This window comes from Pristiophorus japonicus, chromosome 8 (assembly GCF_044704955.1).
Source record: "Pristiophorus japonicus isolate sPriJap1 chromosome 8, sPriJap1.hap1, whole genome shotgun sequence".
NCBI lineage: Eukaryota > Metazoa > Chordata > Chondrichthyes > Pristiophoridae > Pristiophorus > Pristiophorus japonicus.
The window spans coordinates 6,587,333-6,731,511 of record NC_091984.1 but is presented as its reverse complement, the minus strand read 5'-3'; the positions used below and the strand labels follow the sequence as shown (position 1 = coordinate 6,731,511).

General features: G+C 48.1%; 1 non-coding gene and 2 pseudogenes across 1 annotated transcript; all 3 read right to left on the bottom strand.

The window, feature by feature from the left end:
* Window positions 1-69,170: 69,170 nt before the first annotated feature.
* LOC139268368 (netrin-G1-like) lies at window positions 69,171-104,173 on the bottom strand (annotated as a pseudogene).
* A 10,441-nt stretch (window positions 104,174-114,614) lies between these two features.
* Window positions 114,615-114,796, bottom strand: LOC139269861 (U2 spliceosomal RNA). The gene has a single exon (XR_011594351.1). It is a non-coding gene; the product is annotated as a U2 spliceosomal RNA (small nuclear RNA).
* Window positions 114,797-115,272: 476 nt separating this feature from the next.
* Window positions 115,273-115,511, bottom strand: LOC139269955 (U2 spliceosomal RNA; annotated as a pseudogene).
* Window positions 115,512-144,179: the final 28,668 nt, after the last annotated feature.

Sequence of the window (144,179 nt, the reverse complement as noted above, 5' to 3'; positions counted from 1 at the left end):
TGAACCAGTTGGGTTTTTACCACAATCCGACAGCTTTATGGTCACTTTTACTGGTAACAGAATGTTTTGGATTTTTAAACTGAATTCAAATTTCAAACTGCTCTTGCGGGATTTGAACTCAGGCTCTCTGGATTATTGATCCAGGTTTGTGGATATTGGTCCAGTAAAATAACAATTACACTCCATACACGACCCTAAAATAGAATTCTGATAGGCTGATGGAACGTTGACCTTTATCTCGGGGTGGATTACCGAGGGGAGGAAGTGAAGCTTCAGTTGTACATAGCACTGGATACACTGCATCTGGATACAGAACGTTGGCCTTTATCTCGGGGTGGAGGGGAGGAAGTGAAGCTTCAGTTGTATAGAGCCTTGGTCAGACCCCACATGGACACTGCATTCAGTTCTGGGCACCACCCCTCAGGGAGGATATATTGGCCTTGGAGGGGGTGAGCGCAGATTCACCAGAATGATACCGGGGCTAAAAGGGTTAAATTATGAGGACAGGTTGCACAGACTAGGCTTGTATTCAGTAAGCATAAAAGGTTGAAGGGTGATCTAATCAAGGTGGTTAAAATGTTAAAAGTATTCAACAGGATTGATACAGAGGAACTATTTCCTCTGGTGGGGGGCGTCCAGAACAAGGGGGCGTAACTTTAAATTTAGAGCCAGTCCGTTCAGGGTGATGTCAGGAAGCAATCTTCACACAAAGGGCCGTGGGAATCTGCAACTCTCTCCCCCAAAAGGCTGTGGATGCTGGGAGTCAATCAAAAATTTCAAAACTGTGATTGAATTATCTTTTTTGTGTAAGGGTACTCGGGGATATGGAGCTAAGGCACGTAAATGGAGTCAAGATACAGATCAGTCATGATCTAAGAGCATAAGAACATAAGAAATAGGAGTAGTAGTCGGCCATGCTGCTCATCGAGCCTACTCCGCTATTCAATAAGATCATGGCTGATCTTTGACCTCAACTACATTTTCCCGCCTAATCTCCATATTCCTTGATTCTCCTAGAGTCCAAAAATCTATCGCCCTCTGCCCTGAAAATACTCAATGATTCAGCACCACAGTCCTTCCAAAGATTCACAAGCCTCTGTGTGAAGGAATTCCTCCTCATCTCAGTCTTAAATGGCCAACTCCTTATCCTGAGACTGTGCCCTCTAGTTCTAGACTCTCCGCCAGAGGAAACAACCTCTCAGCATCTACCCTGTCAATCCCTCTCAGCATTTTATGTTTCAATGAGATCACTTCTCATTCTTCTAAACTCCAGAGAGCATAGGCCCAATCTACTCAATATCTCCTCATGGGACAACCCTCTCATCCCAGGGATCAATCTAGTGAACCATTGTTGCACTGCCTCCAAGGCAAGTATATCCTTCCTCAGATAAGGAGACCAAAACTGCGCACAGTGCTCCAGGTGTGGTCTCCCCAAGGCCCTGAACAATTGTAGTAAGACTTCCTTACTCTTGTACTCCAACCCGCTTGCAATAACGGCCAACATTCCATTTGCCTTCATAATTGCTTGCTGCACCTACACGCTAACGTTTGTGTTTCTTGTACAAGGACATCTAAATCTCTGTGAACAGCAACATTTAATAGTTTCTCACAATTTAAAAAATATTCTATTTTACTATTCCTCCCAACCAGTGGCGGCGCCTCTCTCGGGGGGCAATTCTGCAAGGGGCCATTTCCCACGGGCGTCGGAAAGGGGCCTTACCGACCAAGGGCAGACGGATGGGTGGATCCTATCGATATTGCCCACTGGCCGGAAGCGGCGGGAATGGGTTTCAGCTCCGTCCATTTTATCCCGTGTCGGGCATCCACCGACCCCTTACCGACCAGCGGTGACCCCCTTTCAGATGCCCGCGGGTAATTGCCCCGTGAGAGAGGCGCCGCCGCTGGTTAGTGCCACTGACAGTTTCCCCAGCGCCGATCTGTCTGTGGCTGGGTGGCACATCCGCCCTTAAAGGGGAGGGCGTGCTGCTACGGCCGCCATGTTATTTTTTATTTTCGGCCGACTGCGAGGTTGGGCTGACAATTATGCCCCCAGGTTTGGCCAGAGCGCCAACAGGCAGCCTGACACCCCCCTTGGGTGCCAGGCCGCTGGCCCGGCTGAAGCACTCCCTGGTGGCCCAGTGGACCTAACTATAAACTCTGCAGAGTTCGCAGCGGCCCTCCCCTTTAACTAAAGGGGAGGGACATTGTCACATGTCAGCGCGGCGCTGATGACTGGTCGGGACGACCGACCCGCTGCTTGGGCACTTCCACCCATGGGGCGGAGAAAACCTTTCCAAAACAGTGGGTGTGCCCCGTTTGGGGTGGGGCTCAATTTAGGCCCCTTTGTGTCCTCCTCACACCGTACTTTCCCACCTAGCCGAGTATCGTCAGCAAACTTGGATACATTGCACTCGGTCCCTTCACCTGAGTCATTGATATAGATTGTAAACAGCTGAGGCCCCAGCATTGATCCTTGCTGCACTCCACTAGTTACAGCCAGCCAACCCAAAATTGACCCTACTCTCTGTTTTCTGTCCATTAACCAATTGTCGTACCCCCACCCAGGAGCCCTGATCTTGCATAGCCATATTTTATGTGGCACCCGATCGAATGCCTTTTGGAAATCCAAATATACGACATCCACTGGTTCCGCTTTATCTACCCTGCTAGTTACATCCTCAAAAACCTTTAATAAATCTGTCAACCATGATTTCCCTTTCATAAAACCATGTTGGCTCTTCACAACCATATGATGATTTTCTATTTAACCTGTTAACACTTTGTTAATAATGGATTCCAGCATTTTCCCGATGAATGGCAGAACGGGCTCGAGGGACTGAATGGCCTCCTCCTGTTCCAATATTCCTATGGATTCTGTCTCAGTGTAATGGCTCTCTCACTATATCTGAAGCATGATGAATATTTATATTTATTTTCAACAAGTCCATAAAGTTTGTGTTCAGCTCCTGTCTGTTGCCATGCGAGAGGTGAAAGGTCACGCTGAGAGCAATTAATTCCTCGTAACATGGAGGAGAATATTTAATTACCAGACTCATAAAAGCAATACTGATCTTGCCAGATTGGAGCTGAGTCAACACACACTGTGCACGGCAGACAAACTCCCCTTAACCCATTCTCTGTGAAATGCAGAACAATCTCAAATCAAATCAAGTCTTCACTTCAGGACAATAGCTGCAAATCAGACATCTTACTGGAGAAAATCCATGCTGCTTCAACACAGGCGACAGGTCAAATTATTCATCAAGCGGATAATAAGTGTTGGCAGATTGTGAGCTCCTTCTGTTCCTCTGGGCACTTGAGGGATAATTAGTGGGACAGGCTCCAATCAGGGAGATTATAAGGATGTCACTGGCATCAGAATCTGAGCTAAACAGTGTGACCTCAACAAGAAATTACTACAGAATCAGCATCTGTATCAAACTGGACTGGACCCAGACTGTTCACACACAGTGCATGGATATCCCATATTTCCCAGGTATAACATCACCATATTCCCCAGGTATAACGTCACCATATTCCATGAGTGCAATACTGCAGCGCTCCTTCAGTACTGTCCCACCGACAGTGCAGTGCTCCCTCAGTAATGCCTCTCTGACAAAACATCGCTCCCTCAGTACTGCCCTTCAAAAGGGCAGCACTCCCTCAGTACTGCCCCTCCGACAGTGCAGCAATCCCTCAGTACTGCCCCTCTGACAGTGCAGCAATCCCTCAGTATTGTACCTCCGACAGTGCAGCACTCCCTCAAAGACAGCCTGATTATGGGTTTATGTCTCTGGATTGGGGCTTGAACCCACGACCTTCTGACTCAGAGGCGAGAGTGCTGCCCACTGAGCCACGGCTGGCACACAATGCACTGAAACTAGACACAGCCCATAATACAGAGCGTGATGTGGTTTATGGAGCTCACTCTCAGGATGAGGATGTGTGAGTGAATGATTCACACAATGAATGATGTATGTATGAAGTGTTGGGTTTGGAGTTTTCATTAAGCCGGGTGATTAGGGATGAGTGAATGATCTGTGGCTCAGTTTGTGACTCTTGCTCCAGGACTGGGAATGAGAAGGTGTAGAATAACTGGAATCTCACCAATATTCCGTGTCGGCACCTTCTCCCAGTAGGGATCAGGAATCAGCTCTGGGACATTTGCTCTCACTTAGAGGGAGACAAACTCAGGGACTGGGCTGATTTTTGCTTCAATTCCATTGACACAATCCTCTTCCCAACTTGCTGGGAGCAGCTGTTTCCAGATGTGTCCCTGTGCTGTTCTGGGATGGTTTGTGTGTTGACTGTGACGGGAAGATTTCCCTCCTTGTCTGCAGTATAACCAGGAAGAAAAGGTTCAGGAGCTTCCCCGGGGCAGTCAGGGGATTTCAGGGGCCTTTTACTGAAATATTAAAGGGGAAGCAAACTTGGAACCTGCCCCGTGAGGGGATGGAGCGAGGGAGCGAGGGAAAGAGATGGGGAAGAGCTGAGGAGGGGAGGAGGGGGAGAGTGGGCAAAGGAAGATGTGAAGTGGAGTTTGTGAATTGCTTGCTGATCGAGGCAGGCGAGCGAGAGGAGTGGAAGAAAATCTTCTTGAGGTGTGTGTGTTGTTGGGAGTAAAGTGCAAGGCCATCAGTAACGGTGGGTTAGTCACCAGGGAGCTGCTGTCAGAATGAGATTGGAACGCTGATGACCTTATATTGATGTTTCTGTCTGCTGGGCAGGATATTAAGGAAGGGAAATACTCTTCCTGCTCTTTTGAAGGTATGAGGCGTGAATTGGCTGGGATGGATTGGCGAATGATACTTAAGGGGTTGACTGTGGATGGGTAATGGCAGACATTTAGAGACCGCATGGATGAACTACAACAATTGTACATTCCTGTCTGGCATAAAAATAAAAAAGGGAAGGTGGCTCAACCGTGGCTATCAAGGGAAATCAGGGATAGTATTAAAGCCAAGGAAGTGGCATACAAATTGGCCAGAAATAGCAGCGAACCTGGGGACTGGGAGAAATTTAGAACTCAGCAGAGGAGGACAAAGGGTTTGATTAGGGCAGGGAAAATGGAGTATGAGAAGAAGCTTGCAGGGAACATTAAGACGGATTGCAAAAGTTTCTATAGATATGTAAAGAGAAAAAGGTTAGTAAAGAGGTCCCCTGCAGTCAGAATCAGGGGAAGTCATAACGGGGAACAAAGAAATGGCGGACCAATTGAACAAGTACTTTGGTTCGGTATTCACGAAGGAGGACACGAACAACCTTCCGGTTATAAAAGGGGTCGGGGGGTCTAGTAAGGAGGAGGAACTGAGGGAAATCCTTTTTAGCCGGGAAATTGTGTTGGGGAAATTGATGGGATTGAAGGCCGATAAATCCCCAGAGCCTGATAGACTGTATCCCAGAGTACTTAAGGAGGTGGCCTTGGAAATAGTGGATGCGTTGACAGTCATTTTCCAACATTCCATTGACTCTGGATCAGTTCCTATAGAGTGGAGGGTAGCCAATGTAACCCCACTTTTTAAAAAAGGAGGGAGAGAGAAAGCAGGGAATTATAGACCGGTCAGCCTGACATCGGTAGTGGGTAAAATGATGGAATCAATTATTAAGGATGTCATAGCAGTGCATTTGGAAAGAGGTGACATTATAGGTCCAAGTCAGCATGGATTTGTGAAAGGGAAATCATGCTTGACAAATCTTCTGGAATTTTTTGAGGATGTTTCCAGTAGAGTGGACAAGGGAGAACCAGTTGATGTGGTATATTTGGACTTTCAGAAGGTGTTCGACAAGGTCCCACACAAGAGATTGATGTGCAAAGTTAGAGCACATGGGATTGGGTGCAGTGTACTGACATGGATTGAGAACTGGTTGTCAGACAGGAAGCAAAGAGTAGGAGTAAATGGGTACTTTTCAGAATGGCAGGCAGTGACTAGTGGGATACCGCAAGGTTCTGTGCTGGGGCCCAAGCTGTTTACACTGTACATTAATGATTTAGATGAGGGGATTCAATGTAGTATCTCCAAATTTGCGGATGACACTAAGTTGGGTGGCAGTGTGAGCTGCGAGGAGGATGCTGTGAGGCTGCAGAGCGACTTGGATAGGTTAGGTGAGTGGGCAAATGCATGGCAGATGAAGTATAATGTGGATAAATGTGAGGTTATCCACTTTGGTGGTAAAAACAGAGAGACAGACTATTATCTGAATGGTGGCAGATTCGGAAAAGGGGAGGTGCAAAGAGACCTGGGTGTCATGGTACATCAGTCATTGAAGGTTGGCATGCAGGTGCAGCAGGTGGTTAAGAAAGCAAATGGCATGTTGGCCTTCATAGCAAGGGGATTTGAGTACAGGGGCAGGGAGGTGTTGCTACAGTTGTACAGGGCATTGGTGAGGCCACACCTGGAGTATTGTGTACAGTTTTGGTCTCCTAACCTGAGGAAGGACATTCTTGCTATTGAGGGAGTGCAGCGAAGGTTCACCAGACTGATTCCCGGGATGGCGGGACTGACCTATCAAGAAAGACTGGATCAACTGGGCTTGTATTCACTGGAGTTCAGAAGAATGAGAGGGGACCTCATAGAAACATTTAAAATTCTGACGGGGTTAGACAGGTTAGATGCAGGAAGAATGTTCCCTATGTTGGGGAAGTCCAGAACCAGAGGTCACAGTCTAAGGATAAGGGGTAAGCCATTTAGGACCGAGATGCGGAGGAACTTCTTCACCCAGAGAGTGGTGAACCTGTGGAATTCTCTACCACAGAAAGTTGTTGAGGCCAATTCACTAAATATATTCAAAAAGGAGTTAGATGAGGTCCTTACTACTAGGGGGATCAAGGGGTATGGCGAGAAAGCAGGAATGGGGTACTGAAGTTGAATGTTCAGCCATGAACTCATTGAATGGCGGTGCAGGCTAGAAGGGCCGAATGGCCTACTCCTGCACCTATTTTCTATGTTTCTATGTTTCTATGTTTCTATGTTTCACTCTTCGATAGTACACGGCCCACTAATTGCTGGGAGGCCCGCCACCCCAATGTGACAAGGTTTGCATTTTAGAAATGTGGAGCATGTCATCCTGCCCGTGTCCTTTGAACTGTGAACCCTTGGTACAGTTTCTGACCTGCCCGGATTGCAGCTGGATATGGAAAGAATGTCTAAACATTTACTGTCTCCATCCTGATCACTGGACCCTCCCTATATCTCATAGAGTCAGAGAATCTCACAGCACAGGAGGAGGCCATTCGGCCCATCCGGCCTCTGCCCGCTCTTTGAAAGAGCTATCCCATTAGTATCACTCCCTGCTCTTTACCCACAGCTCTGCCAATTTCTCCCCTTCAAGTATTTATCCAATTCTTATTTGAAAGTTACTATTGAATCTGCTACCACCGTCATTTCAGGCAACGCCTTCCAGATCAGAACAACTCACTGTGTAAATAAACTCTCCCCTTTACCGTCCCTGCTCTGAGGAGAACAATCCCAGCTTCTCCAGTCTCTCCACATAACTGAAGTCCCACATCCCTTCAGTTTATCCTCATGTTTTCCAATGCGTTAAGGAAGCAGTGACCATATCGATATAAAGTACCTGACCCGGGCTGTGTTATTGATTCATTCTCGGGATGTGGGTGTCACTGACAAGGTCTTCATTGGCTGTGAAGCACTTTGGGACATCCTGAGGTCGTGAAAGGTGCAATAGAAATGCTATTTCTTTCTTTTCTGCAGAATTGTTAGGGTGTTGGTGAGACCACACCTGGAATACTGCGTACAGTTTTGGTCTCCTTATTTAAGGAGGGATATACTTGCATTGGAGGCAGTTCAGCGAAAGTTCACGAGGTTGATTCTTGAGATGAAAGGGTTGTCTTATGAAGAAAGATTGAGCAGGTTGGGCCTATATTCATTGGAGTTTAGAAGAATGAGAGGTGATATTATTGAAATGTATAAGGTTCTTAGGGAGCTCGACAGGGTAAATGCAGAGAGGAATTTAGCACTAGGTTCTATAGTTTCAGAATAAGGGGCCACATGTTTAAAACTGAAATGAGGAGGAATTTATTCTCTCAGAGGGTCGTGAATTCTCTACCCCAGAGAGGCGTGAAGGCTGAATCATTGAATATACTTAAGGTGGAGCTAGGCAGATTTTTGAATGATAAGGGAGTCAAGGGCAATGGGGAGCAGGCAGGTAAGTGGAGTTGAGGCCAAGATCAGATCAGCTACGTGGCCAAATGGTCTACTCCTGCTTCTATTTCTTATGTTCTTATGTCCGTCAGTCTACCTCCTCCCCGCGTTGACTGTGGAGCTAATCCACATTTACTCTGGAGTTAATCTGCATTTGTTCATTTATTTTATTGATGTCTGAGGGAGCTTGCTGTGCACAGATTGGCTGTCGCATTTCCTACATTACTACAGTGACCACACTCCAAGAAAGTGCTTGATTGGCTGTGATGCGCTTTGAGACGTCCTGTGGTTGTGAAAGATGCTATCATTCTTCCTTTGCTTTCTGTATGTTGACCAATCACAGCGATCATTCTCGATCAATCAGTCTACAACAGACCCGGACATGAGGCGAGGAAAATCCCATTGGTGGAGAGCTTTGGGAACCACAGTTCCAAAGTCACATGTTCCTCCCGAGCAAAAGAAAAAAGAAAGACTTGGATTTATATAGCGCCTTTCATGAACACCGGATGTCTCAAAGCCAATGACGTACTTTTGGAGTGTAGTCACTGTTGCAAAGTGGGAAACGCGGCAAACAATTTGCGGACAGCAAGTTCCCACAAACAGCAATGTGACAATGGCCAGATAATCTGTTTTTTTGTTATGTTGATTAAGGAATAAATATTGGCCCCAGGACTCCGGCTCTGCTTCAAAATAGTGCCATGGGATCTTTTACATCCACCTGATAGGGCCTCGATTTAACGTCTCATCTGATTGGCAGCACCTCCAACAGTGCAGCACTCCATCAGCAGTGCACTAGAATGTCAGCCTAGATTTTTGTGCTCAAAGTCTCTGGAGTGGGACTTGAACCCACAACCTGCTACTCAGTGGTGAGAGAGCTACCCACTGAGCCACTGCTGACACCTCACGTTATGTCTCAAATTATTCCGATACTGGGGCACAAAATGGTATTTACGGGGGAAATCGATCTCATTCACCTTTGAATGAATCAATACTAACTGCTCCCACCATCTCCTTAGGGAGCCTGTTCCATAGATTGACCACTTGCTCACTGAAATATTGTTTCCCCAGATTAGTTTAGAATTTGCCCTTCAAGCACAGGCCATGCCCTCTGGGTCTCCTGTTGTGGACACGGTGAGACAGCTGGTCATGGGCCACATTATCCAGGCCCTTTAGAATGCTGAAAACAGCAAGTGAAAGTCACAAAGAGCCCAGACCCTGGAACACACACAAGGCCCAGGATGTTCAGTGTGAGCAACACTGCGATCACATCCAACCCAATCAAAGCTCCAGGACAGAACAAGCAAATTGCCGTGGGGACAGGACGGAAATTAGCCGAGTGAGAATCTCGGGAGCAGCGAGAGAGACATTTGGGAATGTTGGCTCAGTCCCGAGTCCTGGCTCAGTAGGAAATGGCCCCACTCTGCAAATGACTAAACAATCAGTCCAAGGATGAGCAAAGTGAAATGATTGGAGATTCAAGTGGAAACAATTCCATTTTATTAAAATTTAAACAGGAGACATCAGGCCCAGATATAAATAATGAATAAAGTGTGTGCAGAATGCCGGGTATGTTTGACCTTCAGATCAGCACTGCACTCTCTGAGGATTTCTCTCAAACCTTTCACTAAAGCTTCCAATTGTGTTTCTACAATCGCCAATTTCTGGCCCTGCTCAGGACTCAGAGCCTGAAATCACAACAGGGAGAGTTTGGGAGAAATGATCAACATGTTCAGCTGGGAAACATAGAGCTTGCATTTCTATAGCGCCTTTCACCACCTCAGGACGTCTCAATGCGCTGCACAGCCAATGACGTATTTCTGAAGTGAAGTCACTGTTGTGATGTAGGAAATGCGGCAGCCAACTTGTACACAGCAAGCTCCCACAACAGCAACAGCAATGTTGGTTTCATGATAAATATTGGCCAGGACACCGGGGAGAACACCCTGATCTTCTTAGAAATAGTGCCATGGGATCTCTTACAGCCACCTAGAGGCCAGAGGAGGTCTGGCTTTAATGTCTCATCTGAAAGATGGCATCTCCGACAGTGTAGCGCTTCCTCATAGGAACTTGGAAAAGGAGAAGGCCATTCAGCTCCTCGACCTTGCTCTGCCTTTCAATCAGATCATGGCTGATCTGTCACCTTACTCCATTTATTTGCCTTGGCTCTATGTCCCTTAATAACCTTGCCTAGCAAAACTATATCGACTTAGATTTATCTACTGCTTTTTCTGGTCGAGAGTTCCACCTTCTACCACCCTTTGCATGAAGAAGTGTTTCCTAACTTCTCTCCTGAGTGGAAACTCAGTTTGTATCAAAGCCGCTCCCAGCGGTTCAAGAAGCAGGCCCACCCCCACCTTCTCAGGGCAACTTGGGATGGGCAATAAATGCCGGCCATGCCAGCGATGCCCACATCCCCAGAATGAATGAAGGAAATGGAACTAACTCCCATGAGCTCTTTGTCTCTGTCTGATGGGCCATTGATCAGTAAACCTGCTCCCGTCCACCTGCGATTGGGAAACGCGGGAATCTGGGATTATGGAGAACAACGAATGTTATTCGCAAAAGTACAAGAATATTTATGTTTAATGAGAATCAAAGATTATCACAAATGAAATAAAATAACATTTAATCCCTGTTTGATAAAATCCCAGCGCTGAAAGTGAACAGCTACATTAAATTCAAGTAACGATCTTAATTCTGATTCACTGAGGTTTAAATTGATTAATTTATACTATAATGTCTTCAGGGGCAGAATCTGTTATCCTGAGCTTTTTATAGATCGCACTGAAATCCATAAACTACATTACCCCTCATCGAATTCCTGTAATTACTTCATCCTCATCATCATTCTTGGCAGAAGCTATTTAATTATTAATGAAGGTGATCTGTTCATGGGCCATCCCACTCCTGAATCTACAGGTGGAAACCAAGGTCTTTCCGAGGCCAGCTCCCAGGACTGATTGATGAGTCATTGAGAGAAGATTGATCGGTCATTGAGAGAGGATTGATGGGTCATTGAGAGAAGTTTGATGGTCATTGAGAGTAGATTGATGGGTCATTGAGAAAAGATTGATGATTCATTGAGAGAAGATTGATGGGTCATTGAGAGAAGATTGATGGTCATTGAGAGAGGATTGATGGGTCAGTAAGAGAAGATTAATGGGTCATTGAGAAGATTGATGGGTCAGTGAGAGAAGATTGATTGGTCAGTGAGAGAAGAATGATGGGTCATTTGAGGGAAGATTGATGAGCCGTTGAGAGAGTGTTGCACAGTTGGAGACGCAGTACTGAAGGGGGGCGACACTTTCAGATGAGACGTTAAACCGCGGCCCTGTCTGCCTCGCAGGTGTAGAAGAACATGAGTGTTCTAACCGGTGTCCTGGTCAATATTTATTCCTCAACCAACATCACTAAATACGGATTATTTGGTCAGGAAGTCTAGCACTCTTACCCAGTCTGGACCTAAATGTGACTCTAGCCGCAACCGAATGTGGTTGACCCCTAACTGCCCTGTGACGTGGCCCAGCAAGTCCTTCAGTTGTTGCTCCATTCAGTCTGATATTGGAGCGCTGGACTGATTGTCATGTTCTTGATTAATAATGGAACATCACATTGCTGTTTGTATGAGCTTGCTGTGCATCACTTGTCTACAAATACCGGGCCCCACAGATAGCTGAGTCTCACTGATAGTCAGGCCTCACTAATACCAACCCACAGATAGCTGAGTCTCACAGATAGTCAGGCCTCACTAATACCGACCCACAGATAGCTGGGTCTCACTGATAGTCAGGCCTCACTAATACCTGTAGTGTATAGAGAAAGAGTCAGACTGAATACTCTGAGCTCAAAGTAACGTGTGACCCTAGTCTTTTATTGCAGGTCTCCAGAGTGCCTCTCTAACCTGTGAAGCTTTCTTAAATACCTGTGCTCCCAAGGGATTATGGGATCCCTTAGGACTCCGGGGAATGAGCCCTCTGGTGGCTGTACAGAATAAATAGAAGTCCACATATATAACAACATTCCCCTCCAAAGTCAATCGTGTAACAATTTACAATGTGAGTTGATCTGGGGCCCTTCTTGCCCTGGTTGATCATCTTGGTGTGAAAGCTGATGTTGTTGAATCATTTGTTGGATCCTCGCTTTTGAATCATTTGTTGGGCTGCTGTGCAGCTGGCCTTGCTGGGCTGCCTGTTGTGTTGGGCGCTGCTGGGCTGCTGTGGATGATGGGTTCTGCTTCGTGGTCAACCGAGATGTTGGTTGCCACTGGTGTGTGTGTTGGGGGATCAAAAAAGGTAGGGTCCAAGGTGGGTTGCTCAGGCTAGTCCATGAATCTGAGTTTGATTTGGTCCAAGTGTTTCCGGTTAATGAGTCCATTTGAAAGTTTGACCCGAAACACCCTGCTCCCCTCTTGGGCCACAACAGTGCCGGGAAGCCACTTGGGACCTTGTCCAGAATTTAAAACAAATACAGGATCATTGATTTCAATCTCACGTGACACATTTGCGCTATCATGGTATGCACCTTGTTGAAGCTGTCTGCTCATCTACCTGTTCATGTAGATCAGGGTGAACTAACGAGAGCCTTGCCTTGAGTGCTCTTTTCATGAGCAGTTCAGCAGGTGGGATCCCAGTGACTGATTGGGGTCTCATGCGATAGCTAAGCAGGACTTGGGATAGTCGAGTCTGTAGAGAGCCTTCAGTTACCCTCTTCAAGCCTTGCTTGATGGTTTGCATTGCTCTCTCCGCCTGACCATTGGACGCTGGTTTAAACGGGGCAGATGTGATATATTTGATCCCGTTACGGGTCATGAATTCTTTGAACTCAGCACTGGCAAAACATGGCCCGTTGTCGCTCACCAGGACATCGGGTAAGCCGTGAATGGCAAACATGGCCCGCAGGCTTTCAGTAGTGGCAGTGGAGTGCTAGCCGTCATTATCTCACATTCAATCCATTTGAAGTACGCGTCTACAACCACAAGGAACATTTTACCGAAGAATGGGTCTGCATAGTCAACGTATACCCTAGACCACATTTTGGAGAGCCAAGACCATAAACTTAGCGGCGCCTCCCTGGGTACATTGCTTAACTGCGAGCATGTATTACATTTGTGAACGCAGGACTCTAAGTCCGCATCGATACTGGGCTATCACACGTGGGATCTGTCTATCGCTTTCATCATTACGATCCCTGTGGAGGTCATTGATGAAGCTGTCTCTGCCCTTCTTGGGGACCACTACTCGATTGCCCCACAGAAGGCAGTATGCCTACATAGACATTTCATCTTTGCACCGCTGTAACGGCTTTATCTCTTCCTGCATTTCCACTGGGACACTGGACCAGCTCTCGTGAAGCACACAGCTTTTGACTAGAGATAATAAGGGGTCCTGGCTTGTCCAGGTTTTGATCTGCTGGGCACTGACGGGTGATTGTTCACTCTCAAATGCTTTCATAACCATGGCTAGATCTGCGGGCTGCGCCATTTCCACCCCGCTGTGGTGGGCAATGGCAGCCTACTGAGAGCATCAGCGCAGTTTTCTATGCTTGGCCTGTGGCGGATGGCGTATTTGTATGCGGACAACGTGAGCGCCCATCTCTAGATGAGGGCCGATGTGTTGGTATTTATCCCTTTACTCTCGGAAAACAGGGATATAAGTGGCTTATGGTCAGTTTCCAATTTGAATTTTAGCCCAAACAGATATTGATGCCTTTTCTTTACCTCATAGACACACGCTAACGCTTCTTTTTCAATCATGCTGTCGGCTCTCTCAGCCTTAGACAGACTCCTGGATGCATAACCAACTGGTTACTGTTTCCCAAAATCATTAGCTTGTTGCAATACACACCTGACGCCAAATGACAATACATCACATGCTAGTACCAAACGCTTACATGGATCATGCAATACAAGCAATTTGTTTGAGCATAAAAATATTTTCGCTTTTACAAAGGCAATTTCTTGGCTTTTGCCCCAAACCCATTCGCCCACTTTTCATAGAAAGACATGCAGGGTGCTGAGACCCAGTAAGAAGTTGCCAAAGTAGTTCAAGAGTCTCAGAAACGACCACAGCTCCATAACATTCTGTGGCTCGGTGCGTTCTCGATTGCCTCCGTCTTCGCGTTGGTGGCCCTGATGCCATCCGCCGCGATCCTCCTTCCCAGGAACTCCACTTCAGGCGCCTGGAAAACGCACTTCGAGCGTTTTAACCTGAGCCCCACACGGTTGAGCTGACTAAGAACCTTCTCCAGGTTCTGCAGATGCTCAACTGTGTTCCAACCTGTGAACAAGACGTCGTCCTGGAAGACCACGGTGTGTGGGACCGACTTCAGTAAATTTTCCATGTTTCTCTGGAATATCGCCGCCGCTGATCGGTTTCCAAATGGGCACCTGCTATAAACAAAAAGATCTTTGTGTGTGTTGATGTAGGTGAGGGCTTTCAATGATTCCTCCAGTTCCTGCGTCATGTAGGCTGAAGCCAGATACAGCTTCGTGAACGTCTTTCCTCCCGCCAGCGTTACAAATAGGTTGTTGGCTTTTGGTAGGGGGTATTGGTCCTGCAGGGAGAAATGATTGATAGTTACTTTGTAATCGCCACACGTTCTGATGGTGCCATCTCCCTTGAGGACTGGGATGATAGGACTCACCCACTCGCTGAACTCAATCAGAGCAATGATGCCCTCTCGTTGCAGCCGGTCTAGCTTGATCTCTACAATTTCTTTCATCATGTACGGTACTGCTCTCGCCTTGTGATGGATGGGTCGCGCCCCCGGAATTAGGTGGATCTGCACTTTTGCTCCTTGGATTTTCCAGATGCCTGGCTCGAACAGCGAAGGAAATTTGTTTAAGACCTGGGCACATGAAGTGTCGTCAGCGGGCGATAGCGCTCGGACGTCGTCCCAGTTCCAGCGTATCTTTCCCAGCCAGCTTCTGCCGAGCAGCGTGGGACCATCGCCCTTTTCCACCCAGAGTGGTAGCTTGTGCACTGCTCCATCGTAGGAGACCTTTACGGTAGCACTGTCGATTACAGGAATCAGTTCTTTTGTGTAAGTTTAGTGTCGTGCGAATTGGAGTTAAGACTGGCCTTGAGGCCTTGTTGCACCACAACCTTTCGAAAGTCTTTTTGCCCATGATGGACTGGCTTGCACCCGTGTCCAGCTCCATTGACACCGGGAGCCCATTTAGCTCAACATTCAGCATTATCGGGGGACAATTCGTGGTGAATGTGTGCACCCGATGTACCTCTGCCTCCTCCTATCTCAGGCTCTGTTTCGTCGTGATCCTCCTCGGCAACATGGTGGTTTGCATGTTTAACAGGCTTAGCAGCTCGCATGCACACTCGTTAGAGGTGCACCATTGTTCCACAGCCCTTGCAAACTTATCCTTTGAATCGGCATGAATGGAAATGATGATCACTCCCGCAGCGCCAACAAGATGTTAATGGCCTTGCATTCATCACCCTTGATGGTGGACTCTGAGATATCTACAGATGTGTAGCTGCAGGTATGTGTGACCTGCCCTGTACGTTACGATTCGAAAACAACATCACTTTGTTGACATTAATTGTAGCAGCACTTTTGTGCTGAGAGATTTGCTTAGTATTGTCACTGGTGACAAAGAACACCTGGGCTATCGTTATGGCCTTACTCAAGGTGGGGTCTCTACAGTCAAAAGTTTGCGAAGTTTGGTTTCGTGGCCAATGCCAAGTACGGAAAAGTCTCTGAGCATGTGCTCCAAATGTCCTTCAAATGTGCAATGTCCTGCAAGGCGTCTTAGCTCGGCGATATAACTTGCCACTTCCTGGCCTTCAGACGTTTTGTCGGTGTAGAACCGATACCTCGCCATCAGAATGCTTTCCTTCGGGTACAAATGCTCTCGGACCAGTGTGCACAAATCGTCGTACGATTTTGCTGTAGTTTTCGCTGGAGAGAGCAGATTATTCATGAGGCCATACGTTGGTGCCCCACAGAAGGCGAGGAGGATCGCCCTTCGTTTGGCAGCGCTCTCTTCCCCATCTAGATCGTTGGCCACGGAGTATTGGTCAAGTCGCTCCACAAAAGTTTCCCAATCATCTCCCTCTGAGAATTTCTCCAGGATGCCCACTGTTCTCTGCATCTTTGGGTTTACTATCTGTATCTCGTCGTCAGTTGTTGTCTATGGAGAAAGAATGCTGTGAGCTCAAAGTAACTTGTGACCTTAGCCTTTTAATGCAGGCCTCCAGAGTGCCTCTCCAACTTGTGAAGCCTTCTTAAATACCTGTGCTCCCAAGGGATTATGGGATTGTTGGGACTCCGGGGAATGAGTCCTCTGGTAGCTGTACAGAGTAAATACAAGTCCACATATATAACAATACCGATCCACAGATAGCTTGGTCTCACTGATAGTCAGGCCTCACTAGTACCGGGCCCACAGATACCTAGGTCTCACTGAGAGTCAGGCCTCACTAATACCAACCCACAGATATCTGGGTCTCACTGATAGTCAGGCCTCACTAAGACAGTGAAACCGTGGAGTTAATTGAATGCGACAACACTCCTTGTAAATTGGGATGAAAGGTGATTGAGGTGCAGGCGGGGATGTAATTGAGGCGGGGGGCCTGCTGGATGCCCTCTGACCCTCACAGCAGCTCAGGCACTTCCTGCAGCTATGAAAGGGCCATCGGTGAGTATCACCACTCAGGGTCTTGTGGTGAAGTATCTGTGAGCTCGACACCAGCCTCCGATTCCTCAAACAGTCTCAGCTTCCTCTCTGGGGCATGAAAATGGGCCAGGCTTTTATTATCAGACCACATTCTGTCAGCGTCGCTAATTAAAGATTAATTCCAGGCCAGGTCCACAGGGGCTGAGTGTTCACTCTTATCCTGGAGCGCTGGGCTGATTGATCAGGCTCTATATAAAAATGGAAGGGGATTCTGCCACAATCAGACTCCAATTTCACTGAACTGAAATGTGGGATTCGAGCAATTACAGCGTTTTGAGGCCAAGTATCTGTGATCGATCTCCCAAACTTTAGGTTGGGGACAACAGGTCTTCCCCACTATAATTATCATAAACACTCTCGGCTCTGGGTCTGAAGTTCGTGGGTTCAAGTCCCACACCAGAAACTGGAGCTCATAATCCAATCCGACACTCCCTGTGCAGTACTGAGGGAGTGCTGCACTGTCGGAGAGGCAGTACTGAGGGAATGCTGCACTGTCGGAGGGTCAGTTCTGAGGGAGTGCTGCACTGTCGAAGGGGCAGTACTGAGGGAATGCTGTACTGAGGGAGTGCTGCACTGTTTGAGGGTCAGTACTGAGTGAGCACAGCACTGTTGGAGGAAAAGTACTGAGGGATTGCTGCACTGTCGAAAGGGCAGTACTGAGTGAGCGCAGCACTGTCGAAGAGTCAGTACTGAGGGAGCGGGGCACTGTCGAAGGGTCAGTACTGAGTGAGTGCTGCACTGTCGGACGGGCAGTACTGAGTGAGCGTTGCACTGTCGAAGGGCAGTACTGAGGGAGCGGGGCACTGTCAGAGGGGCAGTACTGAGTGAGTGCTGCACTGTCGAAGGGTCAGTACTGAGGGAGCGGGGCACTGTCAGAGGGGCAGTACTGAGTGAGTGCTGCACTGTCGAAGGGTCAGTACTGAGGGAGCGGGGCACTGTCAGAGGGGCAGTACTGAGTGAGTGCTGCACTGTCAGAGGGGCAATACTGAGTGAGTGCTGCACTGTCGGACGGGCAGTACTGAGTGAGTGCTGCACTGTCGGAGGGGCAGTACTGAGTGAGCGTTGCACTGTCGAAGGGCAGTACTGAAAGAATGCTGCACTGTCGAAGGGCAGTACTGAGAGAGCGTTGCACTGTCAGAGGGGCAGTACTGAGTGAGCGTTGCACTGTCAGAGGGGCAGTACTGAGTGAGCGTTGCACTGTCAGAGGAGCAGTACTGAGTGAGTGCTGCACTGTCGGAGGGGCAGTACTGAGTGAGCGTTGCACTGTCGAAGGGCAGTACTGAGAGAGCCTTGCACTGTCGGAGGGGCAGTACTGAGGGAGCGGGGCACTGTCAGAGGGGCAGTACTGAGTGAGCGCAGCACTGTCGAAGGGCAGTACTGAGGGAGCGCTGCACTTTCGGAGGGGCAGTACTGAGGGAGTGCTGCACTGTTGGGGGGCAGTACTCAGGGAGTGCTGCACTGTCGGGGGGCAGTACTCAGGGAGTGCTATACTGTCGAAGGGTCAGTACTGAGGGAGTGCTGCACTGACGAAGGGTCAGTACATAAGAACATAAGAAATAGGAGCAGGAATAAGCTATTTGGCCCCTCGAGCCTGTCCCGCCATTCATTGCATCGTGGCTGATGTGCCACCTCCATTCCACTTTCCTGTATTATACCCATATTCCTTGATTCTCTTAATATTCAAAAAGCTATCGAGCTCTGTCTTCAATATACTCTGGGGTAGAGAATCGCAGAGATTCACCACACTCTGTGAAGAATTTTCTCCTCATCTCAGTCCGAAATGGCCAACCCCTTATTCTTAGATGTGACCCCTAGTTCTAGACTCCCAGAGGAAACATCCTCCCAGCATCCACACTATCCAGCCCTGTAAAAATGTTATATGTGTCAATCGGATCACCTCTCATTCTTCTAAACTGGAGAATATCGACCCAGTCTGCTCAATCTCTCCTCATAGGGAAATGCCCCCATCCCAGGAATATAGGCCTAGTCTGCTCAATCTCTCCACATAGGACAATTCTCCCATTTCAGGAATCTGTCTGGCGAACCTTCGTTGCACTCCCTCTATGGCAAGTATATCCTTCATTCGATAATGAGACCAAAACTGTACACAATACTCCAGCTGCGGTCTCACCAGGGCCCTATATTATTGCAGCAAGAAGTCTTTACTGTTATACTCAAATCCTCCTGGAATAAACATAGAAACATAGAAACATAGAAAATAGGTGCAGGAGTAGGCCATTCGGCCCTTCTAGCCTGCACCGCCATTCAATGAGTTCATGGCTGAACAGTACCCCATTCCTGCTTTCTCACCATACCCCTTGATTCCCCTAGTAGTAAGGACTTCATCTAACTCCTTTTTGAATATATTTAGTGAATTGGCCTCAACAACTTTCTGTGGTAGAGAATTCCACAGGTTCACCACTCTCTGGGTGAAGAAATTCCTCCTCATCTCAGTCCTAAATGGCTTCCCCCTTATCCTTAGACTGTGTCCCCTGGTTCTGGACTTCCCCAACATTGGGAACATTCTTCCTGCATCTAACCTGTCTAACCCCGTCAGAATTTTAAACGTTTCTATGAGGTCCCCTCTCATTCTTCTGAACTCCAGTGAATACAAGCCCAGTTGATCCAGTCTTTCTTGATAGGTCAGTCCCACCATCCCGGGAATCAGTCTGGTGAACCTTCGCTGCACTCCCTCAATAGCAAGAATGTCCTTCCTCAGGTTAGGAGACCAAAACTGTACACAATACTCCAGGTGTGGCCTCACCAAGGCCCTGTACAATTGTAGCAACACCTCCCTGCCCTTATACTCAAATCCCCTCGCTATGAAGGCCAACATGCCATTTGCTTTCTTAACCGCCTGCTGTACCTGCATGCCAACCTTCAATGACTGATGTACCATGACACCCAGGTCTCTTTGCAGCTGCCCTTTTCCTAATCTGTCACCATTCAGATAATAGTCTGTCTCTCTGTTTTTACCACCAAAGTGGATAACCTCACATTTATCCACATTATACTTCATCTGCCATGCATTTGCCCACTCACCTAACCTATCCAAGTCGCTCTGCAGCCTCATAGAATCCTCCTTGCAGCTCACACTGCCACCCAACTTAGTGTCATCTGCAAATTTGGAGATACTACATTTAATCCCCTCGTCTAAATCATTAATGTACAGTGTAAACAGCTGGGGCCCCAGCACAGAACCTTGCGGTACCCCACTAGTCACTGCCTGCCATTCTGAAAAGTCCCCATTTACTCCTACTCTTTGCTTCCTGTCTGACAACCAGTTCTCAATCCATGTCAGCACACTACCCCCAATCCCATGTGCTTTAACTTTGCACATTAATCTCTTGTGTGGGACCTTGTCGAAAGCCTTCTGAAAGTCCAAATATACCACATCAACTGGTTCTCCCTTGTCCACTCTACTGGAAACATCCTCAAAAAATTCCAGAAGATTTGTCAAGCATGATTTCCCTTTCACAAATCCATGCTGACTTGGACCTATCATATTACCTCTTTCCAAATGCACTGCGATGACATCCTTAATAATTGATTCCATCATTTTACCCACTACCGATGTCAGGTAAAGGACAACATACAAGTTGCTTTTTTAATTGCTTGCTGTACCTGCATGTTAACTTTCAGTGTGAACTGTCAGATTCATAAGAACATAAGAAATAGGAGCAGAAGTAGGCCATCTATCTCCTCGAGCCTGCTCAGCCATTCAATAAGATCATGGCTGATCTGATCTTGGACTCAACTTCACTTCTCTGCCCTCGCCCCATAAACCTTGGCTCCCTTATCTCTCAAAAATCCATCTATCCCCACATTAAATATATTCAATGATCCAGCCTCCACAGCCCACTGGGGTAGAAAATTCCAAAGTGTCATGACCCTCTGAGAGAAGGAATTTCTTCTCATTTCTGTTTTTAAATGGGCAACCCCTTATTCTGAGACTATGCCCCCTAGTTCTACATTCCCCCACGAGAGGAAACATCCTCTCTGCATCTACCCTGTCAAGCCCCCTTTTATTCGTGTACAAGGACACCCAGATCCCTCTGCACACAAACACTTTCCAAGCTCTCACCATTTAAAAAATACTCAGCTTTTCTATTTTTCCTACCAAAGTGGATAACTTCACATTTCTCCACTTTATATTCCATTTGCCATGTTCTTGCCTGTTTATTTCCCCTTGAAGTCCCTGTGCATCCTAAATTTCTATCATTAGCAAACTTGGATATATTACATTTGATCCCCTCATCCAAATCATTGATATAGATTGTGAATAGCTGGGCCCAAGCCCTGGTCCTTGCGGTACCCCACTGGTTACAGCCTGACAACCTGAAAATGACCCGTTTATTCCTAATCTCTGTTTACTGTCCTTTAAACAATCCTCAATCCATGCTAGTATATTACCCCGAATCCCATGAGCCCTAATTTTGAAAAACAACCTCTTGTGTGGCACCTTATCAAATGCCTTATGAAAATCCAAATACACCACATCCACTGGTCCCCCCTGATCTATTCTGCAAGTTACAACCTCAAAAAACTAACAGATTTGTCAAACAAGATTCCTCTTTCATAAATCCATGTTGACTCTACCCAATCCTATTTTCTTTTCTAAGTGCCCTGTTACCACATCCTTAATAATAGATTCTAGCATTTCCTTACTACTGATGTCAGGCTAACTGCTATTTAAGAAATGAGGGAGAGAGAACCTGTTTTCTCTCTCCCTCATTTCTTAAATAGCAGGTTACATTAGCTACCTTCCAATCTGTGAGAACCATTCTAGAATCTATGGAATTTTGGAAGATGACAACCAATGCATCCACTATCTCTATAGCCACCTCTTTCAAAACCCTAGGATGTAGGCCATCAGGTCCAGGGGATTTATTGGCTTTCAGTCGGTCCCATTAATTTCTACAGTACTATTTTTTTGCTAATACTAATTTCTTTGAGTTTCTCATTCCTGCTAGACCCCTGATATAGCACTATTTCCAGGCGGTTTTTCGTGTCTTCTTCCATGAAGACAGACACAAAGTATTTGTTTAATTTCTCAGCCATTTCCTTATTCCTTATTATAATTTATCCTGTCACAGTCTGTAGGGGACCCACATTTACTTCCACTAATCCTCTCCTTTTTACATAACTATTGAAGCTTTTACAATTTGTTATTATATCTGCAGCTAGTTTACTCTCATATTCTATTTTCCCTTTCCTTATCAAGTTCTTGGCCCTCCTTTGCTGAATTCTAAAATCCACCCAATCCTCAGGCTTACTGCTCTTTTTGTCATCATTATAAGCCTCTTCCTTTGGTTTAATGCTATATCTAACTTCTCTTGTTAGCCACGATCGGATTACTTCTTCTGTATGGTTTTGGGCCTTAATTATATATTAATTCTTTAAATGCTAGCCACTGCTTGTCTACCGTCATACATTTTAATGCAGTTTCCCAATCTAACTTAGCCAACTCTCCCTTCACTGTTGGAGAGGCAGTACTGAGGGAGTGCTGCACTGTCAAAGTGGCACTACTGAGGGAGCGCTGCATTGTCGAGGGGCAGTAGTGAGTGAGTGCTGCATTGTCGGAGTGCCAGTACTGAGGGAACGCTGCACTGTCAAAGTGGCACTACTGAGGGAGCGCTGCATTGTTGGAGTGCCAGTACTGAGGGAATGCTGCATTGTCGGAGTGCCAGTACTGAGGGAACGCTGCACTGTCAAAGTGGCACTACTGAGGGAGCGCTGCATTGTTGGAGTGCCAGTACTGAGGGAGTGCTGCATTGTCGGAGGGGCAGTACTGAATGAGTGCTGCATTGTCAGCGTGCCAGTACTGAGGGAATGCTGCACTTTCGGAGGGGCAGTATTGAGGGAGCGCCGCACTGTTGGGAAGGCAGTTCTGAAGGGGTGCTGCACTGTTGGAGGGGCAGTACTGAGTGAGCGCTGTACTATCGGAGAGGCAGTACTGAGGGAACGCTGCACCCACACACTCCCTGTTCAGCCTCAGCCAGTGTTCCTGCAGATTGATTTCCCAAAGCTGATATTGTGTTTGTGTTTTTCTACAGTGATCAATAACAGAAACCCAGCGGCAGCGATAAAGATCTCCGCAAACTGATGGTCCCGACAGCTGCTCAATCACTGCCAGCAAAACACTGTCTGTTTCAAGCATTTATATTCCTCGCGCCCAAACCCATCGCTCTGAACTGGGAATGACCCAAAGATTGATGAACGGGAGAGTAAGTGAGAATAACTGGTTTATGCCATTGATTGGAGGGCAGCAGGCAGTGAATCACAGAATCTCACAGCACAGGAGACCATTCGGCCCATCGTGTCTGTGCCGGATCTTTGAAAGAGCTCGCCAATTATTCCCACTCCCGCACTCTTTCCCCATAGCACTGCAAATTATATCTTTTCCAGTATTTACCCAATTACCTTTTGAAACTTACTATTGAATCTGCTCCTACCGCCCTTTCAGGCAGCACATTCCAGATCACAACAACTCGCTGCGTAAAATAAATTCTACTATTTTCCCCCTCAGGTTTTTTGCCAATTATTTTAAATCTGTTTCCTCTGGTTACTGAACCTCCTGTCACTGGGAACAGCTTCACTCTATTTACTCTATCAAAACTGTTAGATCTCTTAATTTCCAATGAAATGCGAACTCCGGTTGTAGTTTTAACATAACTTTTATTCTGGCAGCTGCAAAAAGCTCTTGGCTTTAAGCCAGGCCTTTGTCCTTCTGAGACACATGGCAAAACATGGCTGTTCTTATACCTGACTCAATTTACATGCCTTCTTTGAACTTATTGGCTCAATTAATATACTGTTAACCTTTAATTGGCTCGCTGCCAAAGGTCCTGAGATGTCAAGTTGATTGATGACTTAATGCAATGTGCTGAGTTGCACGTCGAAGCTCTAACTGGGGGGGTCTGTGCTTTCTCACAGCCTGTCTGTATACAGCCTGTTTGAATTCTCCATCAATGCCCCCCTTTGATTCTTTCACAAACTGAATCATAAAACATCAGGTATCACTGGTTAAACATTCTACAAAATAATTTCATACATGTTAAAAGTGTATCCTTCACAAATTTGTTGATGTGTTTCGCCACATGTCCGGACTAGTAGCTTCCACACAAATATACATCAACCCGAATTCCATTATGGCCACAATGGAAGTTTAGTTTTAGCAGGTTAATTAACCTTATTCCAATTTAATCCAAATCAATATCTTAATTCAACCAGTAAACAACCTTCCCTTAAGCATAACATACCCCTGTGCCACGTACAGACGGTCTGCTGGGACCTGCAAGGTGTCTCACCTGTGGGACAGCAGCTACAGCCGCCTGGTTTCAACAACATTGAACCAACATAAACAAACAATATAAAAGTAAAATAATTACAACAAATAGAATTAAACCTTCCACCAATGAAGTTCCTATTGAACCTAGCCATTCAGTGGCTCCCCTCCACAAAGTGAATGATGGGGGTTGCTTAAGTTTTTCTACCTCCTTTTGGATATGCTCCGCTAAGTGGGTAATTTCTTCAGAGCTATCTGGGATATACGTGCAACACTCAGTTCCGAGTAGGGCGCAAGTACCTCCCTTTTCAGCCAGGATGTAGTCAAGGGCCAGTCTATTCTGTAGGGCTACTGTGCGGATTGCTACCATTCCTGCAATGATTTTAACTAGGGCCTCTAAGGTATCATTGGCTACCCATTCCACAACAGATGCCATGTTAATGGATTCCCTTGCCAGTCTGGCGGTCCCATACCTGGGGATCAGAATGGCAAAGAACCTCTCTGTTTCTGTGATAGCTCTCTTAGGACGGTGTAAATGTTCTGACAGTGACTTTATGTAAGAACATAATAAGAACATAAGAATTAGGAACAGGAGTAGGCCATCTAGCCCTTCGAGCCTGCTCCGCCATTCAACAAGATCATGGCTGATCTGGCCGTGGACTCAGTTCCACTTACCCGCTCGCTCCCCGTAACCCTTAATTCCGTTATTGGTTAAAAATCTATCTATCTGTGATTTGAATACATTCAATGAGCTAGCCTCAACTGCTTCCTTGGGCAGAGAATTCCACAGATTCAGAACCCTCTGGGAGAAGAAATTCCTTCTCAACTAGGTTTTAAATTGATTCCCCCGTATTTTGAGGCTGTGCCCCCTCGTTCTAGTCTCCCCGACCAGTGGAAACAACCTCTCTGCCTCAATCTTGTCTATCGCTTTCATTATTTTAAATGTTTCTATAAGATCAACCCTCATCCTTCTGAACTCCAAAGAGTAAAGACCCAGTCTACTCAATCTATCATCATAAGGTAACCCCCTCATCTCCGGAATCAGCCTAGTGAATCGTCTCTGTACCCCCTCCAAAGCTAGTATATCCTTCCTTAAGTAAGGTGACCAAAACTGAACGCAGTACTCCAGGTGCGGCCTCACCAATACCCTGTACATTTGTAGCAGGACCTCCCTGCTTTTGTATTCCATCCCTCTCCAATGAAGACCAACATTCCATTCGCCTTCCTGATTACCTGCTGCACCTGCAAACTAACTTTTTGGGATTCATGCACAAGGAGCACGACCACACTAGTTGGAAAATGCCCAATCTTGTTTGATCTCAGAAGCTAAGCAGAGTCAGGCCTGGTTAGTATTTGGATGGGAGAGCACCTGAGAATAACAGGTGCAGTAGGCTTTTAGCCGGCGCCTCACAACTTGAGCCGCCTCGGGGAAATCCCCTCCGTGCCTTTCAGTTCCGCGCGGAGGGGTTTCCTGTACGGGCTGCTCCTGCACACCCTCAACTTTGCCATCCTCGCCGGCCGTCCGGACACGCCATGGCGTACCATCTTGCCGTCCGGAGGAGGCGGGGGTCCCCGATGGAGGGCACTCTACGCAGGGGTCCTCCCACTATTCATCGGGGACTTGGCCTGGAGGGTGGTGCACGGAGCAGTGCCGTGCAACAAATTTTTAAGCCGGTTCACGGACTCCCAGGCCGCCTGCAATTTCTGCGGTCTGGAGGAGTCCGTGTTCCATGTTTTTATTGAATGCACAAGGTTGCAGCCCCTGTTCCACTATTTGAAGGGGCTGCTCCTGAAATTCTGGCTGCACTTCAGTCCCACTCTCCTGATCTTTGGGCACCCTGTGCGGAGGGGAGCGGGTAGGTCCGAGGGCCTCCTCGTAGGACTGCTCCTGGGCACGGCCAAGGGTGCCATCAGCCGGTCCAGGCAGCGGGCGGTCGAGGGGGTCGTTCAACCTGACTGCCTGCCTCTCTTCCGCTCTTACATCCGATCCAGGGTGTCCTTGGAGATGGAGCACGCGGTGTCCACCGGTACGCTCGCGGCCTTCCGCGAGAGGTGGGCACCGGAGGGACTGGAGTGCATCATCACGCCCGGCAACCAAATTTTAATTTGATTTTACGTTTTAAAGTTTAATTTGTTTTAATTGCCGGTGCTTTTAGTGTCCCCCTTCCCTTTTATAGGGGGCACTGGGGAAAATTGTGAATTTAGTGCCCAAAAAAAAAACCAAAAAAGAAAAACACAAAAAAAAAAAAAAAAGGGGGGAAAAAAAAGGGCCTTGTAAATGTCTGGAGTGTCACCCAGGTCGGGTGGCACCGTTTAATGTTTTTATGTTTTGCAGGTAAACTTAAAAGAGTTTCATGCACAAGGACCCCCAGGTCCCTCTGCATCGAAGCATGTTGTAATTTCTCCCCATTCAAATAATATTCCCTTTTACTGTTTTTTTTCCCAAGGTGGATGACCTCACATTTTCCGACATTGTATTCCATCTGCCAAACCTTAGCCCATTTGCTTAACCTATCTAAATCTCTTTGCAGCCTCTCTGTGTCCTCTACAAAACCCACTTTCCCACTAATCTTTGTGTCATCTGCAAATTTTGTTACACTACACTCTGTCCCCTCTTCCAGGTCATTTATGTATATTGTAAACAGTTGTGGTCCCAGCACCGATCCCTGTGGCACACCACTAACCACCGATTTCCAACCCGAAAAGGACCCATTTATCCTGACTCTCTGCTTTCTGTTAGCTAGCCAATTCTCTATCCATGCTAATACATTTCCTCTGACTCCACGTACCTTTATCTTCTGCAGTAACCTTTTGTGTGACACCTTATCGAATGCCTTTTGGAAATCTAAATACACCTCATCCATCGGTACACCTCTGTCCACCATGCTTGTTATATCCTCAAAGAATTCCAGTAAATTAGTTAAACATGATTTCCCCTTCATGAATCGATGTTGCGTCTGCTTGATTACACTATTCCTATCTAGATGTCCCGCTATTTCTTCCTTAATGATAGCTTCAAGCATTTACCCCACTACAGATGTTAAACTAACCGGCCTATGATACATATAAGGCACAATGTAGGCTAAATAGCAGGATCCTGTCCAATTCTGGGGCAACCAAGGGTAGGCCTTGTGACCACACACCCAATAGGTGCCATTATAGGCAATGAATGTTAGCTGTTTCTTTGTCAGCAACACTCCGGGGCCTGTCCAGGCTTTTCCATCTGTTTTATTCAGAATCCCTGTTACGTTAAGAATTCCCACGTTGGCCCAGTTTGGACAGTTCCGTGGCTTGATTATATTATAATTCCGGGAGCAGTTACTATACCCCATATTTTGGCCTCCTTTGATGTTTCTAATCAGACAGACCGATTCCCCCGGTCTTCCTATCCCTGTTGTATTAGTGGTAACAAAAAATGGGGGCCGTTTGGAATTATTGTAGCACGGTTGGTATCCCCCTTCAAAGATAGTCAGATTGTAACCTGCCCAATTTTCGTGCCCAATTTTCCATATCCTTAAATGCATTGCCTGTTTTGTTTTGATTAATTATCCACTCAGCCATTTCCGAGATATTCAAGGGAACTGGCCTCAAGGGAATCCCTCTCTTTGAGTGAATAGGAATATGCACACATATCCAACAACTAGAAATGTTACTTCGTTTGGCATAAATGTATGACATATATAAAAAGGTATTTACATGTAATTCCCATGGTACTCTACTATTTCCCTTTGGTGCAGAGGGTCGGCTAGTAAGAAGTAGCCATATGCCTAGAATACCTACAGTCAGTAATACAGTAAATTTATACATTTTGGCAAAAAGTAATTATCCTTATTAGATTTCAGCTTCAGTTATGGGTGCTTGTTTAACTTGTGAAGCGTGGATCCAGGCTTTCTTTCCTTGGACTTTAACAGCTGCCTGGGTGGTCAATAACACTTGATAAGGTCCCTCCCACTTGGCACCCAAAGGTTCTTTATGCAACTTTTTCACATACACCCAGACTCCCGGGATGATGTTGTGTCCTCCTTTGGGTGGATTACCCCAAGCTGCCGATACCTGTCAGGAAACAGAACTAATAGCATTGGTTAGGTATGATAAGAAAGTGTCACTCACTAAGTGAACATCAGCTTTCCGTAAATCAATAGTTCCTGGCAGCGACATGGGTCTTCCTGTTATAATTTCAAATGGGCTTAGACCTGTAGTTCTTTTTGGGGTTGCCTTAATGCTACATAGCACTATTGGTACTGCCTGGGGCCATGGTGTTCCTTCTTGGTGATATTTGGCAAACCATTGTTTCAGAGTTCGATTAATTCATTCCACTTGCCGTGATGATTGTGGATGATAAGGACAGTGTAAATCCCACGTAATGTTCAGTAACCTTGGCAGACAGCACCTGTAAAGTGTGTTCCCTGATCTGCGTCAATGCTACTCGGGACTCCCCATCGGGGAATGTAATCCTTACACAAGACCTTTGCAGTGTGATTGGCTGTGGCTCTTTTAGTTGGGACAGCTTCTACCCATCTAGAGAATCTGTCGACCATGACAAAAATGTTAGTGTATCCTTGGCATGGAGGAAGAGATATATAATCGACCTGCAAATTCTAGAATGGTCCGACAGGGGCAGGGGGCCTCAGTTGGGACATTACCGTGATGGGTCCAGAATTATTTTTCTGGCAGACCATACAGCAGTCTGCTAACAGCTGGGCATGTTTTTTAAATCCCCGACCCCACCAGCTTTTCTGGAACCGTGCCGTCATCTGTTGTGAGGCCAAGTGTCCTTACGAGTGGATCTGTTGGGCTAAAAAGTCCTCTGGGAGTTCACTCCTGGGCTGCCCCTTGTCGGAAAACAATCTTCATTCTAATAACTAGAACTGAATGGCCCGTCTAGTGAATGGCCTGGTGTGTGGAAGGCCGGCTGTAATTAAATGGTTTACTCAGAGACGTAACACCATTTTATGAAAAGATTTGTTACAGGAGCAGATTTGAATTAAGAGGAATATTGAGTTACTGAGCTTGCTGGGCTGCTGGTTTTGTGTGTTGAAAGCAGGAGATTGTTGGGAACTGATTCCCTTCACACAGTCCTATTGATGAGACCCAGGGTTGGAAGTGAGAGATTGAGGAGCAGGCAATATGTAACAGGGGATTGTGGGGATTTACTTGTGTCATGGACACTATTCCCAATAGGACAGAAGGTCGTCACATAACACAGAATTACACCGAATGTACAGCACAGGAACAGGCCATTAGGCCCAACTAGGCCGTGCTGGTGTTTATGCTCCACACGAGTCTCCCCCTACCCCTCTTCATCTCACCCTATCAGCATATCCTTCTATTCCTTTCTCCCTCACGTGCTTATTCAGCTTCTCTTTAAATGTGTCTGTACCAGTGGTGGGCAAAATACGGCCCGTGGACCATATCCAGCCGGCCAGGTCATTCTATCCGGCCCGCTGGATGGGACAGAAATCGAACGTGAGCCGGAGCTCGAGTTACACATTCGTCTATCCACTTTCACCTCATGCGTCAGAGATAGACTCAAACTGCAGCCAAGGAAAAAACATAGTCATACTTCATTCAAATTTATAATTCGCAAAAGTGATCCTCCCTGGCCCGATCTTAAAATGTGCTTTATTTATGGTCTTATTAACCTGCGTCACTACTTTTAGTGATTTGTCTATCTGTGCCCATAGAGACATCCCTTCCTCTGCTATTAGGCACTTATTTTAGAAACATAGAAATATAGAAAATAGGTGCAGGAGTAGGCCATTCGGCCCTTCGAGCCTGCACCACCATTCAATAAGATCATTCAACCTCAGTACCCATTTCCTGCTTTCTCTCCATACACCTTGATCTCATTGGCCATAAGGGCCATATGTAACTCCCTTTTGAATATATCTAACGAACTGGCCTCAACAATTTTCTGCGGTAGAGAATTCCACAGGTTAACCACTCTCTGAGTGAAGAAGTTGCTTCTCCTCTCGGTCCTAAATGGCTTACCCCTTATTCTTATACTGTGTCCCCTGGTTCTGGAACTCCCCAGCAAGGGGAACATTCTTCCTGCCTCTAACCTGTCCAATCCCATCTGAATTGTATATGTTTCCATGAGATCCCCTCTCATTCTTCTAAACTCCAGTGGATACAAGCCCAGTTGATTCAGTCTCTCCTCCTATGTCAGTGCTGCCATCTCGGGAATCAATCTGGTGAACCTTTGCTGTACTCCCTCAATAGCAAGAATGTCCTTCCTCAGATTAGGAGACCAAAACTGAACACAATATTCCAGGTGTGGCCTCACCAAGGCTCTGCACAACTGCAGTAAGACCTCCCTGCTCCTTTACTCAAATCCTCTAGCTATGAAGGCCAACATGCCATTTGCCTTCTTCATTGAATGCTGTACCTGCATGCCAAACTTCAATGACTGATGTACCATGACACCCAGGTCTCGTTACACCTCTCCTTTTCCTAATCTGTCACCATTCAGATAATATTCTGTCTTCCTGTTTTTGCCACCAAAGTGGATAACCTCACATTTGTCCACATTATTGTGCATCTGCCATGCATTTGCCCATTCACCTAACCTGTTCAAGTCACCCTGCAGCCACTTAGCATCCTCCTCACTGCTCACACCGCCTCCCAGCTTAGTATCATCTGCAGACTTGGAGATATTACATTCAATTCCTTCATCTAAATCATTGATGTATATTGTAAATAGCTGGGGTCCCAGCACTGAACCCTGTGGCACCCCACTGGTCACTGCCTGAAAAGGACCCATTTATTCTGACTCTCTGCTTCCTGTCTGCCAACCAGTTCTCTATCCATGTCAATACATTACCGCCAATACTATGTGCTTTAATATTGCACACTAATCTCTTGTGTGGGACCTTGTCAAAAGCCTTTTGAAAGTCCAAATACACCACATCCAATGGTTCTCCCTTGTTCACTCTACTAGTTACAGCCTCAAAAAATTCTAGAAGATTTGTCAAGCAAGATTTCCTTTTCATAAATCTATGCTGACTTGGACCGATCCTGTCACTGCTTTCCAAATGCGCTGCTATTTCATCAATTGATTCCAATATTTTCCCCACCACCGATGTCAGGCTAACCAGTCTATAATTCCCTGTTTTCTCTCTCCCTCATTTTTTAAAAAGTGCTGTTATATTTGCTACCCTCCAGTCCATTGGAGCTAATCCAGAGTCAATAGAATGTTGGAAAATGATCACCAATGCATCCACTATTTCTAGGGCTGCTTCCTTAAGTACTCTGGGATGCAGCCTATCAGGCCCTGGGGATTTGTTGGCCTTCAATCCCATCAATTTCCCTAACACAATTTCCTGACTAATAAGGATTTTTCCTGACTAATAAGGATTTCCTTCAGTTCCTCCTTTTCGCTAGACCCTCAAACCCCTAGTATTTCTGGAAGGTTATTTGTGTCGTCCTTAGTGAAAGCAGATCCTAAGTATTTGTTCAATTGGTCTGCCATTTCTTTGTTCCCCATTATAAATTCACCTGATTCTGACTGCAAATGTTGGTCTTCACTAATCTTTTTCTTTTCACATATCTATAGAAGCTTTTGCAGTCAGTTTTTATGTTCCCTTCAAGCTTCCTCTCATACTTTATTTTCGCCCTCCTAATTTCATCCTTTGTCCTCCTCTGCTGAATTCTAAATTTCTCCCAGTCCTCAGGTTTGCTGCTTTTTCTGGCCAATTTATATGCCTCTTCCTTGGAATTGACAATATCCCTAATTTCCCTTGTTAGCCACGGTTGAGCCACCTTTCCCTTTTTATTTTTACTCCAGACAGGGATGCACAACTGTTGAAGTTCATCCATGTAATCTATAAATGTCTGCCATTGCCTATCCACTGTCAACCCTTTAAGTATCATTTGCCAGTCTATCCGAGCCAATTCACATTCATACCATCAAAGTTACCTTTCCTTAAGTTCAGGACCCTAGTCTCTGAATTAACTGTGTCACTCTCCATCTTAATAAAGAATTCTACCATATTATGGTCACTCTTCCCCAGCGGGCCTCACACAATAAGATTGCAAATTAGTCCTCTCTCATTACACAATACCCAGTCTAGGATGGCCGGCTCTTGAGTTGGTTCCTCGACATATTGGTTTAGAAAGCGATCCCTAATACACTCCAGGAAATCCTCCTCCACCGCATTGCTGCCTGCTTGCCCAATCTATATGTAGATTAAAGTCGCCCATGATAACTGCTGTACCTTTATTGCACACATCCTTAATTTCTTGTTTGATGCCATCCCCAACCTCACGACTACTGTTTGGTGGTCTGTACACAACTCCCACTAGCGTTATCTGCCCTTTGGTATTCTGCAGCTCTACCCATACAGATTCCACATCATCCAAACTAATGTCCTTTCTTACTATTGGGTTAATTTTCCAAGAAGTATGTGGCCTCCTTATTCTTCCTAGATTCTGGGCCCCAATGGTGGACGTCTGTACCTAGAATGCACTGCATACTTGAATATGCCCTATCCATTTTAGAGTGGAGTTTGACTGCTCATCTCCACAACTCTTTTACCGAAGAAAGTGACTGGTGCTGCATCTTTCCTCTCCCGGTATCCAGAGTACGACAGCAGGGGAGTTCTCATCTGGCACCGATTGGAATGGAAGTAGTAGTCTTTGCAGAGAGACATGAGGATGACTGAGGTGGGGAATTGATGCTGACACAGGCTCTAAAGAGGGTACAGCTCTATTTCACAGCACTGATTTACAGAGACCAGAAGATAACATATTTTCAATTTTATCTTTAATTCATTTCTAAGCAGTACCCAATACATGTTGTGTATGTAAGATAGCATCTGATGACTATCTGAATTTATGTTTATGCAATGTTTATGCAATGTTCCATCAATTTTTTTCGCGCACGGTCCCTTTAAATGTGCTTTATTTATGACCTTATTAACCTGCGTCGCCAATTTTAGTGATTTGTGTGTCTGTGCCCGTAGAGACATCTGTTCCTCTGTTCCATTTAGACTTATTTTCCAAGGAGTATGTGGCCTCCTTATTCTTCCTACCAAATGTACTGACTCACACTGAGCTAGATTGAAATTCATTTGCCAATTACTCGTCCATTCTGCAGTTTATTCCTATATATTGTTGCAATCCATCTCTGTATTAACTCCAACCCCCATCTGTTAACTTCTGCAAATTTTGAAATTGTACTTCCGATTCCCAAGTCCAAATCGTTTCTGTAACTACCTGAACACCGACTCTCTGTTTTCTGTTTTGTAGCCAGTTTGCTGCCCATTCTGATACTGGGAAACTAATGTTGGTATTCACATCAGCAATCTCTGCAATCTTGTTCCTGGGGGTAACCGGGATAATGTTCCTGGCATTCACTAGGATCATCACCCTGAGATTTACTGGGATCCTGTTCCTGGGATTTACTGGGATCCTGTTCCTGGAGGTAACGGGGATCATGTTCCTGGGATTTGCTATGATCGTCACCCTGGGATTTACTGGGATCGTGTTCCTGGGATTTACTTGGATCGTGTTCCTGGGATTTACTGGGATCATCACCCTGGGATTTACTGGGATCGTGTTCCTTGGATTTACTGGGATTGAGTTCTGAGGATTACTGGGATTGTGTTCCTGGGATTTACTGTGATCCTGTTCCTGGGATTTACTTGGATCGTGTTCCTGGGATTTACTGGGATCGTCACCCTGGGATTTACTGGGATCGTGTTCCTTGGATTTACTGGGATCGAGTTCCTGGGATTTACTGCTGTCCAGTTACAGCGAGTGTGAAATAAACTCCTTTTATTTCTCACAGCCCATAGAGGATGTTTGTAGCACAATTGAACATCACCGATCCTGATTTATAACTCAGTGCCGGAGGTTCTGGTTGGAGAAGATTCACTAAATCAGCTGATTGTTTAAACTGCCACAAGCCATGTGAGATTACTCAGAACACATCTTTATCAAAAAGCTCACACATCCTCAGGAACAGAATGGGGGGAGAGAGACTCGCTCACCCCTAGCCCAGGGAACACTGTCTGGCGGGAGAGACTCGCTCACCCCTAGCCCAGGAAACACTGTCTGGGGGGAGAGACTCGCTCACCCCTAGCCCAGGAAACACTGTCTGGGGGGAGAGACTCGCTCACCCCTAGCCCAGGGAACACTGCAGCAATAAATACTTCATGCTTCTTCAATCCAACATATTGAAAGAGTAATGCGTAATGTTTAAACATTAATGAAAGGCAGAAACTGCACTGAGCTCAAAGGGACACAGGAAGGAATTGTAATCACAGAAAGACTTGCATTTCTATAGCGCCTTGCCCCACCTCAGGACGTCCCAAAGCGATTTCCAGCCAGTGAAGCTTTTTGAAGTGAGCTCACTGTTGTAATGTGGGTTTGTGAACTGATCCCAGGAGCAGTGAGTAGGACCTCGAGCTCATAATCCAGGCTGATAATCCCAGCGCAGTCCTGAGGGAGCGGCAGCGTCCTCATACTCCCTCCCTACCCCCTCCACCGCACTCCCCTCACTCCCCCCTCCCCCACCCCCTCACTCCCCACTCATGCCCCCTCAGCCCTCACTCCACCCTCCCCCACCCACTCACTCCCCCCCTCACTCCCCTCACTCCTATCACACCCCCCCACCCCCTCACTTCCCTTACTCCCCACCCATCACCCCCGCCCTCACTTCCCCTCACTCCCCCATCCTCCCCCTCTGCCCTCACTCCCCCATCCTTCCACAACCCTTACTCCCCCTCACTCCCCCTTCTCCCCCTCACTCTTCCCCTCACTCTCACCTTCCCTCCTCACTCCCCCTCCTCCCCTTCACTCTCACCCTCATTCTTACTCCCAGGTAGGGAAGGGGGGAGAGAGACAGAGAGTGAGGGGGAGGTGGGGAGAGGGTGAGTGAGAGGGAGGTGGGGAGACAGAGAGTGAGAGGGAGGGGGGAAGAGAGAGAGCGAGAGGGAGGGGAAGACAGACAGTGAGAGGGAGGGGGCAGACAGATTGAGAGGGAGGGGGAGACAGAGAGTTTGAGGGAGGGGGCAGACAGAGAGTGGGAGGGAGGGGGGAGACAGAGAGTGAGAGGGAGGTGGGGGGGAGAGAGAGTGAGAGGGAGGTGAGGAGACAGACAGTGAGAGGGAGGGGGGGAGACAGAGAGTGAGAGGGAGGGGAGAGACAGACAGACTGAGGCCCATAGAGCAGGCTCTCATTCCCTGAGCCTCTGACACGGGGCTGGGATGAAGTGCAATTGAGGACTTTCTCCCGGATTCCTGCTCTTTGTCCCCAGCCACACACAGGGAATAAGGATTGAGCATTGGATTGAGTCCCGGTTTACATGCATCGGCTGACATCGGCCACTCAGAGAAACATCATTATCCCCCGCACTAAATCCACCTGCAACATCTGGGCAGCAGTTCAGGGACACCACTGGGCAGCAACATCTGGGAATGGGAGCCTGCTCCTGGGCATCTGTCCCCTTCAATCCCCCAGAGTGATGAATCTTTCTCAATGATTCTTTTCACAGTCCTTACTATGGGTTCAATATTGGCCGTGTGGGGTTAGTAAATACAATTCCACACACAGCCCCCTCAGAAATCAGCAGCTCATTTTCACACAGGAATCTCACAGCACTGAAGGAAGCCATTCAGCCCATCCTGCCTTTGCTGGCTCTTTTATCCGGTCATTGTCACATTGCTGTTTGTGGGAGTTTGCTGTGCGCAAATTGGCTGCTGCATTTACAACAGTCCTTTAAACGTCCTTCATTGGCAGTGATGCGTTTTAGGAGTCCTGAGGTGGTGAAAGGCGCTAGAGAAATGCAAGTCTTTCCTTTTACTTTCCAAACTCCCATCGGGTATAACGGGGAGGTGAGACGATGCTGTCTGACTGGAATAGTCCCACCATCAGTATCCCCAAATACACAGCAGAGAGAGAGAGGGAGAGACGGAGAGAGACAGAGAAAGAGAGATGGAGAGAGACAGAGTGAGAGAGAGTCAGAGAGAAGGAGAGAGACTGTGAGGGAGAGAGAGAGAGTGACAGAGAGACAGAGATAGAGATAGAGAGACAAAGAGAGAAAGTGAGGGAGAAAGAGACAGAGAGAGAGAGTGAGGGACAGAGAGACAGAGAGAGAGAGACTCACAGCTAATCCATCAGCTCTCACGAATCCCCGAGACTGAGGCAGTGAAGTGGAGTCACGAATGGCCGTCTAGAATCACATCACCAGACAGAGACAGAGAGGTTGATGCAGGGGATAAGGTCTGAGAAACACAGGCACAAACTGTCAATGATCTGGGCCACATTTTTATTGATGAATGAAGACAGCGAGATTTAACCCTCGCCTCTCCGCAAGCATTGACCGCAAACTTATCTGGACCAGCCACAGAAATACTGTTTTCCAGATTCACGCCGCATGCAGACAAATACCATTGCAAGGCTGGAATGTGTCAGAGTGAATTATCCCCGCCTTGCTTCAGGACCCAGTTTAAACAAAGATTTCTCCGGCTGACTATTCCCAGAATCTGATTATTTTGCAAACCACTGAAATCGCAATAAGTAAAAGACAGATTTCTGAGCAGCAAATCAGATCGTTGTGTCATTAAACCATCACAAGCTGCCCTCGAGGCAATCTTCAAACACTAGATTCAATGTTGGGATGTGAGCGGGAGTTAAAGTAACCCAGACTCCAGCACTTTCTCCTCACATTGCTGACAATTGCCAGACCTGACTTCAGTCTCCGACAGCCCGTTACTCTTTGTCGCAGCTCTCACCCTCCCAGCTTTTGTCACCAGCTCCTGGGGCCAGCCGGGGTCAGTGGGTAGCACTCTCGCCTCTGGCTCAGAAGGTCGTGTCTCCACAACTTAATGAGGAACAGGAGGAGGCCATTAAGCCCCTCGAGCCTGTGCCACCATTCAATGTTGGGATGTGAGCGGGAGTTAGTGTAACCCAGACTCCAGCACTTTCTCCCACACATTGCTGACAATTCCCAGACCTGACTCAGGGGACATGAGCCCTTTAAACTCGGGCACAGGTGATATTGTCATTGAAAATAAGGAAATGGCGGACTTGCTGAATAATGACTTTATATCGGCCATCACAGGACAGGAAGAGGATAAAATACCAGAGATGGACCGGAGTGGAAGATATGTTACAGTTTATATAAATCTCTGATCAGACCCCACCTGGACACTGCGTTCAGTTCTGGGCACCGCCCCTCAGGGAGGATATATTGGCCTTGGAGGGGGTGAGCGCAGGTTCACCAGAATGATACCGGGGCTAAAAGGGTTAAATGATGAGGACAGGTTGTATTCCCTCGAGTATCGAAGATTGAGTGATCTGATTGAGATGTTTAAGATGATGAAAGGATTTGATGGGGCAGATAGAGAGAAACTATTTCATCTGGTGGGAGTCCGCAACAAGGGGGCAGGACCTAAAAATAAACAAAGACTTGCATTTATATAGCGCCTCTCATGGCCTCAGGACGTCCCAAAGCACTTTACAGCCAATGAAATATTACTTGAAGTGTAGTCACTGTTGTGATGTAGGAAACACGGCAGCAACTTTTTGCATAGCAAGATCCCACTCACAGCAATAGGATAATGAGCAGATAATCTCCTTTCGTAAGGTTGTTTAAGGGATAAATATTGGCACCAGGACCCCAGGGAGAACTTCCCTGCTCTTCTTCGAAGTAGTAGCCGTGGGATCTTTTACATCCACCTTAGAGGGCAGATGGGGTCTCGGTTTAACGTCTCATCCCAAAGACGGCACCTCTGACTATGCAGAGCGTGAGAGAGAGGGAGAGAGAGTGAGAGAGAGAAAGTGAGAGAGGGAGAAAGAGAGGGAGAAAGTGAGAGGGAGAGAGAGAGCGAGAGCGAGAGAGAGGGAAATCTGCCGCTCTGTGCATCAGCCTGTCCAACGAGCCCTGTTGTATAAAATGTGGATCAGAGAGACGCAGCCTCTCTCAGTCGGTGAATCAATGAACACTGAGAATCTCCTCCTTCTCAGTCCCAGGCACAGAATCCTCAGGAATATCTCTCCCACTGATGTCCCGTATCTCCGGGACAGGTATTCCCAGCATCACCTCCATCACTTCACCATTCCACAGCCCAGTGGGGTTTACAAACACAACTGTTCTCTTTCTTACATTTTCAATGAGCTGCCCTGTTTTAGCTTTGAAATTCTGGGGAGAGCGAAATCTCGGTAATATGTCCTTACGATACAGTATAAATGCACACGAGGCCCATGCTTGAGAGAAGGTCACTCTGAGACTAGTAACCTTTATTTGTTAGCACTCAAGTGATGAAGGTGGGTGGAGCTTCCCCTTTTATACCTGAAGGTCCAGGTTAGGAGTGTCTCCCACAAGTTCACCACCTAGTGGTCATTGTTCTCATGGTGTATAACTTAGGTCAGTTTATACATGGGTTCCAATGATGGTTGAATACGTGACATCACCTCCCCCCCCCCCAAAGTCTTATTGGGATCACAGGTTGAGTCTCTCTGGTGCTTTACGCTCCCTTGTAGAGCGCCTGAGTTGGGGCTCCGGTTGTTGGGCGCTTGCCTGAGTGTCTGCTGTTTGCGGTGCCTCAGGTCTGATGGACTGCCCATGGTGACTGGGCTCTCCTCCACTTGGTTCCGGTGTTCGGTCACCTGTGGTGGAGTGAACTCTACATCGTGTTCTTTCTCTGCTTCTTCTAGGGGATTGCTGAGCCTCCTTTTTGTTTGATCCACATGTTTGTGGCAGATTTGTCCATTGGTATGTTTAACTACCAGAATCCTACTCCCATCTTTGGCAATCACAGTGCCTGCAAGCCATTTTGCCCCTGCAGCGTAGTTGAGGACAAATAGAGGGTCATTGACATCGATACCTCACGCCCTCGCATTCCTGTCATGGTAGTCATATTGTGACTGGTGCCTGCTCTCGACAATTTCTTTCATGGTGGGGTGTATAAGGGATAACCTGGTTTTGAGTGTCCCTTTCATTCGCAGCTCTGCGGGTGGAACCCCTGTGAGCAAGTGTGGTCGGAGTCTGTAGGCCAACAGGAGGCTTGATAAGCGGCTTTGTAGGGAACCCCCTTGGATTCTGAGCATCACCTGTTTGATTATCTGCACTGCTTGTTCTGCCTGGCCGTTTGAGGCCGGCTTGAACGGTGCCGTTCTGACATGGTTAATTCCATTGCCTGCCATGAAGTCTTGGAATTCAGTGCTTGTGAAGCACGGATCATTGTCACTGACCAAGACATCCGGTAGACCATGGGCGGCGAACATTGCCCGTAGACTTTCTACCGTGGCAGAGGATGTGCTTGAATTTAAAATGTCACACTCGATCCATTTGGAGTAGGCGTCTACTACAACCAAAAACATTTTTCCCATGAAAGGACCTGCGTAGTCCACATGGATGTGTGACCATGGCTTGGCGGGCCAGGACCAGGGGCTAAGGGGGGCTTCCCTGGGTGCATTGCCCAGCGGGGCACAGCTGTTGCACTTGCGAACACAAAGTTCCAGGTCTGCGTCTATCCCTGGCCACCAAACGTGTGACCTGGCAATTGCCTTCATCATGACAATGCCCGGGTGCTCATTGTGGCATTCTCTGATGAACACCTCTCTGCCCATCTGGGGCATGACTACACGGTTTCCCCATAGTAGGCAATCGGCCTGAATCGAGAGTTCATCCCTGCGCCTGTGAAATGGTTTAAATTCCTCAGGGCATGTCCCATACGTAGCTGCCCAGTCCCCATTCAGGACACATTTCTTGACTAAAGACAGTAGCGGGTCTCTATTTGTCCAGAATTTAATCTGACAGGTTGTCACAGGTGAGCCTTCGCTTTCGAAAGCTGCAACAGCCATGACCATCTCAGCAGCATGCTCGGTAGCCCCCTCAGTGGTGGCTAGTGGGAGCCTGCTGAGTGCAACGGCACAGTTTTCAGTGCCCGGTCCTTGCCGAATTGTATAGTCATAGGCGGCTAATGTGAGTGCCCACCTCTGTATGTGGGCCGATGTGTTAGCATTTATGGCCTTGTTGTCAGCCAAAAGGGACGTTAGGAGTTTGTGATCTGTCTCCAGCTCAAATTTCCTGCCAAACAGGTACTGGTGCATTTTCTTTGCTGCATATACACATGCAAGCGCCTCCTTTTCTGCCTGGGACAGACTTCTGGAGGCATATGCTACCGGCTGTAACTGACCCTTGGCATTAACATGCTGCAACACACACCCAACACCATAGGACGATGCATCGCACATTAAAACAAGTTTCTTACATGGATCATAGAGCATAACAAATTGCATGCTCTATCAAAAGCCCTTTCCTTGCTGTCCCTCCAGACCCATTCATGACCTTTGCGTAGGAGCACGTGTCACGGCTCTAACAGTGTGCTCAATTTTGGAAGAAAGTTAACAAAATAGTTCAGGAGCCCCAGGAACGAATGCAGCTCCGTCGTGCTACGGGGTCTGGGTGCTCTCTGGATCGCTTCCATCTTGGACGCAGTAGGTCTGATCCCGTCTGCTGCTACCCTTATCCCCAGGAATTCTACCTCTGGTGCTAGGAAGACGCACTTCACCTTTTTCAGTCGCAGCCCTACCCGGTCCAGTCTGCATAGTACCTCCTCCAGGTTATGGAGTTGTTCTTCAGTATCACAACCCATGATGAGGATGTCGTCTTGAAAAACCACCGTCCCTGGAATCGACTTGACGTGGATTTCCATATTTTGTTGAAAGCCGAACAAATCCAGAATGGGCATCTGTTGTATTCAAACAACCCCTTGTGTGTCGTGATGGTGGTCAGCTTCATCGACTCACTCGCCAGCTCCTGGGTCATGGAAACTGAGGTCAGGTCCAATTTTGAAAAAAGTTTGCCACCGGATAGCATCGCAAAGAGGTCCTCCGCTCTCGGTAGCGGGTACTGGTCTTGGAGTGACACCCGATTGATGGTGGCCTTGTAATCACCACATATCCTGACCGACCCATCCGCCTTGAGCACCGGCACAATCGGGCTCGCCGAGTCGCTGAATTCGACTGGTGAGATGATGCCTTCCCTCAGCAGGCGGTCCAATTCGCCTTCTATCTTTTCCCACATTACGTACGGCACCGCTCTGGCCTTGTGGTGTACTGGCCTGGCTTCCGGGTTTATGTGAATCACTACCTTGGTCCCCATGAAAGTGCCGATGTTGGTTTGAAATAATGAGTCAAATTTGTCCAGGAACTGTGAGCATGATACTCGCTCTACAGAAGAAATTGCATTGGCATCGGCCCATTTCCAGTTCATGACAGCAAGCCAACTCCTGCCCAGTAGTGCGGGACCGTCCCCTGGGACAATCCAGTGTGGCAACCTGTTCTCTGAATCTTTGTGGGTCATGACTACCGTGGTGCTGCCTAGCACCGAAATGATCTCCTTTGTGTATGTCCGTAGCTGTTCATCAATCGGCGATAATTTAGGCCTCCTGGCCGTGGACGCCCACAATCTTTTGAACTGTTTGATACTCAACAGGGACTGGCTGGCCACTGTGTCTAGCTCCATTGATACTGGGATGCCATTGAGGAGCACTTTCATCATTATAGAAACAGAGAAACATAGAAAATAGTTGCAGTAGTAGGCCATTCGGCCCTTCGAGCCTGCACCGCCATTCAATGAGTTCATGACTGAACATGCAACTTCAGTACCCCATTCCTGCTTTCTCGCCATACCCCTTGATCTCCCTAGTAGTAAGGACTATATCTAACTCCTTTTTGAATATATTTAGTGAATTGGCCTCAACGACTTTCTGTGGTAAAGAATTCCACAGGTTCACCATTCTCTGGTGAAGAAGTTTCTCCTCATCTCAGTCCTAAATGGCTTACCCCTTATCCTTAGACTGTGACCCCTGGTTCTGTACTTCCCCAACATTGGGAACATTCTTCCTGCATCTCACCTGTCTAAACCCGTCAAAGGTTGTAATCTCTGGATTGCAACCAGTGCCTCGTGCTAATCAGAGTAGAGGGAGCAGGATAGTTAGATTAAATATGTGGCTTTAGCAGTGGTGCAAGAGGGAGGGATTCAAATTCCTGGGACATTGGAACCAGTTCTGGGAGAAGTGGGACCTGTACAAAAGGGATGCTTTGCACTTGGGCAGGGCTGGAACTGATATCCTGGGAGTAACATTTGCTAATGCAGTTCGGGAGTGTTTAAACTAATATGGCAGGGGGATGGGAACCTATGCAGCGAGACAGGGTGAAGTAATATGGAGTCAGAAACAGATGGTAGAAAGGTAAAAAGCAATAGTGGAAGGCCGAGTAAACAAAGGCAAGAAACAAAAAGGGACACACTACATCATAATTCTAAAAGGACAAAGGTTGTTAAAAAAACAAGCCTGAAGGCTTTGTGTCTTAATGCAAGGAGTATCCTAATGAGGTGGATGAATTAACTGTGCAAATAGATGTTAACAGATCTGATGTGATTGGGATTAGAGAGACGTGGCTCCAGGATGATCAGGGCTGGGAACTCAACATCCAAGGGTATTCAACATTCAGGAAGGATAGAATAAAAGGAAAAGGAGGTGGGGTAGCATTGCTGGTTAAAGAGGAGATTAATGCAATAGCTAGGAAGTACATTAGCTTGGATGATGTGGAATCTATATGGGTAGAGCTGCAGAACACCAAAGGGCAAAAACCGTTAGTGGGAATTGTGTACAGACCTCCAAACAGTAGTAGTGATGTTGGGGAGTACATCAAGCAGGAAATTATGGGTACATGCACTAAAGGTGCAGTAGTTATCATGAGTGACTTTAATATGCATATAGATTGGGCTAATCAAACTGGAAGCAATATGGTGGAGGAGGATTTCCTGGAGTGCATAAGGGATGGTTTTCTCGACCAATATGTCGAGGAACCAACTAGGGGGGAGGCCATCTTAGACTGGGTGTTGTGTAATGAGAGAGGATTAATTAGCAATCTCATTGTGTGAGGCCCCTTGAGGAAGAGTGACCATAATATGGCGGAATTCTTCATTAGGATGGAGAATGAAACAGTTAATTCAGAGACCATGGTCCAGAACTTAAAGGAGGGTAACTTTGAAGATATGAGGCGTGAATTGGCTAGGATAGATTGGCGAATGAAACTTAAGGTGTTGACTGTGGATGGGCAATGGCAGACATTTAGAGACCGCATGGATGAACTACAACAATTGTCCATCCCTGTCTGGTGTAAAAATAAAAAAGGGAAGGTGGCTCAACCGTGGCTATCAAGGGAAATCAGGGATAGTATTAAAGTCAAGGAAATGGCATACAAATTTGAACAGAAATAGTAGCGAACCCAGGGACTGGGAGAAATTTAGAACTCAGCACAGGGGGACAAAGGGTTTGATTAGGGCATGGAAAATAGAGTACGAGAGGAAGCTTGCAGGAAACATTAAGACGGACTGCAAAAGCTTCTATAGATATGTAAAGAGAAAAAGGTTGGTAAAGACAAATGTAGGTCCCCTGCAGTCAGAATCAGGGGAAGCCATAACGGGGAACAAAGAAATGGCAGACCAATTGAACAAGTACTTTGGTTCGGTATTCACTAAGGAGGACACAAACAACCTTCCGGATATAAAAGGGGTCAGAGTGTCTTGTAAGAAGGAGGAACTGAGGGAAATCCTTATTAGTCGGGAAATTGTGTTGGGGAAATTGATGGGATTGAAATCCCAGGGCCTGATGGTCTGATGGTCTGCATCCCAGAGTACTTAAGGAGGTGGCCTTTGAAATAGCGGATGCATTGACAGTCATTTTCCAACATTCCATAGACTCTGGATCAGTTCCTATGGAGTGGAGGGTAGCCAATGTAACCCCACTTTTTAAAAAAGGAGGGAGAGAGAAAACAGCTAATTATAGACCAGTCAGCCTGACATTGGTGGCGTCCTGGTGTATGAAATGTATATGTGCTCCACATGAACTCGCTGAACTTCAGCTTCCAGTGATTTCCCCCAGTGTACATTTGGCATTGTAGGGCTTACATCGGGCCTGTCCTCCTCGTACATCAGCCTGGATGCAGGCTTCCTCCACATATGCGCCAAGTGACCACTAACGTTGCAGTTTCTGCAGGTATATTGCTGATATCTGCAAGCTCTGGCTGGGTGTTTCCAACATGAGCCGTTGTTGAAAACAAAAGGTCCATTACCAGTTGATCGTCTCTGACTGTCTCTGTGACTGACCTTAAGCGCACCATTAACAGGTATTGATGGTCCTATTACTGGCCGCATTGTCCCTTGTGATGGCATGAATCGCCATTCAGTTCGCCATTGTCTCTGTTGAATTCCCCCTCTGGGTTCGGCTGCATGCTGGGGCATGTCCTTGTCTGCCTGGAAAACTGTGTGCCGCTTTAACAATGTTGACTCCATGTCCATTTGCTGCATTTGAGCCCAGATTTTTGTCAAACATCATTCTGGTCTCTTCCTCCCCCGAGATAAAAGTCTGGGTCATCAAGGCCGCTGTTTCCAAGGTCAAGTCTTTGGTCTCAATCAGTTTCCTGAAAACCCCAGCGTGCCCGATGGCCTCGATAAAAAAGTCTCGCAGCATCTCCGCTCTGCATGCATCTGGGAACTTACATAGGCTCGCCAGTTGCCGGAGGTCTGCCACGAAGTCTGGAACGCTTTGCGCTTCTCGCCGCCGGTGCGTATAAAACCGGTGTCTCGCCATGTGCATGCTGCTCGCCGGTTTAAGGTGTTCCCTGGTCAACTTACTGAGCTCGTCAAACGTCTTGTCCACTGGCTTCTCTGGCACTAGAAGGTCCTTCAGCAGGGAGTATGTTCTGGATCCACAAACCGTCAGGAGATGAGCCCTGCGTTTTTCGGCCGAATCCTGTCCCAACCATTCCTTAGTGATAAAACTTTGCTGTTGTCTCTCAATAAAATCGTCCCAATCATCACCAACACAGTACCTCTCATCTGTGCTGCTTGTGGCCATGCTCGCGTGGTTTAAATCCCAGCTTCTCGTCGCCAATAATATGTCCTTACTATACAGTATAAAGACACACAAGGCCCATGCTTGAGAGAAGGTCACTCTGTGACCAGTAACCTTTATTTGCTAGCTCTCAAGTGATGAAGGTGCGTGGAGCTTCCCCTTTTATACCTGAAAGACCAGGTTAGGAGTGTCTCCCACAAGTTCACCACCTAGTGGTCATTGGTCTCACAGTGTATAACTTAGGTCAGTTTATACATGGGTTACAATGATGGTTGAATACATGACACTCAGGATGAATCCTGGCTCCAGGTCGAGGAGAAATGCTCATTGCCTCTGAAAATCCATCTGCCGGGAGTCTCAGAAACACCAGGAGTAATTCAAATGGGAACAAGGTTTTAGCAAAGCTCCCACCCCCATCGATGGGGATTTATTCGTGAGCTGGTGACTGGGAGCTGGACTTAACCTACACTGAGCTGTTGGGGTCAATGAAAGGCTGGTGCAGGGACAGCTAGTTACTGATGCAGGGGCTGCTAGTTACTGATGCAGGGGCTGCTAGTTACTGGGGCAGGGGCTGCTAGTTACTAGTGCAGGGGCTGCTAGTTAATGGTGTAGGGCTGCTAGTTACTAGTGCATGGACTGTGAATTACTGGTGCAGGGGCTGCTAGTTACTGGTGCAGGGCTGCTAGTTACTGGTGCATGAGCTGTAGTTACTAGTGCGGGGCTGTTAGTTACTAGTGCAGGGCTGCTAGTTACTGGTGCTGGTGCTGCTAGTTACTGGTCTGGGGGCTGCTAGTTATCATTGTAAGTACTGCTAGTTACTGGTGCATGGGCTGCGAGTTACTGAAGGAGTGCTACATTGTCGGAGGGGCACATTCAGAGGCTGAACTCCAAGCCATCATTAACATCTTTACTGAGACATACGAAAGCATGGGCCTTACACTAATCATCCTTAACACAAAGGTCCTCCACCAACTTGACCCTGCCAGACAGCACTGCCCCCCCAGCATCAAAATCCACGGTGCGGCCTTGGACAACGTGGACCACTTTTCTTACCTCGGGAGCCCACTATCAACAAGGGCAGACATCGACACCGAGATCCAACATCGCCTCCAGTGCACCAGTGCAGCCTTCGGCCGCCTGAGGAATAGAGTGTTCGAAGATCAGGCCCTCAAATCTGGCACCAAGTTTATGGTCTACAGGGCTGCAGTGATACCCACCCTCCTGTAGGGCTCAGAGATGTGGACCATATACAATAAACACCTCAAATCGCTGGAGAAATACCACCAATGAACTCTCCACCAGATCCTGCAATACCCCTGGGAGGATAGATGCACCAATGTCAGTATTCTCGATCAGACCAACATCCCCAGCATCGAAGCACTGACCACACTCGACCAGCTCTGTTGGGTGCGCCACATTGTTTGCATGCCAAACACAAGACTCCCAAAGCAAGCGCTCTACTCGGAACTCTTACACGGCAAGCGATCCCCAGGTGGGCAGAAGAAACATTTCAAGGACACCCTCAAATCCAACCGAATAAAGTGCAACATCCCCATTGACAGCTGGGAATCCCTGGGCAAAGACCGCCCTAAGTGGAGGAAGAGCATCCGGGAGGATGTTGAGCACCTCGAGTCACGTCGCCGAGAGCAAGCAGAAACCAAGCGCAGGCAGAGAAAGGAGCTTTCAGCAAACCAGTCCCATCCACCCTTTCCCTCAACGACTGTTTGTCCCACCTGTGTCAGGAATTGTAATTCCCGTATTGGACTGTTCAGTCACCTGAGAACTCACAGTTAGAGTGCAAGCAAGTCTTCCTTGATTTCGAAGGACTGCCTATGAAGATGATTGAGAGAGCGCTGCACTGTCGGAGGGGCAGTACTGAGGGATTGCAGCATTTTTGGAGGTGCTGACTTTTGAATGAGACATTACACCCTTCTGCCCTGTCAGTTAGACTTAAAAGTTCCCACAGCCACTATTCGAAGGAGAGCAGGTTAGTTCTCCCTTGTGACCTGGGCAATATTTATCGCTCAACCAACATCACTCAAACAGATTATCTGGTCATTTATCTCATTGCAGTTTGTGGGAACTTGCTGTTTGGAAATTATCTGTCCCGTTTCCTACATTACAACCGTGACTACGCTGTAAATATACTTCATTGCCTGTGAAGCACAGTGGAATGTCCTGTGGTGGTGAAAGGCGCTATAGAAATGCAAGTCCTTTCTTTAAATGCATCCAGTTGTCTCCTGTACTCTGTCCCTTTGTTCAGATGTCACATGACCTTAGCTGAGCCCCAGTGCAGTGCGTGAGGACAGGGTGAACATCACTGAGGGGTTTCCAGTGTAACAGGTGCTGACACAGTCCCACTTTCAAAAGGCAAAGACTCAGACTTTAAAACCAATATTTAAATCTATGAATTACATCTCACATTGGGGACAAGAACAGGCTAAAAATGTTCCCATGTTAACCCTTCAGGAATTTCAGTAAAATTCTCGTCCTTCTGTTCAAATCCCTCCATGGCCTCGCCCCTCCCTATCTCCTCCAGCCCTACACCTCTCCAAGATCTCTGCGCTCCTCTAATTTTGGCATGTTATCCATCCCCGATTTTAATTGCTCCACCATCGGTGGCCGTGCCTTCAGCTGCCTGGGTCCTAAGCTCTGGAATTCCCTCCCTAAACCTCTCCGACTCTCTACCTCTCTCTCCTCTTTTAAGATGCTCCTTAAAACCTACCTTTTTGACCAAGCTTTTGGTCATTGTCCGAATATCTCCTTTAACTAATATACTGGAATTCTTTGAGGATATAACGAGCATGGTGGATAGAGGTGTACCGATGGATGTGGTGTATTTAGATTTTCAAAAGGCATTCGATAAGGTGCCACACAAAAGATTACTGCAGAAGATAAAGGTACGCGGGGTCAGTGGAAATGTATTATCATGGATAGAGAATTGGCTGGCTAACAGAAAGCAGAGAGTCGGGATAAATGGGTTCTTTTCGCGTTGGAAATCGGTGGTTAGTGGTGTACCACAGGGATCGGTGCTGGGACCACAACTGTTTACAATATACATAGATGACCTGGAAGAGGGGACAGAGTGTAGTGTAACAAAATTTGCAGATGACACAAAGATTAGTGGGAAAGCGGGTTGTGTAGAGGACACAGAGAGGCTGCAAAGAGATTTAGATAGGTTAAGCGAATGGGCTAAGATTTGGCACATGGAATACAATGTCGGAAAATGTGAGGTCATCCATCTTGGGAAAAAAAAAAGGGAATACTATTTGAATGGGGAGAAATTACAACATGCTGCGGTGCAGAGGGACCTGGGGGTCCTTGTGTATGAATCCCAAAAAGTTAGTTTGCAGGTGCAGCAGGTAATCAGGAAGGCGAATGGAATGTTGGCCCTCATTGCGAGAGGGATGGAGTACAAAAGCAGGGAGGTCCTGCTGCAACTGTACAGGGTATTGGTGAGGCCGCACCTGGAGTACTGCGTGCAGTTTTGGTCACCTTACTTAAGGAAGGATATATTGGCTTTGGAGGTAGGTACAGAGACGATTCACTAGGTTGATTCCGGAGATGAGGGGGTTACCTTATGATGATAGATTGAGTAGACTGGGTCTTTACTCGTTGGAGTTCAGAAGGATGAGGGGTGATCTTATAGAAACATTTAAAATAATGAAAGGGATCGACAAGATAGAGGCAGAGAGGTTGTTTCCACTGGTCGGGGAGACTAGAACTAGGGGGCACAGCCTCAAAATACGGGGGAGCCAATTTAAAACCGAGTTGAGAAGGAATTTCTTCTCCCAGAGGGTTGTGAATCTGTGGAATTCTCTGCCCAAGGAAGCAGTTGAGGCTAGCTCATTGAATGTATTCAAGTCACAGATAGATAGATTTTTAACTAATAAGGGAATTAAGGGTTATGGGGAGCGGGCGGTTAAGTGGAGCTGAGTCCACGGCCAGATCAGCCATGATCTTGTTGAATGGCTGAGCAGGCTCGAGGGGCTAGATGGCCTACTCCTGTTTCTAATTCTTATGTTCTTATGTTCTTTATGTGTCAAATGTATCTGGTTTATCTTCTATCACTACCGTGAAGCACCTTGGGGCGTTTAGCTATGTTAAAGGTGCTATATAAATGCAAGTTGTTGTTGTTGATATTAAATATTAAACAAAAACAATTGTTGAAAAGCCGGAATGTTGAGGGTGAATGTCGTCAGCTTCCTCTGTGAAACAACGAGTCTTTGAGGCTGTCTGTAATATAGAGCTGCACCCAGTGGCCCACTGCTCCGCCGAATGGCACACAGCTCCATCCAGTGGCCGACAGCTCCACCTAGTCCCCCACTGGTCCACCCCCTGGGGCTGTTGATGGGAAGATTTGTTCACAGGGACACATAGAAAGAGTTGAGTCATTAGGATGCGAGACTTTGAGCGGAACTGGAGGTTTGAGGAGAGATTGTAATGTCACCGAGGGAGAGAGCTCAGTCGATCGATCACACTGTCACAGAGAATATGGAGACAAGATTTCACTCCACATTTTCCCCATATCTCCAACACTTTCACCACCCACGGCCTCGATGGCTGGAGAATAAGCAGCCGTTAAATCTGCCCACACACAACTCGGGGTGGGGGGGGGGGGGTGGAATGGGAGGGGCAGGGAGGGCGAGAGGGGCGAGGTGTGGGGGGAGCAAAAGGGTAGAGGAGTGGGAACGAGGGCAAAGGAGGTGGAGTGGAGAGAGGGAAGGTTTGGGAGTGGGGAAGGGGAGGGATTGGGCAGGGGGAGCGGGTCAGTGAGACATCAATGTGTTTACCCTGAGGTGGGGAGGGGCAGTGATATATCAATGTGTTTACCCTGAGGTGGGGAGGGGCAGTGATATATCAATGTGTTTACCCTGAGGTGGGGAGGGGCAGTGATATATCAATGTGTTTACCCTGAGGTGGGGAGGGGCAGTGATATATCAATGTGTTTAACCTGAGGTGGAGAGGGGCAGTGATATATCAATGTGTTTACCCTGAGGTGGGGAGGGGCAGTGATATATCAATGTGTTTACCCTGAGGTGGGGAGGGGCAGTGATATATCAATGTGTTTACCCTGAGGTGGGGAGGGGCAGATATATATCAATGTGTTTACCCTGAGGTGGGGAGGGGCAGTGATATATCAATGTGTTTACCCTGAGGTGGGGAGGGGCAGTGATATATCAATGTGTTTACCCTGAGGTGGGGAGGGGCAGACTCTGAGCTGATGAATTGTCGGCCACACAGGGTTTTCTGGAGATTGAGACATGAATCCACTGACCCCTCGCCCCTTTAGAGAATGTCCCCAACTCGCCCGCACTCCCTCGGGTCTTGTGTCGGAATTATTCCAGGATCATTTCCCCCTCCTCACCCCTTGGGAACATTTTGATTTGCTCGTTGCCTTGAGCAGAGAAACAAACTGCCGATTGAATCACAAAGCCCGAGGGGTGAGGTTTAATCTCCGCACGGTGTGAAGAATGGGCCGAGCGTGAATTTTCCAGGAACTGTCCCACAGATAACCTTGAAAACTGCTGTGGTCGAGGAGAGAGATTTCCTGATGGAACCCGATCACAACAGAAATAAAGAGGTGGATAAAATGCAGCAACAAACCCAGAGTTTGGACATTGTGGGTCAGGCTGGTGAAAAGGAATCTGAAATCACTACAATTCCAACAGATAAACAGCGTATCAGAATGGAACAAACACCAGGTCAATCTGTCAATGTTTGCAATCACTGGAAGTAATATTGACTCCCGAGGGGATTGTGCTCCGTGATGGTGATGTTGGGTAAATTGTGTGTAAATGTAGTGGTTCTGTTCCTGGATCAATAATCCAGGGATCGGGAATTCACATTCCCACCCGTGCAGTCTGGGTATTTAGAGCTCAGTTTACAAACTCTGGAAATAAAAATCAGGGATCAGTAAAAGTGACCATGAAGCTGTCGGATTGTAAAAACCCAACGGGTTCACGGATGTCCTTTCGGGAAGGAAACCTGCCGCCCTTACCCGGTCTGGGCCTATATGTGACTTGTCCCACACCAACGTGGTTGACTCTTAACTGCCCTCTGAAGTGGCCGAGCGAGACACTCAGTTTGTATCAAACCTGCTCCCAGCGGTTCAAGAAGGCCCATCTCACCTTCTCAGGGCACCTGGGGATGGGCAATAAATGCCGGCCGTGCCAGCCATGCCCACATCCCCAGAATGAATTTAAAATCGGTCTGTGGAGATTATTTATTGTTAATTTGGTTCCGTCTCTCTCAGTGTTTGTGTCTGTAAAATTGTTGGTAAATTGGAGAAAGAGAAAGATGGAGAGGCCTCAGTCAAGGAGGTTCAGAAATAGATTGTGTCCCAAACTTCTGATTGGTGTTTCTGATCGAGGGAAAGGAGCGAGACAGTGAATAAAATCTCCGAGATAGGAAGCTGCCTTGGGACTTCAAACGTTAGCTTTTTCCTGTGTTACACATTACACAGAATGTACAGCACAGGAACAGGCCATTCGTCCCAACTGGCCTATGCCGGTCTTTATGCTCCACGTGAGCCTCCTCTCACCCCTCTTCATCGCACCCTATCCTCATATCCTTCTGTTCCTTTCTCCCTCATGTGTTTATCCAGCTTCCCCCACACCCACTGCCTTCAGTCAGCAGAGACATCACTGGCTTTCAGTCTCTGGGTCGTCTCACAACCACCGAGTCAAGAGACACCGTAGCCCAGTGCCACCTGTACAGGTCTGTCCCCCCAGGGGATGGAAAGATCCCACGGCACTATTGGAAGACGAGCAGGAGAGTTCTCCCCAGGGTCCTGGGGCCAATATTTACCCCTCAACCATCATCACGAGCACAGATTATCTGCTCATTACACATTGCTTCTTGTGGGAGCTTGCTGTGCGCAGATTGGCTGCCGATTTTCCTACATTACAACAGTGACCACACTTCACAAGTACTTCATTGGCTGTAAATCGCTTTGGGACATTGAGGTGGTGAAAGGTGCTTTAGAAATGCAAGTTCTTTCTCTATAACAACCCTGGAATTAAACTGCTGAACCCACATAAAGTCCTGTGATCATCACAACCCAACTCCCCGAATCCTGTGCTCAATCCCAGTCACTTCAATAGATTCTGAAACTGGTGGCTCATTCGCTCCATTATAGAATCACAGCACAGAAGGAGGCCATTCGGCCCATTGTGCCTGGGCCGGCTCTGTGACAGAGCGATCCAATTAGTCCCACTCTCCGTCTCTTTTCCCACAGCCCGGCAGATTCTTTTCAAGTATTTGCAAAAGAGAGATGAAAGGGTGGTGGAAGCAGATTCAATCGCAACTTTTGAAAGGGAATTGGATAAGTACTTGAATTTGCCGGGCTATGGGGAAAGAGCAGCGGAGTGAGACTAATTGGTTCGCTCTTTCACAGCCAGCACAGGCATGATGGGCCGAAAGGCCTTCTGTGCTGAATCATTCGATGATTCTATGAATTTATGAACAAAGTCACTTCATTTGCCTGAATGTTCTTCCTGTTCTGACCAATTTAAGAGACACATTACATCTTTACTCTCTGTGTTGTTACCAGGGCGATCTTCCAGTTTGGAATAGAGTAATCAACAGCACGATAAGCCATTTATTGTTCTGGCCGAGACATCACAACACTTCAATATTACATTAAAGTCCAAGATTCCTGTGGGCAGCTGTTCTCTGTGTAGGTTGAGGGCATCAGATCGTTACAGATAAGCTGCTGTAATGGAGAGAGCGGCTTTAATGAAGAGTGATTGAAGGTTCCGCATTTCTGTAACCTCCTCCCGCCCTACATCTCTCCCCATCTCTGTAACCCCCTCCAACCATACACCACTCCCCATCTCTGTAACCACCTCCAGCCACTGCACCCCTCCCTATCTCTGTAACCCCCTCCAACCATACACCACTCCCCATCTCTGTAACCACCTCCAGCCACTGCACCCCTCCCTATCTCTGAAAACCCCTCCCACCCTACACCCCTCCCTATCCCTGTAACCCCCTCCCACCCTACACCACTCCCCATCTCTATAACCCCCTCCCACCCCACACCCCTCCCTATCTATGTAAACCCCTCCCACCCTACACCAATCCCCATCTCTGTAACCCCCTCCCTATCCCGGTAAACCTCTCCCACCCTATACCCCTCCCTATCTCTGTAACCTCCACCCACCTTACACCCCTCCTCATCTCTGTGAACTCCTCTTGCCCTACACCCCTATCTCTGTAACCACCCCTTCCCCCGCCCCGGAGCCTACACACCTCCCTATCCCTGTATCCTCCTCCCAACCTACAGCCCTCCCTATCTCTGAAACCTCCTCCAGCCCCACAGCACTCCAAGAAGTCTGCGCTCCTCCAATTCTGGCCTCTTATCCATCCCTGATTTTAATCGCTTCACCATTGGCGGCTGTGCCTTCAGCTGCCTGGGCCCTAAGCTCTGGAATTCCCTCCCTAAACCTATTCATCTCTCTACCTCAGAGGGGCAGTACTGAGGGTGTGCTGCACTGTCTGAGTGTCAGTACTGGGGGAGCGCTGCACTGTCGGGGGGTCCGTGCTGCATTGTTGCAGGTCCTGTCTTTTGACTGAGACATTAAACCGGGGCCCCATCTGCCCTGTCAACTTCACTTAAACGATACCACGGCCAGTATTATGAAGAAGTGCAGAGGAGTTCTTCCTAGTGTCCCAACCAATATTTATCCATCAACCCAGAGCTAAAACAGATGATATGATCATTATCACATTGCTGTTTGTGGGAGCTTGCGGTGCACAAATTGACTGCTGTGTTTCCGACATTACAACAGTGACTTCACTTCATTGGCTGTGAAGCGCTTTGGGATGTTCTGAGGTGGTGAAAGGCGCTATAGAAATGCAATGTCTTTCTATTGCAGCCAATCGCTGCCCTCGATATGGCTGAATCTTTAAATGTCACTGTCTGGATTTGGCCAGTCCGTTCCCCATCACTGTCTGGGTTTGGCCCCTCTGACAGTGCAGCGCACCCTCAGTACTGCCCCTCCGACAGTGCAGCACTCCCTCAGTAGTGCCCCTCCGATAGTGCAGCACTCCCTCCTTACCCCCGCTCTGACACTGCAGCACTGGCTCAGTACTGCCCCTCCGACAGTGCAGCGCTCCCTCAGTACTGCCTCTTCGACAGTGCAGCGCTCCCTCAGTACTGCCCCTCCGACATTGCGGTGCTCCCTCAGTACTGCACAGCGAGTGTCCTGCTTGGATTATGTGCTTAGGTCTCTGGAATGAAACATAAGAACTTAAGAAATAGGAGCAGCAGTAGACCATTCGACCTCTCAGGCCTCCTCGTCCATTCAGTAAGACCATGGCTGATCTTCTACCTCACTCCACTTTCCTGCACAATCGCATATTTCTTGATTCCCGAAATATTCAAAAATCTATCGATCTCAGTCTTGAATGTACTCAACGACTCAGCCTCCACAGCCCTCTGGAGGAGAGAATTCCAAAGATTCACCACCCTCTGAGTGAAGATATTTCTCCTCATCTCCGTTCTAAATGGCCAACCCCTTTTTCTGAGACTGTGACCCCTGGTTCTCGACTCTAATAACAAAACCCAGCCCTTAATTCTGTAGTTAATCTCCAGAATATTCACCCCCCCCTCCCCGTCCTTCACATGTACTAAGGCTCCAGGTTATTCATTGTTATTGCCCAAATATCACTATCATCAATCAGCTGGGGTCAAACTGTAAAGTTGTGAGAAGTGTTTGTGAATAATGTGACCTGTGTTGGGGAGTTGGGTCCCTCACATTCAGCACCAGCGCCATAATCTCACCAAGCAACTCACCAAGGCTTCTTCTGCAGGACCTCCCAAACCCGCCACCTCCACCACCTAGAAGGACAAGGCCAGCAAGTGCCTGGCAACACCATCACCTCCAAGTTCCCCTCCGAGTCACACACCACCCTGATTTGGAAATATATCGCTGTTCCTTCAACGTCGCTGGCTCAGAATCCTGGAACTCCCTAACAGCACTGTGGGAGCACCTTCACCACACGGACTGCAGCGATTCAAGCAGAAGGCTCACCCTCACCTTCTCAGGGCAACTAGCGATGGGCAATAAATGAATGAAATAAAAACTTGTCTCAAACCCCTTCATCCAGTTCCTAATTTCAGGAATTTTAAATTTTCAATTCTAACAATCCCGAGCAGGACTTGGTGAATGTGATGGAGTTTGTTACAGGTGTCAACTGTGAAAATCTGTCATCTACATTCAGAGAAAGTGAAACAGGAAATTATTGTCGGACATAGAATCATAGAATTACAGCACAGAAGGCGGCCATTCAGCCCATCGAACACGTGCTGAATCTCAGCTAGTCCCACTCTCTTGCCCTTTCCTGCAGCCCTGAAATTTTATTTCCTTCAGACACTTATCCAACCTCCTATTGAAAGATAAAATTGAGTCTTAACCACTTATTCCAGATCTTAACCAATCGCTGCGAAAACAAGTTTTTTCTTGTGTCACCTCTGGTTTTTCTGTCAATCACCTTAAATCTGTGTCCTCTGGTTCTTGACTCATCTGCCAATGGGAACAGTTTCTCTCTATCTAACCTGTCCAGACCCCTCATGATTTTGAACACTTCTATCAAATCTCCTCTCAATCTTCTCTGCTCCAAGGAGAACAACCCCAGCTTGTCCAGTCTATCAACATAACTGAAATCCCTCATTCCTGGAATCAATCTCGTAAATCTTTTCTGCACCCTCTCGAAGGCCTTCACATCCTTCCGATAGTGTGGTGCCCAGAATTGGACACAATACTCCTGTTGGGGCCGAACCTGTGTTTTATACAGGTTCATCATAATTTTCACACTTTTGAACTCTTATACCTCTATTTATGAAGCTCAGGATCCCGTAAGACTTTTTACCGGCTTTCTCAACCTGTCCTGCTTCCTTCAACGATTTATGCACACATATCTCCAGGTCTCACTGTTCGAGCACCCCATTTAGGATTGTACCATTTGGTTCAAATGTCCCCTCCTCATTCTTTCTACCAAAATGCATCACTTCACACTTTGCTGCATTAAATTTCATCTGCCACGTATCCACCCATTTCACCAGCCTGTCTATGTCCTCTTGAAGTCTATCACTATCCTTCACACTGTTCAATATACTTCCAAGTTTTGTGTCATCTGCAAATTTTGAAGAGTGCAGAGATCTGTGCTGGAGGAAATTACAGAGATATAGAGGGGCGAGGCGATGGAGGGATTTGAACAAAAGGATGAAAATTTTAAATTCGAGGCATTGGCAGACCGGGAGGCAATGTCGGTCAGCGACCACAGGGGTAATGGCTGAACGGGACTTGGTGCAAGTTGGGACAAAAAAGCTGTAGATGCAAAGCCATGCAACAGAGAGAGCTCTTCAAGTCCCAATCCAGGGACTTGAGCATAAAAATCTATGCTGACACTCCAGTGCAGTGCTGAGGGTGTGCTTCACTGTCAAAGGTGCCATCTTTTGGAAGACATGTTAAACCGAAGCCCCATCTGCCCTCACAGGTGGACGTAAAAGATCACATAGCAGTAATTTGAAGAAGAGTAGGGGAGTTCTCCACGGTTTCCTGGCCAATATTTATTCCTCCATCAGCATAGCACAAACAGATTATCTGGTCATTATCACATTGCTGTTTGTGGGAGCTTGCTGTGTGCAAATTGGCTGCTGTGTTTCCCACATTACAACAGTGACTACACTCCAAAAGCACTTCATTGGTTGCAAAGAGCTTTGAGACATCTGGTGTTCGTGAAAGGTGCTATATAAATGTAAGTCTTTCTTTAAGTCTTTCTTTCAAAACCATAAAGAAAAGGGAAATAATTTGCCCAAACATTGGGCTCCAGTTCCAGTCCATGTGGAATGGCTCGAATCTAATGAGCAAATCATTGTCTGTAATTAGCAACAAGCACGTTTTAAATCTGCCGATAAATCTTCAGACAAGCTGTTGAGCAAGTGCGAAGTATTAAATTGAGATAAAAGGGCCCAGTGGAGCCATTCTGAACCCGGCGAGTGACTTTTCACAATGTAATATCTGAAATGTTAGATAAAGTGGCTTTGACTGCAATTCTTTGAAACCAGAAAATATTCTGCAGGAGTTCCTGAGGGGTCAGGAAGAGATTCGCTGGAACAAGAAATAAATGATGATTAATGTCACTGTCTAGAGCAGCATCGACTGAAATATTGTCAGGACACAATCACTCTTCTATTTTATTGTAAAAGCTTTGAACCCTCTATGTAAAATAATCTCCGAGTAAAGTGAATAATTTCTCAGCTGTGGTCAGTCAAGGTCACAGGTCAGAGTTCACCTGCACTTTCACCTTATTTTATGCTTCACATACAATTAGAATGATTCCTTTTCTTGCTCCTCTTTCAGATGTCAGCTATGGCTCAGTGGGCAGCAAACTCGCCTTTGGGTCAGAAGATCATAGGTTCAAGTCCCATGCCAGAGGCTCAAGGACAGAATCCATACTGAGGGAGTGCTGTACTGTTGGAGGGGCAGTACTGAGGGAGTGCTGTACTGTCGGAGGGGCAGTACTGAGGGAGTGCTGCACTGTCGGAGGGTCAATACTGAAGGCTTATGGGAGACTGAAAATGCATCTGTAACCTGTCTGAAGAAACCTCGGGGGAGAGGACATGCCACACTACAAGCAGTTTGGAAGTCAAACCGGAAGAGGCATGTTGAAGTACATCAGAGTTGACCAATCAGCAAAAGGGTCAAGTTATCTCTGGACAAACACAACTGGACACCCGGCTATCATGTGGGCCCAAGTTGTTGAGAACTATAAAAACTTAAAGACAAAGGAATTGCCTTTCTCGAAGAATTGGATGTCGTGAGCGAACATTTGGTAAGCCAGCAAGAAGAACCATTTGAGGAGTATGGTTAGGTCAAATTCATCACTCGATGGGCTATACATAAGCCAATAGGCATTAACCTTGTGAGAGGGTGTACATGACTAAGTAACTTGTGGGATGTGCATAGTTATTGCAAAAAGTAGGATTCAGTTTAATTGTATGTAAATTGTCTAACTTAGAGTATAGAAGTTTCTACAGGTACATGGAAAAGAAAAGAGTGGATAAATTAAATGTTGGTCCCCTCGAGGATGAGACTGGGGAATTAATAATGGAGAACAGGGAAATGGCAGAGACGTTGAACAAATATTTTCTATTAATCTTCACGGTAGAAGACAGTAAAAACATCCCAATAGTGGATAACCATGGGGCTATAGGGAGGGAGGAACTTAATACAATCACTATCACTAATGAAGTAGTAGTTGGTAAAATAATGGGACTAAAGGCAGACAAGTCCCCTGGAGCTTACGGCTTACATCCGAGGGTCTTAAAAGAAGTGGCTGCAGAGATTGCGGATGCAATGGTTGTAATCTACCAAAATTCCCTGGATTCTGAGGTGGTCCCAGCGGATTGGAAAACCGCAAATGTAATGCCCTGTTTAAAAAAGGAGACAGACAAAAAGCAGGAAACTATAGACCAGGTGGTCTAACATCTGTCATTGGGAAAATGCTGGAGTCCATTATTAAGGAAGCAGTAATGGGACATTTGGAAAAGTATGATTCAATCAAGCAGAGTCAGTATATTATGATGAAAGGGAAATCATGTTTGACAAATTTGCTGGAGTTCTTTGAGGAAGTAATGAGCAGGGTGGATAAGGGGGAACCAGTGTATCTGGTGTATTTGGATTTCCAGAAGGCATTCGATAAGGTTCCACATAAAAGGTTACTGTTGTGTATCTGTAAAGCATGCACTACCATGTTCCACCACCAGGGGACATCCCCTGAAGTCCCAAGGGATCCCAGCATCCCTTGGGAGCACTGTATATAAGCCGGCCCCTAAGGCCTGTTCCTCACTCTGGAGTGTCTTAATAAAGACTGAGGTCACTGTTCCTTTAACCTCCCTATGTGCAGTCTCATCTGTGTTAGGAACACAATAACTGGCGATGAGTATACGAATCCAGTGCAAAGATGCAGCAAACTGTGGGCATCCTGGAGAAGCTCTCAGAGGGTGAGGACAGGGAAGCCTATGTCTAATGGCCAATGTTTGTTGCCTACGAGCTGGACGGAGAAGGAAGCGCTGCAAAAAGGAGCGCGGTCCTCCTCACGGTCTACGGGGCATTGACCTACAGCCTCATGAAGAATCTTCTGGCTCAGGTGAAACCTACAGATAAGTCATCTGAGGAGTTGTGTACACTGGTTCGGGAGCATCTTAACCCGAGGGAGAGCGTGCTGATGGCGAGGTATCCGTTCTACACGTGCCAGCGATCGGAAGGTCAGGAAGTGGCGAGCTACGTCACCGAGCTAAGGTGACTTGCAGGACAATACGAGTTTGATGGCTACCTGGAGCAAATGCTCAGAGACTTTTTTGTACTGGGCATTGGCCACGAGACCATCCTACGAAAACTTTTGACTATAGAGACACTGACCCTCAGTAAGGCCATTGTGATAGCACAGGCGTTTATGTCCACCAGTGATAACACCAAACAAATCTCTCAGCACACAAGTGCTAGCAATGTTCATAAATTAACTGGAACTGTGTTTGCGAGCAGAAATGCACAGGGTAGAAACCATGAGTCTGCAACTGGCAGCAGGCCTCAGGTGACCCAGATGACAGAGTCTGCAACAAAGGATGAAGGCAAGGCAATTCACACCTTGCTGGCGTTGTGGAGGCTTCCATTCAGCCTATTCATGCCACTTCAAAGAGCTGTGGAGCTCTGCAAAACCTGCTAACCACCACGTGGCAGAGGAAGATCAAAGCAATTTCGAACCTCAGAGAGAGGAGGCAGATGCTGAAGTACACGGGGTGCACACATTTTCAACGAAATGTCCACCTATAATGCTATACGTAAAATTGAATGGCTTATCCGTAGCCATGGAACTGGACACTGGTGCTAGCCAATCCATCATGAGTAAAAAGATGTTTGAGAGACTGTGGTGCAAAAAGGCACTCAGACCAGCCCTGAGGCCCATCCACACGAAACTGAGAACGTACATCAAACAGCTTACAACTGTCCTGGGCAGCGCCATGGTCAAGGTCACCTATAAGGGCACAGTGCACAAACTGCCACTCTGGATTGTCCCGGGCGATGGCCCCACACTGCTTGGAAGGAGCTGGCTGGGCAAAATCCGCTGGAACTGGGATGACGTCCGAGCGCTATCACATGTCGATGAGACCTCATGTACCCAGGTTCTCAACAAATGTCCTTACCTTTTTGAGCCAGGCATTGAAAACATTTCTGGAGTGAACGTGCGGATCCACTTGGTCCCAGAGGCACGACCCATTCACCACAAGGCACGAGCGTTACCTCACATAATGAGGGAGAGAGTGGAAATCGAGCTGCAACGCGAGGGCATCATCTCCCCAGTGGAATTCAGCGAGTGGGCTAGCCCGATTGTTCCAGTACTCAAAAGTGATGGTACGGTCAGGATTTGCGGCGATTGCAAAGTAACTATTAATAGTTTCTCGCTACAGGACCAATACCTGCTACCTAAGGCAGACGACCTATTTGCGATGCTGGCAGGAGGCAAGACGTTCACCAAGCTCGACCTGACTTCGGCCTACATGACGCAGGAGCTGGTGGAGTCTTCGAAGGGCCTCACTTGCATCAACACGCACAAGGGACTGTTCATCTACAACAGATGCCCATTTGGAATTCGGTCGGCTGCAGCGATCTTCCAGAGAGACATGGAGAGCCTACTGAAGTCAGTACCATGCACGGTGGTTTTTCAGGACGACATATTGGTCACGGGTCGGGACATCGTCAAGCACCTACAAAACCTGGAAGAGGTCCTCCAGCGACTGGATCGCGTAGGGCTGCGGCTGAAGAGGTCAAAATGCGTCTTCATGGCAACAGAAGTGGAGTTTTTCGGGAGAAAGATCACGGCGGATGGCATTTGGCCCACAGAAGTCAAGACAGAGGCTATCAGGAATGCGCCCAGGGCACAGACCATCACAAAGCTGCGGTCGTTCCTTGCACTTCTCAACTATTTTGGTAACCTCCTACCGGGGTTAAGCACCCTCTTAGAGCCCCTACTTGTGTTATTGCGTAAAGGTGAGAACTGGGTATGGGGAAAAAGCCAAGTAATTGCTTTTGAGAAAGCCAAAAACATTTTATGCTCCAACAAGCTGCTTGTATTGTATAACCCGTGTAAAAGAATTGTGCTAGCATGTGATGCATCGTGTATTACAAGAAGCTAACATTGCGAGGAAGTTGCAACCTGTCGCCTATGCCTCCAGGAGCTTGTCTAAGGCCGAGAGGGCCTACAGCATGATTGAGAAAGAGGCATTAGCGTGTGTGTTCGGGGTAAAGCAAATGCATCAGTACCTGTTTGGCCTCAAATTTGAGCTGGAAACCGATTACAAGCCCCTTATATCCCTGTTCACTGAAAACAAGGAGGATAAATACCAATGCCTCAGCCTACATACAATGGTGGGCACTCGCGCTATCAGCATATAACTATACCATCCACCACAGGCCAGGCACTGAGAACTGTGCAGATGCTCTCAGTCGGCTACCATTCCCATCCAGGGGTGGAAATGGTGCAGCCTGCAAACTTGTTGATGGTGGCATCGCCTGCAGACTTGTTGATGGTCATGGAAGCATTTGAAAATGATAAATCACCTGGTCATGGCCTGCCAGATTAGGGCTTGGACCAGCCAAGATCCTCTGCTGTCCCTAGTAAAAAACTGTTTACTGCATAGGAGCTGGGCCAGCATCCCTATTGAAATGCAAGAGCTAATCAAACCATTCCAGCAGCGAAAGGACGAGCAGTCCATTCAGGCAGACTGCCTGTTGTGGGGTAACCACGTAGTGCTACCCAAAAAGGGTAGGGAGACATTCATCTCGGAACTCCACAGCACACATCCGGGAATAGTAATGATGAAAGTGATAGCAAGATCCCACGTGTGATGGCCCGGTATCGAATCTGACTTAGAGTCCTGTGTACAGCAATGCAGCGAGTGTGCTCAGTTGAGCAATGCGCCCAGAGAGGCACCACTAAGTTTCTGATCCTGGCCCTCCAGACCACGGTCAAGGAACCATGTCGACTATGCGGGTCCATTTCTCAGTAAAATCTTCCTGTTGGTGGTGGATGCTTTGTCAAAATGGACTGAATGTGAAATATTGTCGGGAAGCACCGCCACCGCCACTATTGAAAGCCTGAGGGCCATGTTTGCCACCCATGGCCTGCCTGACATATTGGTCAGTGTCAACGGGCCATGTTTCACCAGTGCCCGGCTGAGCTCCTCATGAAAAGGACACTTAAAACCAGTCTCTCGCTGGTTCACCCCAACCTACATGATCAGGTAAAGAGCAGACGGCAGCAACAAAATGTTATCGATGTGCGCGCCACTGTGTCACGGGAAATTGATCTGAATGACCTTATGTATGAGCTAAACTATGGACATGGTCCCAAGTGGATCACGGGCACAGTGATAGCTAAAGAAGGGAGTAGGGTGTTTGTAGTCAAATTAGACAATGGGCAAATTTGCAGAAAGCACCTGGGCCAAATGAGGCTGCGGTTCACAGACTGCCCTGAACAACCCACAGCAGACACCACCTTTTGAGCCCACAACACACCCAAAGGATCAACGACACCACCCCGGACCAGGAAATCGGACCCATCATGCCCAACAGCCCAGCAAGGCCAGGCTCACCCAGCAGTCCTGCAGGGAAAACTACATGCCAGCCCAGCGAGGGCACAGCCAACACACCAGAACAGACATTTGTACTGAGCCGGTCCACCAGGGAAAGAAAGGCTCCCGACCGCCTCACCTTGTAAATAGTCTTCACTTTGACTTTGCATGGGGGGTGTGATGTTGTGCATCTGTAAAGCATGCACTCCCATGTTCCGCCACCAAGGAGCGCATCCCTGAAGTCCCAAGGGATTCCAGCATTCCTTGAGTAAACTGTATATAAGCTGGCCCCTAAGACCTGTTCCTCACTCTGGAGTGTCTTAATAAAGACCGAGATCACTGTACTTTAACCTCCCAATGTGCAGTCTCATCTGTGTTAGGAACTCAATAGTTACTGCACAAGATGCATAGAATACAAGAGCAGGGACTGCTTACATTGTATAATACTCTGGGTAGGCCACAGCTGGAGTAGTGTGTGCAGTTCTGGTCACCATATTATAGGAAGGACGTGATTGCACGAGAGTGGGTAGAGGAGATTTATAAGGATGCTGCCTGGAATAGAGTATCTTAGCTATAGGGACAGATTGGATAGGCTGAATTTGTTCTCATTGGAACAGAGGCGGCTGAGAGGAGACCTCATTGAGGTGTACATCATTTTGAGGGGCCTGGATATAGTGGATAGCAAGGGCCTATTTCCATTGGTGGAGGGGTCAATTATGAGGGGGCATAGTTTTAAGGTGGTTGGTGGAAGGTTCAGAGGGGATTAGATGGGAGGCTTCTTCAAGCAGTGGGGGTCTGGAACTCACTTCCTGGAAGGGTGATAGAGGCAAAAAACCCTCCCCACATTTAAATTTGCTTGGATGGGCACTTAAAGTGCTGTAGGGTTACAGACCTAGAGCTGGTAAATGGTATTAGACTGGAGAACCTCTTGTTGGCTGGTGCAGATGCGAAGGCAAGTACTGCAGGGAATCGAATACAGCCAGGGTGATCTCCTGGACTAGTTTCAATCGCCTGGATGGGTCAGAGAGGAATTTGCCCAGATTTTTTTCCCCAGGGTTTTTTATCTGGTATATTGCCTCGCCCAGGAGATCACATAGCTGCGGCTGGGGGTGGGGGAAGTGTAGACTGTTGCGGTGTAAGGGGTGTCGAAGTTGTGTGGGGCGGTCTGGTTGGTGCCGACTGCCCTTTACCTTTCCGCCATTGTTCATTGGTTTATATGTAAGCTTCAGGGCTGCTGACCGAGGGCCTTGTGGCTCTTTGTTGGCTGGCGTGGAGACGATGGGCCGAAATGGCCTCCTTCTGCACTGTAGATTTCTATGTTTCGAAGTTAAAAGTTCACAGGGTTGTGGTAATATATTGGCATGGATAGAGGATTGGCTAACTAACAGAGAACAGAGAGTCGGGATAAATGGGTCATTTTCCGGTTGGCAAACAGTGACTAGTGGGGTGCCGCAGGGATCGGTGTTGCGTCCTCAACTATTTACAATCTTGGATGAGGGGACTGAGTGTAATGTAGCCAAGTTTGCTGATGATATAAAGATGGGTGGGAAAGCAAATTGTGATGAGGAAACAAAAAATCTGCAAATGCATATAGACAGGCTAAGTGAGTGGGCAAAAATTTGGCAGATGGAGTATAATGTGGGAAAATGTGAGTTAATCCACTTTGGCAGAAAATAATTTAAATGGAGAAAAATTGCAAAGTGCTGCAGTACAGCGAGCCATTGGGGTCCTTATGCATGAAACACAAAAAGTTAGTATGCAGATACAGCAACGAATCAGGAAGGCAAATGGAATGTTGGCCTTTATTGCAAGGTGGATAGAGTATAAAAGCAGAGAAGTCCTGCTACAACTGTACAGGGTATTGGTGAGGCCACACCGAGAGTACTGAATACAGTTTTGGTCTCTGTATTTAACGAAGGATATACTTGTATTGGAGGCTGTTCAGAGAAGATTCACTAGGTTGATTCCGGAGATAAGGAGGTTGACTTATGAAGGTAGGTTGAGTAGTTTGGGCCTATACACATTAGCATTCAGAAGAATGAGAGGTGATCTTATCAAAACATACAAGATAATGAGGGCACTCGACAAGGTGAATGCAGAGAGGATATTTACACACATAGGGGAAACTAAAACTAGGGGACAAAGTCTCAGAATAAGGGGCTGCCCATGTAAAACTGAGATGAAGAGGAATTTCTTCTCTCAGAGGGTTGTAAATCTATGGAATTCTCTGCCCCAGAGAGCTGTGGAGGCTGGGTCATTCAATATATTTATGCTGGAGATAGATTTTTGAGCGATAAGGGAATAAAGGGTTATGGGAAGGGGGCAGGGAAGTGGAGCTGAGTCCATGATCAGATCAGCCATGGTCTTCTTAAATGACAAAGCAGGTTCGAGGGGCCAAATGGCCTACTGCTGCTTCTATTTCTTATGTTCTTATGTATAGAAGATTCAGAAACTAGGAAACGAACTGGCCATAAAAAGGGGAATTATTTGTCGAATGAACCCCGATATGGAACAAGAGGTGGAGGAAAGCGAGGAATCGGAAGACAGGACCCAGTACGGCAATGTAAGGCCTCCAGCTGAGCTGCCTGCAGACCCAGCACCGAGGAACTCCATGTGGGAACAAAGGTTTGTGCCGCCTGAACAGGACGGCCAAACAGCGGCATTGCAAAAAGATTATGTGGCCCCCGATAACACGGCCCAGCTAAAAGATGTGGTTCAAGATTTACCGAAGCTGGGGGTAAGGGGCGATCCTGAGCAGACGTTGGAGGATATTAAAATGGTGCAGAGAAAGGTTGAAAGGTTGTGAAACAGAATGGGCAGAAGGACCATGCAGAATCCAAAAAGAACTTCAAAGGGTTTGAGGATAATTTAGTGATACAATGAAGCATTGTGTTTGCTATATTTCATGATCCGAGAACGTGCAATACCGATTGTTTAAAAGACGGGAAAAAAAGCAGATTTTTGGGGAGTGGAAGAATTTTTGTTTGTTTGAAAGTCTGTCTTTAAAAGAGTGTTTGTTATGTTTGTTTTAGCTCCACTCATTTTTTACCCTGTGGAAAAAGTAATGTATGGAATGTAGAGAAGTCCCTTTGTCCTGCAAGAGATAAGGTTTGAAGTTAGTTGCTATGGCAATTGCTTAAAAAACAGAAAATAGTTTTTAAAAAAGTGAGATGTTGAGTGGAAACGCAGGCCATGGCAATTGTAAGCATATAGCAGAGAAAAGTTCTAAAAACTGCAGGGGGCAACAGATTTGGTTGCAGAAACGGATTGTGATTTTCTGAATGTAAACAGAATGGGATTCAGTAGGAAGCATCAGAAATTGAAAATTGGTTTAAGGAAAAATGGATCAATAGTTATGACTAAACTCAAAGGAAGAAAGGGAAGATCTTATCTGTTTTCTACTGCTAGTGTTTTTCTTTGATGTTTCAATGTGAATATTAAAGTTTTAGAAAAGCATGCGCACTGTTTGTTTGTGTGGCCGTGGCTCCTCTCTTTTTGTCCAAGTGGCATTGGTTAGTTTAAGGTTGGAGTTATTGAGGTTAATTATCCTATTAAGAACAAGACTTTTTTATGGCCATGGTGAAATTCTGGTTGGTGTAAATTATGTGAAAAGCTTTTCACACGAACACGAGGCAATCACTTCAATAACTGATAGTTTAAAAAAAATTCTGACTAATGTGTGACTAGGAAGGAAATGATCAATGTTACTGCATCTTTATAGGAACGGTCTTAGCAAATGTTAAAAGCACAGAGATGTGCAAAAGCAAATTACTGTTAACATTGTTTGACGAATACATTCAAGAATTAGTTTAATTTCAGGAGATTCATTGTTCTAATAAAAAGTTGCATGCATCAGTAAAATATAAAATATAAAATGCAACTTACTCTTGCTGCAGCCCCCAAACGATTCCAGCGTTTACTGCACCGGTCAGCCCCCTGCGCCTCATGGGATGCAGATGAAACCATGGCTGCAATCTTCACCCAAATTTTTCGGTAGACATGGGGTGGCGGTTTCCCATGCAGACCCTGAGTCAAATTGGCCCACCTTGCATGCACCTCATTGGCAAGGGCCTCGTTTGCCTCATCACTAAATGGTTTAGCCCTTTTCCTCCCTGATTCAGTCTCCAAAGTAATTTTCAGAATGGATATACAAGTATACAATTATTTAGATACAACTATTTAGATTTAAATTTGATTTTTCAATTGGAATCCCTGCAAATATATTGAGTCTAACCTTCCTGCTTCCTCCTCTCTCTCTCTCTCTCCCCCTCCCTCTGCCTTCTGAGCATGTGTGATGACCCAACCTCCCGAAACGTGATAAAGCCAGTCGGCCGGAAAGAAAAATCTCACATGCGCAGAAGGCCACTGCTAGGGAAGCTTTTGACATCCTCGTTCGATGGGCGAAGGCGACATCGCCGAAAAATCAGATCGCCCATTCCACATCGCCGGCCTAAGGCCGAGTGGAAAATCGCAGAAAAAAATGGGATTTCAGTAAGGCTGGGACATCCTACATCGCTGGAACAAGGCCCATTTTTGGGGGCAATGGCCACCTACTGGAAAGTCTAGCCCTTTTTTTTTTTAAAGTTGATAAGCTGCAAGATGCGTGACTGAAGTTGCCATTGATTGATTGAAGTCTGTTTTTGTCAGCTTTTGAAGAAGGAAGTTAACATATTTCACAAGCAGCTGTGAACTCTGTTTTAATTCAGTATGTGACACCTTTTGAATTGCTGATTGAAATTTTAAAAGCTATTGCAAATTTTCTTAATTTAAGAGAATATTTGCTCCATTGGGTAGAAGGAATTGTATGATCATGTTACAAATTAAACCCTTAGAGCTAGATTTTACACTTTAGTGCAGATCGCCCAAAAATGGGCATTATTTCCGGCATGAGCGGTAAAAATGGGTTTTCAGATCGCCGGCTTGTCGCCATTCTCAAAGCCCCTCGTCTCCATTTTTGAAATTGGGCGTTACCGCGAACGATATGAAATGGGCGGTAGCATTAAATCTCTCTGACCTTCTGCCGTAAAGCATCACCATCCTTAACAACGGCGTGGCAATGCTCGATTCCCGCGATTTAGGAGGTCAAAGGTCATCATGACATGCGGAGAGAGAGAGAGAGAGCGAGCTGAGAGGGACTAAAGGCGTGTGTGGGTGTGGTGTGGCTGCTTTGGGAGGAGGAAGGGAGAGTTTCGAGCTTTAGAGCAAATAGGGGAACAAAAATTAGCTGTTACCAGCCAGATATTTGCTCGAATTTACCCTATAATGGTGGGAGAGGAGGAGGCGTCACAGCATGCTGTAGAGACTGATGCTGGCGAGAGCACTGAACTGGGAGAGGAGCACATTGGAGGGCACAAAAGAGCGAGGCGGTTCTCGGACGAGGCAAATGTCTCTCTCCTGCAGGAGGTCAAGACACGCTGGAGTGATTTTACCCAGGGAGGGCATGGGAAGTCAACCCGAAAGGCCTACCAGAAGATATGGGCTGAGATAGCCGAGGTGGTCTCGTCGGCGACCAACGAGGTGCATGAGGGCAACCAACGCCGCAAACAATGGAACGACCTTGTGGGATCCGCAAGAGTAAGTATTACATTTATTTACATGTACTTATGTATTTATATAATTTGATTTGTAACAGTCATGAGAGATTATCAACAGATGTGAGGTCTTTCACTCTTACCGGGAATGTTGTAATCAAAGCCTGCGGTCAAGGTGAATGTCTTTTGGTAAAGAATGATCATTATCATAACCAACAGAAGTAATCATGATTATTATGTGTTGTATCAGTCTCTGTGACAGTAGCTAGCAATGACATCATGCAGTGATGTCATGCCATGTCATCCTGTCACCTTTTACAGAAGAAGCTATCGGTGATGAGGTCACCAGTCCCCAGTGACATTACAGAGATGGAGGAGCGAGTGCTCGCACTCGTGGGGAAGCACACCCGGACAGCCACGGATGCATCTGCAGACCCTGAAGTGAAGCGACGTGAGTAAAGTTTACACCATTGCATGATGTAAACTCAATAGATGCCAAACCCACTCATATCCGAACAATCATATAGGATGGATGATTTCTAAAATTGTCCTAGAAATAATGCTGGCCTAATAAAAATCATTGCAATGCACCATGTGTTGATGGTCATGAAATATGATGTCTGCGATAATTTTGAGGGCAGTGGTGCTTTTGTCATGCATATGATGTGTGTAGCGCTGGAATCGCCTTGTGACTCGAGCACCCCCTTCTCCTCTAATAACCTCATTTGTGTTTTGCAGGATAGCCAGCAGTGCAAGACCACAAAGCCTGGAAGGTGAGGGTGCAGGGCCGGACTCACCGGACGATCCTACATCTGGTGCTGAGGAGCTCTGATTCTCACCCATCAGTCGCTGGGTCTGTTCTCTACAGGTGAGAATACGGACTTCCCCCACTCCCCTCCTCCCCCCCTTCACCTTCCCCCCCCCCTCGCTCCTCCTCCTCCCCCCCCCCTCGCTCCTCCTCCCCCCCCCCCCCTCCCCCTCAGTCAGCGACAGCAGCACCTGGTGTAAGGTGGGGTCCCGCGGGGATTGGGAGACACACCCTCCCGCTCCCTCCCCACACTGGCCTTTCTCACACAGGAGCCTGGTGTAGGGAGAGGGGCACACACTCCTCCGTTCTCACACCGCGTCAGCAAGTTATCGCACACGCCCGCTGCAAGAGGCCAGAGAAAAGAAAGGTCAACTCATTGAAAATCTCCCCCGGTTACAGATTGTTCCAACCATCGCCGCTCCCAGGCTCGCACTGTCACAGCAACATTTTATTAGTGAAACATCCAGAAACCAAGAATATAATAAAGAATAGTCAGCCCGGGTTCCAAAATGGAAAATGAAGAGGTGAGGAAAGAAGTGAAGAAACAATTAGGAAAGAAGAGGTACAGAATTCAATGATCATGGAATATCAAAAGCAACAGTAAAGTATTCGACAGACACATGAATAACAAAAGGGGATTGAGGATCGGGAGAGGGCCACTGAGGGACATACATGATAAACTCACAGGTAATGCCAGTGAAATTGCAGAAATATTCAATAATTACTTTGCCTCAGCATTTACCAGGGACACTAACATGGAGGACGTGACATTAGAAGAAGAGATCAAAAAGTTATAAAGAAATTTAAGATGGAAAGGGTGAGATAAACGATAAACTGATCAAACTTAGAGACGATAAAACCCCTGGTCCAGATGGATTGTATCCGCGCATTTTAAATCAAGTTGGGGAAGAGATTGCAGAAGCAATGTTACATATATATATGTAAAGATTCATTAGAAAAAGGGATAGTGCCTGAGGACTGGTGGACAGTTAATACGATTCCCATATATAAAAAAGGAGATAGAACAAGTCCAGGGAACTATAGATCAATTAGCTTAATGTCGGTGGTAGGAAAGATAATGGAATCTTTACTCAAAGATGTAATAGAAAAACATCTAGACACTGAAAATATAAGAAAGAGTAGTCAGCACAGATTCCAAAAGGGAAGGTCATGCTTGGCCAACCTTATTCAATTCTATGAAGAAGTACCAGAAAGGGTCGATAAAGGTAATGTAGTAAATATAATATATTTGAAATTTTGTTTACGCAGCGAGTTGTTGTGATCTGAAATGTGCTGCCTGAAAGGGCGGTGGGAGCAGATTCAATAGTAACTTTCAAAAGGGAAAAATTAGCAGGGCTATGGGGAAAGAGCAGGGGAGTGGGACTAATCGAATAGCTCTTTCACAGAGCCGGCACAGACACGATTGGCCAAATGGCCTCCTCCTGTGCTGTGTGATTCTACGGAACGCCCCTCACTGAACTCCAGACATCCCTTTGTGAGGAACAGTGCCACTAATTGTGTGGCAGATGATGGGAGAGTCCAGGAGGGTTCACTCACTAAAAGCCTCTGTGTTTCCCCCCACGGTATCTCTGCTAACGGATACTCTGCTGACCCTGACACACAGAAGCCGGGGCCGAGTGAGGGGAGGGGCTGGTGCTGGAATGGTTACTTACCTCGACAGCCTCTGTGCCAGTAATATCCGGGCAGGCACTTGTCACACTTGGGCCCTGTCGCCCCCTCCTTACACTCACAATATCCCGTGTCATTACAGCGATGGTGGAGCGAGCCATCAGGGTGACACTCACAGTCTGCAGAAACAAGACAAGACACACACTGCACATGGCTGTTCCCAATAAAACACAGCGACACAACCTCAGCGACAGGAATGAGTGCGAGCCGGGACAAGGGAGGCTCAGACTGTGGGGGTGAAACAAGTCTCCAACACTTTACAAACAGTTTCAATCCTCCACACACTGACTGCACACGGCCCGTGTTCTACTCCCTGGGGCGACTGCACAGAATTAACACAGGTTAACAAGGCCAGAAAAAGCAAACCCAGCACTGCTTCATCACTACACAATAGAATTCACAAGCACAGAACTGATGTTAAACTTGTATCGAACCTTGGTTAGACTGCACTTGGAGCACTGTGTACAGTTGTGGTCTCCATATTATAAGAAAGATATAGAGGCACTGGAGAAGGTGCAAAGAAAGATTTACAAGGATGATACCAGAACTGAGAGGTTATACCCGTCAGAAAAGGCTGAACAGGCTGGGGCTCTTTTCTCTGGGAAAGAGATATTGAGGGGTGACCGAATACAGGTCTTTGCGTCTACCCTATCAAAACCTTTCATGGTCTTAGAGGAGATGTTTCCACTTGTGTGGGAGAGACCAGAACTAGGGGCCATAAATATAAGATAGTCATTAATAAATCTAATCGGGAATTCAGGAGAAACTTCTTTACCCAGAGAGCGGTGAGAATGTGGAACTCGCTACCACAGGGAGTGGTTGAGGCGAATAGCAGAAATACATTTAAGGGGAAGCTGGATAAACACATGAGGAGAAAGGAATAGAAGGATATAGTGATCGGGTGAGATGAAGAGGGGTGGGAGGAGGCTCGAGTGGACCATAAACATCACATGGACCTGTTGGTCTGAATGGCCCGTTTCTGTGCTGTACATTCTGTGTAATTGTGTGTGTGGAGAATGGGAGGGGATGAGGAAATGGAGAGAGAGGATTGTTGGTGGACAGTGGGGGGGAGGGGCAACATTGAGCAGAGGCGAGCGACGCTGCGATGCAGGATGGTCATTTACCAAGAGTACAAACAACATACACATTCCTGAAAAACACTGGAGCCAGGGAGGCAATGATTAAATCGTCAAAGCACAGCGCTTTCGATTTACCTCCACAAAGCAAGGGCCAGGCCTCATCGCTAGTGAAATCCTGGACCCAATCCTCATCGCTGGGGAAAGCCTGGACCAGGCCTCATCGCTAAGGAAAGATTGGGTCGGGGCCCAGTCACTGGGGAAAGGTTGGGTCATGGCCCAATCACTGGGGAAAGGTTGGGTCGGGGCCTAGTCACTGGGAAAAGGTTGGGTCGGGGTCTAGTCACTGGGGAAAGGGGAGCTGACTTACGACACCCTTTTGCTCAGCCCTATCGAAGGTATTTTCTTTGTTTGTTTATCTTGTATTGGACTGAAAGCAGAAGGGGGAAGGAAGGAGGCGAGAGCAGAGATTGTACCAGGAACTGACCTAGACAAACGTTGTGGTCCAGCTGTGCTGAAGGGTTTCGGTGGTAGCCCAACCGGCATAACTGGCAGTGCCGGCCTCGAGTGTTGTGCTGACAGCTCACGCAAATAGCGGTGGTGAGCAGCTCGAGGTAACTGCACCAGTTCGAGTGGCCGAAGCATTCACAGGCTGGCAAGGGAAAGACAGAGAGTGTAGACGGGACGTAGTCGGGATACAGATTGGATGTAGTCGGGATGCAGTCGGGACACAGACGGGACGCAGACTGTGAGAGGGTCACATGCTGCAACAATGAGAGGTTGGGAGGAAATGGCTGGAATGTGAGAGAGGGCACACTGAGGCGTTTAGCAGTGAGGGGAGAACAGCAGACTCCGGGCTAGTTAAGGTTTGCATTCAATCAGGCAAACGGCAATGGATGGTCCCAATCCCGGGTTTGTAGAGTCCTGTGCCAGGGTTTATACTGTACTGCCAAGTTAGGGGCTTTTCAATTGTGGCTCAGTGGACAGCAGTCTCGCCTCGGAGTCAGAAGGTCGTGGGTTCAAATCCAACTTGAACCCATAATCCAGACCGGCACTCAATGCAGTACTGAGGGAGTGCTGCACTATTGGAGGGGCAGTACTGAGGGAGTGCTGCACTATTGGAGGGGCAGTACTGAGGGAGCGCTGCACTATTGGAGGGGCAGTACTGAGGGAGCGCTGCACTATTGGAGGGGCAGTACTGAGGGAGCGCTGCACTATTGGAGGGGCAGTACTGAGGGAGCGCTGCACTATTGGAGGGGCAGTACTGTTGGAGCGCTGCACTGTCGGAGGGGCAGTACTGAGAGATTGCTGCACTGTCGGGGGGACAGTACTGACAGAGCGCTGTACTGTCGGAGAGGCTGTACTGAGGAACCATTATATAAATGCAATCCTTGGTTTCTCTTCCTGCTCTGAGCCAGTCACTTTGTTTGCAAGCTCCTTCCTTGCTCTGGGTTCACGACCTCTAGTGATGAGATTCGTGGCCGTGTGAGATCGAGCTTTGGGTGAACTGCATGTGTCGGGGGAAATCAGCAATTATTGATCCCAGCTGGAGAACAACACGTGGGCTGAACAGAACATCTGTAACGTGCACACACACATTGAGAGGAGACTGTCCGAGGCTGCAAGATGGTCCGAGACACAAGCAAGCAGACATTTCCATCTCCATCTCACCACCATTCAGACAAACACTGACACCGAGTCACGGGAGGAGATAATGGGACAGGGGACCTGGAGAGTCATCACCAGGCATTAGAACTTGTTTATCATCAGTTCAGTTTGTGTCGGTGGTAAAGGTTTTGAGTGTCTGTTTCTTCCTGTAGGTTCTGACTGTACCTGGGCAGGATTGGGGTCAAAGTGCAATGTTTCATAGAAGCCCAGGATGCCCCATACCCCCAATCACAGTAAGTTTGGGGAGTTATGGTAACTCCCGGTCAGCATGGGGAGTTATGGTCTCTCCCGGTCAGTATGGGGAGTTATGTTCACTCCCAGTCAGTATGGGGAGTTATGCTCACTCTGCCCCCAGTCACTCTGGGTGTTGGTTTGGGAGTTCTAAGGTGGTGGATGGTCTGGAATGACACGGACAGCATGCAAAGGATTAAATAAACGGGAACAAGTTAATGCAAAATATAGGAACAAAGGGGAACAGATTGATGCCGAAACACTTACCCAATTCCCATTCCTGTATCTGGGATAACGGGATTACAACAGGTCCCCATTGATCTCGGCCTCAGCAACCAATCGGCTTTTAACAAATCTTCTCTCCACTTCCCACTGAGACAGAGTTAAGAAGCACTTTCCTCTCAGCTAAGATGTGCGTTGTATATATTACATCTTCCCTGCTTCATTTCTGCTGCCCCGCTCGAGGAGATTATACTTTACTCCATAGATACACGGACACGCAGGCTCCTGATCCCAGCCGCTGTTCACACTCAGCCCCTGTTCACACCTACACCTGTCGCTCGGGCAGTGGGCGATAAGGGAGGTTTGAGGGGAGCGGTTTGTTCCTGATACAGAAATGTGCTTTGGGTCAGCAGGTCACAGGTCAGAGAGCGTAGGACTACTTACGGCCACTCACGACGGTGTCAGGGAGGCCTGAATAGGGAAACGGAAACAATGAGAGTTAGAGAGATGTCTGACTAACAATCTTTATCAATAAACACACTAATACAACCCGTCACACGGAGTGTTCATGAGATCGATGTCACTCAAACTCACGAACAAAGAACACATCAGGGATTGCGTACTGCACCCTCGGAGCGCTCACACCAGCCCTATGAGACACCAGGTAGAGTTGCTAAAGTGCTCCCACAAGGTTAGCGTTCGGTTCGTGCGTGGGTACACTCCCACTATGTGCGATTAGTGTGCAAGTACGCAGGGTTAATATGCAAGAGCGTCCATCATCACAGAGACTCCTCTCCCACTGCCCAGTCATGTCACGATCTGGATATTGATCTCGGGACATTCCACACGCAGCAATGGCCACAGATGTCCCTCACAACCTTCACTTCCTGATCTGCTTCAGATATTGATTACACAGAGGCTTATTCTCCTCTCACCCTCCCCAGCTGTTCCCCAGATGTTCATCCAGCCATTAACATTCCATTCTCACATCAGTCGACACCTCAGTGCTGGCTCTGTATCTGTAGGTGTGTCCGGAGTGAGCTTCCATCAAATTGAATCCCTGCGGCTATTCTAACCTCACCCTCTACATAATGCCAGTGATTCCCCCTCGCTCACTGACCCCAACATTACATTGATAGAGGGCTTCAAAATCAGGAAGGGTTTCGATAGAGTAAATAATGAGAATCTGTTTCCAGTGGCAGGAGGGTCGGGAACCAGAGGTCACAGATTGAAGGTGATTGGTAAAAGGACCAGAGGGGAGGTGAGGAGAGTTTATTTACACAGCGAGTTGTTGTGATCTGGAATGCACTGCCTGAAAGGGCGGTGGGAGCAGATTCAATAGTAACTTTCAAAAGGCTGTGGGGAAAAGAGCAGGAAGTGGGACTAGTTGCATAATTCTTTGTTCTTTCTTTCCTTCTCTATATCTCTTCCATTCTCTCATTCTTAATTTCTTTCTCTATTCTCTTTCACTCTTTCTCACTTTCTTTATTTCTCTTTGTTTCCCACTTTCTTTTTCATTTCCTTTGTTAGCTCTCTTTTTCCCTCTCTTCTCTCTCCCCCACCCCCTCTCCCTCCCTCTCTCCCTCTCACTCCCTCTCCTTCCCTCCCACTCAGTGTGGAGCTGTGGGCACACACTATTTCTGTCCCTGGCTCTGTCCAATCTCCCGCTGTGAGCCTCTGTTCCCACATTAACACAGTCACAGACACCCATGGGGCTGTATTTTGGAGTCGATGTGTTGTCGGGAGTTGGGCTGAGAATGAAATGTGAAGGGAATCTAGCGCCGGCACTGGGCCGGGCCGGAGCAGCTCTGGTTACTCACAGACATTGGCCGTCCCTTTGGGGATTGGGAGGTACGAGCCCGCTCTCCACACTCGGCCTTGAAAGCCTTTCTTGCATCTCCCGCAGTCTGGCCCCGTCGTGTTGTGCTCGGACTCACAACTCAGCTTCCCCTTCTCCCAGATACAGTTGTTAGCGTGAAGATTGCACTTACACCTGGCAAAAAACAAGGGCAAGCTGGTTTCAAATAAGCTGAGCAGCTGGGTTAGACTGGGGACTGCCCGCTCCGGGAGTCCGCTCTCCCTTTCCCAGCTTCGCTCTGCAAACACCAACATTTTTCTCCCAATTATTGCATTTCAAACCAGGCGGCAGGACAGTTTCTGGGTGTGTTTCCGCTGATTGATGATCAGATTCTGGGCAGCAACAAGAAGTTAGGAGAGAGTTTCTGATCAGCTTTAGCATTCCAGGCCCCTCAGAGAAAGAGTTTGCATTTATGTAGCGCCTCTAAAAATCCTCAGCATCTCTCAGCAAAATAGATCATTGGCTGTAAAGCACCTTGGGACATCCTGAGGGCGTGAAAGGTGCTATAGAAATGTAAGTACATTCTTAACAAAAACAACCAACTTCAACCTGCATTTATATAGCACCTTTAACGTAGTAAATAGTCCCAAGGTGCTTCACAGGAACATAAATCAGACAAAAAGTGACCCCCGGACACATAAGGAGTTATTAGGGCAGGTGACCAAAAGCTTGGTCAACAAGGTAGGTTTTAAGGAGTGTCTTAAAGGAGGAGAGAGAGGCGGAAAGGTTTAGGGAGGGAATTCTGGAGTTTGGGGCTCAGGCAGCTGAAGGCACGGCCGCCAATGGTGGGGCGATGGAAATCAGGGACGTGCAAGAGGCCAGAATTCGATGAGCGCGGAGATCTTGGAGGGGTGTAGGGCTGGAGGAGGTTACAGAGATAGGGAGGGGCAGGCCATGGAGAGATTTGAAGATAAAGACGAGAATTTTAAAATCGAGGCGTTTGCGGGCCAGGCACCAATGTAGGTCAGCAACAACAACAAATGACAACTACAACAACTTGCCTTTAGAGGGCACCTTTGACACAGTAAAACATCCCAAGGTGCTTCACAGCAGCGTAAATCAGGCAGAATTTGAGACCGGGACACATGAGGAGGAGACACTCAGAGCGGAGACTGAAGATGAAGACTGAAAGACTGATAATCTCCACCTTCCCTCTTCTCTTGGCTCAGTCCCCACTTTCCCCCAAACACCAAAGCGGCCGGATTGTCCCCAGGGTTTGTTCAGTAAGGGTTAAACCTGGGAATCTTTTCCAAGGTTTAAAGTGAAACCATTCGATCCCCGCTGGGCGAGGAGCAGCCGGGATTCCAGGTGAAAATGACCCGTCATTGATGATTGAGGAATCATTCAATATTAACTCTCTTACACTAAACACTGAACCAATACGGGCCACCTCTTTTGCTGGCTGTTTATAAACTCTCATTCATTAATTAATTCATTCATTCATTCATTTGAAGATTGAAATCCCTGTCGTGGTTCCAGTGTTAGTACACCGTGAGCTACAGGTTCAGATCAGGTGAAGGAGCAACATTCAGTGAGAGAATGAGTGGCTTACACAACAAATTACTCTCCTTTTCCACACAAATCCCCAGGAAACGGGACAGGGAAACTGACAGAAGTGGATTTCAGTGATTCAGCATATAAAGAGGAAGCACAGTGTGAGATTTGGGATCAGTGGATAGATTCGCTGATCTACTTTACTCCTGAACAATCCCAAAAGCTGAAAGGGTGGAGTTTACCCCCACCCCACACAGCGGGAACTCTGCCCCGGCTCCTTCCCTCCCCTCCCCAAATGCCAACTCCTCACCCTCTGACCCTGGGAGTGAATCCCACAGCCTCACCTTTCTCCTGCCCCCTCCTCAATCTCTCACATTTCATCTTTCTCTGGTCCCTCATTCTAAAACAGAATGAACTTGTATTTCTGCAGAGCATTCCACCTCCTTAGGACGTCCCAAAGCGTTTCACAGCCAATGAAGCACTTTTGGAGTGTAGTCTCTGTTGTAATGTTGGAAACTCAGCAGCCAATGTGCGCACAGCAAGCTCCCACAAACAGCAATATTTCCCTCCCTAAACCTCTCCGCCTCTCCCTCCTCTAAGACGTTCCTTAAACCTACACCCTTGAACAAGCTTTTAGTCTCCAGTCCTAATATCTCCTGTGGCTCAGTATTAATTGTGTCTGATTTATGCTCCTGTGAAGCACCTTGGGACGTTTCACTACGTTAAAGGCGCTATATAAATGCCAGTTGTTGTTTTTCAGTAAATGCGATTTGGAAAAGCCCAACATGCTGTGACGGTCTCTCTGCCGTGAAGCGTGAGAACGCTGGTGTCGGTGACTCTGTGCTAACAGCATCGAGCCGCTGTTTAACTTACTGCAAAGGTGAAGCTTCACAATCCGCACACTGAACGTTGCACATTCAGCAAATTGGCAGTTCTGGGCTCTGTTTGCTGAGCTAAGCAGAAACCAAGACAGTTCCTTGGAGTCACATTAATGGCAGCGTAAACATTTTACTGCTCCTGGACTCCAATTAGTGTCTGAAGATTATCCGGGACTAAAAGCTGGAGCGAGCCTCCCAGAAGCGGAGTGTTGAATAATGAGGGAATGGCTCAGAGCCCAGGAGATTGTGTGATGGGCCAATGGGAACTCACTGAGCCAGACTGAATATAGATTGAACACGAAGGGAGCGTTCAGTCACAATTATTCATCAAATCAGGAAGGCCTTTGATAGAGTAAATAGGGAGACACTGTTTCCAGTGGCAGGAGGGTCAGGAACCAGAGGGCACAGATTGAAGGTCATTGGCATAAGGACCAGAGGGAGATGAGGAGAGTTTATTTCCGCAGCGAGTGGATAAGGAATTAGATAAATACTTGAAGGGAAAGATTAACAAGGCTTTGGGGAAAGAGCGGGGAGTGAGACTGATTGGAGAGCTCTGTCACAGAGCCAGCATAGGCCCGATGGGCCGAATGGCCTCCTCCTGTGCGGTCTGATTCTCGGAGTCTCTGAATCCTGATGAGACTGGAGCTCGGCAGTGTTGAGAATAAAGGGACAGATTCTGCTCGCTCCGTGCTGCTCGACTGGCTGAACACTGAGCAGGAACTCGCTGACTCATCGCCAGCCAACCAGCAGGACTGTGAAAGCTTGCTACCGAGCCCATCACCAGGGGCAGGGGGAGCTGGCACAGTGCTGGTCTGTGCACACTGTCACACAGCCATTCAGGGAAGCTCAAACACCCGACACAGGGGCAGCTGACCGTGCCGAGTGGGTCGGGGGAGGGATCCCCATCTATCGCTGTAAAACCTCCCAGTTACCCAGTGCTCACATAGGAACAGGAGGAGGCCATTCAGCCCCTCGAGCCTGCTCCGTCATTCAATGTGATCATGGCTGATCTGTGACCTAACTCTATATACCGGCCTTTGCCCCATATCCCTTAATATCTCTGGTTATCTAAAATCTATCAATCTCAGATTTAAAATTAACAATTGATCTAGCATCAACTGCCGTTTGCGGAAAAGAATTTCAAACTTCTACCACTCTTTGTGTAAAACTGTTTTCCAACATCACTCCTGACAGGACTGGCTCTAATTTTTCAGATTTTGCCCCGAGTCCTAGAGTAACCAACCGGTGGAATTAGTGGAAATGGTTTCTCTCTATCTACCCTTTCAGTTCCCTTTAATAAATTGAAACCTTCGATCAAATCACCTTCTAAATTCTAGGGAATACAATCCTTGTTTGTGTGATCTCTCCTTGTAATTAGATGTTGTCCCTGATAACTGCCCTCCATATGTTAATTAAGATTGGTATGCCAGCTGTTAACCCTGATGGAGTGCACCCCAGATGTTGCCCTGTGAGTGCCCCAGATGCTGGCTCTGTGAGTGCCCCCAGATGTTTCCCCGTGAGTGTTCACAGATGTTTCCCCGTAAGTGTTCACAGATGTTTCCCGTACGTGTCCCCCAGATGTTTGCCGTGTGAATGTCCCCAGATGTTGGCCTGTCATGGCACCTCAGGTGTTGGCCATGTGTATCTCCAGATGTTTGCACTGTGAGTGCCCCCAGATGTTGCCCTACGAGTGCCCCCCAGATGTTTGCCATGTGAATGTCCCCAGATGTTGGTCTGTCAGTGCCCCCAGATGTTGTCCAATAGACTGCCCTCCATATGTTAATTAAGATTGGTATGCCAGCTGTTAACCCTGATAGAGTGCACCCCAGATGTTGCCCTGTGAATGCCCCCATATGTTGCGCTGTGAGTGCCCCCCATATGTTGCCCTGTGAGTGCCCCAGATGTTGGCCTGACACGGCTCTCCCTGGGTGTGAAGTGTGGGATCAGCGACTCTAGCCAGAAGGGGCGAGGAGCTCTCACCGGCCACGAATGTCCAGGTTGGAGATGGCGTAGAAGTATTTGGAGAGGTTGTGCTGGTCAACACTGGTGGCCCCAGTGGCCGGCCGGAGCAGCCTGATCCGCAGGTCGGTCAGGGTGAAGAAGTCCCTCAAGTCCTTGGTGGTGTCCAGCTGGCCGTACAGTGAGGCCATATCGCGGAGACGGGGCCCCCCGAACAGGGCGAAACGCTCCTGGATCTCCAAGTGAACCATCTTGTCCACCTTCCACACGTAGCCCCTGGAGTACTCCTCTGTGCAGATGATGTCCAGCACTGAGGCCGGGCTCAGATCCCGGGCCCTTCTCGGCTCCATCCCGAAGGAGGTGAGGCAGTCGGCCGCATAGAACTGGTAGGGCTACCACGTCCAGCCGTGGTCCAGAGACTTCTCCAGGACCATCAGCTCCGGCCGGCCTGACTCGAAGGTGATCACCATGTCCTCGGTCAGCTCAATGGTCTTGCCCCAGGACAGAGTGATGTTGATCAGGAGGGGCTCGGGGAAACTCCTCCAAGAGACGCTTTGCCAAAAGGTGTTGGGAATCCACCCCTCGGCATCCAGCATCAGCTCGGGCGGGTGTGCGAGCTCGGGCGTGTGAGCATCACACTCATTGTTGCACATGTATGGGTTGTCCTGGAAACCGAGACAGAAGCAACATGGGTTAGATAGAGTAAAGCTCCCTCTACACTCCCAGAGCAGGTATAGCATGGGTTAGATAGAGTAAAACTCCCTCTACACTGTCTCAGCAAACACTCACAGGGCAGAAACAAAAAAACAAAAGAAAATAGGTGCAGGAGTAGGCCATTCGAGCCTGCACCACCATTCAATATGATCATGGCTGATCAAGCACTTCAGTACCCCATTTTTGCTTTCTCGCCATTCTCCTTGATTCCTTTTGCCGTAAGGGCCACATCTAACTCCCTTTTGAATATGTCTGACAAATTGGCCTCAACAACTTTGTGGTCGAGAATTCCACATGCTCACAACTCTGAGTGAAGAAGTTTCTCCTCATCTCGGTCCTAAATGGCTTACCCCTTATCCTCAGACTGTGACCCCTGATTCTGGACTTCCCCAACAATCTGGAACATTCTTCCTGCATCTAAACTGTTCAATCCCGTCAGAATTTTATTTGCTTCTATGAGATCCCCTCTCATTCTTCTAAATTCCATTGAATATAAGCCTAATCGATCCAGTCTTTCTGCATATTCCAGTCCAGTCATCCTGGGTATCAGTCTGGTGAACCTTCGCTGCACTCCCTCAATAGCAAGAATGTCATTCCTCAGATTAGGAGAACAAAACTGTACACAATACTCAAGGTGTAGCCTCACCAAGGCCCTGTACTCAATACTCAAATCCACTCGCTATGGACAAACGGTCGCTATGGATTAAGAGGGGGAAAATAGAGTACGAGAGGAAGCTTGCTGGAAACATGAAAAATGACTGCAAAAGCTTCTATAGATATGTGAAGAGAAAAAGATTAGTGTATTCACTGGAGTTTTGAAGAATGAGAGGGCATCTCATAGAAACATATAAAATTCTGACAGGACTGGACAGGTTACATGCAGGAAGAATGTTCCCAATGTTGGGGAAGTCCAGAACCAGGGGTCACAGTCTAAGGATAAGGGGTAAGCCATTTAGGACTGAGATGAGGAGGAACTTCTTCACTCAGAGAGTTGTTAACCTATGGAATTCCCTACCGCAGAGAGTTGTTGATGCCAGTTCATTGGATATATTCAAGAGGGAGTTAGATATGGCCCTTGCGGCTAAAGGGATCAAGGGGTATGGAGAGAAAACAGTAACAGGGTACTGAAAGAATGATCAGCCATCATCTTATTGAATGGTGGTGCAGGCTTGAAGGGCTGGATGACCTACTCCTGCAACTATTTTCGATGTTTCTATGAAAGCCAACATGCCATTTGTCTTCTTCACCACCTGCTGTACCTGTATGCCAACTTTCAATGACGAATGTACCATGACACCCAGGTCTCATTGCACCTCCCCTTTTATTAATCTGTCACCATTCAGATAATAATCTGCCTTCCTGTTTTTACTACCAAAGTGGATAACCTCACATTTATCTACATTCTACTGCATCTGCCATGTATTTGCCCACTTGTCCAACCTGTCCAAGTCACCCTGCAGCATGTTAGCATCCTCCTCATAGCTCACACTGCCACACAGCTTAGTGTCAATCTGCAAACTTGGAAATATTACATTCAATTCCTTTGTCTAAATCATTAATGTATATTGTAAATAGCTGGGGTCCCAACTCTGAACCTTGCGGTACCCCATTATTCACTGCCTGCCATTCTGAAAAGGACCCGTTTATTTCTACTCTTTGCTTCCTGTCTGCCAACCAGTTCTCTATCCATGTCAGTACATTACCCTCAAAACCATGTGTTTAGCTTTGCACACCAATCTCTTGTTTGGGACCTTGTCAAAACCTTTTGAAAGTCTAAATACACCACATCCATTGGCTCCCCTTTGTCCACACTACTAGTTGCATCTTCAAAAAATTCTTGAAGATTTGTCAAGCATGATTTCCCTTTCATAAATCCATGCTGACTTGGACAGATCCTGTCAATGCTTTCCAAATGCTCTGCTATTGCATCTTTAATGATTGATTCCAACATTTTCCCCATCACTGATGTCAGGCTGACCGGTTAATAATTTCCTGTTTTCTCTCTCCCTCCTTTTTTAAAAAGTGGGGTTACATTAGCTACCCTCCAATCCATATGAACTGAACCAGAGTCCATGGAATGTTGGAAAATGACCACCAATGCATCCACCATTTCTAGGGCCACTTCCTTAAGTTCTCTGGGATGCAGATCATCAGGCCTTGGGGATTTATTGGCCTACAATCACATCAATTTTCCTGACACAACTTGCTGACTAAAGGATTTCCTTTAGTTCCTCCTTCTCGCCAGACCCTCGGTCCCCGAGTATTTCCGGAAGGTTATTTGTATCATCCTTCGTGAAGACAGAACCAAAATATTTGTTCAATTGGTCTGCCATTTATTTGATCCCCATTATAAATTCGCCTGCTTCTGAATGTACAGGTACAGCACGGGTTCGATACAGAGTAAAGCTTTCTCTACACTATCCCATCAACCACTCCCAGGGCAGGTACAGCACAGGTTAGATACAGAGTAAAGCTCCCTCTAATGTTCAGCCATGAACTCATTGAATGGCGGTGTAGGCTAGAAGGGCCGAATGGCCTACTCCTGCACCTATTTTCTATGTTTCTATGCTTACACTGTCCCATCCACCACTTCCAGGGCAGGTACAGCACGGGTTAGATACAGAGTAAAGCTCCCTCTACACTGTCCCATCAACACTCCCAGGGCCAGTACAGCATGGGAGTAAAGCTCCCTTGACTTGGAATCCAGGAATATCCACACATTCTACATTTCTCAGGGATGATAATAAAGCTGTACACACTCCAGTGCACTGCACTGTGTGCAGACAATTAGACAGCTGGGTAATTATATCGCTGGAGTGTCTAAGAACGATGTTAGCTGTCAAACTAAAAATATCTTCAAGCCACTGAAATATTTAGAGACCTGAATTATTAAACTGCACAAGGTGTGGAAACAACTGCAAGAATCTCACCTCAAGCTCCCTGGGAGAGATTCCCCATCACCGGGAGAGATTCCCCGTCACTGGGAATGTTTTCGCAATTACCCTCAATCTGTGCACTCTGGTTACCAACCCTCCTGCCACTGGGCACAGTTTCTCCTTATTGTCTCTATCACTACCTGCCATGATTTTGAACAACTCTATTAAATCTCCCCTGAACCTTCTCTGCTCTGAAGGGAACAATCCCAGCTTCTCCAGTCTCTCCCTGTAACGGAAGCCTCCCATCCCTGGGATCAGGAACGAGCCCCAGATTGTTCAGCCTTTCCCCAGAGTTAGAACCTCTCAGTTCTGGAATCTTCCTCGTCAATCTGTTTGAGCTAAATATAATGGGCTGTAGAGACAAGGGAGCTGACATTGGGACAGATTTCTGACATGTTGACATTTTGGACCTTTTCCTTGCTTCGATTTCCCAAAGTTCATGTTCAGTGTGAGAATCTCCGACCTGTGACCTCTAGAGATGGGACAATGAGCCTCACTTCAGCTGTGTGTTTGAGCTAGAGAGAGAGAAAGGACGGGAGTTTTGTGGGCGCAATGATTGAGGGGAATTTGTCTTTTTATCGTCTGTGGGTAAAACAATCCCTTATTTGTGATCAGGCCATAACCCTGGGCTCTGTGTGTAAGACCCTCGCCCAGCCTCGGGGCCTAATGATGCTTCACCTCAGGCTGGTTTGTGAGGGAGCAGTCGGAGGAGGCAGGGCTCCCTCAGGGTCACTTCAGGTCATCCACCCTCCGCGATGAAGCAGCGATGGACACAGCGGCAGCTCCACATGTTGTGATCTGGAACGCACTGCCTGAAAGGGTGGTGGCAGCAGATTCAATAGGGAATTGGAGAAATACTGGGAGGGGAAAGATTTACAGGGCTGTGGGGAAAGAGCAGGGCAGTGGGACTAATCGGATCGCTCTTTCACAGAGCCAGCACAGGCACGATGGTCTCATGGCCTCTTTCTGTGCTGTATCATTCTATGATTCTGTGGGTCTAAGTCGGGACAGTTTGTGACTTGGAGGGGATGTTGGAAGTGAAGGTGTTCCCAGGCACCTGCTGCCCTTGACCTTCTAGGTGGTGGTGATGTCGGGTTTGGGATGTGCTTCGAAGAAGCCTTGGCGAGTTGCTGCAGTGCATCCTGTGGATCAGACACACCGCGACTCTATCTGACATCGGCAACACAAAATCAGCCCAACATCCTTTCCCAATGATCAGACAGCTCGCCTGTTAGACCTCAATCTCCAGCAAGTGGCTGTTGCAGCAATCAATAAAACTAATGCGTGTGATAAAGATGGAGAACGTGGCAATATACAGAGATCAGAGTGATTAATGAATCTACAATTGGCACAGCATCGACTAACGGCTTTGACTAAAGCCGTATATTGGAATAGGTTATTTTTAATTATCTATAGAAGGAACCGAGTGATCATTAGTAACAGAATCCTAAAGCTGTGTAAAGTAAGAATGAATAAAGGAACGGTGCAGATGTTAAGTGCTTCTGAATTGCCGTGTTCTCGGTACATAATTAACAATTATCGACTTCAAGAGGACATAGACAGGCTGGTGGAATGGGTGGACACATGGCTGATGAAATTTAACGCAGAAAAGTGCAGTGATACATTTTGGTAGAAAGAACGAGGAGAGGCGATAGAAACTAAAGGGTACAATCATAAAGGAGGTACATGAACAGAAAGACCTGGGGGTATATGTACACAAATCGTTGAAGGTGGCAGAGCAGGTTGAGAAAGCGGTTAAAAAAGCTTACGGGATCCTGCTTTTCATAAATAGAGACTATAGAGTAGAAAAGCATGAAAATTATGATGAACCTTTATAAAACACTGGTTCGGCCTCAACTGGAGTATTGTGTCCAATTCTGGACACCGCACTTTAGGGAGGATTTGAAGGCCTTGGAGAGGGTGGAGAACTGATTCACGAGAATGATTGCAGGAATGAGAGATTTCAGTTATGTGGATAAGAACCAAAGGGAACATCAGAAAAAACTTTTTTCTTTTTTTTACACAGCGAGTGTTCAGGATCTGGATTGCACGGCCTGAAAGGGTGGTGGAGGCAGACTCAATCACTGCTTTCAAAATGGAAATGGACAAATACTTGAAAGGAAACGTTTGCAGGGCTTCGGGGAAAGGGAGGGGGAGTGCGACTAGCCGAAGTGCTCGATGGGCCGAATGGCCTTCTGTGCTGTAACCGTTCTATGATTCTATGATTCTGGCCTCTTGCGCATCTCTGATTTTAACCACTTCACCATTCAGCTACCGAGGCCCTAAGCTCTGGAATTCCCTCCCTAAAACTCTCCACTTCTATTTCCTCTTTTAAGATGCTCCTTAAAACTTATCTTCCTGTCCTAATATCTCTTTATGTGGCTCACTGTGTCTGATTTACGTTCCTGTGAAGCACCTTGGGAGGATTTACTTTGTTAAAGGTGCTATATAAATGCCAGTTATTGTTGTTGAAGCAGTAATGAAACATCACCATACAGCCCAGGGAGAGAGAGACACAACAGGCTCCTGCTGTGTGTGGCTGCATCAACGTGGGAAGGGAAGATATTTCAATATAAGGATCATATATTACGGAAACTGCTCCTGTGATACTGGAGTGTAAACAGAGCATCTTATGTGATACGTCCTTACTATACAGTATAAATGCACACGAGTTCCATGCTTGAGAGGTCAGTCTGTGACCTGTCCTTTATTTCATAGCACTCAAGTGCAGGAAGTGGGTGGAGCTTCCCCTTTTATATCTGAAGGTCAAGATTAGGAGTGTCTCCCACAAGTTCACCACCTAGTGGTCAGTGTTCTCACAGTGTACAACTTAGGTCAGATTATACATGGGTTACAATGCTGGTTGAATACATGACATTATGAATCATTGTTACTTCTACAAATCCACTCAGCTCTTGACATTTATTTCCAGGCTTTAAGTGTTGCTATCGGGGTTTTACACTGTGTGGTGTGACTAAGGGCCTGGTGTTATCGCTAACTAAAGCTCTTGCTATCAGCACGGTTCAGTCCCTGGTTAATGATGTGAATCAGTGTATTATTGAGTACAGAAGTTAGTGGCTCCATAAAGTACACCCCGCAGGCTGCTGTCACTTCCCATCACCCAGTAATCAGGCCCTTTGTTGGGGTTAATTGTCAAGCAGAGTTGCTCAGTTAGGAGGTGATTGGGCCAAGAATACAATGAGCAGCATTTAGTGGGCCAGTGCTGAGCTGAAAGGTTCTCCAGGAATGGGCGACAGGACAGAAACAGCGAGATGATAAAAGGGGTCAGAGATTCACCCCAATATTTGATACTGTCTGAGAGTTAAAGAGACAATAAATCAGCTCCAAACCCCAAGACTTTTACATCAACTCATTGACAAACCCCAACAGCACAAGGACATCCTGCTCATTATCGTGATGGATTGCTGACTTTTATCATAAACTGCACTATTTTGAGTGATGGCTTGAGTACATAAGAAATAGGAGCTGGAGTCGGTCATTCGGCCCCTCGAGACTGCTTCACCATTCAATAAGATCATTGCTGATCATCTACCTCAACACTATCCCCATATCCCTTAATTCCCTTAGTCTCCAAAAATCTATCAGTCGCTGTCTTTAATATACTCAATGACTGAGTCTCCACAGCTCTCTGGGGTACAGAATTCCAAATATTCACAACCCTTTGAGTGAAGACATTTCTCCTCATCTCAGTCCTAAATGGCTGACCCCTTATTCTGAGACTGTGACCCCTGGTTCTAGACTCCCCAGCCAGGGGAAACATCCTCCCTGCATCTGTTTATAAAACCCTCTAAGAATTTAGCTTGTTTGAATGAGATCATCTCTCATTCTTTTAAACTCTATGGAATAGGACTAGTCACCTCAATCTTTCCTCATCGGACAATCTCCTCATCCCAGGAATCAGTCATCAATTATGTGGGTCAGGAAGAAGGTCCATCTCCCCATGACCAGCAGTGGGTCAGTGAGAAGATCCATCTCCCCATGGCCCACAGTGGGTCAGGGAGAAGGTCCATCTCCACATGGCCCACAGTGGGTCAGGGAGAAGGTCCATCTCCCCACAGCGGGTCAGGGAGAAGGTCCATCTCCACATGGCCCATAGCTGAGGGAGAAGGTCCATGTCCCCACGGCCCACAGTGGGTCCGGGAGAAGGTCCATCTCCCCACGGCCCACAGTGGGTCAGGGAGAAGGTCCATCACCCCACGGCCCACAGTGGGTCAGGGAGAAGGTCCATCTCCCCATGGCCCACAGTGGGTCAGTGAGAAGGTCCATCTCCCCACGGCCCACAGTGGGTCAGGGAGAAGGAACATTCTCTTCCAGCAAAGAAGGTGGTTTTAAAGGAGTGTCTTAAAAGGAGAGAGAAGCAGAGAGGTTTAGGCAAGTAACTCCAGAGCTTAGGGCCCAGGTAGCTGGGGACATAATAATCCGTGGGATATTAGATAAAACTGATTCTCTCCCAATCTCGGAGGTGATCATTAACGGATCGGATTATGCGATTACCAGATTCGCACTGCCTGCTGTCAGTGCCGATTTCAGGGCCAATTGCCTGCCCAACATTAACTAGTGGATCTGACACGTCAGCAGCCTGTGTCCCCATTGCCAGTCTCCCCATCACCAGTCTCCCCACTCCCAGACGCTGATCCTACACTCTCATCTCCCAGTCAGGTCGAAGGTTCGAGTCCCACCTGCAGAGACTCGAGCACGTAATCCCAGCTGACACCCCTCGTTCAAGAAGGCGGCCGACCCCCACCTTCTCCAGGCAACTGGGGACGGGCAATAAATGCCGGCAGTGCCAGCGATGCCCACTGTCATGTATTCAACCATCATTGTAACCCATGTATAATCTGACCTAAATTGTACACTGTGAGAACAATGACTACTAGGTGGTGAACTTGTGGGAGACACTCCTAACCTAGACCTTCAGATATAAAAGGGGAAGCTCCACCCACTTCCTGCACTTGAGTGCTATGAAATAAAGGACAGGTCACAGACTGACCTTCTCTCAAGCATGAGCCTCGTGTGCATTTATACTGTATAGTAAAGGACGTATTAATGGCAACAAGAAACTGGGATTTAAGCCACGCGAGAATGACCACTAGCAATAACAGGGGCAGTCAGGGATGATCGACTGGCAAGGGACCTTTTGTTTCAAACCACAGCTCATGTTGGAGGTGTGGAGGCACACACTCAGCCGAAGTTTGCAGAGGTGAGCAAAATACCTGCAGAAATTGCAGAAATGAACGCTGGGGGAAATCGCTGGAAGCTGAAGTTCAGCGAGTTCATGTGGAGCACGTATACATTTCATACACCAGGATGCCACCGATAATTATGAAATTGCTCCTCAATGGCATCCCAGTATCAATGGAGCTAGACACGGGGGCCAGCCAGTCCCTGATGGGTATCAACAGTTTGAAAAGTTGTGGGTGTCCAAAGCCAGGAGGCCAAAATTATCGCCGATTGATGCACAGCTACGGACTGACACAAAGCAGATCATTCCGGTGCTAGGCAGTGCCACGGTAGTCGTGACCCACAAAGATTCGGAGAACAGGTTGCCACTCTGGATTGTCCCAGGGGACGGTCCCGCACTACTGGGGAGGAGTTGGCTTGCTGTCATGAACTGGAAATGGAGCGATGTCAATGCAATTTCCTCTGTGGAGCGAGTATCATGCTCACAGATCCTGGACAAATTTGACTCATTATTTCAACCCGGCATTGGCACTTTCATGGGGGCCAAGGTAGTGATTCACATAAACCCGGACGCCAGACCAGTACACCACAAGGCCAGAGCGGTGCCGTACTTGATGCGGGAAAAGATAGAAGGCGAATTGGACCACCTGCTGAGGGAAGGCATCATCTCGCCAGTCGAATTCAGTGACTGGGCGAGCCCGATCGTGCCGGTGCTCAAGGCGGATGGGTCAGTCAGGATATGTAGCGATTACAAGGCCACCATCAATCGGGTGTCACTCCAAGACTAGTACCCGCTACCGAGAGCGGAGGACCTCTTTGCGACGCTATCCAGTGGCAAACTTTTTTCAAAATTGGACTTGACCTCAGCTTACATGACCCAGGAGCTGGCGAGTGAGTCAAAGAAGCTGACCACCATCACGACACACAAGGGGTTGTTTGAGTACAACAGATGTCCATTCGGGATTCGCTCGGCCGCCACGATCTTCCAACGAAATATGGAAAGCCTCCTCAAGTCGATTCCAGGGACGGTGGTTTTTCAGGACGACATCCTCATTACGGGTTACAATACTGAAGAACACCTCCACAATCTGGAGGAGGTGCTACGCACACTGGACCGGGTAGGGCTGCGACTGAAAAAGGCGAAGTGCGTCTTCCTAGCTCCAGAGGTAGAATTCCTGGGGATGAGGGTAGCAGCAGACGGGATCAGCCCTACTGCGTCCAAGACGGAAGTGATCCAGAGAGCACCCAGACTCCGTAACACGACGGAGCTGCATTCATTCCTGGGGCTCCTGAACTATTTTGGTAACTTTCTTCCCAAATTGAGCATGCTGCTAGAGCCGGTACACGTGCTCCTATGCAAAGGTCGCAAATGGGTCTGGGGGGACAGCCAGGAAAGGGCTTTTAATAGAGCACGCAAATTGTTCTGTTCCAACAATCTGTTAACGCTATATGACCCATGTAAGGAACTCGTGTTAACGTGCGATGCGTCGTCCTATGGTGTCGGGTGTGTGTTGCAGCATGTCAATGCCAAGGGTCAGTTACAGCCGGTAGCTTATGCCTCCAGAAGTCTGTCCCAGGCAGAAAGGGGCTATGGGATAGTAGAAAAGGAGGTGCTCGCATGTGTATATGCGGTAAAGAAAATGCACCAGTACCTGTTTGGCAGGAAATGTGAACTGGAGACAGATCACAAACCCCTAACGTCCCTTTTGGCCGACAACAAGGCCATAAATGCAAACGCATCAGCCCGCATACAGAGGTGGGCACTCACGTTTGCCACCTATGACTACACAATTCGGCACAGACAGGGCACCGAAAACTGTGCCGATGCAATCAGCAGGCTCCCACTAGCCACCACTGAGGGGGCTACCGAGCATGCTGCTGAGATGGTCATGGCTGTTGAAGCTTTCGGAAGCGAAGGCTCACCCATGACAGCCCGTCAGATTAAAGTCTGGACAAATAGAGACCCGCTATTGTCTCTAGTCAAGAAATGCGTCCTGAATGGGGACTGGGCAGCCACGTACAGGGCATGCCCTGAGAAATTTAAACCATTTCACAGGCGCAAGGATGAACTCTCGATTCAGGCCAATTGCCTACTGTGGGGAAACTGCGTAGTCATGCCCCAGATGGGCAGAGGTGTGTTCATCAGAGAACTCCACAATGGGCACCCGGGCATTTTCACGATGAAGGCAATTGCCAGGTCACACGTTTGGTGGCCAGGGATCGATGCAGATCTGGAACTTTGAGTTCGCAGGTGCAACACGTGTGCCCAGCTGGGCATTGCACCCAGGGAAGCCCCACTTAGCTCCTGGCCATGGCCCACCAAGCCTTGGTCACGCATCCATGTGGACTATGCAGGTCCTTTCATGGGGAAAATGTTTTTGGTTGTAGTAGACGCCTACTCCAAATGGATCGAGTGTGACATTTTAAAGCACATCCTCTGCCATGGTAGAAAGTCTACGGGCAATGTTCGCCACCCACGGTCAACCGGATATCTTGGTCAGCGACAATGGCCCGTGCTTCAGAAGCACTGAATTCCAGGACTTCATGGCAGGCAATGGAATTAACCATGTTAGAACGGCACCGTTCAAGCCGGCCTCAAATGGCCAGGCAGAACGAGCAGTGCAGATAATCAAACAGGGGATGCTCAGAATCCAAGGCGGTTCCCTACAATGCCGCTTATCACGCCTCCTGTTGGCCTACAGATCCCAACCACACTCGCTCACAGGGGTTCCACCCGCAGAGCTGCTAATGAGAAGGATGCTCAAAACCCGGTTATCCCTTATACACCTCACCATGAAAGAAATTGTCGGGAGCAGGCGCCAGTCACAATATCACTACCATGACAGGAATGCGAGGGTGCGATGTATTGATGTAAATGACCCTGTTTTTGTCCTCAACTACGCTGCAAGGCCCAAATGGCTCGCAGGCACTGTGGTTGCCAAAGAGGGAAATAGGATTCTGGTAGTTAAACTTACCAATGGACAAACCTGCCACAAACATGTGGATCAAACAAAAAGGAGGTTCAGCAACCCCATAGAAGAAGCAGAGGAAGAACACGATGTAGAGTTCACTCCACCACAGGTGACCGAACACCGGAACCAAAGGGAGGAGAGCCCAGTCACTGGGCAGTCCAGACAGGCCTGAGACACCGCAAACAGCAGACACTCAGGCCAGCGCCCAACAACCGGAGCCCCAATTCAGGCGGTCTACAAGGGAGCGTAAACCACCAGAGAGACTCAACCTGTGATCCCAATAAGACTTTGGGGGGGGGGGGGGGGGGGGGGGGAGGAGGTGATGTCATGTATTCAACCAGCATTGTAACCCATGTATAATCCAACCTAAGTTGTTCACTGTGAGAACAATGACCAGTAGGTGGTGAACTTGTGGGAGACACTCCTAACCTCGACCTTCAGATATAAAAGGGGAAGCTCCACCCACTTCCTGCACTTGAGTGCTATGAAATAAAGGACAGGTCACAGACTGACCTTCTCTCAAGCATGGGCCTCGTGTGCATTTTTACCGTATAGTAAGGACGTATTAATGTCCAGAATGATCCCCAGAATAGATTTAATAAAGGAACGGTGGTTTTAAGTCAACACCTTCCCAGGGAGCTCGATGGGATTCGATGCTTTTGAATTTAATTAAAAGAATGTGAGCCGGCAGAAATGAATGTTTGCTCAAGTTAGTGAAACCCAGATCTCTGCATCTGGTGTTTGTGTCTAAACATTTCAGCAATGAGAAGCCCAGAGGGAGGTTTCAGAGAACGGAAACCAGACTGGGGAAAGAATGAAAATCTTCACCAAACCTTCAACAGGCTGTGGTGTAATCCCACATTACTGACAGGCCTGTGTCGATCGGTCCTTATAGCCACAGCCATCGTTCATTAAACACTGAGCTTCCAATTGTAAACCGTCCGTCCCCAATGGGTGACCTCCTGCTAATGGAAGGTCGCCAATAAAGGGCCTTTTCCCCTAATGTCCCCAGTGCCCCAGCCTCACGGGGACTCAGGGCTGTGAGCAGGAAACCCGCCGACTGTCTGACAAACCAGATTTAAACATACACTGTAATCCCAGGCTCATTTCAGCTCCGTCAGTGAGCAGGTTACTGCGGGGGCGGTGAATCAAATAGGAGCTGGCAGTGAGAACTGAACTCCACCCACAAAATACACAGGGTTTCTGGTGAACGAGCTCACACAATGTGGAAGGGAGAGGGAAGAATGACTTCTAAAGCGCCATTCACAACCTCAGAACTGACCCTCTAACAGTGCGGCACTCCCTCAGCACTGACCCTCCCAGCAGTGCGACGCTCATTCAATATTGCCCATCCAAAAGTGAGGCGCTCCCTCGGTACTATCCCTCCGTCAGTGCAGCAGCCCCTCAGTTCTGCACTGGGAGTGTCGGCCTCGATTATGTACTCTAATCTCTGGAGTGGGACTTGAACTCTCGACCTTGCTTGTCTGCCTCTATCTGTGTTTATAATTAAATTTGCGCGTGGGCAATACAGAGAACGGGAAACAGAGAATAACAGGAGATGGAACCGAGACTCCTCATCATTCAAACTGCTCGATAGAAAAATCTATACGCTGGTGACAGGGTCAGGGGTCAGTCAGTCATCGCCACAACAATAGTAAATCATTCTTCAAACATTCTCCTGTCTGAGCTGCTAAAGTGAGCAGAACATTGTCAGAGAGAGCAGCGCAGTGAGGGAGCTCTGATACAAGAATAGAGAAACTGGGAAAGTTTAATGTGCAGCCGGTTTACTGGGGACAGTGGGCAGTGAGTGAGATATTGGTCAGGGACAAGATTCATGGGGATAAAGTCTATGGCCTCAGGTTTAATCCATTTACTGTCGCCTCTTCCGGGCCCTTGATTTCCTGTCTGAGTATTAAAGGTTTAGTCCCAGACCCAATAGAACGGACTGCGATATAACAGAGCGAATGTTTGGCTCGTTCAGACGGACATCCCGTCTGCTGTTCCAATCTGCTTAAAATAAACAGAGGAAATATCACAGAATTCACAGCACAGAAGGAGGCCATTCGGCCCATCGTGTCTGTGCCGACTCTTTGAAGAGCTATTTGAATCTTCATAAACTGAACTCCCTTAAAACAGGGAACAATATTTGAAAAGGATAAAATGTGCAGGGCTGTGGGGAAAGAGCAGGGAGTGGGACTAATTGGATCGCTCTTTCACAGAACCGACACAGGCACAATGGGCTGAATGGCCTCCTGCTGTGCTGTGAGATTGTGTGAACAGCTGGCGGGGGAACGGATACAGATGTTAACCATCCCGAGAGGATCAGGCACAATCCCCAGGCACCAGTTTAGAATCAGTTCACACTCACAACCTCTGTGAGGCGACCCAAGTATATCCTGGAGTCAGGTACCTGGGAAACACCTCACATTTTAAACTGTGAATGGCTTTCTGAACAGCACCAGCAACACGTTGTGAAATGGTCAATTTGTGAATGAAAATGTTTGTAACATGACGGAGAACATTCTGCAATTGCTGCTGGAAATCCCGGGTGTTGGAGGAACGGGTAAAACTTGGAAGTATAGTGAACAGTGAGGAGGAGAATGAGCGACTTCAAGGAGGACACAGAAAATGGTAAAATGGGCGAACACGATCCAGATAAAATTTAATGCAGAAAAGAATGAAGTGATACATTTTGGTAGAAAGAATGAAGATAGGAAATATAAACTAAAGGGTACAATCCTAAAGGGGTGCGTGAACAGAGACATAGGGGTATGTGTTCATAAATCCTGGAAGGTGGCAAGGCAGGTTGCGAAAGCAGTTAAAAAGGTTTACAGGAACCTAGGCTTCATAAATAGAGGTGTAGAGTACAAAAGCGTGGAAATTATAATGAACCTGCATAAAACATTGTTTCGGCTCCAACTGGAGTATTGTGTCCAGTTCTGGGCAGCGCATTTTAGGAAGGTTCTGAAGGCCTTAGAGAGGCTACAAAGAAGATTTACGAGAATGATTCCTGGAAGTTGGACAAGCTAAGATTGTTCTACTTCGAGCAGAGACGATTGAGAGGAGATTTGATGGAGATGTTCAAAATCATGAGGGGTCTGGACAGAGTGGATCGACAGAAACTGTTCCCATTGGCAGAAGGTCGAGAACCAGAGGACACAGATTTCAGGTGCTGGCAAAAGAACCAAATGCGACATGAGGAGAAACTTTTTTTATGCAGTGAGTGATTAGGATCTGGGATGCACTGCCTGAAAGGGTGGTGGAGGCAGACTCAATCACAGCTTTCAAACGGAGTTGGATAAGTACCTGAAAGAAATTTTTTTGCAGGGCTACGGGGAAAGGGCGGGGGAGTGGGACTGGCTGAGGTGCTCGATGGGCCGAATGGCCTTCTTCGTGCTCGACCCATTCTATGATTCTATGAACGTGGTGTTCATCTCAATCCAACACTGCGGCAAAATCTCAGCTGCATCTCCCACTGTCCCTCCAGTGGAGAACCTGTGACCTCACATCCTTCACCCGCTCTCTGTGTAGGATGGGGCAGCTCATGGATTTATCCAAGGTCACCATTAATGCAAGTCTGGCAGCTCTCAGCAAACAACAGTACATCACCACTGTGCCATCAGACACTCCCAGGGCAGGTACCGCACGGGTTAGATACAGAGTAAAGCTCCCTTTCCACTGTCCCATCAAACACTCCCAGGACAGGTACAGCACAGGTTAGATACAGAGTGAAGCTCCCTCTACACTGTCCCATCAAACACTCCCAAGGGCAGGAACAACACGGGGTTAGATACAGAATAAAGCTCCCTCGACACTGTCCCATCAATCACACAATGGGACATTGTGAGGCCATGAAAGGTGATACAGAAATGCAAGTCTTTATTTTAAAGTTGAGAAGCAGAAACTCCACATTTACATTCACCTGCTGTCACGACTCGCTGGGATTTCCATAATTGCTGCTTGGATTCAGAAATAATTGGCTGTCAGCCTTTTAGCCGAGCAAGGCCCAGACTGTGTTTCTACAGAAGTAGTGGTGATCCTTCCTTTAATTCGACAGTTTGAGCAAACCTCACAACACATGGAGTGAATTCACTGAGATGAGGATTTCTAGTTAACCACATCATCCTTCAAACTCATCGAGAGTGACTGAAGTTAAAGGGAGCGAAATAGTGAGGTGAATCTGTCACTTTATAAATTCATTCTCCCCTGGTCACACTGTGTCACTGTGCCCCGTGTCCCATATCTCTCTCTCTCTCTCTCTCTCTCTCTCTCTCTCATCCTTGTCAGTCTGTGTCACTGTGCCCTGTGTCCCATCTCTCTCTCCCTTCACCCCCGGTCACACTGTGTCACTGTGCCCTGTGTCCCATCTCTCTCTCCCTTCACCCCCGGTCACACTGTGTTACTGTGCCCCTCCTACAATGGGGAGCCCACTCTTCCCGCAGTATTCCAGATGTGCCTCTCCCTCGGTTTGTGCAGAGTCACTGTGAGTTTAGCTTTGCAGCCGAGAAACACTCAAATGAATGAACAAATCGGCACTGAAGTGGAATAGGAGGCAAATCCTTTGAGCTGGTGCCAGAGATGAACAAATTGAGGATTACAGAGCTAGCGGGAGATTCTATTTCCCACAACGAGATCGATGAGGATTAATAGAAACATAGAAAATCGGTGCAAGAGTAGGCCATTCGGCCCTTCAAGCCTGCGCCACCATTCAATGAGTTCATGGCTGAACATGCAACTTCAGTACCCCATTCCTGGTTTCTCGCCATACCCCTTGATCCCCCGAGTAGTAAGGACTACATCTAACTCCTTTTTGAATATATTTAATGAATTGGCCTCAACAACTTTCTGTGGTAGAGAATTTCACAGGTTCACCACTCTCTGGGTGAAGAAGTTTCTCCTCATCTCGGTCCTAAATGGCTTTCCGCTTATCCTTAGAATGTGTCCCCTGGTTCTGGACTTCCCCAACATTGGGAACATTCTTCCTGCATCTGACCTGTCTAAACCCATCATAATGTTAAACGTTCTATGAGATCCCCTCTCATTCTTCTGAACTCCAGTGAATACAAGCCCAATTGATCCAGTCTTTCTTGATATGTCAGTCCCACCATCCCGGGAATCAGTTTGGTGAACCTTCACTGCACTCCCTCAATAGCAAGAATGTCCTTCCTCAAGTTAGGAGACCAAAACTGTACACAATACTCCAGGTGTGGCCTCACCAAGGTCCTGTACAACTGTAGTAACACCTCCCTGCCCCTGTACTCAAATCGCCCCTCTATGAAGGCCAACATGCCATTTGCTTTCTTAACCGCCTGCTGTACCTGCATGCCGACCTTCAATAACTGATGTACCATGACACCCAGGTCTCGTTGCACCTCCCCTTTTCCTAATCTGTCATCATTCAGATTAACTGACGCCTTTGGTCTGGAAGAACTAAAAAAACAATCATATCCGCTCCATCACCAAGACCACCCACTTCCACCTCCAGAACATCGCCCGTCTCCGCTCTGCCTCGGCTCATCTGCTGCTGAAACCCTCATCCAAGCCTTTGTTACTTCCAGACTCGACTATTCCAGTGTTCCCCTGGCCAGCCACCCACCTTCCACCCTCCGTAAACTTTAGTTTGTTCAAAACTCACCTTCCCCTTATCCTAACTCGCACCAAGTTCTGTTCCCCCATCACCCCTGTGCTCACTGACCTGCTCCCCATATCCTAACTCGCACCAAGTCCCATTCCCTCATCACCCCTGTGCTCACTGACCTGCTCCCCATATCCGAACACACACCAAGTCCCATTCCCCCATCACCTCTGTGCTCACTGATGAACGTTGGCTCCCGGTCCGGCAACACCTAAGTGGAAGTTCGAACCACCTCTCCATGACATTCAACAGCAATACCATCGGCGAATCTGTCACTATCAACATCCTGGGCATAACCATTGACCAGAAACTTAAATGGACCAGCCACGAAAATACTACAGCTACAAGAGCAGGTCATAGGCTGGGTATTCTGTGGCGAGTGTCTCACCTCCTGACTCCCCAAAGCCTTTCCACAATCTGCAAGGCACAAGTCAGCTTGGAGAAGTGCAGCTCCAACAACACTCAATAAGCTTGACAAAGCAACCCATCCACCACCTTAAACACTCACTCCCTCCACCCCCGGCACACCGTGGCTGCAGTGTGCACCATCTACAAGTTTCACTGCAGCAACTCACCAAGACTTCTTCCACAGCACCTCCCAAACACACGACCTCTACCACCGAGAAGGACAAGGGCAGCGGCAGCAGGCACATGGGAATACCATCACCTGCAAGTTCCCCTCCAAGTTACACCCCATCCTGATTTGGAAATATATCGTCGTTCCTTCATCGTCACTGGGTCAGATTCCTGGAACCCCCTCCATAACAGCACTCTGGGAGCACCTTCATCTCACGGACTGCAGCGGTTCAAGACGGCGGCTCACCACCATCTTCTCAAGGACAATTAGGGATGGGCAATAAATGCCGGCCTTGCCAGCGACGTCTATATTCCGGGAACGAATAAAAAAAAACAGCATTTTTCCTTAAAACCCCAACCACAAACCATCGCTCCTTTAAACCAATCACAAACCATCGCCCCTTTAAACCATCGCCCTTTAAACTGTCCATAAACCATTGCTCCCTTAAACTGTCCACAAACCATCGCTCCCTTAAACCGTCCACAAACCAGCGCCCCTTTAAACCGTCCACAAACCATCGCCCCTTTATACCGTCCACAAACCATCGCCCCTTTAAACCATTGCGCATAGAAACATAGAAAAATAGGTGCAGAAGTAGGCCATTTGGCCCTTCAAGCCTGCATCACCATTCAATAAGATCATGGCTGATCATTCCCTCAGTACCCCTTCCCTGCTTTCTCTCCATACCCCTTGATCCCCTTAGCTGTAAGGGCCACATCTAACTCCCTCTTGAATGCATCCAATGAACTGGCATCAACAACTCTCTGCGGCAGGGAATTCCACAAGTTAACAACTCTGAGTGAAGAAATTTCTCCTCATCTCAGTCCTAAATGGCCTACCCCTTATCCTAAGACTGTGTCCCCTGGTTCTGGACTTCCCCCAACATCGGGACATTGTACGCGCATCTAACCTGTCCCATCCCATCAGAATCTTATATGTTTCTATGAGATCACCTCTCATCCTTCTAAACTCCAATGTATAAAGGCCCAGTTGATCCAGTCTCTCCTCATATGTCAGTCCTGCCATCCCGGGAATCAGTCTGGTGAACCTTCGTTGCACTCCCTCAATAGCAAGAACGTCCTTCCTCAGATTAGGAGACCAAAACTGAACACAATATTCCAGGTGAGGCCTCACCAAAGCCCTGTACAACTGCAGTAAGACCTCCCAGCTCCTATACTCAAATCCCGTAGCTATGAAGGCCAACATACCATTTGCCTTCTTCACCGCCTGCTGTACCTGTATGCCACCTTTCAATGACTGAGGAACCATGACACCCAGGTCTCATTGCACCTCCCCTTTTCCTAATCTGTTGCCATTCCGATAGTATTCCGTCTTCGCATTTTTGCCCCAAAGTGGATAACCTCACATTTATCCACATTACACTGCATCTGCAATGCATTTGCCCACTCATCTAACCTGTCGAAGTCACCCTGCAGCGTCTTAGCGTCCCCCTCACAGCTCACACTGCCACCCAGTATAGTATCATCTGCAAACTTGGAGATATTACACTCAATTCCTTCATCTAAATCATTGATGTTTATTGTAAAGAGCTGTGGTCCCAGAACTGAGCCCTGCGGCACTCCACTAGTCACTGCCTGCCATTTTGAAAAGGATCCATTTTGAAAAGGATCCATTTATCCTGACTCTCTCCTTCCTGTCTGCCAACCAGTTCTCTATCCAGTCAGTATATTACTCCCAATACCATGTGCTTTGATTTTGCACACCAATCTCTTGTGTGGGACCTTGTCAAAAGCCTTTTGAAAGTCCAAATACACCACAACCACTGGTTCTCCTTGTCCACTCTACTCGTTACATCCTCAAAAAATTCCAGAAGATTTGTCAAGCTTGATTTCCCTTTCATAAATCCATGCTGACTTGGACCGATCCTGTCACTGCTTTCCAAATGCGCTGCTATTTCATCCTTAATAATTGATTCCAACATTTTCCCCACTACTGATGTCAGGCTAACCGATCTATAATTACCCGTTTTCTCTCTCCCTCCTTTTTTAAAAAGTGTTGTTACATTAGCTACCCTCCAGTCCATAGGTACTGATCCAGTCAATAGACTATTGGAAAATGATCACCAATGCATCCACTATTTCGAGGTCCACTCCTTTAAACCATTGACAAACCATCGCCCTTTTAAACCGTCCACAAACCATTGCCCCTTTAAACCATTGCCCCTATAACCATCCGCAAACCATCGCTCCTTTCAACCATCCACAAACCATCGCCCCTTTAAACGGTCCACAAACCATCACTCCTTTAAAGTGGAAGCCCAGCACATTTTACAAAGAGGAAGCTCATCTAATTTACATTTTATACAAAACCCATTGAAATTTAGGCGATTAAATTCATCCTTTTTCATGTTGATTCAAACATTCAATTTATGAATTAATCTGATTGAATTTCTGTTTATTTTCTGAAGCACTGGGAGACAAAATCACTGCCTCTAATCTCCAATCTCCTTTGTTAAACAGTGTCAATCATTCTGCTTGTCTGATCTCCTTACTGTGTGTGTGTGAGTGAGTGTACGATCATGAGTGAGTGCGAGTATGTGTGTGAGTGTAAGCGTGTAAAATCATAGAAATGATTTATTGAATTTTACATCACAGGAAGCCTTTCGGCCCATTGTGTTCATGACGGCCGACAAAGAGCTATCCAGCCTAATCCCACTTTCCAGCTCTTGCTCCGTATTATTGTAGGTTAGGGCACTTCAAGTGCATATCCAAGTATTTTTGTGAGAGCGTGTGTGTGTGTGCGAGAGAGTGCGTGTGTTTCTGAGTGTGAGTGTGTCAGTAAGTGAGTGAGTGAGTGAATGTTTATTTCTGAGTGCGAGCGTGTGCGTGCAAATGAGTGCGAGTCTGAGTGCGAGTGAGTGTTTGAGAGCGAGTGAGTGTGTGAGTTTCTGAGAGTGAGTGAGTGAGTGTGTGTATCTGAGTGTGAGTGTGAATGTGCTGTATGTGTTTTGAAAGGGAGGAGAGATAGGGACAGGGTTACAGGTAGATAACCTGACTTCCCAGCTCCTGCCAGTACTGTCGACAGAACAGTCAGGATTTGTGTTGAAAAGTGCTGTGTGATCAGAGAAGGTTGTAAGAGGGAAATGAAGAATGTGAATGGGACTGAGTCTCCCAGCAGGACCCGCAGTATCTCCCTCTGCCCAGTCTCAAAGCCCATGGTGGGATTGGAAGTCCTGTTCTCTGGATTACTGGTCCAGTTACAGACCCCTGTCCCACCGTACCCCGGTACATTCGATCCCAACAGCTTCTGAGCAGGAGTGAGTGTCTTTGCACCAAGGTTACAGCCACAGTCTGAATCCATTCTCACCCTGGAGTCTTTCCATCTCACTCACCCACTCACAGTGAATACAGAATCAGGGAACAGAAGTTCCGGAGACGGAACAGATTGGGAAAGAATGAGTGAGTACACGTGTCAAAAACTGCTCCATATTAAACTATGCAAACTACGGGATAAAGGCCCATAAATTCAGCGCGTTTTTAAATCGGTGAAAGAAAAAGATTGCCACTTCACACAGTCCTTCATTGGCTGTGAAGCTTTGGGATGTCCTGAGGTGTGAGATTGACACAGTAACACCGAGTCTGGTCTCACTGGGTCCGGGCAGTGTTTCATACACAGCTCCCAGTGCAATATGCAACAGCTGGAAGGTTTACCTCAAAGACTTGGATTGCTTTTATAACAGATCACTAATTGAGCTGGAGAATAATTCCCTCCGATAAACTGCATGTTCTGCAATAAATTATACATTTCAATTATTGCTGAAACAAACAGCTGATTATAGAACAAGGAGTTTTCCCTCGAACAGTGATGTCAGAACCCGTTATCCCGAGGCGACGATTAACTCACCGAGAGGATCATTAATATTTAGAAACAGGCCTGAATTTACATCTCAATGACATATTCCCCACTGGGGATATGGGACAGGGCTCAGACACAATGGGACATATTTCCCACTGGGGATATGGGACAGGACTCAGACACAATGGGACATATTCCCCACTGGGGATATGGGACAGGGCTCAGACACAGGGTCAGGGGCTCCAGGGGGTGTTTATAAACATTCGACCACCCTCCTCACATCTATTACCGTGTCTAATTTTACAAACACTGCCCCCCTTCCGGTGTGACACTGGGAACCAGTGAATTTTGGGGTTTAAGTGTCCTGACCTTTCCTGTTCAGTCCAGCAGTGTTACATCTCCTCACAGTTCCACTAAATGCAACTTATCAGACTGTTATTCCATCCCCATATCTCCTCCTTCACCAAGACCACCTACTTACACCTCAGTCACATCGCCCGCCCCTGCCCCTGGCTCAACTGCTGCTTAAACCCTCATCCTTGCCTTTGTTACCTCTCGACTCGACTATTCCAACACTTTCCCAGCCGGCGTCCCAGCTTGCTCCCTCTGTAAGTTCATCCAAAACTCTGCTGCCCATATCCTGACACACACCAAGTCCGTTCACCCATCACCCCTGTGCTCGCTGACCGACATTGGCTCCCAGTCCAGCAACGCTTCAATTCTAAAATACTCATCCTCGTTTTGAAATTATGGCATAGCCTCACCCCTCCCTATCTCTGTAACCCTCTCCCACCCTACAGCCCTCCCTATCTCTGTAACCCCCTCCCACCCTACACCCCTCCCTATCCCTGTAACCTCCTCCCACCCTACACACCTCCATATCCCTGTAACCTCCTCCCATCCTACACCCCTCCCTATCCCTGTAACCTCCTCCCACCCTACACCCCTCCCTATCCCTGTAACCCCCTCCCACCCTACACCCCTCCCTATCTCTGTAACCCCCTCCCACCCTACACCCCTCCCTATCCCTGTAACCCCCTCCCACCCTACACCCCTCCCACCCTACATCCCTCCCTATCCCTGTAACCCCTCAGACCCTACACCCCACTCTATCCCCGTAACCCCCTCCCACCCTACACCCCTCCCAATCTCTGTATTCTCTCTCTGCCACGAGCTCAGAGCTATCCAATTAGTCCCACTCTCTGCTCTTACCCCACAGCTCTCCAAACATCTCCTTTTCCAGTATTTATCCAATTCCTTTTTGACTGTTATTATTGAATCTGCTTACAATTCCCTTTCAGCACATTCCAGATCACAAAAACTCGCTGCTTGAAAAAATTCTCCTCATCTCCCCCCGTAGCTTTTTTGCCAATTACCTTCAATCTGTGTCCTCTGGTTACTGACCCTCCTGCCACTGGAAACAGTTTCTCCTTATTTACTCGATCAAATCACTTCATGATTTTAAACACCTGTTAAATCTCCTCATCGCATTCTCTGCTCAAAGAACTAATAAAAAAATTTTTTTTTTAATTTTAAAAAAGGGCCTTGAAAATGTTTGGTGTGTCCCCCAGATCGGGGGGACACGATTTAATGATTTAATGTTTTAGTTTCCTCCCAAAAAGAGTTCTCTGCTCGAAGTAGAAAAATCCCAGCTTCTCCACGTAACTGAAGTCCCATATCCCGGGTACCATTCTGGTAACACCCCTCTGCACCCTCTCCAAGGCCTTGACATCCTTCCTGAAGTACGCTGCCCAGAATTGGACACAATACTCCAGCTGGGGCCTAACCAGTGATTTATAAAGGTTCACCATAACTCCCTTGCTTTTGTACTCGATGCCTCTGTTAATGAAGCAAATGTAGGAGTTTGGATGGAATTGACTTTGATAAAGGCCATTCAGTGAGCGTCCATTCACAACACCACACACAACAGAGGCTGTCTCAGAAAGGCTTCTACTCACCAGCGAGTAGTACATCTCGGGGGTCTCTCCACATGTACTGTCGGCGGGATCGAAACTGACCTTCAGGAACCTGGTGAGCAGGGTGGCCTCGGGCTGGCAGGCCATGTAATCCCAACTCATCCCCTGGTCCCAGTGAAGCTCAGCCTTACACAGGTCGTAGTGACCCCAGGACGGGAAGTGCTGTGTGGCGAGAAACAGAGCCGCCCAAAGGGCCTGAAGGGGCAACAAACCGGACAGACGCATCGCTCCGACTGGACCCCGCTCAGCGAGAGGGATATCGGTCCGTCTGGGGGTGATTCAGGGGATCTCCACTCCGACTGGACCCCGCTCAGACAGTGCTTGCCGATGTTACAGGTGTTGGGATTCCAGCTGTTTTCCCAGTGTTGGTGCAGATGTTCCAGGTGTTGGGACTCCAGCTGTTTTCCCCAGCTGTTACTGTATCAGACAGATGTTCTGATTGGCTGGTCAGTCAGTACTGGGACCCAATGAGATGACTGTCTCCTGACCAGAGTCTGTTTCCCATCGATCATCTCTTCCTTCTGGCATCAGTTCCCTGTTAGGGGAGAAATAAAATCAATGCATTTCGGAACAGGTGCTGCTCCTGAACTTTGACCTTTGATCCCCAATCTCAGACTACGTCTCCCATTGGCTGCAGGAATAATCACCAGTTGAGAATCACAGCAGTCAATAGGAAGCAGCTAATTGACTCTCGTTAAGATCCCAAAAGAGACAAATGTCCAAATGACTTTAGTTGAAGAATAAATTTTGGCCAACACCAGGGAGAAATCCTCTGCTCTTCTTCAAAATAGGGCCATGGGATCTTTTACGTCCACCCGAGAGGGCAGACGGAGCCTAGGTTTAATGCTTCATGCAAAAGATGACACCTCAGACAGTGTAGAGTTCCCTCAGTACTGCCCATGTGACAGTGCAGCATTCGCTCTGTACTGCCCCTCTGACAGTGCAGAGCTCCCTCAGTACTGCCCCTCCAACATTGCAGCAGTCTCTCTGTACTTACCCTCCGACAGTGCAGCACTCCCTCAGTACTGGATTCTGGGCTCGAGTCTCTGGACTGGGATTGAGTCAGCTCCTGCAGGGGAGTGGGAGGAACTGCAAAAGCAAAATCTATTTTCCTTCCTCCATCATCTCCCCTCAATCTCAGCCACAGCTCACACTGGAAAAGCAAAATTATTCTAATTCTTGATTTGAAAAATTCCCCTTTAAACACTGACACACTCTGGGTTTGGTGACTCTCCCACGGCCAGTTTGATGACACAAGGTGTTATTCTGTGCTGTGACTGATATACAGACTAGTAATGGGGATATTTATAACCCAGTTTCTATAACAAATACTATGGGGTTTTATAAACTGCTACACTGCGAGCAGGAGCAGTCTCTGAATGTCTCTCTTCCTCCTCCGTAATGCTGTTCCCCATCAGCTCGAGCATCACAATCCACAGTCACCTTCTGGGCCTGACGTCAGTCCTCCTGCTCAAACCCACAACATACACTCACCATCTCCAGTAACACCCCTAACACTCGCTCACCATCTCCAGTCACACCCCCAACACACATTCACCATCTCCAGTCACACCCCCAACACACACTCACCATCTCCAGTCACACCCCCAACACACGCTCACCATCTCCAGTTACACCCCCAACACACACTCACCATCTCCAGTCACACCCCCAACACACGCTCACCATCTCCAGTTACACCCCCAACACACACTCACCATCTCCAGTCACACCCCCAACACAGCCCCAACATCTCCAGTCACTCCAACACACACTCACCATCTCCAGTCACACCTCCAACACACACTGACCATCTCCAGCCACACACCAACAACAACTTGCATTTATATAGTGCCTTTACACAGTAAAACTTTGCAAGGTTCTTCACAGCAGTGAAATCTAATAACATTTGACACCAAGCCACATATGGTGATATTTGGACCGGTGGTCAAAAGCTTGGTCATAGAGATAGGTTTTAAGGAGTGTCTCAAAGCAGGAGAGAGATTTAGAGAGACATAGAGGTTTGGGGAGGGAATTTCAGAGTTTAGGGCTCAGGCAGCTGAAGGGACGGCCGCCAATGGCGGAGCAAAGGGAGTGGGGGATGAACAAGAGGCCAGAATTGGAGGCGTGCAGAGATCTCAGAGCGTTGTAGGGCTGGATGTTCTCACCCTCAGACATCACTAGAGTTTGATGAGATGGTGATATTTTCTGCCTAGTTGAGGGGAGATTATTTTCAGTGATCACATTATCTTCACAAGCTGCAGATCAATGTAAATAATGACACCTTGGAAACAGGCGAGTTGCGTTTGAATTTATAGAGAACTCAGAGCTGAGGAGAGTTTGAATCTTGTCCAGTGTGTGGTTCTGGGATGTGGACTGGTGTGATGCCCTCGCTCTGGACACTCTCTGATTTAACATTAAATGAAATGGGGGGAAAGTGAATCTGACGCCAGACAGGAGCATTAAACACACGGTGGGAAAACAGAACAAGTTCAGGGTCAGGCTCTTCATCAAAAACTCATTTAAGGCTCATCCAATCCCAGTGTTTGTGTGTGCAGGATTATTTCTTCATGAACCATGAAATAAAGAAAGCTCCTTCTGCATCTCCGATCATTTCTAAAGTCTGACAATGTGGAAATGGGTGAGTGGGGAGAGGCTCAGTGAGAGCCAATTGTCCCCAACATTGGAAGTGGTCCAGGGTGTGACACTGGGCCTGAGAGGCAGGGGGCGCTGTTCAGTGTTCCAGCCGCTCCGTCCCAGGGTGAATGGGAATGTGACTCTGGGAGTGTTGGTGATTGGTATATTGCAAGAAGCAGTGTAACTCACCCTGCGCTGCTCACAGCCTCCTATACAATGTACACAGCACCCTATACAATGTACACATACTGCTATACAATGTACACAGCTCCCGATACAATGCATGTAATCCTCTTATACAAACATCCAGAACTGGATGAGGAGAAATTTCCTCCAATTAAATATTGAGAAGACCAAATCCATTATCTTCGGTCCCCGCCACAAACTCCATTCCCTATTCACCGACTCCATCCCTCTCCCTGCCAACTGTCTGATGCTGAACCAGGCTGTTCACAACCTTGGTGTTGTATTTTACCCCGAGACGAGCTTCCGACCCCATATACTCGCCAATAACAAGACTGCATACTTCCACCTCCGTAACATCGCCTGTTCCGCGCCTGTCTCAGCTCATCTGCTGCTGAAACTCTCATCCATGCCATTGTTACCTCCAGACACGACTATTCCAATGGTCTCCTGGCTGGCCTCACATCTCCACCCGACATAAACATGAGCTCATCCAAAACTCGCACCAAGTCCTGTACACCCATCACCCTTGTGCTCGCTGACTGACATTGGCTCCCTGTTTTCAAATCCCTCCATGGCCTTGCCCCTCCCTATCACTGGATCCCCCTCCAGCCCGACACCCACCGAGATCTCTGCACTCCTCCAATTCTGGCCTCTTGTCCATGCCCCCAGTTCCTTCACTCCACCATTGGTGGCCATGCCTTCAGCTGTCTGGGCCCTAAACTCTGCTATTCCCTCCCTAAACCTCTCCAGTTCTCTCTCCTCTTTTAAGCCGCACCTTAAAACCTCCCTTTTTGACAGAGCTTTTGACCATCTGTCCTAATCTCTCCTTACGTGGCTCGGTGTCAAAATGTGTCTAATTTATGCTCCTGTGAGGCACCATCAGATGTTTTACTACGTTAAAGGCGCTATATAAATGCAAGTTGTTGTACAATTCGATTATGCATCCTATAGAATGCATACAGCCCTTCTATATAATTCACAGCCCCCTAAACAATTCACAGCCCCCGATACAATGCTGTAACCCTCAGATACAATGCACAGAAGCCCCTTATCCAATTGGACATTGCTGCTCTCGAATGCACACAGAATCTTCCTCTCCAATTCTCCAGCCCTCCCACACAATACACACAGGAACCTGTCTGATCCCCGGGCCAAGCCGCCAATCACTGTTGGAATCAGCAAGGCGATCCCGGGAGATCCCGGGACAGAGTCTGACTCACTCTGGGGGAGATCAGCGAGCTCAAGACGGGGTGAGATCTCGGAGCCAGCTCCGCATTGCTCAGCAACTAGTCCAGGAGCCTCTTCAATGGACCCGAGGAGTTTAGCCCAGAATCCGCACTCAGGGGAGGGAGAGAGAGAGAGGGAGGGAGAGAGAGAGAGAGAAGGGGAGAGAGAGGGGGAGTGGGAGAGGGAAGGGAGAGAGGAGAGAGATGGAGGAAAAGGGAGGGGAGGGAGGAGGGGAGGGGAAAGGGAGGGGGAGGGAGGGGGAGGGAGGAAGGGAGGGAGGGGGAGAGAGGAAGGGAGGGGGACAGAAGAAGGGAGGGGGAGAGAGGGAGGGAGGGGGAGAGGGGAGGGAGAGAGGAAGGGAGGAGGAGAGAGGAAAGGAGGGGGAGAGAAGAAGGGAGGGGGAGAGAGTGAGCGAGAGACAGAGAGGTGGGGAGATAGGGAGAGAGATTGAGAGGTAGGGAAGAGAGCAAAGGAGAATGAGATAGAAGTGAGGAAAGGGAATGAGAAACAGAAAGAGAAAATTTGACCAGCAGAGATAAAGAGAAAAGGGGGAGAGAAATAGAGCTCCCGAGATTCACAGACAGAAAATTAAATCTCAATCCAGGGGCTCAGACTGGGAACGTCCCAGCTCAGTATTCCGCGCAGCCCTAAAGCCAGCCCAATCACACTGGCCCATTCCTTTAACACTCGTCTGCCCCAATCACAGTGACTCGGATATTCAGCACGGTTTGGGCTGTGAAAAGTGTTCTGCTGTTATTGATATATAAACCCCACATGAAATGCGATAATTACAGGTTTAATAATACGGGGGAGGGGGGGTGAAAGTCCAGGGTGGAGATCAGATTCCTGCACTGCTTCAGGGATCTGTCCTGTTTCTGTTTACAATCTTCCCGGGAGAGCTGACTAATGTCCGATCTGTACAGGGCTCTGGGGAAAGGGCAGGGAGGGGGACTGATCGGATCGCTCTTTCAAAGAGCCGGCACAAGCATGATGGGCCAAATGGCCTCCTCCTGTGCTGTGAGATTCTGTGGAAGGATTAAACACATAAACCTTGGGGTGTGGGGTTCTTGGGCCATTCGTGCCTGCAGCATTTAACTCAAGAAATGAAGGCAAGTCCGGCAGCTTTATGAGAGACACAGAGGGAGGCCGTTCAGCCCATCAGGCCTACTTTCTCAGAAATCCTTCCAATTCCCCAGCCCCGCCCATCACAGCCTCCCACTGACCCTTGTGAATGGCCCCAGAGGTTTCAATCCCACTCCCTGCCCCAGGCCCATTTCACATATTGGTCACTGTCGGTGTGAAGTGTCTCCTGACACCAGTCCTGAACCTGCCTTTTCCCAGTCTGTCCCTGTGTCTCCTTGTCCTGCAGTCACTGCTTAACTTCACATAAAGTCGGGGGATTCACCTTATCTGTTATGTATGTAAACTTTATAATAGTGTAAGACTTGCCACCAGGGGAGCACCTGTTGGAGATCCAAGGGCCACCTGCACACCTCATGCAAGCAAGTATAAAAGGTTGTCTGCCATGTTGATTCTGCACTCTGTGTAGCCCCAGCCTGCGAGCACCATCGGAGCAGACTGGGGAGTGGAAGGAGCAGCGTGGCAGCCTAGCCCAGCACTCTGTGTGGCCCGCGGCCTGTGAGCACCATCGGAGCAGACCGGGGAATGGAAGGAGCAGCGTGGCGGCACACCACTTCAGGGAGCAACACGTGCTGGAGCAGGAGAGCAATGGCACTGAAAAGGGACATCACCAAGGTCCAGATCATTGATTGGAGCGTGGGGGGGTACATCAGGAGCGGCGAGATCGGGGCGAAGGAGCGGCGAGAGACTCTAGAGGGACGTGATCGGGGCCCAGGAGAGGCGCGAGTTCGGGGCCCAGAAGAGGCGAGGGCCCAGGGGCAGCACGGGCCAACCCACACTGATATGTGTGCGCACTAGGTCCGTGCAGCAGAGCAGGTCTCCAGTCGTCTTGGTTAATCCTTGCTACTGGACCAAAACCTAGCTCTGTCAAGCCCATGTGGTGGCTGGTGTGCAACGGTCACCACACATTAAAAAAATCCAAGCACAGGCATCTTCCACCCTTCAAGATTTAGTTTGGATCTGGAATTTTAGGTCCATCATTGAAACACCTGTGAAGTTTTTGACGTGGAAGCAAGTCATCCTCGGTTCGAGGGACTGCCTATGATGATGATGATGATGATGATGATGCACTCTGGAGTTTGATTAAAGAGACTAAGATCACATCAGTTTGCGCTTACAGCACACAGTCTTGTGGAGTTATTCTGAATATAACAATTGGCGACGAGTAACAGATCACGAACTTTCACGCGGTTATGGCTGCTGCTGATATTCTTGAGAGATTTTTTGAGGGTGATGATTGGGAAGCCTTCATTGAGCATCTTGACCAGTACTTTGTGGCCAACGAGCTGGATACGGACAGTAACGCGGTCAAGCGCAGTGCGATTCTCCTCACCGTTTGTGGTCCATGACATCTGGCCTCATCAAAAAGCTGCTCGCACCGACGAAACCAACGAATAAAACATATGCAGAGTTGTGTACGCTGGTTCAGGAACACCTCAAGCCGAAGGAGAGCATCTTAACAGCCAGGTACCGCATTTATACACACCATCGCTCCGAGGGCCAGGATGTGGCGAGCTATGTCGCCAACCTAAGACGCCTTGTGGGACCATGCGAATTTGCCGGATTTTGGGGGGAAATGTTGCGGGACATTTTCATGCTTGGAAGCGGCCACGAGGTCATTCTTCGCAAACTGCTGTCTGCCGAATCCCGAGATCTGAGCAAGGCCATCACGATAGCCCAGGCTTTTATGTCCACGAACAATAACAGGATGCAGATATCTTTTCAAGACTGAAACTCACCGGCAAGTACTGTGCATAAAATAACGCCTTCAGCAGGCAGAACTGTACATGGCAGGGCCGACACGCCCTACAGCGCCTAGAGGCAACTCAACCCAAGGCTGAAGAGGAAGTGTGTGGGGTACACACCTTCATCAACAAAAGCCCTCCGATAATGTTGAAAGTCAAATTAAATGGCATTCCAGTTACCATGGAATTATGAGCCAGAAGGCTTTTGAGAAACTGTGGGGCAACAAGGCACAAAGGCCAAAACTAAGCCTGATTCATACAAAGCTGCACACTTACACCAAAGAGCTCATACCAGTCATTGGCAGTGCGGCAATGAAGGTATCGTGCGATGGAGCTGTACATGATTTATCACTGTGGATTGTACCAGGTGATGGCCCAACGCTGTTCGGCAGAAAGCTGGCTAGGAAAGATCCGATGGAACTGGGAAGACATCAAACTGCTGTCTTCGGTGGATGACGCCTCGTGCGCTCAAGTGCTAAACAAATTTCCATCGCTATTTGAGCCAGGCATCGGCAACTTCACAGGTGCCAAAGTGCAGATCCATCTGGTCCCAGATGCACGGCCCGTTCATCACAAGGCCCAAGCACTTCCATATATGATGCGGGAGAAAGTCGAGATCGAACTGGACAGACTTCAACGAGGGGGAATTATATCGCCAGTCGAGTTCAACGTGTGGGCCAGTCCAATTGTTCCGGTGCTGAAATGCGATGGCACGGTCAGAATCTGCGGGGACTACAAAATAACGATCAACCGAGTCTCATTACAAGACCAGTACCCGCTACCCAAAGTGGAGGACCTTTTCGCAACGTTAGTGGGGGGGCGGAAGTTGTTCACCAAGCTGGATCTAACCTCTGCTTACATGACACAGGAGCTGGCTGAATCTTCGAAAAGATTGACGTGCATCAACTTGCACAAAGGTCTGTTCATATACCACAGATGCCCTTTTGGGATTTGCTTGGTTGCTGCTATCTTCCAGAGGAACATGGGGAGTCTGCTGAATTCGGTTCCGCGCACCGTTGTGTTTCAAGATGACATCCTGATCACCGGTCGCAACACCACCGAATACCTGGACAACCTGGAAGAGGTTCTAAAGCGACTGGATAGAGTGGGATGCAGGCTGAAACGCTCCAAATGTGTTTTCCTGGCACCAGAGGTCGAATTTTGGGGAAGAAAGATTGTGGCAGATGGCATCAGACCCACGAACTCTAAGACGGAGGCCACCAAGAATGCACCCAGACCACGGAGTGTGATGGATCTGCGTTCGTTCCTGGGACTCCAACTATTTTGGTAACTTTCGACCCGGGTTGAGCATTTATTGCTACATAAGGGTACGACTGGTTTGGGGTAAATCTCAAGAGACAGCCTTTGAGAAGGCCAGAAACCTGCTATGTTCTAACAAGTTACTTGTATTGTATGACCCATGTAAATGTTTAGTACTAGCTTGTGATGCATCATCGTACGGGGTCGGTTGTGTGTTACAGCAGGCCAATGTGTCAGGCAAAGTTCAACCGGTTGCATATGCGTCCAGAGGTTTAAGGCTGAAAGAGCCTGCAGTATTGTTGAGAAAGAAATATTAACATGCGTATGGCTTAACATGGTTAAGAAAATGCACCAATACATATTTGGAATCCGGTTCGAGCTCGAAAATGACCACAAACTGCTCATTTCGCTATTTTCAGAAAGCAAAGGTATTAACACCAACGCTTCGTCCCGCATCCAAAGATGGGCGCTAACATTATCTGCCTATGACTATGTAATCCACCACAGACCAGGCACTGAGAACTGTGCTGATGCCCTCAGTCGGCTACCATTGCCCACCACCGGTGTGGAAATGGCGCAATCCGCAGACTTGCTTCTTGTAATGGATGCTTTTGGGAGCGAGGGGTCAACAATCACGGTTCGCCAGATCAGGACCTGGACTAGCCAGGACCCTGTGCTATCACTAGTAAAAAAAACTGCGTCCTTAATGGGAGCTGGTCGACTGTTCCCGGGGAAATGCAAGATGAAATTAAGCTCTTTTACCAAAGCAAGGGTGAAATGTCTATCTAATCGGATTGTCTCCTATGGGGGAATTGCGTGGTTTTGCAAAAAAAAGGCAGGGAAACGTTTATACGCGACCTACACAGTACACACCCAGGCATAGTCATGCTGAAGGCTATTGCCAGGTTGCAAGTTTGGTGGCCCGGCATTGACTCGGAATTGGAGTCATGCGTACACCTTGCTCACAGTTTGAGCAATGCACCAAGGGAGGCCCCACTGAGTCTGTGGTCATGGCCCTCCAAACCGTGGTCCAGGTCCACATAGATTTCACTCGCCCCTTTCTAGGAAAGATGTTCCTAGTAGCAGTGGACGCTTACTCTAAATGGATTGAATGTGTAATAATGCCATCATGTACGTCCACTGCTACCATTAAAAGCCTCCAGACCATGTTCGCCATCCATGGTTTGCCCGATGTTCTTGTTAGTGACAATGGACCATGTTTCACCACTTCGGAATTCAACAAGTTCATGACCCGCAATGGCATCAAACATGTCAGGTCTGCCCCGTTTAAGCCCGCATCCAACGGTCAAGTGGAACGGGCAGTCCAAACTATCAAGCAGAGCTTGAAACGTGTGATGGATGGTTCCCTGCAGACCCAGTTATCTCGGGTTCTGCTCAGCTACCAGACGCGACCCAACTCGCTTACCGGAGTTTCCCCAGCAGAATTGTTAATGAAGCGAGCACTCAAAACCAGGCTCTCCTTAGTACACTCGGATCTCAATGATCATGTAGAAACCTGGCGCCACCGGCATAACATGTACCATGGTTGCGTGGCTGTATCGCGTGACATTGAGGTTAATGACCCTGTATTTGTTCTTAATTATGGTCATGGTCCCAAATGGGTTGCTAGCACTGTTTTAGTCAAGGAGGGTAATAGAGTGTTTGTTGTCAAACTTCTGAATGGACAAATGTGCAGAAAGCATTTGGATCAGACCAAACTGTGATTCACTGACAACCAAGAACAGTTTGAAGAGGACATTGATCCATCAACACACACCCAACCAGCAATTGACCTCACTGCCAATCACGAGGATGAACCCACCATGTCCGACAGTCCAATCAGACCAGCCGTGCTGCAGTGCAACAATGATCCAACCAACTCACCCATGCCAGGACTTCAACTCAGCTGATCAATCCGGGAACGCAGAGCCCCTGATCGCCTCAACTTGTAAATAACGGTGGGGGGGTTGGGGGAGTAATGTTATGTATGTAAACTTTATTTCCTCACACCAGGCAGCATCCGAGTGAATCTGTGCTATTCCCTCTCTAAAGTCTCACTACTCTCCCTATAGTGTGGAGCCCAATACTGCACACAGTGCTCGAACTGAGAGTTATTGAGGTTTTAGACAAACTCATCGTTACCTCTGGGCTTTTATATTCTATACCTCGAGATAAAACCTAGAATGCCATTAACTTTTTTCACAGCCTTATCCCCCTGCGGTACTGCCTTTAATGACCTGCGACCCTGTAGTCAAAATCCCTCTGCTCCCCCCAGCCCCGAGCCCACTTCCATTCACAGTATAATCACTGCTCTTGTTAATTTAACCCAAATATATCAGCTCATACTGACTGACATTGAATTCCCTCTGTCCCTATCCCACCCATTGCCCATCCCATAATGTCTCTCTTTCCAGCCCATTGGCCATCCCATATAATTTTTTTTTCATGTTCATTCTTGTCAGCTCAAATCCAGCGCCAAAGCTCACTTTGCGCTACTACACTTAGCCAAAAGGCCAAGAGAGGAAGCTGCACCGTTCCTGGAAACACTGCAATACCAGGTCGGTGCGTGGAGTGGACGGAGCAAGCCCCTGTTCCATCTCCCTGTTCCAAAAAACAATTTAATATTTGGTCCCCAGATAGGGGATATTAAACTGATAAGAACAGATACTACACTTGATCTTAGCCAAAAGGCCGAGAAGCAATCATACCCCATAATTTTTTTATTTTTTTTTAATTAAATTTTTCGTAGCCAATCTTTCCAATTCTTTGTCAGATCACAAACGCCAGAGGTCACCTTGCACACATCAAGGATCACCCTGCGCTAATGCTCTTAGCCAAAAGGCCTAGAGCCCAAGCACCGTTCCTGGAAGTACTGCAATACCAGGTTCGTGCCATGGAGGTGGATGGGTCAAGCCACCCCACCCACCTCCTATTTCCAAAAAGCATAGGAGAACCACCTTCCTGATCCAGGGAGAACCACGTTGGGGTCATGGTTACTCCCCTGTCAGGTCAGTTACGCATGATCTTAGCCAAAAGGGCGATCATACCCCATAATTTTTTATTTTTTTTTAAAATTCGTAGCCAATCGTTCCAATTCTTTGTCAAATCACAAACGCCAGAGGTCACCTTGCACACGCCAAGGATCACTCTGCGCCAATGCTCTTAGCCAAAAGGCCTAGAGCCATTGCACCGTTCCTGGAAGTACTGCAATACCAGGTTCGTGCCATGGAGGTGGATGGGTCAGGTCCCCCACACACCTCCGTGGAGGTGGATGAGTCAAGCCACCCCACCCACCTCCTGTTTCCAAAAAAGCAAGCATATACCTTCCTGATCCAGGGAGAACCACCCGGAGGTCATGGTGGCTACTCCCCTGTCAGGTCAGTTACGCATGATCTTAGCCAAAAGGCCGAGAAGCAATCATACCCCATAATGGCTCTGTGCCGGACCCACCCATTACCCATCCCATAATGTCCCTGTGCCGGGCCCTTGGACCTGAACCATTCCCCACACCTCCCAATGTGGGACCATCCGCACATTTGCCCTGAAAGGGAGTGCTGAGTGCTTTGAAGTCTTGCTGCTCAATGGCACTCTCTGTGAATTGACTGCTTGCAGAGACTCGTCTTTCCAGTTTGGCTGCGTCTGGCCTTTTGGCTTGGGACAAGCACCAATTGGAGAAAAGAAGAAATCTGCATGTCGACCGACCAATGGGCGGACCAGGAGCTCAGCCAAGGTGCCGGACTGGCACCACAAAAGATTGATGGCTTCGGCCAAAACACAAGCTGAAAGGAGGAATCTGCAACCCGGATGGCAGCCAACCGAGCGGCAAACCGGGGCGTCCAAAACACCATCCGAGTGACTGTAAAGAAAGTGGAAGCACAGACGACGATCAACCGGGACCTCTTCGTGAAGAAAATCCTGCTCAAAACCTGTGGCATGAAAGTTGCCGATGTCTTCGCCTTGCAGGACATCCCCCAGAGAGGTTACTTTGATGTAACCTTCAGAAACGTCACCCAATGCCTGAAATTCCTGAAGGGATTGAAGGAGGTGAGTGAACCACTGCGGTCAATGTTGACTTGGGAACCACTGTTCACCCTCCCATCACAGAGAAGATGCACTATCACAGTGCACAGGTACAACCCCCACATCCCGGTCATTGATGTGCTGACATTCCTCGCCAGGTATGTCGATGGGGCAGGAAACAGCAGCGACTTGAAAGACTTCCACGGGATTTGGACCAGCAAGCGCCAGAATCAGGTCACCATGAAAGCGGACGCCAGCGGAACCATTCTGCACCCGTCCCCCGCCAGCTTCGCCATCGGAGGAAGGCGGGGCTACACGGTGTACGCCGGACAACCCAACGTATGCCGAACCTGCGGGAAAGCAGGCCACGTGGCGGCAAGCTGCAAAGCGATCATTTGCCGCAACTGCAAGAAGGAAGGACACCAGACAAAGGACTGTAAAGAGAGCAAATGCTGCAACCTTTGTGGTCAGGCTGGACATCTGTACAAGGCCTGCCCCAAGCGGAATTTCAGCCATGCGCAGGCGGCAAAGAACATGGTGACACGTGAGGAGAAAGTTGAGGAGTGCAACACCCAAGAGGAGACTGACACCACCCTCCTCTCCAAGACACCGTGCGAACAAACCACTGCCCTAGTCGACACTGAGCGAGAGGAGGAATAAAAGTCTGCCACGGCAAGCCACCAGACACTAGCACCCAGCAGTGAAACTCCCCCCCCGAGACACCGAGTCCATGGAAGAGGAGGGAGCAGAAGCAGAAGGAAAACAGGAATGGCAGCTCGTCAAGAAGAAGAAGGCCACCAAGTCAAAGGAAAAGGGGCCTCCTGCAGAAACGAGAGGCAAAAGACGGCGAGAGTCCACGACGGACAGCAGTGGTTGCAGCTCATCCGATGATGAAGGGCGAGGGAAAAGCCCCCACTACCACCAGCAGCAGAAGAGGCAAAACGCCAATGCAACCAGCGCAGTCCAGCTCCGGGGCCCCGGGAGCAGTGATGTCACCGATGCACCCCTGCTCCGGATTTCCGGGAGCAACGAAACAACCGATGCACACCCGCTCCGGATCTCTGGGAGCGACGAAGTGACAGATACACCCCAGCTCCAGAACACTGTGAGCGACGACACCACAGGGGATGCACACAAGGAACAACCAACACCAGGTGAGGGCAGCCCAGATGACATGGAGGACCCCCCCCGTCCACACTGCTGGCGACCCCTGGTCGAACCATCCCCAAGGCAGAGGACAACCCATATCTCAGCCAAGGTGCAGTTGAAAAGTTTAAAGTTAACCTATGTATACGGGAACAGGCCACAGGGCCAAAGGACTGCGTGTTCGAAGTGTAATATTTGGATTGTAACCACCAATTTAAAAATGGGTTTAAAGATTGCATCCATTAACGTGCATAGCATTAAGTCAACTACGCGATGTGTTTCCACCTTGGGGTACCTTGCCAAGGTTAAGGCAGACCTGCTATTCTTGCAGCACTTCAGCAGTTACCGGCAGTGGTCGCAATGGTGGTCCCACGGACCATCCGTTTGGTCAGGAGGCAACGATTGCCGTTCCTCCGGCCTGGGCATTCTGCTGCGGGGAGGCCACTTCACCATCACCGAAGTTAAGGAGGTGGTGGGCGGCTGCCTCCTCGTAGCAGATGTATTGTATAAAAATGTTCCTCTAAGGCTAATTAATGTGTATGCCTCGCCTCTCAGGAGCGAGCGGCTGGCCCTCCTCCAGCAGCTCCCACTGCTGCTGGCGACATCCAGACCGGTCGTTCTGGGCGGTGATTTCAACTGCATCATCGATGCGGCTGGACGATCCAGCAGAGCTGACAGCAAACTGGACACCACGTCCAAACTCCTGATGGACGCGGTAAAAGATGCCAAGCTGTGCGACGTCTTCAGCAACCCTGCAGATGGAGCACCACGCAGATACACCTGGTCGAGACCAGACAGGTCCGTCCGTTCCAGAATAGACTTCCTGTTTGTGTCCCACATGCTCAAGGTCAGATCCACCGACGTCACGCCGGTGTTCTTCTCTGATCACTGCCTCCTACTGGCCGACTGCCTCCCACAGGAAGACCAGAAAGTTGGCAGGGGGATATGGAAGCTCAACGTGAAACTGTTAACCCCGGAAAACGTTGTGGAACTCCAGAGGGATTACGAAGGTTGTAGAACTGTAAAACCCCTCTGTGATTCCCCGATGCACTGCTGGGAAACAATCAAGACAAACATCAAGAAGTTCTTCATCCTCAAAGGTGTTCAGGAGGCGAGAGGGAGACAGAGGGAATTGTCCCAACTCCAGAAGAATATGCAAAACCTGCTCCTGCTGCAGTCAATGGGGGTCGATGTCGCGGAGGAACTCCAAGAGGTGAAGGGCCAGCAAGCCTCGCTCTTTGCCTCAGAGTCCTCCAAAATCATCTTCCGCTCCAGAGTCCGCTCCATCAAGCAGGATGAGACGTGTTCACGCTTCTTCTTCCAAAAGGTACACAGGGGGAGCTCTGTGATCAACAGCCTAAAGGAAGAAGACGGTTCCGTGACGTTTTCGCAGCCTAACATGCTGAGGATCAGCAAATCCTTCTATGCCAGGCTGATTGACGTCAAGCCCACAGACCGCGCGGCCTCCCAGTCATTCCTGTCGTCTATCACGGAGGCCCTAAACGACAGCGAGCGGGAGAGTCTGGACCACCCGTTAACTCTGGACGAGATGACAAAGGCCATCCGGTCCCTTGCAACGAGTAGAACTCCCGGAAGCGATGGCTTACCGGTCGAGTTGTAGTCGGCTCTGAGACTGGATGGGCCCAGACCTGCTGGAAGTGTACGGGGGTATGCTTCTGGCCGGCAGTATGTCAGAATCGATGAGGAAAGGCATCATCACCCTCATCTACAAGCAGAAGGGGGAGAGGGAGGAAATCAAAAACTGGCGGCCCATTTCGCTGCTCAATGTGGACTACAAGATCCTGTCAAACGTCATTGCAAACAGGGTCAAGTCTGCTCTGGAGCTGGTGATCCACCTGGACCAGACCTGCGCTGTCCCCGGCAGGAAGATCTTTGATAGCCTCGTGCTACTCAGGGATACAATCGCCTACGTGCGGGACAGGAGGGTGGACACCCGTTTAATCAGCCTGGGCCAGGAGAAGGCCTATGACAGGATATCGCACACGTACCTGATGGACGTGCTCTCCACAATGGGGTTTGGGGAGGGTATCCGCAATTGGATCCAACTGCTCTACACAGACATCAGTAGCACAGTTCTAATCAACAGGTGGGAAACTGAAAGCTTTCCAATCAGGTCTTGAGTCAGGCAAGGCTGTCCCCTCTCCTCTGTCTTGTTTGTATGCTGCATCGAATCCTTTGCCAAGTCCATCAGGAAGGATGCGAGCATTAGAGAGGTGACGATCCCAGGCAGCGGAGGTGCTTAGGTCAAGAACTCCCTGTACATGGACGACGTCACCATCTTTTGCTCGGACCCGCAGTCGGTCCGCAGATTGCTCACAATCAGCGACCAGTTTGAACTGGCCTCGGGAGCGAAGGTCAATCGCAGCAAGAGCGAGGCCATGTTCTTTGGCAACTGGGCCGACCGATCCTTTATTCCCTTCACCGTTAAGCCAGATTACCTGAAGGTGTTGGGAATATGATTCGGAGCGGACGGGGCGTGCGCCAAAAACTGGGAAGAGCGTATTGCCAAAGTAAAACAAAAACTGGGATGGTGGAAGCTGCGCTCCCTCTCCATGGCAGGAAAGAACCTGGTCATCAGGAGTGAGGTGCTCTCGGGGTTGCTGCACGTGGCACAGGTCTGGCCCATCCCTCGCTCCTGTGCCGCGGCAGTCACCCGGGCCGTCCTCCACTTTGTCTGGAGGTCCAAAATGGACCCTGACGCAGAGACAAGATGTATAAATCTCTGGGCAGTGGAGGAAAGGATGTTCCGAACGTGGCCCTTATCCTGATGGCCACCTTTGTGTGCGGCTGCATCAAGCTGTGCACTGACTCCCGGTACGCAAACACCAAGTGTCATTACGTGCTGAGGATCTACCTGTCCCCGGTGTTGCGAAGGATGGGTCTGGCCACGCTGCCGCGAAACGTCCCCAACAGTTGGACCATGCCTGTCCACCTGTCCTTCGTGGAAAAGTTTTTCAGGAAAAACCCCTTTGACCACAAGGCCATAAAGCAGTGGTCGGCACGTAAGGTCCTGAACGCCCTACGAAAGAAGGAGAGGGTGGTTCCCCGAGCAGACTGTCGAACTCGTTTGGCAGAACGTCTCATCGCCAGAGCTTTCACACAAGCACCAAGACGTAGCTTGGTTGGCGGTGAGGAGGGCCCGACCCGTCAGATCCTTCATGCACAGCCAGGGTTTCAGAGACACGGCATTCTGCCTCCGAGTTGGCTGTGGTGCGGACGAGACTGTCATCCATCTCCTTCGGGATTGCCCCTTTGCAAGGCAGGTCTGGATGGAGATGCAGTGGTTGCTGTCGAGGTTCATCCCAAGCAGCTCTGTAACACAGGACTCTGTGCTCTACGGACTGTTCCCAGGGACACACACCGAGACAGACATCATCTGCTGCTGGAGGGCCATCAACTCGGTGAAAGACGCACTTTGGTATTGCCGAAACTTGCTGGTCTTCCAGAGCAAGGAGATGTCCGCGTCTGCGTGTTGCAGACTGGCGCAATCCAAGATGGAGGACTACGTGCTGAGGGATGCACTAAAAATTGGTGCAGCCGCCGCAAAGGCACGGTGGGGACGAGCCACAGATTAAAGCCCTTCCGCTACGGTAAACCCAGGGGCTGCAATCAGTATAAAGCTCCCCTCGGGCTGCAATGGTAAACCCTTTGTATACATAGAGCACCGTGATCTGAAAAAACTTATGCAGTGCCATGTATAATGCAAGTTCTGTTTTGTAATGTATGTTGCAAAGAAATGTAACTGTACCCTCACTGTGTACTGTATAGTGACACATGTAACGTAACTTGATGAACATACCACAATGTATCCTGGATTGTATGAATTGTACCTTGAAATGTAAAGTAAAGAAATATATTGAACGGAACTTCGGTCAGCATCCAAATGTAATGTATGGAATTGCTGACCGAATCCAAATGTACTGAACTACTTTTGAATGTATTGTGCAAATTTTTTATATGAATAAAGTATATTTTGAAATAAAAAATTAAAAAAACATTTGCCGCTCCGAAGCCTCAGTGACCAACACGCCCAGTGCCCCGATCGCAGAGACTCGCCCAATAAACTTCTGTCCTTCAGGCATCTCAATTGTTGCAGCAGCAAATCCTCAGGCCGTGAATCGGGATCAGAGCGTCGCCACACACCAACATCCAGCTGCTTGGGATCGCTGGCTGGACCATCGACTCGATCAAACCTTCGGCCGTGCGGTTAGAAACGGCCAAAGGAATTCTCTCCCAAACTCTGCTCCACACTCTGCTCCCAAGAAACAATGTTCAACAATTAACGTGTCCGTTTGATAAACCCCAGAACAACACCAGCAATAACTGGGCATTGATTGGTATTTAGAGAGAATTCTGTAAACTGATCCTCAGATTAGATTTAAAAGATATCTAAGGACAAAGAAGTCGATCCAAATATAAACAGAACTTCGAAATTCCACACTCTGCTGTCACTGGAATAAAATCAGGATCTCTGCAACGCCTCGATTTTAAAATTTTCATCCTTGTGTTCACATCCCTCCTTGAGCTCAGCTCTCCCTATCCCTGTAACCTCCTCCAGCCATACAACCCTCGCTATCCCTGTGAACTCCTCCAGTCCAACACCCCTCCCTATCCCTGAAACCTCCTCCCACCCTACACCCCTCCCTATCCCTGTAACCCCCTCCCACCCTACACCCCTCCCTATCCCTGAAACCTCCTCCCACCCTACACCCCTCCCTATCCCTGTAACCCCCTCCCACCTACACCCCATCCCTATCCCTGTAACCCCCTCCCACCCTACACCCCTCCCTATCCCTGTAACCTCCTCCCAACCTACACCCCTCCCACCCTAAACCCCTCCCTATCCATGTCACCTCCAGTCCTACAATCCTCCGCATCTCTGTAACCTCCTCCCACCTGACACCCCTCCCTATCCCTGTAACCTCCTCCCAACCTACACCCCTCCCACCCTAAACCCCTCCCTATCCATGTAACCTCCAGTCCTACAACCCTCCGTATCTCTGTAACCTCCTCCCACCTGACACCCCTCCCTATCTCTGTAACCTCCAACACTACACTCCTCCCTACATCTGTAACCTCCAACCCTACAACCCTTCTTATCTCTGTAACCTCCTCCCAACCTACACTCCTCCCTATCTCTGTAACGCACTCCCACCCTACACCCGTCCATATCTCTGTAACCTCCAGCCTTCCCCCTCCCTATCTCTATAACCTCCTCCCACCCTACATCTCCCCCCCTCTCTATGTCTGTAACTATTATGTACAGTCCAGGTACATTAAATGTATAAGTACAATGGTGCGCCACAGAGGGCGCTGTGGTGGGAGACCTGAAAGTACCTGCAAGATAGAGTATAAAAGGCTGCCCACCACACCACACCTAAAGGACTAAGTTCACAGCAGTTACTACAACACCAGAGCGTGTGGAGTCACTGATTTGAGTGCTACATACATCACATTGGCGACAAGGACACGGACGAAATTCACGCATCACGCAACTATGGCTACTCTGGGCTCGTTAAAGGATTTTACGGTGGGAAATGATTGGGAGGCCTTTACGGAAAGGCTCGAGTACTACTTTACGGCCATCGACCTGACAGGGCACACGGACGCACTGAGAGAGAAGTGTAAGGCGATATTACTTTCCAGCTGTGGCGATGAGGTTTACTGTCTCGTCAGGGATTTGCTGGCACCCGGGAGCGCCAGGGACAAGTCATATGAGGAGCTGGTTGTACTCATTCATGACCAACTTAAACCGAAGGAGAGCATCCTCATGGCCCGGTTACAAATTCTACCACCACTGCAGACCTGAGGGCCAGGATGTCACCAAATATGCTGCGAACCTCAGGAGACTCGCGGCGCCGTGTGATTTTGGCACACACCTTGAAGACGCGTTGCGAGACATTTTTTTATGGGGATTGGCCATGAGGGTCTCCTTCACAAGCTGTTATCCATGGAACCTACAGTCACCCTGAAGCAAGCCATCACCACCAGCAGGGCGTTTATGGCATCGACTTGCAGCACCAAGCAGATGATCCACACAGTCTCGAATCCGCCAGGCACTGTCCACAGGATAGCGCTCACCATGGACAAAACTGCAGAACGTGGCCCTACCCAGGGCAGAGAGCACGGACCTCGGGATCCTGGAGCTCAAGAGTCCGCCGAAGGGGGCTAATCGAGTACACCATGCTGGCGCTGTGGAGAAAGCCATGGGGCTCACCGGTGCAGCCTTGCGGAGTATACGTGCAATACCTGCCACACGAAAGGCACCTTCAGCGTATGTGTAAAAGACACCTGACTCACCGTGTGGCTGAGGAGATGGCAGAGGGTCCTGACGGTTCGGCCCCGGTAATAATGGAGGTCAAGATTAACGGAGTCCCTGTGAGTATGGAAGTAGATACTGTCTCGGGTCCGTCGTTGATGAGTCAGGAAACTTTTGAAAAACTGTAGGGTTAACCCAGCTGCACGACCCAAGCTGGTCCCGGTCACGGCAAAGCTGCATGCCTACACCAAGGAACTGATATGTTGAATCATTGTGGATGCAGATTAGAGATAGTAAGGGGAAAAAGTCACTGGTGGGCATAGTTTATAGGCCCCCAAATATTAACTTCATGGTGGGGCGGGCAATAATCAAGGGAATAATGGAGGCATGTGAAAAAGGAACGGCAATAGTCATGGGGGATTTTAACCTACATATCGATTGGTCAACTCAAATCGCATGGGGTAGCCTGGAGGAGGAGTTCATAGAATGCATACAGGATTGTTTCTTAGAACAGTATGTTACAGAACCTACAAGATCTAAGCTATCTTAGATCTGGTCCTCTGTAATGAGACAGGAAAAATAAACGATCTCCTCGTAAAAGATCCTCTCGGAATGAGTGATCACAGTATGGTTGAATTTGTAATACAGATCGAGGGTGAGGAAGTTGTGTCAGAAACGAGCGTACTATGCTTAAACAAAGGGGACTACAGTGGGATGAGGGCAGAGTTGGCTAAAGTAGACTGGAAACACAGACTAAACGGTGGCACAATTGAGGAACAGTGGAGGGCTTTTAAGGAGCTCTTTCATAGTGCGCAACAAAAATATATTCCAGTGAAAAAGAAGGGTGGTAAGAGAAGGGATAACCAGCCTTGGATAACCAAGGAAATAAAAGGAGAGTATCAAATCAAAGACCAATGCGTATAAGGTGGCCAAGTTTAGTGGGAAACTAGAAGATTGGGAACATTTTAAACAACAGCAAAGAATGACTATAAAAGCAATAAAGAAAGGAAAGATAGATTATGAAGGTAAACTTGCGCAAAACATAAAAACTAATAGTAAAAGCTTTTACAGATATATAAAACGGAAAAGAGTGAATAAAGTAAATGTTGGTCCCTTAGAAGATGAGAAGGGGGATTTAATAATGGGAAATGTGGAAATGGCTGAGACCTTAAACAATTATTTTGCTTTGGTCTTCACAGTGGAAGACACAAAAAGCATGCCAAAAATTGCTGGTCACAGGGATGTGGGAAGGGAGGACCTTGAGACAATCACTATCACTAGGGGAATAGTGCTGGACAGGCTAATGGGACTCAAGGTAGACAAGTCCCCTGGTCCTGATGAAATGCATCCCAGGGTATTAAAAGAGATGGTGGAAGTTATAGCAGATGCATTCGTTATAATCTACCAAAATTTTCTGGACTCTGGGGAGGTACCAGCGGATTGGAAAGCAGCTAATGTAACGCCTCTGTTTAAAAAAGGGGGCAGACAAAAGGCAGGTAACTATAGGCCGGTTAGTTTAACATCTGTAGTGGGGAAAATGCTTGAAACTATCATTAAGGAAGAAATAGCAGGACATCGAGATAGGAATAATGCAATCAAGCAGACGCAGCATGGATTCATGAAGGGGAAATCATGTTTAAATAATTTACTGGAATTCTTTGAGGATATAATGAGCATGGTGGATGGAGGTGTACCGATGGATGTGGTGTATTTAGATTTCCAAAAGGTGCCACACAAAAGATTACTGCAGAAGATAGAGGTACGCAGAGTCAGAGGAAATGTATTAGCATGGATAGAGAATTGGCTGGCGAACAGAAAGCAGAGAGTCGGGATAAATGGGTCCTTTTCGGGTTGGAAATCGGTGGATAGTGGTGTGCCACAGGGATCGGTGCTGGGACCACAACTGTTTACAACATACATAGATGACCTGGAAGAGGGGACAGAGTGTAGTGTAACAAAATTTGCAGATGACACAAAGATTAGTGGGAAAGCGGGTTGTGTAGAGGACACAGAGAGGCTGCAAAGAGATTTGGATAGGTTAAGCGAATGGGCTAAGGTTTGGCAGATGGAATACAATGTCGGAAAGTGTGAGGTCATCCACCTTGGGAAAAAAAACATTAAAGGAGAATATTATTTGAATGGGGAGAAATTACAACATGCTGAGGTGCAGAGGGACCTGGGGGTCCTTGTGCATGAATCCCAAAAAGTTAGTTTGCAGGTGCAGCAGGTAATCAGGAAGGCGAATGGAATGTTGGCCTTCATTGCAAGAGGGATGGAGTACAAAAGCAGGAAGGTCCTGCTGCAACTGTATAGGGTATTGGTAAGGCCGCACCTGGAGTACTGCGTGCAGTTTTGGTCACCTTACTTAAGGAAGGATATACTGGCTTTGGAGGGGGTACAGTGACGATTCACTAGGCTGATTCCGGAGATGAGGGGGTTACCTTATGATGATAGATTGAGTAGACTGGGACTTTACTCGTTGGAGTTCAGAAGGATGAGGGGTGACCTTATCGAAACATTTAAAATAATGAAAGTGATAGACAAGATAGAGGCAGAGAGGTTGTTTCCACTGGTCGGGGAGACTAGAACTAGGGGACACAGCCTCAAAATACGGGGGAGCCAATTTAAAACCGAGTTGAGAAGGAATTTCTTCTCCCAGTGGGTTGTGAATCTGTGGAATTCTCTGCCCAAGGAAACAGTTGAGGCTAGCTCATTGAATGTATTCAAGTCACAGATAGATAGATTTTTAACCAATAAGGGAATTAAGGGTTACGGGGAGCGGGCGGGTAAGTGGAGCTGAATCCACGGCCAGATCAGCCATGATCTTGTTGAATGGCGGAGCAGGCTCGAGGGGCTAGATGGCCGACTCCTGTTCCTAATTCTTATGTTCTTATGTTCTTATACCTGTTCTTGGCAGAGCGGATGTGGAGGTATCTCATGGTGGCGAGACGCACAGTTTACCTTTATGGGTCATTGCAGGCAATGGGCCGACGCTTCTCGGCAGAAGATGGATGGGGAAGGTCTGTGGGAGCTGGGAAGACTTCACTCCTCCACAGACCACTGTCCCCCGGGTCCCCAAAGAGCAGCGCCGACCGAGCTGGAGAAGCAATAAGCCGTTCATCGGCAGTCTCAATTCCACAGGCCACAGCAACCCTGCAGCCCCAACCCTGGAACAGCAGCTTTTCTGCCCAGCTGCAGGAGAGGCGGCAGGTGCTGGAGCAGGAGCGGAGGCCACAGGAGAGGCGGCACCAGCGGCAGGAACGGCGACACCAGCGGCAGGAACGGAGGCACCAGCGGCAGGAACGGAGGCACCAGCGGCAGGAACGGAGGCACCAGCGGCAGGAACGGAGGCACCAGCGGCAGGAACGGAGGCACCAGCGGCAGGAACGGAGGCACCAGCGGCAGGAACGGAGGCACCAGCGGCAGGAACGGAGGCACCAGCGGCAGGAACGGAGGCTGCAGCGGCGGCGGAGGCTACGGAGGCGGCAGGTGCGACTCTGGAGAACCCGATTTCTCGGACAGATGCAGGAGCCAGAGCAGAGGATACGGCCAGATTCAAGATCATGTTTTGGTTGTTTTCTTTCCTTCTTTCTTCGTTATTTCTTCTTTTCCAGAGAGCAAAACGGCAGGCCAGCGCGCTCAAGAAGGCGGCAGCAGAGCTCTGCAAAGAACAAAGGCAAGCAGTACAACTAAAATGGTGGCGCCCAAGCCTCGTGGGAACCACAAGATGGCGCCTTAAAAGGGAAATGCACCCGGGAGTCTTAAAAGGGCCTTACACCGTTGGCGGTCCCCATAAAGAGACTTTTGTAAGGCAAGAGCGAGTCTAAATGAGCAATGTGAACGTAGGATGACGGATTTATGATAAGAATTAATATTTTAATGCTGAATGATTACTGTGTTTAAAATAATGGATATGAATTACGATTTATGATAAGAGTTAATATTTTAATGCTGAATGGTTACTGTGTTTAAAATTATGGATATGAATTACGAAAAGAGTTAATACCACGAGGTACAAGTAAAAGGGATATGGACCCGTGATTAACATGACCAATGGGCAAATGCGATTTTCGATTTAGGTGATTCATGCAATGGTTCAGCGGCTGCTAAGGCAACTACTTCATGAGAACAGAGGCAACGCACCAGTTGCGATGCCTGTCTCAGCGCAGCCCATTAACTCGGGCAAAAAGGGGCTGTGTACCACCACCGTACCTCACCCAGAGGAGCTGGGATTAAATAACTGTTCAGTGTACCTGCAACGTTTTGACATAACATCTGTACCACATATTATATGTACCATACAAATGTACCGTCTATGTATACCTGCTTTCTGTTGGCGGTTATGCTCGTGTGCTTTATCCACCATTAAGGACTGCAAACACCACATGTTTGCACTGGGTCCTCCACACGGGGGAGAAGAGGGAAGTGGATGGTCATGGACTCACACTCACAAATCAACCAGGACCAACAAGGCCGAGGTCACCGGCAATGGCTTTTGGAACTGGGGGCGGGGGAGTGAGATGTTTTGTATTGTCCAGGTACTTTAAATGTATAAGTAAAATGGAGCACCACAGAGGGCGCTGTGGTGGGAGACCTGAAAGTACCTGCAAAACATAGTATAAAAGGCTGCCCACCACACTTGAGAGGCACTCTGGAGTCAGACAATAAAGGACGAAGGTCACAGCAGTTACTACAACACCAGAGCATGTGGAGTCAGTGATTTGAGTGCTACATACATCACAGTAACCTCCCACCCTACACCCCTCCCTATCTCTGTAACCTCCTCCCACCCTATCTCTGTAATCTCCCACCCTACACCTCTCCCTATCTCTGTAACCTCCAACCCTAAAAACAATGTACCTGAAATTTTTCGGGCCTTGCGGCCCATTCACATGACCATGTATGAGCGGTTTTACTATTGAAAAGCCGGCAATCCTGCTGCATGGGACCCCTGGAGCGTTGAGAAGTCATGCACCTTACATGGAGCATTGTCTACACCCCGAGATCTCCGTGCTCCTCCAATTCTGGCCTCTTGTCCATTGCACACTCCCTTTGCCCCGCCATTGGTAGCCAAGCCTTCAGCTGCCTGAGCCCTAACCTCTGGAATTCCCTCCCTAAACCTCTCTGTCTCTCTCTCCTTTAAGATGCTCATTAAAACCTCCCTCGTTGACCCAGCTTTTGGTCACCTGACCTAATATCTCCTTACGTGGCTCGGTGTCAAATGTTTATCAGATTTATACTCCTGTGCAGGCCTTGGGAGGTTTTACTAGTTCAAGGCGCTATATAAATGCAGGTTGTTGTTGATGTGGGTTGTACTCTGTCCACACACTGTAATAAATTGATGGTCTTAAGCTGCAATATCTAGACCCACCTGCCCGGAGCCCCCGATTTCTCTCTCACTCTCCGCCTATTTCTGAAGATTATTTCCTGCACGGATTATTTCAGGGACTGATTGTACTGACCCAGCCCCACTTTAAAGCTCACAGTTTGAGTGGGGTTGGTTTCTGAGAGTCGTGTGTTCACTAGAGACGGCCGAAGGTTCCCTTCTCTCGATAGCTCGACACGTCCAGCCCCAGGATCCACAGCAGCATCCGCACTGAATGAGCCAACAGGGGAAGCTGGTCACTGGGCAGATTGGGGCCGCGCAGCCCTTTCATTCAGTGTCAATGCTGGCCTGTGAAAGCTTTGCACACACTGCCTGTGGGCAGGTGGCTGGGAGATCAATACACAGTGATCAATAACTGGAGCCTGCAATCAATGAGCAGCCCCTCACTCACCCTGAGACACTGCTCTCACTCTTCCTGAAAATCCCCTTCCTCAGGCTGGATCCCGGCAGTGTTACAGGGGAATGAGTGAGGGGCAGAGACCTGTGTGTGGGCACAAGGGCGGCAGTGTGGGCTTGTGATCCAGACACGCTGTGTGTATGTGAGTTTGTGTGCATGAGTGTGTGTGTGTGGGCGTGTGTGTGTGAGTGTGAGTGGGCGTAAGTGTGAGTGTGTGCGTATGTGTGTGTAGGCGTGTGTGGATGTGTTTATGTGTGGGCATGTGTGTGTGTGCCTGTGTGGTTGTGTGTGTTGGCGTGTGTGGGAATGTGTGTGTGGACGTGTTTATGTGGTTACGTGTTTATGTGGTTAGTGTGTGTGGGCGTGTGGGTGTGTGTATGTGGGCATGTATGTGGGCTTGTGTGTGGGCGTGTGCATGTGTGTGTGGGAATGTGTGTGTGGTTGTGTGTGTGTACATATGTGGCTATGTGTGTGGGCGTGTGCATGTGTGTGTGTGTGTGGGTTTGTGTGTATGTGTGTTTGTGATTGTGTATGTGTGTGCTTGTTTTAATATCTGTATGCATTAACCCTATATATACAGCTACTGGGCTGTGTCCCACAGACATCCTGTAATTAGAGTGACCGAGAGTAACCAGGTTGCCATCAATCTGCAGAGCTCCAGTCACAAGCCGAGCTCTCACGCAATGAATATTTGCGGATAAAGCAATGAATTATTTATGGGCTGGGATTCTGAAAACTCACATTGCATTTTTATCAGTCGAGAATCTGGAGCTTTTTTCATTCCTTTTGTGCTCCTGAAGGTGAAGGTGAACTTATCCACAGCATAACAAAGACCGCCTATTTCCACTTCTGTAACATCGCCCGTCCCCACCCCTGCCTCAGCTCATCCGCTGCTGAAACCCTCATCCATGTCTTTGTTACCTCTAGACTTGACTATTCCAATGCACTCCAGGCTAGCCTCCCACATTCTACCCTACATAAACTAGAAGTGATCCAAAACATGGCAGCCCGTGTCCGAACTCGCACCAAGTCCCACTCACCCATCACCACTGTGCTCACCGACCTACATTGGCTCCCAGTTAAGCAACACCTCGAATTAAAAATTCTCATCCTTGTTTACAAATCCCTCAAAGGCCTCACCCCCTCCCTATCTCTGTAATCTCCTCCAGCCCCACAAACCACAGATCTCTGCACTCCTCTAATTCTGCCCTCTTGAGCATCCCTGATTATAATCGCTCAACCATTGGTGGCCAAGCCTCTGTTGCCTGGGCCCCAAGCTCTGGAACTCCCTCCCTAAACATCTCTGCCTCACTACCTCTCTTTCCTCCTTCAATACACTCCTTAAAACCTACCTCTTTGACAAAGCTTTTCGTCCCCGGCCCTAATTTCTCCTTATGTGGCGCGGTGTTAAATCTTTTGTCTCATAATACTCCTGTGAAGCGACTTGGGACATTTCACTATGTTAAAGGTGCTATTTAAATACAAGTTGTTGTTGTTGTTGTTGATGTTGGTGCTGGAACAGGAACACTTCCCCATGTCATCACCTAGTGTCGGCATCACACACTCCCAGGGCAGGTACAGCACGGGTTAGATACAGAGTAAAGCTCCCTCTGCACTGTCCCATCACACACTCCCAGGGCAGGTACAGCACGGGGTTAGATACAGAGTAAAGCTCCCTCTGCACTGTCCCATCACACACTCCCAGGGCAGGTACAGCACGGGGTTAGATACAGAGTAAAGCTCCCTCTGCACTGTCCCATCACACACTCCCAGGGCAGGTACAGCACGGGGTTAGATACAGAGTAAAGCTCCCTCTGCACTGTCCCATCACACACTCCCAGGGCAGGTACAGCACGGGGTTAGATACAGAGTAAAGCTCCCTCTGCACTGTCCCATCACACACTCCCAGGGCAGGTACAGCATGGGGTTAGATACAGAGTAAAGCTCCCTCTACACTGTCCCATCACACACTCCCAGAGCAGGTACAGCATGGGGTTAGATACAGAGTAAAGCTCTCTCTACACTGTCCCATCAAACACTCCCAGGGCAGGTACAGCATGGGTTAGATACAGAGTAAAGCTCTCTCTACACTCTCCCATCAAACACTCCCAGGTCAGGTACTGCACGGGTTAGATACAGAGTAAAGCTCATAGAAGCACAGAAAATAGGTGCAGGAGTAGGCCATCCGGCCTGTCGAGCCTGCACCACCATTCAATAAGATCATGGCTGATCCTTCACGTCAGTATCCCTTTCCAGCTTTCTCTCCATACCCCTTGATCCCTTTAGCCGTAAGGGCCATATCTAACTCCCTCTTGAATACAATCCAATGAACTGGCATCAACAACTCTCTGCGGTAGGGAATTCCACAGGTTAACAACTCTCTGAGTGAAGAAGTTTCTCATCTCAGTCCTAAATGGCCTACCCCTTATCCTAAGACTGTGTCCCTGGTTCTGGACTTCCCCAACATCGGGAACATTCTACCCGCATCTAACCTGTCCCGTCCCGTCAGAATCTTCTACGTTTCTATGAGATCCCCTCTCATCCTTCTAAACTCCAGTGTATAATGGCTCAGTCGATTCAGTCAATCTCTCCTCATATGTCAGTCCAGCCATCCCTGGAATCAGTCTGGTGAAACTTCGCTGCACTCCCTCAATAGCAAGAACGTCCTTCCTCAGATTAGGAGACCAAAACTGAACACAATATTACAGGTGAGGCCTCACCAAGGCCCTGTACAACTGCAGTAAGACCTCTCTGCTCCTATACTCAAATCCCCTAGATATGAAGGCCAAGGTGCCATTTGCCTTCTTCACCGCCTGCTGTACCTGCATGCCAACTTTCAATGTCTGATGAACCATGACACCCAGGTCTCGTTGCACCTCCCTTTTTCCTAATCTGCCACCATTCAGATAATATTCTGCCTTCGTGTTTTTGCCACCAAAGTGGATAACCTCACATTTATCCACATTATACTGCATCTGCCATGCATTTTCCCACTCACCTAACCTGTCCAAGTCACCCTGCAGCCTCTTAGCATCCTCCTCACAGCTCACACCGCCACCCAGCTTAGTGTCATCTGCAAACTTGGAAATATTACACTCAATTCCTTCATCCAAATCATTGATGTATATTGTAAAGAGCTGGGGTCCCAGCACTGCGCCCTGCGGCACTCCACTAGTCACTGCATCCCATTCTTAAAAGGGCCGGTTTATCCCGACTCTCTGTTTTCTGTCAGTTTATTAAATCTCTATCCACGTCAGTACATTACCCCCAATACCATGTGCTTTAATATTGCACACCAATCTCTTATGTGGGACCTTGTCAAAGGCCTTTTGAAAGTCCAGATACACCACATACACTGGTTCACCCTTGTCCACTCTACTAGTTACATCCTCAAAACATTCCAGAAGATTTGTCAAGCATGATTTTCCTTTCATAAATCCATGCTGACTTGGACCGATCCTGTCACTGCTTTCCAAATGCGCTGCTATTTCAACCTTAATAATTGACTCCAACATTTTCCCCACTACTGATGTCAGGCTAACCAGTCTATAATTACCTGTTTTCTCTCTCCCTCCTTTTTTAAAAAGTGGTGTTCCACTAGCTACCCTCCAGTCCATAGGAACTGATCCAGAGTCAATAGATTGTTGGAAAATGATCACCAATGCATCCACTATTTCTAGGGCCACTTCCTTATGTACTCTGGGATGCAGACAATCAGGCCCCGGGGATTTATCGGCCTTCAATCCCATCAATTTCCCCAACACTATTTCCAGGCTAATTAGGATATCCTTCAATTCCTCCTTCTCACTAGACCCTCGGTCCCCCTGTACATCCGGACGGTTATTTGTGTCTTCCTTCGTGAAGACAGAACCAAAGTATTTGTTCAATTGGTCTGCCATTTCTTTGTTCCCCATTATAAATTCACCCGAGTCCGACTGCAAGGGACCTACATTTGTCTTCAATAATCTTTTTCTCTTCACCTATCTATAGAATCTTTTGCAGTCAGTTTTTATGTTCTCAGCAAGCTTCCTCTCGTACTCTATTTTCCCTCTCCTAATTAAACTCTTTGTCCTCCTCTGCTGAATTCTAAATTTCTCCCAGTCCTCTGGTTTGCTGCTTTTTCTGGCCAATTTATATGCCTCTTCCTTGGATCGAACACTCTCCTTAATTTCCTTTGTTAGCCACGGTTGAGCCACCTTCCCTGTTTTATTTTTACTCCAGACAGGGATGTACAATTGTTGAAGTTCATCCATGTGATCTATAAATGTTTGCCATTGCCTATCCACCGTCAACCCTTTAAGTATCACTCACCAGTCTATTCTAGCCAATTGACGCCTCATGCCGTCGAAGTTAGCTTTCCTTAAGTTCAGGACCCTAGTTTCTGATTTAACAGTGTCACTCTCCATCTTAATAAAGAAATCTACCATATTATCGTCACTCTTTCCCAAGGGGCCTCGCACAACAAGATTGTTCATTACTCCCTTCTCATTGCACATCACCTAGTCTAGGATGGCCAGCTCCCTGGTTGGTTCCTCGACATATTGGTCATGAAAACCATCCCTAATACACTCCAGGAAATCCTCCTCCAGCGCATTGCTACCAGTTTGCTTAGCCCAATCTTTATGTAAATTAAAGTCGCCCATGATAACTGCTGTACCTTTATTGCACACATCCCTAATTTCCTGTTTAATGCTGTCCCCAACCTCACTACTACTATTTGGTGGCCTGTACACAACTCCCACCACCATTTTCTGCCCTTACGTATTCCGTAGCTCCACCCATACCGATTCCACATCATCCAAACCAATGTCCTTCCTTATTATTGCATTAATTTCCTCTTTAACCAGCAACGCCACCCCGCCTCCTTTTTCTTTCTGGCTATCCTTCCTAAATATTGAATACCCCTGGATGTTGAGTTCCCAGCCTTGGTCACCCTGGAGCCAAGTCTCTGTGATGCCAACTACATCATATCCATTAACTGCTATCTGCACAGTTAATTCATCCACCTTATTCCGAATACTCCTCACATTGAGGCACAGAGCCTTCAGGCTTGTCTTTTTAACGCACTTTGCCCCTTTAGAATTTTGCTGTAATGTGGCCCTTTTTGTTTTTTGCCTTGGGTTTCTCTGCCCTCCAATTTTACTATTCTTCTTTCTATCTTTTGCCTCTGTCTCCCTTTTATTTCCCTCTGCCTCCCTGCATAGGTTCCCATCCCCCGCCATATTAGTTTAACTCCTCCCCAATAGCACTAGCAAACACTCCCCCTAGGACATTGGTTCCGGTCCTGCCCAGGTGCAGACCATCCAGTTTGTACTTGTCCCACCTCCCCCAGAACCGGTTCCAATGTCCCAGGAATTTGAATCCCTCCCTTCTGCTCCACTCCTCAAGCCACGTATTCATCTGAGCTATCCTGCGATTCCTACTCTGACTAGCACGTGGCACTGGTAGCAATCCTGAGATTACTACTTTTGAGGTCCTACTTTTTAAATTTAGCTCCTAGCTCCCTAATTTCGTCTCGTAGGACCTCATCCCGTTTTTTACCTATATCATTGATATCTATATGCACCATGACAACTGGCTGTTCACCGTCTCTTTTCAGAATGTCCTGCACCCGCTCTGAGACATCCTTGACCTTTGCACCAGGGAGGCAACATACCATCCTGGAGTCTCGGTTGCGGCCGCAGAAACGCCTATCTATTCCCCTTACAATTGAATCCCCTATCACTATCGCTCTGCCACTCTTTTTCCTGCCCTCCTGTGCAGCGGAGCCACCCACGGTGAACATGGCTGCTGCTGCCCTCTCCTGATGAGTTATTCCCCTCAACAGTTCCCAAAGCGGTGTATCTGTTTTGCAGGGGAATGACCGCAGGGGACCCCTGCACTACCTTCCTTGCACTGCTCTTCCTGTTGGTCACCCATTTCCTATCTGGCTGTGTACCTTTTACCTGCAATGTGACCAACTCGCTAAACATGCTATTCACGTCATCCTCAGCATCGTGGATGCTCCAGAGTGAATCCACCCACAGCTCCAGTTCCGCAATGCAGTCCGTCAGGAGCTGCAGGCAGACGCACTTCCCGCATACGTAGTCGTCAGGGACATGGGAAGCATCCCTGAGTTCCCACATAGTACTGGAGGAGCATAACTCGTGTCCGAGCTCTCCTGCCATGACTTAACCCTTGGATTAACAACAATGTTAAATGGTTACTTACTGATAAAGAAAGAAAAAGAAAAACGACTTACCAATCACCAGCCAATCACTTACCCCCTTGGCTGTGACGTCACCTTTCGATTTCTTTCTACTTTTTTGTTTCTCCCAGTAGCAGCACCAGTAGGCCTCAGCGACGCACCTCCCGAGCCTCTCCGACGCATTGGGCCTTTTTATAGGCCTCAGCGATGCTCCTCCCGAGCCTCTCCACGCATTGGGCCTTTTTATAGGCCTCAGCGACGCACCTCCCGAGCCTCTCCACGCATTGGGCCTTTTTATAGGCCTCAGCGATGCTCCTCCCGAGCCTCTCCACGCACCTGGAACTCCCGAGCCTCTCCCACGCATTGGGCCTTTTTATAGGTCTCAGTGAAGCACCTCCCAAGCCTCTCCATGCACCTGGAACCCTGTTGTGGTTCTGAGATGGAGGGGAAGAGGTGAGAGTAGAGGTGAGGGAAATAGAACGGACACGTTGAGGGCCTTGTTAACCACGGCGGAGGGAATCCACAGTTGAGGAAAAAAGAAGACAAGTCAGAGGCACCAATGTGAACGTGGCGTCGTCAGAACAGATGTGATGGAGACGGAGAAACTGGGAGAATGGAATGGAGTTCTTACAGGCTGCGGGGTAGGAGGAAGTGTAGTCCAGGTAGCTGTGGGAGTCAGTGGGCTTACAGTGGATACTGGTCGAAAGCCTATTCCCAGAGTTGAAGACGGAGAAGTCGAGGAAGGAAAATGAAGAGTAAGAGATGGACCATGTGAAGGTGAGGGAAGGGTGGATCTTACCAAACTCGCTCGGAGGGGAGCGCGCCCAGAAAACATCGAGACCGCCGAGAAAACACGGCCAGCGATAAGGCAAACTCGGGCCCTGTAATTCTATTCTGTGAGTCACACCGTGTGATATTAGTCCCAATCCTATTCTGTGCTGTAACTATTCTATGATTCTATTCTGTGAGTCACAACGTGTTATATTAGTCCCAATCCCATTCTGTGCTGTAACCATTCTATGATTCTATTCTATGAGTCACACCGTGTGATGTTAGTCCCAATCCCCAACTCCCAGCTCTGCTCATGTCACAGGATTTACAGCGCTACAATCTGTAAACAGGGGGAGATAAATGAGCAAAGCTCGATGTAATTAGATGCTCGATGGCCCGATCGATCAAAATAAAAACTGGGAGAATTGAGAAACGCGACGGGAAACATCAGCTGAGGCCGAGACTCGGGGGCAGAGCGGAATCTGAAATCTGCCGTCATTTATCGTCCGTCTCCAGGGACCAAACGCAGCCGTTTCACTCTGAGCGAGAACCAGGTCTGAAACCCCCAGCTCCGGGCCGCAGACAGGAAAGAAAGAAAGGACTTGCATTTCTACATTGCCTTTCACCACCCTGAGAAATTTCCGTAATGTTGGTTTAAGGGGTGATTATTGGCCAAGTCACCGGGTGAACTTCCCTCCTCTTCCTCAAAATAGTGCCAAGAATCTTTTACATCCATCTGAGAAGGCAGACGCGGCCTCAGTTTAACAGCATCTCCAACAGTGCAGCGCTCCCTCAGTACTGCCCTTCCGACAGTGCAGCGCTCCCTTAGTACTGCCCCTCCGACAATGCAGCATTCCATCAGTACTGCCCTTCCGACAGTGCAGCACTCCATCAGTACTGCCCCTCCGACAGTGCAGTGCTCCCTCTGTACGGCACTGGGAGTGTCAGCCTTAATTATGGACTCAAGTCTCTGGAGCTGGACTTGAACCCATGACCTTCTGACTCAGAGGCGAGAGTGCTGCCCACTGAGCCACGTCTGACATCTAATTAGTGTCAAACTCACTCTTTCCCCCACCAGCGCACCGTGGCTGCAGTGTGTACCATCTGCAAACGCACTGCAGCAACTTGCCAAGGCTTCTTCCCTTCAAACACTCCCTGCCTAACAGCACTGTGGGAGCACCTTCACCACACGCACTGCAGCGGTTCAAGAAGGCGGCTCATCACCACCTTCTCAGGGCAACTAGAGTTGGGCAATAAATGTCGGCCTTGCCAGTGACGCCCACATGCGGAGAATGAATGAAGTGATTCTCCCTCCTGCCTGTCCCTCTGTCTGTCCTGCTGTGGGTGTGGGGAACAAACCACCGATTTTCTCCACAGTCGCAGTGAATGTAAATGAATCAAATGCCTGCCTGATCCCGACATCCCATCACCATCAGTCACTGCTCCCACAGCGCAGTTTACATGGAATTAAAATGCTCGCGTTTAATGATAAATATCTCAGTGACGTCCACTGGAAAGGTGAGTAGCTGTTCTTGTGGATCTGACCAATTGCTGCCCATTCTCTCGGGGACACCTGCAATGCCCTCATTGAGCCCTTGTCCCTGCTCCCATGGCATTGATTGACAGTCCGGGGGAGGGGAGGTAGGGGAGGCCTGGGGAGATGGGGGCAGGGGAGGGGAGTTGGGGGGAGGAGATGTGGAGTGGGGAGTTGTGGAGTGGGGAGTTAGGGGGAGGGGAGGTGTGGGGAGGAGGTGGGAGAGGGGAGGTGGGGGAGGTGGGGGAGGGGAGATGAAGGGAGGTGTAGGCAGGGGGGTATGGGGAGAAGGTGGGGGAGGGCTGTGGGGGGAAGGGGAGGGGAGTGTGGAGGGGAGCAAGGTGTGGGGAGGGGAGGTGGGGGGAGGAGGTGGGGGAGCGGAGGTTGGGGGAGCGGAGGTCGGGGGAGGGGAGTTAGGGGGAGGGGACTTAGGGGGAGGGGAGGTGTAGGGTTGTGAGGTAGGTGGAGGGGAGTTGGGGGAAGGGGAGGTATGGTGAGGAGGTGGGGCAGGGGGGAGGGGAGGTGTGGGGAAGAGATGGGGCAGGGGAGGTAGGGGGAGGGGAGGTGTGGGGATGAGGAAGGGCAGGGGAGGTGGGGGAGGAGAGTTAGGGGGAGGGAAGTTAGGGGGAGGGGAGTTGTGGCAAGGAGGTGGGGGAGGGGAGGTGTGGGGAGGGAAGGTGTGGGGAGGAGGTGTGGGAGGGGAGGTGGGGGTTGGGGAGGTGTGGGGAGGGGAGGTTTGGAGTGGGGTGTTAGGGGGAGGGGAGGTGTGGAGAGGAGGTGGGGGAGGGGAGGCGTGGGGAGGAGGTGGGGCAGGGGAGGTAGCGGGAGGGGAGTTAGGGGGAGGGGAGTTAGGGGGAGGAGAGGTCTAGGGAGGGAAGGTGTTGGGAGGATGTGGGGGAGGGGAGGGGGGGAAGGGGAGTTGGGGGTAGGGGAGGTGCGGAGTGGGGAGTTAGGGGGAGAGGAGGTGGGGGGCGGAACGGGTTTGGTACAGAGCTCGGAGAGACAGAACTTCTGTTATTTATGGAGATGAATTAGCAGAATCTGCAATAAACAGGAGGAGATGAAACTGGTGGAGAATGTGGAGGAACATTGAGAGAAAGTCAGAACAAACCTTCAGCCTCCGCGGACACTGCTCCTGATCAGAGAGAGACTGAATTCATTGAGCTCCCATTGTACTGCAACATTGTACAGACAAAACAACAGGCCAGGAGAGGAACTTGTCTGACACCAATTTGATTAATGTAATATAGAGCTCCATCTAATGGACTACTGCCTCACCTAGTGGACTACTGTGGTAAAGCAACTGCTCATGTAAATACATTAAAAGTATCATGTGACAAGGTCACCTGACAAGTTCCTGTTGAGCCACCTTGTATGTGTGTGTTTGTGAAATTGTAAAGAATACATTACAATTCGTTTCACAGATTCTAATAATTCTGGGGGGAGTTAACAATATAGCAACATATGTTCCTGTATCCATAGCAACAAACAATGGCACACTGCTCAACTGAGTCCAAGTGGCCTTATTTCACCCACGCTGGGAGTAGAGGCTGCGGCCTAACTCCCGATCCTTTGCTCAGATAAAACAAACTGTTCCGACTGGCGTATGTATTTAAGATCAGCCCCTGATAGTAGCAGTGATGTTAATACTTTGCTCAGTGTCGAGAGCTCAATGTTCACAGTGCTTTAGCTCATTGCACAGTCCCAGTAACCAATTCAATAATTGCTGCGCTTTCCCGCAGTCTGTCCATCAATTATATTACACTGCAATTATATTGCACTGCAATTATATTACATTACATTTATATTACACTGCAATTATATTGCTTATAATTATAATACATTACAATTATATCGCACTACAATTATATTATCTTAGAAAGATAGAATCTCACAGCCCAGAAGGAGGCCATTCAGCCCATCGTGCCTGTGTCAGCTCTATCCGATCAGATAAAGATCGATCCGATTAGTCCCACTCCACGCTCTTTCCCCATAGCCCTGCACATTTATTGTTTTCCAGTATTTCTCCAATTCCCTTTGAAAGTTACAATTGAATCTGCTCCTACCACCCTTTCAGGCAGCACATTCCAGATCACAATAACTCGCTGCGTAAATAAACTCTCCTCCCCTGCCCTCTGGATCTTTCGCAATTCCCTTCAGTCTGTGTCCTCTGGTTACTGATCCTCCTGCCACTGCAAACAGCTTCTCCTTATTTACTCTATCTACACTAGAAGTATCATGTCCAATTCTGGGAACCACACTTTAAGAAGGATGTCAATGTTGATGATACGAAAAATCTGAAATAAAAGATTCTTCTTTCCGTGAGTGACGCAATCCGACCATTAAGAAGGAAATCCGAGATCTTATGCACTTGCAGAAAATGAGTCTAGCTGTGTAATGTCATATTTCTCAATGTTGCCAATATCTCAGCGAATGAATTCTCAGTGCGGCCACCTTTATCTGTGGGCCTGGTCTCCAGCTCGCTCCAACCAGCTTCTGTTGAGGGTCAATTGTTGTTTTGCACAGGCCCAAGGCCTGTGATTGAGGCCCATCGACTTAACACAAAGATTGTGAACAGAAAATTTTAAAAAGGAGGCAGATAGAAAGCAGGAAACAATAGACCAGTTAGTCTAACATCAGCATGGTTTTTATGAAAGGGAAATCATTTTTGTCAAATTTGCTGGAGTTCTTTGAGGATGTAACGAGCAGAGTGGATAAGGGGGAACCAATGGATGTGGTGTATTTGGATTTCCAGAAGGTATTCGATAAGGTGCCACATAAGAGGTTACTGCACAAGATAAAAGTTCACAAGGTTGGGTAATATAATAGCATAGATAGAGGATTGGCTAACTAACAGAATATCGAGAGTCGGGATAAATGGTTCATTTTCCGGTTGGCAAACAGAGATTAGTGGGGTGCCGCAGGGATAGGTGCTGGGTGCTCAACTATTTACAATCTATATTAATGACTTGGATGAAGGGACCGAGTGTAATGTAGCCAAGTTTGCTGATGATACAAAGATGGGTGGGAAAGCAAGTTGTGAGGAGGACGCAAAAAATCTGCAAAGGGATATAGACAGGCTAAGTGAGTGGGCAAAAATTTGGCAGATGGAGTATAATGTGGGAAAAAGTGAGGTTATTCACTTTGGCAGAAAAAATAGAAAAGCAAATTATAATTTAAATGGAGAAAATTTGCAAAGTGCTGCATTACAGAGGGACCTGGGGGTCTTGTGCATGAAACACAAAAAGTTAGTATGCAGGTACAGCAAGTAATCAGGAAGGCCAATGGAATGTTGGACTTTATTGCAAAGGGGGATAGAGTATAAAAGCAGATAAGTCCTGCTACAACTGTACAGGGTATTAGTGAGGCCACACCTAGAGTACTGCATGCAATTTTGGTCTCCGTATTTAAGGAAGGATATACTTGCATCGGAGGCTGTTCAGAGAAGGTTCACTAGGTTGAGTCCGGAGATGTAGGGATTGACTTATGAAGATAGGTTGAGTAGGTTGGGCCTATACTCATTGGAGTTCAGAAGAATGAGAGGTGATCTTATCGAAATGTATAAGATAATGAGGGGGCTCAACAAGGTGGATGCAATGAGGGTATTTCCACTCATAGGGAAAACTAAAACTAGGGGACATAGTCTCAGAATAAGGGGCCACCCATTTAAAACTGAGATGAGGAGGAATTTCTTCTCTCAGAGGGTTGTAATTCTGTGGAATTCTCTGTCCCAGCAAGCTGTGGAGGCTGGATCATTGAATACATTTGAGGTGGAGATAGACAGATTTTTGAGCGATAAGGGAGTGAAGGGCAGTGGAGCTGAGTCCATAATCAGATCAGCCATGATCTTATTAAATGGTGAAGCAGGCTCGAGGGGCCAAATGGTCTCCTCCTGCTCCTAACTCTTATGTTCTTAAGACGGACCCGGAAATGACGGGTCTCCCCCAGCCTTTGGGCCTGGGCTACGGGTGAACTGAGATCAGAGACACGAGCCTCCTATTAGCCCAGTCACGGCTCTGAGTCCCCTTACTGAGCGAGTCAGGGAGCTCAGTTTCAAACACTGTGTTTATCCATTATAATGAAGCGTGTAATAAAGTAATAACACTGACAGGATAATGTTACCGGGCTGAGCACTGATTATGGGCTGTTGAGCGTGTCTGGAGTGTGTAATGAACACACTCAGTGCAATCTCTCTTTCACCAGCTGACGATTATTCCATATTCCCCTGTGAATATATTTCCATGTTCAGTTGCTGTTTGTGGGAACGGATCAAATTCTCCAGTCTGCTTTGTGAATAACTCCACTTCCAATCATCACTCCACTGCTGATCGGAGACACCTTAGGGAATGAGCCGTGTGTTGGAATCATTCAAATATACGTAGAATGTACAGCACAGAAACAGGCCATTCGGCCCAACTGCTCCGTGTGGTGTTTATGCTCCACTCGAGCCTCCTCCTACCCCTCTTCATCTCACCCTATCACCATATCCTTCTATTCCCTTCTCCCTCATGTGTTTATCTCGCTTCCCCATAAAGGCATCTAGGCTATTCGCCTCAATTACTCCCTGTGGTAGTAAGTTCCACATTCTCACCATTCTCTGGGTAAAGAAGTTTCTCCTGAATTCCTGATTGGATTTATTGGTGCCTATCTTATGTTGATGGGCCCTAGTTCTGGTATCCCCCACAATTGCAAACATCTACCTCATCGAACCCAGTCATTATTTAACACAAGCATTTGTTTAGCTTCTTTCTCCTGTCACCATGGGAACAGACAGATCCATGATCTTACAGCGAGTTGGAAAACACTGGCTATAAAATAATTCATTGGTTGATAACCAGCAGACACTGTGTTATATATGCAGACTGTAGATATACTCCCTGTGTAGTCACTGTATAGTTGCATAAGATGGAGATTTTTTCCCTGATGAACTATCAATAAGGTTTACACCGTGTAGTTACTATGCTGGCACCACGAGAGGGTGCAACTGGTGGAGACTGGGGTTTCCTGCCCCTGTGGAAGAGGTTGTCCACCAGAGGGCACTGCAGTGGGAGACCTTAGGGTCACCTGTATAGGTATGCAGGGCCCAGTATAAAAGGGTGCCCACCATGCTTGTGCCTCACTCTGGAATTACGAATAAAGGACCAAGGTCACTACAGCTTGAGTACAACGCATTGCCTCGTGGAGTCATTCATAATAGCATTACAGACATAACACACCGATTGAAGGTAATTGGTAAAATAATCAGAAGGGAGATGTGTGAGTGTGTGTGTTGTGTGTGTTGTGTGTGTGAGTACGTGTGTGTGAGTATGTGAGAGTGTGTGTGTGTGTGTGTGTGTGTGTGTGTGTGTGTGGACTGGGGGCCAATGTAGGTCAGTGAGCACAGGGGTGATGGGTGATCAGGACTGGTTGCAAGACTCAGTGCTGTGCTGGGAATGTGGGCCTGAATTATGGGTTCAATCCAACAAGATGTGAATGGCTGTGAATCTCAGAATGAAACGTCGAAATGAGGAACGACTGTAAAATTGAACAAACAAAGGCTCCATGTGAAAAGCCGCGATGATAAATCAGAGATGGAAAGAGAAACTTCAAATCTTCAGCAAGAGGAAATAGTTAGTGAGAATCAGACACCACTCCCCAATAAACTGATCACAAATCACCAGACATCTGCCCATCAGACCCCAGTCACCAGCTCCAAACTCATCCTCCACACTAGTTTCACACCCATTAAACAGCTGTCACTTTCAATCCAGTCTCAGTGATCATCAGCAGCAGCCTGGGATAATATATCTCGGTCCATAATTGGCATTACTGGCTCCCATCACCTGTCAGACCCTGTGAGAAAGGGTTTACATAGAAACATAGAAAATAGGTGCAGCAGTAGGCCATTCGGCCCTTCGAGCCTGCACCGCCATTCAATAAGATCATGGCTGATCATTCCCTCAGTACCCCTTTCCTGCTTTCTCTCCATACCCTTAGCCGTAAACAACTATTAGAGGATAGCGTTTCCCTAAAGTGAGCGGAGAGATATCTCCAGGAACGTGATTCCCTGAGGTAACAGATCAATGTTGTTATATATGTAAACTTGTATTTACTATGTACAGCCATCAGAGGGCTCATCCCCTGGTGTCCCAAGGGATCCCATAATCCCTTGGGAGCACAGGTATTTAAGGAGGCTTCACAGGTTGGAGAGGCACTCTGGAGAACTGCAATAAAAGACTAAGGTCACAATTTACTTTGAGCTCACAATGTTCAGTCTGACTCTTTCTTCTTACACAACAACTAGCGACGAGATACAGATAGCGAACCCAAAGATGCAGAGAACAGTGGGCATCCTGGAGAAATTCTTGGAGGGAGATGATTAGGAA